Source organism: Ambystoma mexicanum, chromosome 2p (assembly GCF_040938575.1).
Source record: "Ambystoma mexicanum isolate Mex_15411 chromosome 2p, UKY_AmexF1_1, whole genome shotgun sequence".
NCBI lineage: Eukaryota > Metazoa > Chordata > Amphibia > Caudata > Ambystomatidae > Ambystoma > Ambystoma mexicanum.
In genome coordinates this window covers 828,456,473-828,600,651 of record NC_090923.1, presented here as the reverse complement: position 1 = coordinate 828,600,651, position 144,179 = coordinate 828,456,473, and the positions used below count along the sequence as shown (strand labels likewise).

General features: G+C 45.6%; 1 protein-coding gene across 2 annotated transcripts; it reads left to right on the top strand.

The window, feature by feature from the left end:
• The first annotated feature begins 44,026 nt into the window (after window positions 1-44,026).
• LOC138566840 (cdc42 effector protein 2-like) lies at window positions 44,027-130,047 on the top strand. Of its 2 annotated transcripts, XM_069644534.1 has the most exons (3): window positions 44,027-44,280; window positions 69,198-69,363; window positions 125,845-130,047. In XM_069644534.1, the coding sequence occupies exon 3, from the start codon at window positions 126,091-126,093 to the stop codon at window positions 126,829-126,831; it is 741 nt and encodes a 246-aa protein (XP_069500635.1). In that variant the 5' UTR covers window positions 44,027-44,280; window positions 69,198-69,363; window positions 125,845-126,090; the 3' UTR covers window positions 126,832-130,047. The 2 variants fall into 2 exon arrangements, with proteins under 2 accessions (XP_069500635.1, XP_069500634.1); XM_069644533.1 differs by lacking the exon at window positions 69,198-69,363.
• Window positions 130,048-144,179: the final 14,132 nt, after the last annotated feature.

The following is a 144,179-nucleotide window of genomic DNA, read 5'->3' as shown; positions in this document are numbered from 1 at the left end:
TCCCCTTCTTGTTCCTTCCCTCTTAATGGCAGGACTTCAACTTGCCCATCTCCTTCAAATAATGATTGTGACTGACCCTGTTCCATTCCTTCACGCACTCCTTTACCTCCCTCCATTTCTTCAATCACTTTGACCATTTCCCTATCTGTCCCCAACAGATTTTCTTCGACTTCCACTTCATCATCGGAAATGGGTGTTTTTTGCCTCAGTGATTGAGGGAGAGGCATTGTTAATGCCTTTGCTATTGTGCTCCTTCTTGTAGTAAAGACCATCGGGCCTAGAACTGCTTCCTTCCTAGAACAAATAATTTTTTTCCTCATGCCTTGTTTCTTGGATTAATTCCAAACACTCCTATGTTATTTCTCAAATAGTAGACTTTAAAAATCCATTCTCCGCCCTTTACAACTAATCCAGAACAGGGCTGCGAGACTTGTCCTTGGCCTCAAGCCCTGGGATTGTATCTCTCCAGCTCTGAAATCCCTTCATTGGTTCCCTGTGGTTGCAAGGATTAAATGTAAAACCCTTTGCATTGTCCACAAGGCTTTCTGGGGCCTGGGTCCAAATTACCTTCAACTATCCCTCCATAAACACCTCTCCTCTAGAGCCCTTCGCTCCTCTACCTCCAACTCCCTCAGGGTCAGTCGTTTTTCTAACAAAAGAGCTGGTGGTAGATCTTTGTCTTCTGCGGGGGCCTCCCTCTGGAACTGCCTACCTGCCACCTTGAAACTTGAGGAGAAGCACCTACGGTTCGGAAGCTCCTCAAGACCTTCCTCTTCGCCTCTGCCTTTCCACCTCTTCTCCCCTGCTGATCTGCTTTCTCTCTCAGCAATGCTGCACTTGGCCACCCTCTGCTCATCGGGCTCAGGTACCTGCTCACCCTGTCGTCCTCCTGCACTGCCCCCTGGCCACGCCTTGCACTGGGACCTGTTTCTGTACCCATACAGGCCCCCCCACTCTTTGCACTGATCAGATACTCCCTATCTGACTAACCTTGCACTTGCCCCCTCGCAGGCTGCACTACCACTGTTTCTGATCGCTGTATTTAATTATTTACTTATTATTTATCTTGTCCTCTCTTATGCTCTGCACTTTCCAATTTCTTCCCCTCCCATGCACTTTCCCCCTTTACCCTTCCCCATGCACTTGCGCGTTCTCAATGTCACTGGGCCTAGTAAGATCGTTGTGTTTGTTCTCGCCACTGTTCCCCTCCCTTTGCCTGGTCGCGCTCTGAAACACCTGTGTATGAGCGCAATATAAATAAAATATATCATATCATATCATAATATCAAAGCGTTTTTTTTCTCCACAGAACCACCAGCCGTCTCCCTGCTTGACCACGTTATGGACAGACCCTTATTTACTGTCTTTCTGCATATATATTTCCATTACGTACCGTGCCCTCTTTTCAAGAATTAAAGGCACCCGTATCGTCCGTTACTTCATTCATTCATCATTTAAAACAGTAAACTTCATTATATAGTTGGTAATTACGCCACATATATTTTGAGGTTTTTGAGGATTTCGTTTTTAAACAGAACATGTATAACATTCAACGTACCCTCCTCATAAGGTCACCCTATAATTATAACATGTTCACTTGTACTATAAGGCATGTTCACATTTTCAGTATTCTGTATTAGATATTCATACCTCATTTACGTGTCGATCATTCTAATAACTTGTTTTCTTCTTAGGGCGCAACACCCGCAAGTTTGTATTCTTCCGCGTTGTGTTATGTAAAGCAGTATCATCCACTCGTTTCTATCGGCGCCCCTTTTTATTTTTTAGAAGTAAGTTATCTTACTTCCTGAAAGATTATCCTCTGCTTTTACTAAAACACAGCGCTCGCTCATCACATCACTTACATGAAGAGTCCTTAGAGCCTTCTATATTTACTCTGTTCTTATATGTAAAAACCACCTGCACAGCCCAGCCCGCAGCCACTCAGGCAAACAAGCACTTCTGGGTGTTGTAAGTGGGAAAAGGGACAGAGCCCCTTTAAGAGGGGAGCCCAGGACTATGGGAGGGAGCGGGAAGCGGGAGGAAAGGGAGGGGCAAGGGAAGAGGGAAGCCAGTAAGGCTATGGAGGAATGAAGGGAAGGTTGGAGTGCACAATGGCTCCTGTGTGGTTATTGGGCATACTTGAAGCAGCCCCACGAGGGGGCCCAACAACTGGCGACGAAGGGAAACGTCCCACGCCGTGAAGAAAATGGACAAGAGAGGTCCCTGGGAACAAGGAGCGAGGGGCCCGTGTGCCCAGCAGCAGTGATGGGCCCGTGTGCCCAGCAGCAGTGGGCCCGTGTGCCCAGCAGCAGTGATGGGCCCGTGTGCCCAGCAGCAGTGGGCCCGTGTGCCCAGCAGCAGTGAGGGGCCCGTGAGCCCTGCAGTGAGCACGTGAGCTCGGAACAACGGTGGGCCAGAGCGCCCGGCAAGAGGAGGTGGGCCTGTGAGCCCTGCAGCGGGCCTGTGCGCCCAGAGTAAATGGGCCGGTGTGCCCTCGTGGTGGGCCCGTGTGCCCGGCAGTGGGAGGTGGGCCTGTGCGCCCTACAGCGGGCCTGCGCGCCCAGTGTCATCGGGCCCGTGTGCCCAACAGCTTTAGCGGGCCTGTGCGCCCTACAATAGTGCAGTGGCCTGTGTGCCTGCCGGAGGGCCCGTGTGCCCAGCAGCATCCGGGGGCCCGTGTGCCTGCAGTGATTGAGGGCCCGTGCGCCCAGCGGTGATTGGGGGCCCGTGTGCCCAGCCGCATTCGGGGGCCCGTGTGCCCGAGGGCCTGTGCGCCTGCAGCGGAGGGGGGCCCGTGCGCCCAGCAACGTAGGAGGGCCGTGAGCCCAGTGGAGGAACCGACGGCAGCAGACCAGGAGGAACGACCTCGCGGGCCCGTGTGCCTGGCATCCACCAAGAGGCCCGTGCGCCTCTGGAGGGAAGGACCAGCGGCTGCTGAGCCGCCGGACAAGAAGGGAGAAGACCGCGTCTGCAGCACCCGCATCAGCGCAGCAGGCCCAGCTGATCCACCTCTTCATCCCGCCATCGGCAGCAGGAAGAAAGGAAGACAACGGACCGCGGCGGCCACACCCCACCAAGTAAGGTGTTCTGTCGGGGGTCGGGAAGGGAACGGCCACAAACCAGGGAATCCCCGTGTCTCCCACACAGTGACATCCGAAAAAAAAGGGAAAGGGAAACCCCGTGTCTCCCACAAAGGACGTGACATTCAAAAAAAAAAAAGGAAAAGGGAATCCCCGAGATCCCCGTGTCTCCTACAAAGTGACAGTCAAACAGAAAGGGAAACGCTCGCGTGAGCGCCAAAAAAAAAATAAAAATACATATGTATAATAAGATAGAGAAGGAACAGACTTGGGATACGAGGAAAAGAAAGAGGTCCCAAACGAAGCAAGGAAACGGGCCCAACAGTGTCACAGGACACCCTGCTGGCCCCGGGACGCCAGCCCACGGACCCACTAATGGGCCTCATGAAGGAAAGAAGGGACAGCAGCACACGTGCGCAGACCACGCCACGCAGGCCACACGTGTTGCCAACCACATCACAGCAGCCCCACTACCCGGATCAACTGGATAGGGTGCCACCTCACATCGAACACGGCCAACAACCCCACCAGAGTTGAGGTTGCGTATAAACTTGAGCCACCTGCCACCACACTGCATGCCAGGAGGCCACCCAGCCCAAGTCACAAGACCCTGCCACCGGTGCAGAAACGTGACAGGGCCACAGAAGGACAATACCAACACAATTTGTGCATCACCACCACAAGGTCAACCACAAGGTGGAGAGCCATCACGCCTCTCACACCCCTGCAGACTACAAAGGACCAAGGGAACCCATTTGGATACTACCAACAGCCCACAAGAGTAAAGCTGCACCTGAACTGCCGCTGCTCAACACGAGAATACGAGTAACCACGCCACAGGCCAACCAACTGCCCATGACCATCCAGAAAGCCAGGAGCGAAAGCCAGGAGTGACAACCAAGGACCTACCGCCCCGTGGAGCACCACAACGCGCCCACACCATGACCGACCACACACAAGCAGACGCCGACGCAGAGGCGCAAACACTGGCAAGCCTGGGCCTCACATCACATGCTGCCGCCATGAGAAGACCCGACCCATTCGCCTTGCACCCGCGCCACGACCAAGGAACAAGGTGGGAAGAATGGATCGAAGAGTTTGAAGACTTCCTAGGAGCAATAGGGAACAAAGACCCACCAAACAAACTCAGCATATTTAGGAACTTGGTAGGAAAAGAGGTAAAGGACATCATCAAGACAATCCCAGCTACAGACAAAACAACATACCAACGTCTCCTCGAGGCAGTCAACGACAAGCTGATAGTAGGATCCAACAAAGACTACGAACGCCTTGAATTCAACCAACACAGGCAGCGTCCGCACGAATCCATTGGAGAATTCGTCTTACGTCTCCAGCAGAAAATAATAAACTGCGACTTCGCCAACTTCAACGATGAAGATGCTATAAGACTGCAGATCATAGAAGGGTGCACCTCGTCAACGCTTAGAAAACACCTTCTCAAAAAGCCCCTGTCCCTGGCGAAAACACTCAATCTGGCGAAGACATACGAGAGAATTGAAGCACAGGCAGCCGCCATTGAAAGAAACGTTGAAAGCGACATCATCGCAGCCCTCACAGAAGGGCAACCACAACAGTCTAAGCCCACTCGACCCTGGAGAAAGAGGAAACCTGGAAGACACCGGCAACAAAGCTCGAACAAAGAGCAGTTCCTCGAGCGAGGGTGGAAACTCACACACAGAGAACCATACCCAGCCGTTGGACGAACATGCTGGCGCTGTGGCCAGGAAGGTCACCTTCAGGGAATGTGCAGAACAGGACCACCCACAAGCTCTGCAAACCAACCCACACCATCAGCCCAGACAAGATACCCTAGTCCACCGATGGCACGGTTAGAGATCAGAAAAGACATCAAGGCCACGAACACCAGCCCACCGAGACGTCACAGACATGCACACCCCCTCTACACGGAGATAGCCCACCAAAAGGGAGACGGACCGGCACTTGGCACACGAACGCCACCCGTTCTGCGAGAGAACTATGAATCTCGCAACCACCCAGTACCCTTCGAGATATCGTACGGGGGGGGGAATGCGGAAGCCACAGGAAACGTTGGTACAAGGCAACTGTACCAGACAGGGGCGGAAGAACAACCCCTAGATAAACCCCAGGACCATGCCGGCCAATGGAGGACCGCACAGACAATACAGCCAAAAGGTCAGTCACGACGCGACCCAACCCAAGGAGGCCGCAGAGTGTCCGACGCCATCCGCATGATACCGAGTCCTGCCATAGGGCACAGCCGTCTTAGCCACCGGACAGCACTACAGCATGCACTCATCAGCATTCACTATAGGTCATTCGGAGTAACCCACAAGAAGGACCACGTGCCCGAGCAAAATGCGGGAGAAGAAAACAAAGCCAGAGGACAGACGAACCGCACAGACCCCATCCTAGCGACAAGGGACAGAGAGCAGGTGACAACTATGGTGCGCTTGTGCCTTTTTGTGGAATTCTGGGAACTTGTGGGCAGGACTTGTCTACGGCACAAAACAATAAGAATACAAGGTTTTATGTCCAACTGCATAAAGATCTAAACGTTCTTAAGCCTTCTCACACTCCCTGGGTCCACTGATGTCGCTCACCCCTTCAGAAGAAATGCTTTTAAACGTTCGTATTCACAGCTTCACACGCTCACGTTAAGTATCAGCAGCAGTCTCCCCATGCTAACAGGCACTTCTGGGCACTTCCTTGGTGCCCTGGTCCTCCTCTGCGCCTCATTGCAGCCTATCTCCTGTAGTGTAGCAGGATTTTTCACAAGCGTTGTTGGCCATGGCAACTGCGGGTTTCCAGTGTCACCTGAAAAACGTGAATGGGCTGTGTGGGTCGGAGAACAAGTTAATTGTCCAGGCGTGCATACCCCTATGTTTATGGATCAGTCATTGTGCATGGTGCACTTTGTGTGCATCAAGGTTGATGGGACTTGGGCTACATTGTTCACTTGCAGTTTTTTACGTTGTGGGAGTCGACAGTCATGAGGTATTTGTCACTGCTATGACATTGGCAATGCACTGGTCAACTATGGTGTCGCAGTACGCTATGTAGATCCTATGACAAAGCTTACTTGGGTTGTACATTGCCCTGATTGCGTTGTGCCGCCTTGCATGGCTGGATGCCCTGTGTTATCACATGGTTGAAGTCTGTGTCCTGGTGTGGGCCAGTCAGGGTGCTTGGCCTGTTCTGTGCATTAGTGTTTTTGCATCATGGGACTTGCAGTTGATTCACTTTGCTTATGCTTACATACCCCACAAGCCTGGTGTGCTGTCCTCTGTGCCTCCCCATGTATGCAGGTAGGGTGCTGTTGCTCAGTATCAGCGAGTCATGTGTGGCCCCAGGATATCGGGCACAGCATTGCAGGTCATCTGCACATTCACGGAACAGTATTGTTTCCTGTTGCTGTATGACTGTTCTGTTGCCTGGAGGTTGGGTGGGAGGGTGTTACCAGTGCTACATGGGTGCAATCCAATGCCGCAATGGTGTTGCAGTGTCCCAACTGTGTGTTGAAATGCACCCGTGCCAAAGAAATGTAGCACTGCCACAAGTTTCAGCAGGGGGGGGGTGGCAATGGTACTCTGCAGTTCAGCCTGTGTCAGGGTGAGCAGTTTGGTGATGGTTGGACGGTCCAATCGGTATAAGGTGACTAATTGGCTGACTGTGAGTGTCCATGAGGATGGTGGACACGTGGAATGGGCACCTGTCTCCTTCCCTGTTGTCCTGTTGTGGTCCAGCATGCTGCTTTAGCTGCATGTAGAGTAGCAGGTTGTGGAGCGCTTAATCTACATCAGCTTTTGGCTGCGTGTTGCTTAGATGTGTATTGGGGGTGGGTTTGGCCCTTTTATACTTCTCCTGACTGGTTCTGGTGCACCTGGGCCTTGATTTGTGAAACCAGTATGCATTTACCTGCATCTTTTTTGAGGAGATAACTGTGCTGTGTATTTGGTGGAATTTCCTCCAGTTTTTGGAGGTAATTCTGCTGGTTTTGAACTTGTAATGTGTTTTTGTTTTTTGACTGTAATTCCGTCGGCGGAATTAGCCCCGGCACAGATTACCCCGATTCTTGGTGGAATTACTGCTGGAGGGAATTCTGCTGGTGGTAATTCCGCCAGAGGAATTACCGCCGATTTTTATTCGCAGTCGTAATTTGGCGTAGTGGTATAGTTGCCGGTAACGGAGTTACCACCAATTTTACCACTTACCACCATACTTGTAATGCGACCCTATGTCTCTCTGCGTCAGTTAGGTGTCCAGAAACCTCACACAGTTTTGCCTTAACATACCATAAAATGGATCATTCATTTGCTCGGTTAATCGCCTATCATAATATAATTTAGGACTAATGCAACATGTATTTCACTTCAATGATTGAACGCTCCAGGGAGACATTGTTAAGCGTCATTTGTAAAGTGATCATCTGTCAAGCAATGGCCTTTGAACACTGAAGAGAAAGAGAGCTGCTATTTTAGAGGACAAAAGTCCACCACGGAATTACATAGAAGTACTTTGGGCAACAGAGTCGTTTCCATTAGCAGAGTAGTAAAAGGAAGTTTAACCTTAGAAATATGGATAATTATCATGTGCTTCAAATAACTGTGCGTTCTTCTCTATTCAGGTCATAGATTATGCTTCTTTGCGTGAGGACTTGCAAAGAAGCATAAATCAGGCAGCCATGAAGCGCTACTGAGATAAAAGTGATGAGTGCCAGCTCAGATGATATCACTTCAAACTATCCCAGTGCAGCTGGTTGAATAGGTGGGAAAGTAATTATATTCAATCATGTATAAATTGCACATTGATCCAAAAATCACACCAATCGTATAACATTACCAGCATAGCATACTAAACATCCAGTGCCAGATTATCCATTAGGCCAAGTAGGCACTGGCCTATGAGCCCCACTCCTTTTAGGGGCCCCGGCGCCCGTCAGTGCTTAATTTGGATTTTGTATTTGTGCCCAGATTTCACAACAAACAAATTGAGGAAAGTTAAAATGTAAAGTTTTGTTGGTTTAATTAAAAAAAATAAAAACATTGTTTAATGACATTAATAATTGTTAATGTTTAGTTAATGTTTAATTTTGTGTAATACAATTGGTTTATTAAAATTGTTGGTTGTTAAATTTAAAACGTACGGGGAGATAATTTGCGAGGGGGCCCCTGAAATTTCAACTGCCTAGCGGCCTTCACAGAGTTTAATCCGGCACTGTACACAGCCCAGCAAAACAGAACATAATTGTCACATATGCACCTCTTCTGCCACACATATAATCCAATGGCCATCACTGACCGTCTAACCGGATTCACAGTCGCTTTACTCCGACTCACTGCACAGCATGTACATTCTCGCTCCAATCCATTCCTCTCCAAATTAAACAGATGACACCATGTTATTCAGACACCAATTTTCTAGTATGCGATTTACTTTTACAAATCATTAGCATAAATTGATTAAGTCAGACTTATTTTCTGTTAGGTAACCATGTGAACAACTTAAGAATGGAAACATTTTTATATAAACCGAAAGATAGCTTTCACCCCATAGTAGGCAGTCCAGGGACCATCCAAGTGTTAGAGGCGGACCCCACCCACTAATCAGAAAACACTGTTCCCTGTCTTTCACTAAACATCCACTAAAAGGAACATGCACATAATAGACAACACCCTTCCAAAACATGGAACCATGAACATACATGCATCAGCACCGGGCATCATATATATTTAAAGGTTAGCCAAATATTTAAAAAGTACATATATGTCAGAGTACATATATGTCCGCATCTAAAGCTGCCCGCGAGAGGGCTTGAGCTTTCTCCTAACATCAGCATCACAGATGACCACAGCCACAATGGAATCGTTGCCCGCATCCAGGTAGGCTTATGCCTCCCCATTCCTGAACACACCTTGCAAGCTGCTCCTCTCCATTACATCTACTTTTCATCTTGAAACATCCACTGAGGCATTTATTTTTGCTAAAATCTTACGAGCTGAATGCCACAGCCAGCAATTTCAAGATGGCCGCCTCTGCAACACAAGCTTAGGTGTGCCTTCTCGCCTCTCGCCGCCGCTCTCTGTTTGGGTCAGGCAATAGCCTAATTTTGATTTGCCAAGCCGGCAGGCGGAAGCCGGCGTACCGCAGCTGAAGGGCCGCAGCAAAAGGGTCTGTCTGCGATGGTTCGTCGACTGTGGAGCAGACCCGCTGTTACTTCATCATATTCCATCGATCATTGTGAGAAAACCACTATAATATATCCCACTTCTAACTACCATTCCCGCTCCTGCCCTCCCATGCCTAGTATTTAACCAAGCGGCATATTTTCGACTCTGTGACCTACGCCACATACGCCCAGCACCAACACAAACTGATCGACCTTCTCCCCTGCATCTTACGGCCAGAGCAGCGCTCAGTGCACCTAAAAGCCATAATAACTTTGTGACTATCTCGTGCATTCAAAGCAACTGCATGATTAGCCTTCGATAGGCTTGTATAGCAACATTCAGTCAGCTTAACCCTACGGAGCTTGATCATGCCCACCTATTATTGCCTTTGCTTATGTTGGCTATGATGATGAGCAGTAAACCGCTACTCACCTATGCTTCTTCCTAAGCAGAAATTTTACTTAACCCACTGTGCCAAATTGTGGTTTTGTACCCTATTGGTAGCAACCTGAACTAGCCTGTTACGTATTTCTGCATCCTATTGGTAGCAACCTGAACTAGCCTCTTTGCCAAACCATGTTTTTGCACCCTATTGGTAGCAATCTGAACTAGCCTGCTACTCCAAACTATGTTTAGTACCTTATTGGTAGCATTCTGAACTATCCGTCTATCCCAAGCAATGTTTTTCCACACTATTGTTAACAAGTCAAACTAGCCTACTATGCCACACTGTGCTTCTTCATCCACTGGTAGCAATGTGTACTAGCCCACCATGACAAACTGTGTTTCTCTATCCTATTGGTAACTTGCTGAACGAGCCCACTAGGCCAATTTGTGTCATTCTAACCTATTGGCAGAATTTGAACTACTCTACTGATTGCACACTGGTATCACATCCCATAGCTTGCAACACAAAATCAGCCGACCACCTCAGACTGCGCTCCATCACTATGTACGTGATGGGCATATATACAGTCCTAATAAGGGCCATTTTAGATCTGTTTTCTATGACTAGCACCACAAGCCTATACCCCCACCTGTACCTTATGCAGCTATGTAAGGCCATCTACCAGCATTCATGGATATCCCATCGACAACAGTGTTACGTAAGTCCTGCACGACCACCAGCTCCCAACGCTCACAATCAGGACCCACCCAAAACCTACAGACCATGTAGCTCCTCTACCAGAAACCATAGACTGTGCTCCAGGTTACCCAAATTATTCGAACCTCTCGCCAGGTCAACAATCAATACAAATATTAAGAAATTATGCCCACAATTTAAACCTACCAACTCTATCTTAAACATTACCCACTCCACTCATCTGCTACCAAACAATGGCCAGCGGAACAACCCACCTATTGCACCCCTCGAGAATATAACAAACAACCAGAGCCCCCCAAAATCACTATCGGGGAATAATGTCCCACACCTCAAAGGTGCCTTAATAAATGCCTGTTCCGTAGTGGCACACGCCATGGGGATAGCCGACCTTTTACAGGCAGCAAAATTCGACTTCCTTGCCATCACTGAGTCTTGGCTTCATGATGCAGCCGGTCCCACCCTAATGCTAGCAGTCCCAGAGGAGTATACAATACTCAGAGCAGACAGAACTGAGGCTCGCTGTGGAGGCATAGCTATAATAGCCAAAACCAACCTAGCCATGAGAGTAGCCCCATCACCAGATGCCAAATCTTGTGAATCCTTGGTCGCTAAACTACCGATCTCCATCTCCCAAACTCTTACTATTAACTTACTATGCAGACCCCCTGGCCCTATCGAGTCGTTTGAAGAGGACCTAACTACCATCCTTTCCGACAACCTAAAGAATACCGTGCAAATCCTGCTGCTTGGTGACTTCAACCTAGGGTTTAAAGACCCGAAAGCAACACTAATCGCTGGCACTCTCGATGAACTAGGCTTCAGTCAAAGGGTGACTCTTCCCACCGACAACAAAGGAAGAACTCTTGATTGGGTGGCAGACTATAACTGTAGTGCCTCCATCAGGCCCATCACCCCACTGTCATGGACAGACCTCCACCTGTTGTCTTTCTCTCTAGAAGCCATTACACCGACCACTGATAATAACCTAATGGCCCCTCCTATTCCCACTTGGAATAAAAAAAGCATTATGGCTGATAAACTTGTACCTCTAATAATACCAAATCTGAATTCCCTACCAGAGTCTACCGATCCTTCCATCCTAGTTGACGAATACAACTAAATAATGTCCGAAGCCCTAGACTCAATTGCCCTGTCTAAGCTAAGAAAGAGCAAACCCAAAATGCATCTGAATACTTGTTTCTCACCATACCGCAAATCATTGAGACTACAAAAAAGAAAAAGAAAAGCTATATCGGACTATAATAAATACTCCTAGCCAAACAAGACTCTTACAACAAAAGAATCTCGCAAGCCAACTCAAGCATAAAATAACTTTTCTTAATACTTAAAGAACTCGAAACTCCGATCCCTGTGTCAGACAACTGTGTGAAGGACAGAAATTGGTGCACTAGCATTCAAAAAGCCTTTTCTATCCAAGTAGCATCCCTCCAGGACAAGATAGCCAATAAAAAAGAAAACCTTTACAACTCAACCCTACAACCCAGCACGCCCATGCCCTCACACAAACCCATACACCGTTTCAGCTTCTTCAAAGTATTATCCTAGAGGTTGAAAAAGTCATCCTCACCCTCAAACCATCTAACTGCCAAGGAGACCCATGCCCAGCCCAAATTATCAAAGACGCTGCTAGAGATCTATCACCCTTCATCTCGAAGCTAATCAACACATCCTTTTCCACCGCACCATCCCCAGCAACCTCAAGGAGTCCTGGGTACTCCCACTCCTCAAAAATTATTCCCTAGACACCTCCATACCCACTAATTACAAACCCATCACCACAGTTCCTTTCCTGCACAAAATGTTAGACAGGATAGCATACCTCCAAATACAACAGTATCTAGAACAGAACCATCTCTTGGGAGTCTGTCAGTCTGGCTTCAGGCCACAACACGGGACCGAAACAGCACTGATAGACCTTAAGGCCCAAATCGACGCACTTGGGGACAATGGAAAAACCACCCTGTTACTATTACTTGACCTTTCTGCAGCGTTCAATTTGGTAGACCATAAAGTCCTCTGTAATCACCTGGATTCAGCTGCGCGCTACTCTCAAGAAGCAATAGGCTGGATACAATCCTTCCTGAATAATAGGACCATGCGTGTCTTTTCACCTTCAGCATCTGTCGACCCCAACCCCATTACCTGTGGGGTGCCACAGGGCTCATGTGTCTCCCCTACCTTGTACAATATATTCACTAAGCCCCTTTTTGATGATCTTGATGGTCTTGGTATCACCTACTCTAACTATGCAGATGATACCCAGATCCTCTTACCATTGACAGGTGATTATGATAAGGATTCGGCCTTGGTGAACACCTCATCATCCAGGCATGGATGGCCCCCCATGGTCTATACTTGAATGATGACAAACCGAGCTCATAATCCTCGGCACCAGCTTGAACCTTAATAAACTCAGCCATAAATACACCAGCTTTAACATCGATGGGAACACCATTAAAGTTGACAAAGAAGTTAAAACATTAGGTTTCTACTTAGACTCCACCTTATCCTTCACCAAACAGGTCAACTCCGTGGCCTCCGCCACTGCTTACACCTGTAAGCTAATTAGAGCTGCCAAGCCTTTCCTTTCCATACACAGTTGCATCACCTTGGCCAGAGCCCTAATTCTATTGAAGCTGAACTATTATAACGCCCTATATCTGCGAGCCAACAAGTATACCACCAATAAAATCCAGGTTCTCCAAAACAATGCCCTTAGAGCAGCATTGGTTATCAAAAAAAGATCATATCTCAGAGACAAGGAGAACGAATAACTGGCTCACCACCAAGGACAAAGCCCTTCCAAAAATGGCCTCACTTACACACAAGTGTCTAAACAATGCCCCCCACGTTATCTGATAGAAAGATGTAAGAGACAATCATCCAACCGTCCAACAAGAGTGGCCAACTCTAATACCCTGACGGTACCTAGGTTTAAACTCTCCAAAACTGGAGGATGTAGCTTCCTAGTTAAAGCCGCCCAACTGTGGAATTCACTACCCCCTGCCATAAGGGCAGACCAAACATACCCACACTTCAGACACAACATCATTAACTGGATCAAAGAAAATGATCTCTAAAACACAGAGTGCCCCTTCGGCTCCACTCTATTCTTCTTTACTGTACTGCCACTTATTGCCTTATAGCTCTTCCTGGCCTCCCTTGTACATTCCTCCCAAGGTCTGCCGCCATACTCTGCTACTTGTGCCGGCCTCTGTCTATATATAATATCTGATGTTCTCTTTCTTTGACCTCCTGACTTTTTCTGAAATTGTTGACTCTATCCTTATTGTATTTACTTGTACAGCACTGTAACCCGAGCTGAAAATATCCTTGTTTCTTCCTGCGCCCTGATAACCTTGGTCTGGTGCGCATTATAAATAATAAAACAAACAAATAAAGTCAACCAAGTGCAGCAAAGGAACTTTTGCATCGTATCCAAGTGGCACCTGTCAATCCTTCTTGCTGATGTTTCAAGGAACCCATGTGGGGATTGGAGTAGACCACACGCCATGACATCTAATGAAGGCGTTAGGGTTTGTTGTGCATGCTAGTGGCACTTTACGCACTAAGCAAACACTATTGAAACATTTGGCATACTTAATCAATTTGATTTTTTTTTGTTCCTATCAATGTCTCGATGCAACGCCTTAACCTGCAACCTATTCAGTATCCTAAGAGGTTGCTAGAGTTCAGCAGCAGTCCACCAACATCCAAACATAACTTTTAACAATGTCAATAGGAGGGATGCCCTACTTATTCTCAATACAGTCACCCACACCACCACATTCTTTGTGGTGACAGAAATTGTATTTCATTAATTTAACTGTTCAAATCCAGTCAAATTGATTCTAATGAAGGGCCCTTACATGGCGTGCTTAGAAAGATTAGGTAGATGTATTTTTATGATCTCGGAAACATACCTGTGAATCGTTCTATCCTGAATGATGGCTTAAACACACAATGATGGCACCATTAATGGTGGGTAGAGACAGTGATTCAGATTAGATTTAGAGGCAGGAAGTCTTTCTACATACTTTTGGAGGTTGGGAGTAAACGTATTTTTCAGAGAGTCAAAAAAAATGTATCACTCCTTATTCTACAATCCCACCCCACCCCAAAATGCTGGGACAAGAAACAGGCCTTATTTGAATTCATTCTCTACTTGGATATGATTTGCAAACTGCTGAGCGCTCTGCACAAGAAAATGCTTTCTGCTCTACATTGTGCCAAGAACACAGAAAATGCTATTTGTTGTACAATGCACGCACAACACAGAAAATTATATTTGCTCTACACTTACTTTGCTTTGAATATGTTGAGACGACAAAGACCATTTCGCTCTTAAATGCTAAAGCATTCTATCAGGAAACAATTCCCGCCACAATAACAACCACTCAAATGGATTTAGCATTCTAAATGACTTGGGCGTTGTATACACATTCATAGAGCCAGGATCGACTCTCCGAGCCTTTCAGTAATCTCCCCAGTCAGTCAGGCCTCTCTACTCTCCATTTCATCCACCTCTGGGAATCAGGTCTGCCTCAGGTAAAATCTGCTTCAGGCTTCCTCTTGGACAATGCCCCTGGTCTCTCTTATACCTCTAAGTGGCATCCAACATCAGCGCTCACCCAGTTATAGAGACTTTCCACTTTCTGTAACCTTCAAAATCCCAGAGCTCTCGCTCCATTTTCTCGGTTTCTACTTATGTAATCTCTCATTTTTCCCATGAGATGTCACATGATAAAACAATGTCTGATTGGTGAATTATTCCAATTGAGTGGCCTAACAGGTTAACACTCCCAGAGAATAGGCTGCTTCTTTTAATGGGTCAAACAGTTTTTGAACATGTGACAGGCTGCTCCCAGACATGTGTGGACACAATCAAATTTTCTTCCATATCTTCTGGAAATAATTCTTTCTATCAATGATATGTGGATTTTTATATACCCATGATCAAACCAAATACATACATATGCAACATGATTATATGCGATAATGTTTGAGGAAGTTACTACATTTGTACGATTGATATATATATATCTTGTTTTTAGTATCATTTTGTAGGGAAGACTCTTGCTGTTTCATCACACTTGTGCTTTGTGTTCTGAAATCGGTTTTCGAAATTTAGAGGCAAATAATATCATTTGAATGGTCAGCTTTATTTCTGTTTAATTTTGCACATTAAAACCTGTGTCAAAATAATGAATCTTGCTGACATCTGCTATAGGCTCTTTTTTTTATTTTCCATTAGCTGCAGGCCAGATGGTTCTTATGGGCAAGCTAATTTCAGAGTTGAACGTTAAGTGTAAATATTTTCCTTTGATGCCTCGGGTTGGGAAGCAGGCATGTTCATAGTTTTCTTTTTTTAATTTGTGTTTATTAGTTGTCTCAGGCATCTTATTATTCTACAACCTTTGCATCATTACAACACATGATATATTCAAAGACTTCCCCCCACAACCCACCCACTGTCCAACATCCTGCCCTACCCCTAACTAAACAGTACATTAGAATCACGGCTTACTTTCTGCATAGATCTGCAGGGATTTTACTTATACCTGTTCGCAGTTCTACTCCTCTAGGTCCATGGTTTCTCATTCGACACCTTTGAATCTACCCCATCAAGCAATTAGCATCTGCAGAGGTTCAGGGAGGTTTGTCTTCTGGCGAGCGGAACAGTGTGTGCACTAAAGCATTCCAGGTCATTACATCCTTTGAGGGTTCTCTCCTTCCCATTTGGATGGCTGTATACCACATAGCCGCCTCTGCTATAGACCACCTCCTTAGATCCTTCCACCATCTACTTATACATGGACCATCCTTTGACTTCCACACCATTGCAATCCTTCTTTTTGACGGTACCAAGGCCAGGTCTATCAGTCTGCTCCCTCACTGTTTAGGACTTTCGAATATGACAAGAAGGCAAGCTTCCGGCATCTATGTGTATCTAGTTATACCCCCGCTCCTTAATCTTAATTGTATTTCTCACCAGAATACTTGCACCACTGAACAGTTCCAGAACATGTGCCCCATCCCTGCATCACCTATTCCACATCTTGGACATCTCCTCACCTCTGAACCCAGGAAGTGTGACAGAAGCTGTGGTGTCATGTATGCTTTGTGTAGTATATAGAATTGCGTTTGTTTCAGTCGAGCATTTCTTGAAATTATTTTTGGGTACCATCGTGATCTGGACCATTCACTTTCTGTTATTGCCCTACCCATATCTGATTCCCATGCACTCTTCCCTTTGGTCATTTTTTTGGTATAACCTCCAGTAACTCTTGGTATAGTCTCGACACTTTGTGTCCCCCTTTCGGCACATCGCGTAGCAGCCCCAACATACTGTTCTCGTCTAGGGGAAGCTTGGCCGATTTGTGCACATTGCATAAATTATTCTGGAATATGTCAAGAACTTCCCCCTGTGCACACCAAATACCTCCACCAGCACTGAGAATGTTAAAAGCCTATCCGAGGAGAGTAGATCTCCAACCGTTATTATTCCCTTACTTTCCCAGTATGACCTCATCTGTGCTAGGTCTTTGGTGTTTTCCCGTAGATAGCCGCTATTGGTATCTGGTGTGAGTAGGGCTCTTCCAGCTTCAGTACTGCTCTAGCTCTGGAACAGCTTTTCTTACCCAGTTGCAGGAGTTCCGGAGGATCAGTGATCCTGTCAGTCCCAACCATAGTGTCTCCTTCAGCAAGTAAGGGGCTGTGCATGCACCTAACAGGGTGTGCTCTATATTTTTGTAATCCGCCAGCCATCCCACCACATGCTGTAGTTGTCCTGCCAAATAATAGAGCTCAAAATGTGGAAGTCTCATTAGTCCATCCTCGTAATCTCTATTCAAAGTGTACAGAGCCACTCTTTGTCTGCCCTTTCCCTAAATGAACCCCCCTCAATCAGAGAGTTCAGCTACCTAAAAAAAGACTGTGGTATAACATATGGGACATTAACAAAGTGGTACAGTAAACGAGGGAGGACAACCATCTTTAGGAACGCGACCCTACCCGTTACCGAAAGAGGCAGCTTTTGCCAGAATCTAACTGAGGTCTCCAGTACAGATCTGGCCCATAACATGTTCTGCTGGTGGGTCTTTGTTACGTCATGGTGGACATCAATTCCCAGGTACCTGAATGTCTTGGTTTTCCACTTCAGTCCTAGGCGCGGCAGCCTCGACTCTTCTACATTGACCCAGCTTCCCAAAGGGAATATGTAGGACTTTTCCTTACTAATTGATAATCCCTATAACTCCGCAAAGTTTGCCAGCACCTCTAGGTTCGACTCTAAAGCATCTTCCAGGCTTCATACGTATAGTAACATGTCATCTGTGTAAAGTGATATGACATGGTACACTCTGTCCACCTGTAGCCCTGTGTCCCTAAATTCCCTCCTAAGAAATGCTGCAAGAGGTTCTAAGGCTAAAATGTACTACACAGTAGACAATGGACACCCTTGTTTTTTTTACCCCTTTGTAAAGGGAACGGCTCCAATATGAGTTTACCCGTTCTCACTCTAGCTATAGGTCTAGAGTAGCACAACTGGACCCATCTCATGAACTTCTCACCTATACTGAAGCTTTTTAGGGAGGCAAACAGCCATTCCCACCTGACCAAATAAATGTTTTTGATGGCGTCCAATGCTTCCACTGCACAGCCCTCTGGCCAGTCTCATCTCCTGTCAATGATCGCATGCAACCGTCTCGGGTTTTCTGTTATTGCTCTCCCTGGGACATATCCCATCTGATCAAGCTGTATTCATGATCTGATCACCCTTTTCAGCCTCTCTGCTACGACTGCCATAAGAATCTTTGTATCTTGATTCATTAACAATATTGGACAATATGATTCACAGTGCTTCCCTTCCTTCCCAGGCTTCAGAATCAGGATTCTAATGGATTCCTCCATACTTTGGGGTAGTTTCCCCATCTCACATTTCTCCTCGTAAGTTTGTAGCAGCTACGGTGCCACCCCCTCTATAAATTCCTTATAGAATTCTGCCAGGAGGCCATCCCCTCCAGGAGTTTTGCCAGTGGGTAACATGGTTATAACCCCCCTCACCGCTTCCAGCGAAAGCAGTGCTTCCAACATTTCGCTTTGTTCTATACTTAGGGTGGGCAGGTCTATCTCGGTCAGGGTCTCTTCAATCTCTCTCATCTTGGTGTCACCCAGGTCTTCGTACAGGCATTGATAGAATGTCCGAAAGGTCTCATTGATTTCTTTTTGTGACCTCCATACTTCCCCAAATTGATCCTCAATTTCTAATGTGCCCTCCCGGTAGTCCCTGCTTCTGCATAGCCATGCTAGTAGTTTCCCATGCTTGTCTTATGCAACCTTTCCATATATCATGCAAAACTGTACTTCCCCAGTCTGTCCCATTGTGCTAGACATTCTTGTCTGAGTCCAAGAAGCCTCTCCTCTGTCTCCTTGCTTCCCCCTTCTGTGCACTCTACCTGCTTGATTTTTGCTTCTGTACCCTTTACCTTCCTTTCTAGCTCCTTCTGAGTCCCCCTGCTTTCACCACCTTAAAAGCATCCCAGAGGGTTTTTCTCCCGTCTATACTGCCCTCATTGAAATCAAAGTATTCACTTATCTGCTGCTCAATTTCTTCCCTAAATGGTATATCCCGCAGGGCCTCGGCTCAAAGTCTCCATGTGCGTATTGGGGCTGATAGATTGCTGATTATTGAGTCCACTATTAGGGGCGAGTGGTCTGAAAGGATTCTACCTTCATAGGAGGCTCCAACAAATTCCCCCAACTGACCTACTCCCATGAGGAATTAATCTATTCCTGTATAGATTGTATGCACCCCCGGATAAAATGTAACTTCTGTCTTGGGTCCCTCCAGCCATCTCCAGACCTCTTGTAGCTCTAAATCTGGCATGAGCTCCAACAGGTCCTTTGCTGGAGGGGCGGGGGGTGTAACAGTGGTGTGTATTTGCCATCCAGCCTGTCTAGCCTCGGGCCAATCGAACAGTTAAAATCCCCACCCCAAATCCGAGTCATTCACCTAAGGGGGACAGTCTCTCGTATAGGGATCGGAAAAAGGTAGCAGCATTGTGGTTGTGTGCATATGTGTTTATTAAGCAGACCTCCTTTTTATCCAAGTAGCCATGCACTAGCACCATTCTTCCCTCATCATCCATGTAATTATGCACCTTCCGAAAGGGCACCATCGAGGCTACCCAGGTAAGAACTCCCCTTGCATAGTTAGAATATACTGAACTAAACCTGAACTAAACCCCTCCCCCCACTTATCACCTGCAATTGTCTTTCTGCCGTAAAGCGTTTCCTGGAGCGGTGCTATCTGAACCCCTTTACGGCATAGATAAGTAGCCACTCTTATCCTTTTTATACAATTATTTAAGCCTCTCACATTCCAGGAGGACATTCGTACTACTTCAGCCATTTGGTTTGTTCCCGTTCCTTCCCCCTTTATTCAATGTTTCAGGATGCTCCGTTGACCTCGCTCTCCTCACTGCATATTTCTGTCTATCTCCGCTGGTCAAACCTCCCTAGATCTAAGCCGTGTTGTAACTGAAACCTACCCTCTCTAACAAACATTAACAAACTGCCCACCAGAAAAGTCCTGTGGAGGCGTAACCACCAATTGTCCCCTCTACTGTTCGGGTCCTGGTGGCTGGGTAGCGCTTTGTACCCCACCTGCTCCTAGGAAAACGAGATGGTAAAACAAACAAACCAACAAGGGGGTTGAACCTGTGGGTTGTGTTGGGTAGGGGTGTATTACTTAATCCTTCCCCCTGCCTTCCTCAAACCTTGGTGTCTCTGTAAGGTCTGTGAATCTAGAGCCTCAATCTTACATTACAAATCGTCTCCGAGTGCCGGACTTCCAGGTATCCTCGCCCCTGTCCCGGGTTAGCGTCCATCCATGTATTTACCTCCTCTGGGACATCAAAGAAGAGAGTCTTCCCTTTGTATATCACTTTCATTTCAACTTCGCAGGGTACAGGAGAATTTATTTTGTACCCTGCTGTCGTAGTCTTTCCTTCATAGGGATGAATAGACCTCTCCTCCTTTGTACCTGCACAGTATAATCCGGGTAAATAACCAATAAGGTGAATTTCCCCTCCTATTCTAGAGAATGATGAAATCTTTTCTTTGTCTCAGAAATTCAGGATTTTAGCAATGATAGATTGAGGCAGGGCACCGGGGGGTGGTGGGGTGTCTTCACTTCAGTGCTCTATGGGCCATTTCAATGGTAAACCCGTGTGACAATGCTCCCGGGCCAATCTCCTGAAGGGGCATCAGCGTGGTGGGGCCCCTTCCTTCTTTTCGGTCCTGCAGCCACAGAATTCGGATGTAACTCCTTCTTTCCTTGCCTTCTGCATCCTCTGCCTGATCTTGCAGCAGCCGTACCTTTACTTTCAGCTCCTGGACTGTCTCCTGCAGTGCCTTTTAGGTGGCTGAGACTTCTTCCACTTTCTTCTCGTTTTCACTTACTCTGCCTGCCAGGTAACGCAAATCTTGCCACAAGAGTCCAACATCCCTTTTGCTCTCACCTATACAAGCCTCCATGGATGTTCTGAGGGCTGCTATTGCCTCTAGTATTTTGTCATTTGTGCAATCAGATGGAGGATCCTGGGTTCCTTCTGCCAGCTGTTCGCTGTTGTTATTGGGTAATTGCTTAAGCTCTTCTTTCCTGGCAAATGCCTCCATCTTGGTCTGCATTGCGTGTGCTGAGCTCTTCTTCCTGCCCCCCTCTGACATCAGTCCACTTGATGCTTTTCAAATCCTATCCGACTCCAGGTAGTTGAAGGCTGTCATCATTCAGCTCACTTTGGAACGTCCACGAGAGGTGGTATCAATACTGTCCCTTTTACCACTGCATGTTCTCAAGATGCCCTTCTCTTACTCAATTTTAAGCACTGTATTGCTTGGCAGCCCTGTCTTCTCTTGTTACCGCCAGGGGTGTTTTATATGGAGGGCAAGGGGACCCTGCTTAGTTCCGTTGCATGTCACTGCGGGAGTGGGCGAGCCTGGACTATCTGATAGTTATTGTGTGGAGTGTATTTATCTACGTCTTTAGGCAACCACAATTGCTTCTTCCAGTTTTATTATCAGCATTTCCCACCTTGCTTAATTTTGCACTGCAGTCTGATGCCATTTAATAGTCTCCTGTCGCTAGTGTCCCCTTCTGTGCCCTGGTTAGGCTTCCTGCAGCATGCTGAAGAACACTTTTTCCCTTTTACCTGCTTCTCCTTGGGGACTGCGTTCAGGCACCCTCTGTCCGTCTTATACTGCGGGGTCACTGCTGATCTAGAGGAGGCAGACACTGGCAGGGCTACAGGGCAGCGCAATGCGGTCACTAGAATAGAACACTGGGACTCCCAGGCTCCCTCTGCTCCCCCGTCTTCTGCCTGCATGTGGCTTGCGGTCAGTGGGTGCCACGTACCATTATTTCCCTTCTGTTCTCTGCGCAAAGCACTCTGCAGTGCCCCCTCCTTCGCTGCCCTCCGGTATCAATCGCCTCCTGACCTGCAGCCCACAGGTTCCTCTGATTATTCGGCTTTCTCTTTCTCTTACTGTTCAAATCTGCACCGGGATACTGTTGACCTTGCTACTGGTCCATTGCTCAGCTTTGGAACTCACAGTCCGGCTTCTACGTGCTCAGTGAATTTCACCTGCCATTTTGGATACAGCGTGCAGCAGCGCTCCTCTGCATTTTCCACTTCTATTAAACTTTTTGAACGCATTTTCAGGGACCAGGGAGCCCCTCTATTGATTTGCCTTCCGGCAGACTGAGTATCAGAGCCTCACAGCATGCCTAGATGCATGAAGAGTATCTCACTGAAGTATGTTGTCGGGGAGCTCGAGAGGAACGCGTCTTCCTCACATTGCCGTTGGCCACGCCAATCAAGCATATTCCTCATGTGACCAACTTAGCCCTTATCATCACAGTTGTAAGTGATTTCAATCCGGCACACACCCAAGTCACGCCCAGCATGTAGTGCACAATTGAAACCCTTATTTATTTGTATCTATCTATAGGTTCAATATTCTGAACGATATACCACTCATATCACACCCTTCTCCTTGCTGAAATCAATAGTTCTCTACTGCTTGCAAGAGCCTTGGCATCTGGATCTGGAAGGATGTTAAAGCTGGATGTAGAATGCTGGATCAGAGTGCTTCACCAGAATCAGGAAAGTGAGTGAATCAGTGAGTCCCTTTGCATTGTCAGCTGTCTCCATTTATCCTTTCAAATGACATCACAAAATTGGTGTATGGGCCGGCTTAGCTAAGCATGCCCCTGTGAGCTGGGAAACCTCATCTACTCCTTGCAACTGAGTAATTGGATCAAGGCCGGATTATGTCACATTTCATGGTTTGTTTTATAGTTCTTAGAAACCTCCCTTTAGCTACTGGTCTCAAAATCGGTTTTCATCCTAAATACATATTTCTACATTGGTCACCTTTACACAAATCACAAACAATGATTCCATATTTTATGGAGTAGGTGTTCCTCAAAATCCTGGAGCTGTGGGATCTTGTTTCACCTTTTTACAGAATGTTATCCTTTTCACCATGAACACAATTTCCAAATTTTCTGCAAATTACCACAAATGTGCGCGTTCAACATGGGGATGTGTGTGTAAATTTTCACAATTCTAGTATGAATACATTTCACATAAAACCACATATATTGCCATTCCTGTCCAGAAAATGTTACACAGTTCTGCCGTCTCTTGAAACGTGCAGCCAAAAATTAGACTAACAGATATGTCTTTGGCATATTTTTCACCACTTTGAATCACAAGTTATGAGTCTTTAATATTTGTTCATTGTTCATGCTTAACAGCAGATGGTCTGCCCATTTGTCTCTCCCTGCAGTCCAGGAACAGCCCCCTCCTTTGGGAGTCCCTTCCAGGAGCAGTTTCCGACCCCTTTGACACCTCCATTTCCTGGGCTGAAGCTCTGCCATTGTTCATTCTCTTTCTGTAGACAAAAGTCTGGGCTAACCCACAATTAGAATCTCCCAGTGAGTTTCTGCTGAGAGGATATCCCTCCCCCTCGGAGAAACCTGCTTTTCCAGTTCTTGCAGCTCAGCCAGGATAATTTATTCTTAATTCAAATCCAGCAAAACCAACCCTATTGCATCAAATCACATAAATACATTACTTTATTTGCTTTCAATCTGTGGGATCAAAAACACAACTAAGATCTGTATTCCTTTTAGCAACAATCCTTTTTATGTTTGCTAATCCAGCAGACTTTTAGTTTAATACTTTGAAGTTTCATCAGGGGCTCCTCTGACAGCTGTCATCCTGTCTATCTATCTATCTATCTATCTATCTATCTATCTATCTATCTATCTATCTATCTATCTATCTATCTATCTATCTATCTATCTATCTATCTATCTATCTATCTATCTATCTATCTATGTATCTGTATTCTTGTATTGCGCCACTAACCCATAGGCCTCAGGGTGCACACAAAAGGAAGAAGGAGACAGACAACAAAAAACAAAGTCAGACAGGGAAAACAAAGAGACATGGAGACTTGGTGAACCCAAACCTCACAAAGACCAGCAGGATGAGGAAAAGATCCTGTCACCCACATGTAGCCCAAGGTAATGCACACAGATTTTGACAGGGGCTGTCAGTTTAAAGACAATCCAGTTTGTCTGAAGAATGTTTTGCTCTTCCTATTTAGGACTTTGTATGTTCACAATGCTTCATAAGATTACATGAATTTTAGCGCCAAGCAAGATTTTGGATGTTGAGAAGTGTTATGGGCATTCTGGAGTTTTTGGCACCAAGGCAAATGTGATTTACAGGCACATTTTTGAGTTTCATTTGCAAAGCGCTGCATCTCTCTCTCTGCACTCTGTTTGCTGGTCATGGAGCCCACTGGCACATTTTCTGCAGTGTGTGCTCTATCCCATCACATATGCACTGTGGGTGGCAGATCGTGCATCCATCTTTTTGTGTGTTGAAACACGCGGTTTTTTAGGTTTTTGGTGCACCAAGAGTTTTGCCGCTATTGTTGCAGTTTCTTGCTCTATAAGTAAGAGTGGTACCGCATAGCACAGCAAAGTGGGTCAATACATCCCACTCAGTAGACCTCTGTTATGTCTCTGCTGGAAAGTATTTCAGTTTATATATGTATATGTAAGGTATTTTCTAAGCCCTAAGCACATCATCCATTTGTTTTACTGGGCTCAATTTGTTTCTTTGATTTGGGTATAAGAGGATTTGGCTTTCCAGAATGGAATGGCTTCTCCCCATTAGTAATGTGTTCTCATGTTGAATAGAAGTTTAGTGTGAATCAGACTCATTGAAGAACCAGCCAAAACAAGTAGTGGCATGGCCAAAATTAGAACTGCGATTTGGCCAAGCAGCTTAATCAGTAATGTATTCCCCATATACGTTCTAACAGACTATCATGGAATTATGGACCTTTTATATATTGAACATATGCTTTTCACCATTTATAATTGCATTACAACACTTTCTTTGACATATATTGAAACAATAGCAACACTAGGTACATTTTATTACTTTTGGAAAAGAAGCTCTTTTTATATTCACTATTATTTCACATTCTTTGAATGAAATACATGCAAAATAAAAACAAGTATTGTGAATTCTGAAACATGTATTGATCTTTATAGCAAAAATTAGAGGAGTGTTTTCTTCATCCACAACCAAAGCTGTACTCCATTTGAAAACACAAGGCATGTTGGTTTATGAAATTACAGGTTAATACATTGGCTAGTGTGTCTTTTAAATTAGACATGTCAATGATACAAACTGAGCTCTTTGAATTTTGTAGGTATTTTTACTGTTGTATTTATTTGACATTTATGTAGTGCTTTACTCCAAAGCACTTTACAGAATACACTTACAATAAAATAAAATGACATTTCCAGACTATACAACATCAGGAGTGAAGGATGTGGCTTTTAAGAGTAGTGCAAAATAGAGAGTAGGAGGTAATAGAATGAAGAGAGAGGGGAAGAGCATTCTAGTAGAGTGTAGCCAGCAATAAAAAATAACAAAATCATTAAAATTGAAACTGAGAATGAATTGAACAAGAGGGAAGATAAAGAGAGACAAGAGACAGAAAATAAAAAGGTGACGGTCCATAAAGAGATTTCAAGACAATACAGAGGAAATTTTGAATTGAAGGCATGAATGAAAAGAAAGCCAGCCGAGAGAGGATGGGGACAGTGAAATAGAGTCAGGAGGATATGATAGATTATTTAGAACGTGCATAATACCCAGATTTTTCTAAGTGTTGACCCGGGGATCGAACCTGCGTTGCTCTGTGTCATCTTGCTTCCAAGCCGACTACGTTGCTCCTGAGGTAACCTCCTGAGACAGGAGAGAGCAAATATATGAGATGAATGGAAGCGTTGAAAACAGATTTTCGAGGAGCTAATGGAGAGGGAGGTAGACCAACAAGTGTGGTAGAGCAATAGAATAGTCGTGAAAAAATAAGTGAGGAGATCAAAGGTTTGGTAGCATTAAACGTCAGAAACCGGGTGAGCTTTACGGATGTTAAAAAGATGATAATGACAGGAGCGGGAGATGATAGAAATGTGATGAGAGAAAGATAGATCAGAATCAAGATAGAGACCAAGGTTTCGAGCAGCGCTAGATATAGGCAGTAGAGAGGGAGGAAAAGAGGCAAAAGAAGGAGGGGAAGGGGTAATATTACTAGCAGGGGGAAAAGAGAACTTCAGTTTTGGTTGCAATCAAAACAAGAAATTTGTCTGACATCCACGATTTTAATAGCTAGGAGGCAGGACAGGAAGTAAGATGGCATGGATAGAAGGTGAAAAAGAGGAAAAGGACAGAAAAGGTTGAGTGTCATCCGCATAAAAGTGATAAAATATCCTAAAAGAATAAAGAGAAGCAGCAAGAGGAGAAGTGTAAACAGAGAAAGGAAAAGGTCCCAAGATGGAACCTTGAGGAACACCGTGAAGAAGAGGTAAAGTATCAGAAGAAGACCCAGCCCAAGATACCGAATACGTACGGTTGAATAGATATGAACAAAATAAAGATAGAACACAGCCAGAGAAACCAAAAGAGGCAATAGAAGATAGAAGTAAAGTATGATCCACTGTGTGCAAGAGATCAGAATAGTATGAACGTTTAGCCGAGAGAAGAGCATCATCATATAACGGGTATCACAGTGCTTGATCTACCAGAAATTCAGCGGGAGCTGATCAGAAAAGGTATGTTTTCATCATCCTTCTGAAGGCCTATAAGCATAATGCAGGAAATGTCTAGTGGCAGCTCATTCCAGGATATAGCAGCTAGTATTGCACATGGTCGTCGGAGAGCTCAAGGTACATACCTTCTTTATGCACTTTCTATTGAGACTCTTCAACTGAAGCATGTATGTTAACATCTGCTACAACTCTCCCGTTCCCATATGAAACAGACAATTGCAGGGTGCTATTAGGATGTGTTGTCGCTTGTACTCTCTTACCCTCTCAAGCAATCATAATTCTGCTCTACAAACAATATTGGCAAAGCCAACAGTTTGGGCTTTGTAGGAATGGGATAGGCATTTGCTAGGCACTGATTTAATGTTACTACCTGGCCACAAGATTACGATAGCTGGAAAATTGAGTGATATAAAAGCAGAGTAGCATAACACCACATAATATATGATAGCAGTACCTGGTAAATACATATATAATATCTCAATGCAAACCTGTTGGCTTTGTCTCTGTGTTTTTATCAGGATTTATTTATTTATTTATTCATATTTTTAAAGCGCACATCAGCCCTGGGGCATCGTGGCGCTGTTACATGTATATACATTGCTGGTTACAGGGGAAGGCTTAGTAGTTACATTGAGACTTAGCATAACGTTTCATCTTGGTGTTACATTAATACATAGATTATATAATTACATTGTAGCACTTCATAGGAATACAAGCATATGTGTGCACATAACATGTTTGTGGCTGGATGAGGTAGGCTGAATAGTAGGGTAAGGGAGGGTTATATGAAGAGTGTGGTTTTGAGGGATTTTCGGAAGGCAAGTAAGGAAGGTTCTGCTCTGAGTGCGTTCGGGAGTGCATTCCAGAGTTTAGGTGCAATGTGGGGAAAGCCAATGCCGCTGGCGTTAGCTATTTTTATGGGTGGTACGCGGAGTTGGTTGGCATGGTGGCTTCTTACAGGGCGGGTAGTGATGTTTCTGGATATGGTTTCTGATAGGTAGGATGGGGCTGCTAGATTTATGCATTTGTGTGTGAGGGTGAGAATTTTGAAGTTAATCCTTTCCTTGACTGGTAGCCAGTGGGCTTCGCGTTGTTGGGTGTCTTGACCCATGTTTGAACTATTATGCTGCAACATTTGGTGCTGTGGGCTTAGAAAATCCAAGATGGCGGAAAAGCCCACATTTGCGCCAGAATCCAGGAGAACAGCACAGTTTTGCGCACACCAAAATGGTCCCCTGACATGCTACCCACCAGTGTAAAGAAAGATGGTTCTGTTCAAAATCCGTTTTTATTAATGTCAAAAATTGCTAAGATCATAGGCCCGAAACCACCAAACAAAAATCCAACTAGGGTTGAGTGTTTTACTTTACTCTACTGCAGATCCACATCAACGCCATGTCAAGCAAGGATCATATACTATCAAGTAAAATCCTTTCTTTTTGAAATGTATTAATTCAAGACAGCTGTCAAAAATAGGTGCAGTACCGGCATTGGACACTGACCGGCGCTGGCGCTCTATAAATCCTGACAGGAGAGCTGTCTTGCAGAACTGTGCAGTGAACAGAAGGGGGTCTTATGTAATTAAAAGTTCAAAAGACTTGCTTTTCCTGAAAACCATTAACACCTCAGAGACACACACAACAGCCCAGGATATCACATGGCCCTGTTGATTGAGAGGGAGGAGTTTCCCCTGCAGCCTGCAGGACACAACACAATAGACCCTGTCAATTGAATGGGGTATGCTGATTTTGGGTGTGGACTGTAAACAAGTCTTCTGGAAGAAGGAGAGGCCTGTGATCTATGACTCACCAAGCTTCTGGGGGCGGGCCAGACTGGATTGTGGATTCATATTGCAGCAAATATATGTTTAAGTTAAATGCTTCTGAAATATTGTATTAAGCTCACAGAAATGTACAATTTGGGGGTCCTTAATATGGAAAATCCCCTCACGATTTGAAACCAAACTCCACTTTGTGCGGTGTTCTGGGACCGAACCCCGCTATTTATTAATATTGCTGACACTGTGTTTAGGATAGAGACATAGTAATTTCCAGTAATATGCTCAGGGAAGGGGCGCAGGTCTGTGTAAATTATGAGGAAAATCCAATATGGCGAAAGTCACTAAAAAGCAAAAAATGTTGTCATTTCTCAACCCAATCTCTTAGAAAGATCAGAGTTGGGCAAGAATGTACCTTAATTCATCTGCAATGTGTACATGTAATTTCAACAAACTGTGTATCTGGGAAATATGTGTTTTGGGTAAAATTGATTTTCCTAAGTAAATGCAAAGGGGAGTGTTCTTTCTGTATGCCATAAAATTGATGCCTGATTACGCTCCATTCCTTCCCCCAATCAAGGGAGAGAGCAGAGCGTGTCCAATCATAAGTTGTGAGGGGCAGGCTTAGTTATGCCCACGCACACACCCATTTTCAAAACACATAAAAAGAGACTGCTTTGGACAGGCAAGGGACATTCACTTTCCACTTTTTTGCGCAGCATTTTGCCGGACCAGACAATATCCAGAAGGACCATCTCCAGAACTTAGAATCCAGACTTCAGAACTTGTAGCAGAGGCCTGAACCACCAGCTAAATCTTTTTTCAGCAGGCCTCAAAAGCTTTTTCAAATTATTCAGACAGCTGGGCTGAGCTGTTTGATCCTGGCTAGAACCCTGTGCCAGTACCCAGAAAGCAGTACTGAATCCAGAACCACAGACCAGACCAGACCAGATCGCTGTGAGCAGAACCAGAGATCCAGACCAGACCGCTGTGAAGTGCAGAGCAGAGCTGACCCAGAGAGCTGTGACTTCAGAACCACCCGCCAGGAGTCCAGTCCAAACCTGATCAGACCTAACGGCCTATTTCAAATTTATAGTGTGAGTACTCAGCCAGAACTGTGTAAAACCAATCTCTTAGTCCAAAATAATCTGATTTTAACCTGTCCAGAACTGCATCATAGAATCGTGTGTCCCTTCTTCGATTTTAAACCTGTAAAAGTGTCATTTTGCCATTTTGAATCATTATTTCATTTCTGAAAAACTACCTTCATAAAAATGTTCGTATCTTTGGACTCATAGGTGCTAGGAACGAGATTTAACTTCCATTTTAAAGCTAGGATTCTAAGCTTTCCAACAAGCCTAAAACCGACTTATAGTTATTCCGTAATCGTGCTCGACGCATTCGGAAAAATTGTCGCGAATTGAAAAATTAGCTGCTGTCAACATAGCCACTTTTGCTTGCATTGCTGAAATTCATTTTCAACCTGATAATCCCTTATTAATCATTGTTAGGTTGACCTGAACTAAATCAAAGTAGCTGCCACCTACCCTGAATCTCCTATCAGGAATTAAAATCATTTTTGCATATTTTTCCATTCTTTGCATACCACATTTAAAAGTATTTTGTCTGTGTTTTAAGATCATCCCTGTGATCTAAGCTTGCTAGGGGGGAACTAAAATTTGTATTGTATTGTGATTATATTCCTGAAAACTGTGTGCTTCACTTCCATCTCCTTATATTGCATAGGGGGGGAGTGAATTGCCACAAGGGAAAAAGTGAACATATTATCTCTTGTGAAACCCTATCAGTTATTTCTGTACTGCATTCTTTCCATCATTGTTTTTCCTTGAAACCATAAAAGCATTCTCAGTTACCTTTTCCTCCCTATATCAACTCCTAAATCATTAAATAAGCATACAATTGTAATATTATCCATTGTTGATCACCGTCATATTCTTAAGTGTGATATCAAATATTAATTTATTATAAAAGTGTGATATATATATATTGTTTAATTTTTCCAATAAATCTTTTAAATTGCAAAACAAACCTACTTCTTGGCTCAGTGAGGTCAGGGGGATTCAAAGAGAGGGGCGCTATATAAGGGTTTATCATCCAGAGTATAACTTGTCATAAAAATATATAAATAAGGGCTTCCCTTGGGCGTCCCAGATGAGGCACTGACTTAGTGGGATTGCTGAATTGAAGTCAATTAACAGCGTATGGCCTGTGAGATATGGTCATTTTTGGGAATGTGTAGGTCTGCGCAGACCGTGTTGTTTTGAGTTATTTGGAGTCTGTTAATGTTTTTTGAGTAGGTGCCTGCCATGAGGGAATTGCAGTAATCGAGCTTGGCTCCTTTTGTGGCTCTGGCTATGGATAAGCAGTTTTGAGAGGTCAAAAAGGGTTTTATGGCGGTTATAAGTTTAGTGGTATGTGCAGAGGCAGAGGAGATGGTGCTCCCCTGTTTTGTCATTGAGAGAGTAGAGTCTAAATAGACTCCTAGGGTCTTGACTGATGTGGACACTGGTATGATAGTGTGGTCAACAGTGAAATGAGTGTATTGGTTGTCAAGGTTGGAGAGAATTTCCTTGGGGCCCAGGATGATAATCTCTGTTTTATTCCCGTTTAAGCAAAGACCATTGATAGCCATCCAGGTTTGAATGGTGGTGTATATCTGGAGGAGGGTTTCAGCATCAAAGTTGCGTTTCCCAGTGAGTGGAAGTAGGACTTGGGTGTCATCTGCATAGTTGGTGTATGCTATGCTGTGCGCATGCAGCATGTCAAAAAGTGGTTTGGTGAAAAGGTTATAGAGGGTAGGGGCAGCCTTGGGGTACTCCACAGTTGATGGTGGTGGGAGCGGCGTTGGCTAGGTCAGAGTAGACCTTCATGACTCTTCCTTCTAGGAAGGAAGTTATCCACGAGGTGGCTTTGTCAGAGATGTGGGCAGCATTGGAAAGGTGGGAGGTGAGGATATCATGGTCCACAAGATCAAACGCCGCAGAGAGATTGAGGAGGAGCAAGCGGGCTGGTTTACCAGTGTCCATTATTTTAGTCATTTGATTTTTAAGATCTAAGAGTGCGGTTTCTGTGCCATGGCCTTTACGGAAGCCTGATTGTCTTTTTCCTAGGATGGCATTGGATTCCAGGTATTGTTGGATTTGGATGTGAGCGGCTTTATCGAGTATTTTGAGGAGGAATGGAACAGTGGTTATGGGGCGGTAGTTGTTGGGACAGATGGGGTCAAGGGTGGTTTTATTTATGAGAGGGCGTACCTAAGCTTCTTTAAGGCTTTGTGGTACGATTCCAGTGGAGAAGGATGCATTGATGAATGCTGTGATGATTGCTGTGAGTGAGTCTTCGCAATCTTTAATGTTGGTAGGTGGACAGATGTCCCCTTTGCAAGTGGAAGGTTTGATATGTTTGAGTAGGTTGGTGACTTCAGCCTCTGTAACGTCTCTGAAGACGAAGGGGGGTATTTGAGCTGGAAGTTTAGGTTGGTGGGGTGGATGAGGGGTGTCCTGATTGGGTAGAGATTTGCGCTGGACTATTATTTTGTCTTGTAGCATTTTTACTTTGTTGATGAGGGCGTCCTGAATGCTAGAGCACCAGGCTTTGTCTTTAGTGATTTGGTCCAGGGTATTAGCCGGGAAGTGAGATTTCTAAAGATGGAGAAGATTTCTCTAGATGTAGAGTTAGCTTTAGAGATTCTTTGGCTGTATGATTCTGATTTGGCAAGAAAAATTGCTTTTTTGTATGTGGCTGAGATTTTTTTAAATTAATTTAGCCAGGATTGATTGGGCGATGATACCCACTTTGCTAATGCTTGACGCTTGTTAATACGAAGCACAGATACTTCTTCCGTGAACCAGGAGTTCGAGTGCAGTGATTTATTTCTCTTTTTTGTCTTCAAGGGGAGCTATGGATTTGATAGCTTGGGTGAGCACGTGTGCGTAGGTGTTAGCCAGAGAGATGGGATCATTGTTAAATGGTGGTTTAAGTTCAGGGATATCGAGAAGCGGTGCAAGGTTGATTTTGTTTAGTTTTTTAGAGCTTCTGGCTTTGGCGGCTGGGGCATGCGAAAGTACCTTGCGACTAGGAGTGTTGGGAATGGCAAATTGGATGAGGTGGTGGTCTATCCATGGGAGGGATGAGATGTTTATACTCGATATGGTGCAGTTGTGGTCAGCGATCCAGTCGATAGAGCGGCCTTTGTAATTTGTAGGTGCATTAATTTTATGTCCGAACCCCATGTGGGAGAGATCTTTGGCTAGAGAGGCAGCTGCTTTGTCCTTGGGGTCAAGTAAGCCTAGGTTAAGATCACTGAGAAGGATGGTTTTGGTAGAGTTTTTTAGGTTATTCCCTAAAGGTTGTTTTTGGTAGTCTGGTGGTGAGCCAGGTGGCCTGTAGGTGATTATGATGTTTATTGTACAGTTGGCGGAATAGAGAGAGTTTGGCAGTGAGGAGGTCAGCATTGTCATTCCAGGGTTGGTTACCTGGTCTGACGGAAAGGGTATCTTTGAGGATGAGGGCTACACCTCCACCTTTGGATGTCTTACGGTCCTGTCTCATGATGGAGTAGCCTTGTGGGAGGGCAAGGGCGAGGGAGGGGCCTGATGCTTCGGGAAGCCAAGTTTCAGAGATAGCTAGTAGGTCAAATTTAAGGGTGGTGATAAGATCATTGATCTCCAGTGCATGTGCTGGGAGAGAACAGGCGTTAAAAAGCGCACATTTCAGTTCTGTGTGGGATGGTGTGAGTGGCCGTTGAGTGTAAATGTTTAGGTTTGGGTCGGGGGGTGTGGGCAGTGTGCGATTGTGAGGATCTAAGGGATTGGGGCTAGGTGTAGTGCTGGTGGTGGTGTACGAATTGTGTTGTGTGGGAAGTGAGTGTGTGGCCAGTGTGGGTGTGCGAGAGCCGAGTCTGTTGTTTCTTTGGTCGTTAGTGGGTGGGGTGCTGCGGTGAGTGATGTGTAGCTTAGTGCGAGCTCTGAGCCTGCAAAGCCTATGAGTGAGGAGGGGTTGGTCTTGGGTATTGATGGTGTTGGGGTTGGGCGTGGTGCTTCGTAGTGGGCATAATGAGGTGAGATTGTGGTCTAGTGTTGGTACCAGGTCTACGTGAGTGAGTGACATGCAGCAGATGGAGCAGAGTGCGAGTGTGAGGAGAAAGATGCCTAGGCGAGTGAGGTGCGCTGGGGCGGTGGTGCTGTCAGGCAGGACACATGAAGATATATTTGTGCTGGAGAGTGATAGTGTAGTGTGTAGATGCAGTTCTATCTATGCCAGTTTACTATACATTGATCAGATAGGCTTTCCACCAACGACAGTGTGGGGGGCAGGTAGACTTACAGTAGTTACTCCAACATAGATATGGTAGACAGTTCAGGTTGGAGTTAACGTATTGAGACTAGGCTGGTTCTACATAAGAAAACAGTGCAGTTAGGCATATCAATTCACAATGGGCTAGTCCACTTGGTGAGGTCATTCAGGTTAAGTACTAGTTAGGCTAGTACATATAGGCACTCAGAATAGGTAATTCACAGTTAGGATAGTACAGAAAGGCACTCAGCATGGCAATTCACAGTTATGCTAGTGCAGATAGGCACTCAGAATAGGCAATTCATAATTAGGCTAGTGCAGATAGGCACTCAGAATGGTAATTCACAGTTAGGCTAGTGTGGATAGGCACTCAGAATAGGCAATTCATAATTAGGCTAGTGCAGATAGGCACTCAGAATGGTAATTCACAGTTAGGCTACTGTGGATAGGCACTCAGAATAGGCAATTCATAATTAGGCTAGTACAGATAGGCACTCAGAATGGCAATTTATAATTAGGCTAGTACAGATAGGCACTCAGAATGGCAATTTATAATTAGGCTAATACAGATAGGCACTCAGAATAGGTAATTCACAATTAGGCTAGTACATGTAGGTATACAGAGATAGGCTAGTTCTGCATAGTAACAGAGCAATTAGGCCTGTGGAGAGGCTAATCCCAATTATGGCCAGGTCAAAAGATCATATGGTCATATACTTTGAATGTCTTGAACAGTGGCCTTGGGTGGTAGCAGGAGGCGACTGTTACTTTTTTAAAAGCAGTGTAATTATAGAGCATGTATGAGGCAAGTGTCAAGTATCAGAACAGATTACAAGTTTTTTGTGAGAGCAGAGTGGCATCACTTTGAGATACTGGGTTTGGAGAGTTGGGTCTTGGTGCATGGACTTGTAGGTGGCTAGACAGTGCACAGAGATATCTGAGCAGGATGGCCGTGTTAACCTAGTTATTATATATGGATTACATATGGATTCAGTATGTTTTGCATATGCAGACCTTCCAGGATTTTACAGCATGAAATGGCAAATTTTGCGGCATGAAATGGCAAATTTTGCAGCACAAACCTTTATTTATTGCAGCATTTTTGTGGGACATTTTTTATTAACTGGTGGGTGTAAGATTGCCACATTGCAGGAAATGGGCAGAGTGCAAGGCTATAAGAGAGCCAGGATATCATTATTATGTATCTTTTGTATTAATTTAATAGTAACAGTCCCAGATGTCTCTGGCTTGGCAGAACAGTGTTTGATTTGGCTACATTTTTGGTTTAATGTGCATGCCTATTTAATAGTATTAACTAAATTGATCATTATCAGATGTAATGCTGAAAATATTCCCCTTCTATGTTCTCCAATCCCCCAAACACCCACACACCTCTCTCACCAACACACATCACACATCTCACCAACTTCCCATCACAACTTGAATTCCTGAACCTCTCACTCTGTCACACAAATACTCATGTGCTATGTCACACTGTCAAGTCACAATTTGCACTGCCCAGCCCCTGCCACACTCCAAATCATACTCCCAACTCACACCTTACACTCAATTCCTCCCGCAATATACAGTGCTTCATTCTTTTGTGCTGCTTCTGCATCTTGCAGCCTTTCTCCCATTCTATTGCACTCTTCCCTCATCCTATTTCCCAATCTGCAGCTCACTGCCTCTTTCCGGCCAACCGCTTCCTCTCTACTTTCTGGCTCACTGACCACACGCTCCCTCTACTTTCTGTAACTCCGCTCGCTCTCAGATTTCGGGCCCACCGCATCACTGCTTCCTCTGCTCTCTTGTGCAGCGCTTCCTCCTCTGGCCCACTGCTTTCTTGCCTATCACATCACATCCCACCCATCACTCTCCCTCGCTCTCCTTTCCCTCTCATAGTGTAAGTTTTTTTATTTTTTTTTAATGTAGATTTTGACCCAGATCCTCAAAAAATGGGGCATTTAAAAATAGAGCCGAGGATATGCTATTTTTAGACAACCCATTTTTGGAAATGAGCAGGTCACCTTATTCTCAAAGGTGACCGGCGCATTTCCACAGGCTTGAGCTGTAGCGCAAATTGTGCGCTGGCAAGCTGCCTTGAATGGTGTTCTGGGTTGTTTGACCGAAGTGTAATTATTTGCAGTGGAATTGACCGTAGTCCATTTCGCCGCAAATTGATTTGCACTTCAGCCAAACAACCCAAAATGTATCTTTCACCACCACCCCCTCTCCTACTTAACTGCTTGGTCACTGCAGCTTCCCCTGCAACCCTGCGTTGTCAGATCCGTCCCTCTAACGTGGATCGGATCCGACTTCGCAGGGTCCTTTTTTTGTTATTTTCTTTTTTTTCTGTCCCCGCCTCCAATTTTGAGGAAGTGGGGAATACCCCTGCAGCCCCTTAACCCAAATAATACTGAACTTGGGGAGCAGGTGACACCCCCGCAACACATGTTCAGAATTTATACAAATCGATCAAATAGTACTGGACAAAATAGGTCAAATTATACCATTCTATCGATTTTTGTCATCAAAATGGGTAGTACCTTGAATAGATTCACTCTCCCAACAGTGTTCTGCAAGCTCCCAGTGCCTTTCACAGGGACAGGCCCTTCAGGGGCCTGACACTGTAAAATGCGACCCACAAAATGCATTTTTATCCTGTTTGAGGAACAGAAATGCAAGCAACACAGCAGCGGTTCATACCTTAAAAGAAATGCATGATAGGGTCAGGAAAGACCCTGTCATGCAGTGGCACCCCCACATCCCGTGCGCGTAGGGTTGCCTACAATTTCTGCACATTTAAAAGTGCATCTTGCTTGTAAATGAGTGATGCGATTTTAAATTGGCAGAAACGCCACTTTATTTGATCAAGGAGGTGAAAAAGGCCATCTGAATGGGCGCACATATAAAATGGCCAATTCATGTGTCTCTTGTGGATTGGGCTGCTCTTTTTTTGGGCGTAAGTGATGAGATGTGTTGGTGCATTTCATTTCTTGCGGAAAAAAAAAGTTGATAACCTGCCACCCTGAGTAATTATTTTTTTAAACGGTAATTTTTGCAGATACATTTTTTAAATGTTTTTTGGAAAAAAATTTTTAAGGTGCTGTTTTTGCGTGAAACAGCCATTTTCGCGGCATTTTACACAAAACTGCTGTTTTCGCAGTATTTTGTGGGATCGCAAAATCGCTAAAAGCTGAAGGGTCTGCATATGAATACTTCAGTAGGAGGTTGCATATAGATAGCTACTTACAGAGACAGCAGGACGGCCGCCGGCGTTCGGCCACGGACAGGCGCAGACAGGCTCTTTTGCTGGGCCCTTCTGCGGCGCACTTCTGCTGTGGCTTCCGCCTGACGGCGGAGGTGGGGGCTGTAAAAGAAGTCGAGCAGCCAATCAATCCGTCGGCTGGGTGGATGCCCTTAGCAGTGCCACAAGCTTGTAAATAGTGTGGCAGCCATTGACCACGTTGCTGGTAATGGCGAACTTCTGCAGTGGGACGTCGGAACAATGTCGGACGTCGGATTAGATTCGGCAAAGCATGCTGCAATTAGCTAGATGCATTGCGGGCGTAATTTCAGCAATATAGTGAGGTCGGGGGCTGGTGGGTTCCGAGCAATGCTTCTCACCATCACGGGTGGGACAATTCCCCTGTATGCATGACTAGTGAGCTAGGGGGGGGGCTCCTGCCTGCTCCTCCTGGTGCTGCAGCTGTAGAGTGAACGAAGGGTAGGGCGCAGACAGGCCCTACCCTGTCAATGCAAGGAAGAGATATGCATCAAATGACTGAAGGCACGCTTGGCTAAGACCTTTTTATTACACCAGTAGCAATTTACAGCTGCAATTAAGCCATTAACTCTCAGAAGACTTCTTAGGAAAAACACTGGCAAGCTGCTTGATGTTATTCCTTGATAGTGTGAGCTCAGAGAGCTTCCAGGAGGGAGTTATTTGGGTGGGGATGGGCAGGTAGTGGGTGAGAATGGCCATAAGGAGTCGCATGGCCATGGGCAGTCAATGGGTGGGTAAATGACTTCAAAACACCCACAAGTTGTGTATTGCCCCCTTCTCTATACTCCAATGCAATAATTTTGGCTTAAGCGCCACCTAATAGCCCAAACTAAAAGGAGACTTCCCTTTTTGCTGCAAGGAAGTTTAAAAGCCACCTGGCCAGAAGCCAGCTACCCAGCATGCTCTTATCTTCACCCCTTGCTACATTACTAGCTGCCTCTACTGCTGGAGTAGTGGAGCTGGCTTGTGGCTATGGTAGTTTCACCTCTGATGCCCCCCTATGGGGGCAGAGTGGGTGCAGCCTCTTACATCTTATATGATGTACAATCATACAACCCTCTCGTAGAACACACTGCTGCATATCAAGCTACGTGTACACTCTATAAAAATCAATTTAAAGATCCAGGCATACAAATATACGCCTTACAGACTCAGACGCATGTCCATCCTTTGCAACTAAAATAAGTAGGTTTTTTTAATGTTATGCTATGGTATGTTAAAGGTTCTTATGCTGCACACTGTTGTAACCTGCATGGTTTCTTGGTGCTCTGGCAGATCTGTAAAGCAAGAGTTGAGGAGTGTAAGTTAGTAGGACTGAGCGGTAGAGAAGAGCAAGAGAGCTGTGATGTGCTGTTGGCAGGTTCAATTCGGTTGGCACTGTTCACTGAGCGTAGGTTTGTTTTTCGTTGGTGGCTGCCATGTGCTATTGGGCGAGGATATGTTTGGTTTGTTTAGTTGTTGTGGTGTAGTAAAGTGCCTGCGGTTTTTTTGTGCTGTAGAGGTATGGTTGTGTTTAGTTCAGTGTTGGAGACGTATATGCAGAAGGGTGTGTTTTAGTAGGGTTGGTTAGTGGCAGTACCCTTTCCTACCCCTACTGTGCTGACTACCTCTTTCCCATATCCCTTACCCTGTTGTACATTCTGTATGCAGCAATTACCAGCCCTACGGGTTCCACCAGGGGTGATGTGTTCCCTTTGGTCCGTCCGTGCGAGATATTGTTAGCTAACGCAGATAAGCTAAGTGAAAGATTGGCTCACTAACAGAAATGGCTAAATGCGAGATGCTGCTCACTAACACAGTCGACCTAACTACGAGATAAGACTTCCTAACACAGATGGGCTAAGTGAAAGATATGGCTCAATAATAAGTATGGGCTACAAATCACCTACGTTTGAGATATCTGAACAGTGGTAGAAAAGTGCCTACATTTGAAACACAGCAGCAAATGGAGAACCACCTAAAATTGGGACACAGCGGTAAATGGTGAACTACCTAAAATTGGGACACAGCCAGTGCAGGAAATTGGCCGGAACAAGACAGAGCGGCGCTCCGGCAAAAAATGTCTTGCCGGAGCCCCGCTCCATCCTCCAGACCCAGGAGGTGCCAGACATGACTCACGCAGATCCTGTGCCTCATCAGACTCGGCAGTCGAGTCTTAATGCTGCCGAGTCTTCTTTCACAAGTGTTGTGAACATGTAGTGCTGCAGCCTGCATATAGAAACTGCTGAAGCCTTGCATACAGTTCTGCAGCTGTTCAAACTGGTATACATGCCCTGCATTTTACAGACATCTCTTTATTAGGATGAATATTGTGACCTATCAAAACAGAACAGTCCATTATTCGCTTAAAAGGCTTTCTTAAGGAATCCCTATAAGACATGTGTAACATTTCACATTGTGGACATTATATTGTTCCCATAATGATCTTCACTTTTATGCAAACCACCAAGGATGGGTTCTATAGAGAGATATGCTGGGCAACCTGGCTGAGGGCCAAGCCTCTCGGCCCTGCCCCCTGCTTCCCAAAGCCCTGCCCCTCCTAAGAAGGGACGGTTCCCCCAATAAATGTTTTCCATTTCCAACACTGGACACAACAGTGATTGCAAAACAACTTGCTATCCGGCTAACATGGGTGTGCTGTGCTATGTAAGATGATATGAGTGGTAGGGCTTTACTGGAATGCAGTAATTGCTGTATTCCCCACCCAGACCACACTTACCTTATCATTCACTGCTGGTTGACGGCTGCCTGCTTCACAGGAGTACACGGGTAAACACGGGCAAACACGGACTGGAGCTGCCTCTTCAGGAGCGGCCCTTTGCCTTGGGCCCTTAGTCAGGTATGACTTTTCAAAAACCTTCCACAATTTTAATAGTTCAGCATACGATACAATACTTGTTACATACAAACACAATTATTATTATTATTTTTTTTAAGTACAAACATAATTAATAATCACACAACAAATTAGTTAAAACCAAGTCAAATCAATGCACAAGCGATCAAATACGAAACGTGGTCATATTAACGCATCCCCCGTTTTCAAAATAAACAGAGCAACCTGTACCCCAAATAGCAAATGATACCAAAAGTTATCCGAAGATCGAATTCAAGAATTTATGAACGGATCGACTAAAACGTTTTACTTTTAATGCATGATGACTTTCACAATGAACAACTAAGTTATGGAAGTGTGGTGTCCCCTTTAAGTTGTGCACGATGTAACTGTGTCCCGTGCGGTTGAAGAATAAAAGGGTCATTGCCACGTGTTCTCCGGCAGAGCAGCGTGACAGGTCGGGGGTCCATGCTGAACGGAAGGTCCTGACCCTGGGACTCCCTCATTACACTGGCGACGAGTTGGCTCTTAGCTAAATCCAGACCCATGGGGCCATGCGGCGGTGAGAGGTAGGCGACAACTCTGTCTACATTGCTTTCTCTGGCCACGGGGTCTGTGTGCTCTGTGTTTCTCAGCTGCCATTGTACCGCACGTGGTGGGGGAGGTTGCAGCTGCTTTAAGAGTGCTTTTTGGACACCCCACGATTGCATGGGGCTGGACCATCATTGGGAGGGGGGGAGAATCGGAAGCCTCCACCCATAGAAAGAAAGAAAAATGTGTTCACACTCTTCTCGCTGCGTCACCCAGATGGATGAGCTGAAAGAAACAACGCAACGCTGGTGGTCACATTTGCCACTCTCCAGCTTTCTTACTTTGTGACTCTTATTGTATGGACACTAATGGGTGCAGCTGGGGAAGTCCTAATATCCTAGCTGTGCTCCATATTTGAAACAGCCTTTCTGGTGTGTGGAAGGGTGGTTGTGTGGAAGGTGGTGAGGAGGAAGTCAAGCATCTGTGGTGCTGGACTCTGGACTGGCCATCATTTTAATACAACGTGTGTTATGGCCCTGAACTTATTGGGGTGCTTGTGCGCTCACCAACATGGGGGATGAAGCACAGGCAGATGCAGAGCCTGCCGCAGGTCTGCCAGCCGTGCCAAGGGGTGCCCGAGACCTGCATCAACAAGGTGCGCTAGCACCCATGCCTGAGTTTGATGTCTTGGGGGCGCCATTGAGCCTGTGCCCTTGCTGGAAGTCGTGGATTGATCGAATGGACATCTACTTCAGGGCCACGGGAGAAACGGATGAAGACAATAAGGTGGTGACACGGCTATACTCGGCTGGTCCGGCGGTGAACCAGATATTTCAGTCACTGGAACCTGCGGATGCTATGTATGCTGTTGCAAAAGATGCACTGCGCAAACATTTCATGCCCTTAGCTAATGTGGACTACGAGAGATTTTGATATGCAGTGCAAGCAAAGAAACAAATCTCTCGATAGGTTCTATGGACGCCTACGGTAGATGGCGATAGCTTGTGCCATGGATAATGAGCAGGCCATGATCCCAAACCAACTCATCCAGGGCTGTGTGTCGGGGAAACCCTGACGCCAAGTCCTTCGAGAGCCAGGCCTTACGCTGCCCCGAATTTGGAGCTAGGGCAGTCATATGAGGTGGCGGAGATGGGGGCATCACAAATGGATGCAGTAATTCACCCTGCCAGGTTGGAAGAGGTGTGTGCGATTGGCCGGGGGCCAAGGTGCGAGCGGGGCATGTCAGCCAGCTACGCAGCAGAGAGACAAGTTCACCTGGAGGCCCGAATTTTGTTTGAGGTGCAGATATGATCTGCTGCATCCCACTGAGTGCCCTGCTAAGGGTAAGGCCTGTGGGCGGTGTAGCACGATGGACCATTATGCTCGAATGTGCAGAGCCCCGTTGCCGGTGGTCACCCAGAGGGGGGCGATCAGGGCTGGATTTTCCAGGCAGCAATGTCCGCCGAACGTGGCAGTGGTAGATCAGGAAGAGGATGGAAACATCCAGGACCTGGAGGAGGAGGAGGATGAAGAAAACATCTTCTTTATTTCAAGCATGAGCGTCCAGAAGGCCAGGGCAGGCAGCAGCTGAAGTGCATGGTTCAAGTGGATGGATCGCCAATTCCGGTGCTGGTGGACATGGGTGCTTCGCTCAATGTCATGGCCAGGGTACACTATGAATCGCTGAGAGAATCCCCAACCCTGCAGTGTCAAAGTTGTGAATTTTCACATTTGGTGGAGACAGACCCATCCCGCTGGTGGGGCCTTTGTGTCGAAGGTCGCGCATGGCAACACGTCTATCAGGGTGCGGTTCTTCGTGTTGGACGTAAGCACTAACACCCTTCTGAACTATGCAGCAGCTGAAGCGCTTGGCATTGTCAGTTTTGCCTACAGTGTGTACATGGAGGATGTACAGGCAGTCACAGGCAGTCCTCGAGAGGTTTGAGGCGGTGTTCACAGGAATTGGACAGATGGTAGGCGAGCCCGTGAGGCTACACATCGATAAACCCATCCAGCCGATAGCACCGAATAGTCTAATTTCACCTGCGAGATCTGGTGGATAAGGAATTGGACAGTCTTGTGAATCTCGATATCATCGAGAAGGTGGAAGGCCCGACACCATGGGTGTCACCCATTGTGATCGCCCACAGGCCCAAACAACGGGACTCAGTCAGGATTTGCGTCGACATACGCCTCCCCAACAAGGCCATCAAGCGGGAGAGGCACCTCACCCCCACCATTGATGACATCATTGCGGAGCTGCAGGGCATGAGGTTCATCTCGAAGCTGGACCTGCAGGCGGGGTACCACCAGGTTGTGCTGCATCCAGAGTGTTGGTATTATACATTTATGACACACCAGGGGCTGTATAGTTACAAGCGGCTCCACTTCGGTGTGTCGTCAGCTGCTGAGGTTTTTCAGTACCTAATACGAGGAGCCCTGGCCGACCTGGAAGGAGTTCTAAACATCAGTGACGATATCCTGGTTTTTACCAAGTCTGATGTGGAGCACATGACATGGCTGGTGAGAACTCTAGAACGGATCCAAGCTCTGGGTTTGACGCTGCACCGAGAAAAGTGTGAGTACCTCCGCATTAGCATCAAGTTCTTCAGATTTGTGTTCAGGGGGGATCCACGGTCCCCCGCAAGGTCAAAGACCGCATGGAGGCAAGGACCCCAGAGAATGTGACGGATGGCCAAATCTTCCTGTGGATGGTTACCTACTTTGGCCGGTTCATCAAGAACCTTGCCACAAGGTTGGAGCCGCTAAGGAGCTTGACGAAGAAGGAGTCCACTTGGTAGGGGGGTCCCCTCGAGCAGGCGGCTTTTGAGGATGTAAAAGGGGCCTTCACGGCGGAAGACACCATGGTGTTTTTTGGCCCTGCAGTCTCATCAGAAGTGGTGGTGGACGCTAGCCCTTTTGGCCTGGGAGCTGTACTCATGTTGACAGATGAAAAGGGAGAGGAAAGACCCTTAGCATACACCATTTGTGCTGTGTGGGTCACCGAGCAGAGATATTCGCAGATTGAACGCAAGGCCTTGGCGGTGCTGTCGGGGTACCGGCATTTAAAACTCAGATATATTTATTTAGCCTCCTTGCCCGCTTGGGTACTTCCTAATTATGAGAAATGTTTCCAAACTCAAACGTCTTCTTCTCGAAAAACGTGTACGCTTTTTTATATGGAAAGTGACAAAGAGCCTGTGCGTTTCTCCAGAAAAATAATTGTCTAGTTGGTTATTCCATAACAGAGTGTCACTGTCAAGAGGCTACTGTTACATGTGAATGAAAAGAGTTAGTCTGCTGGCCCTGCAGTGCAGATCGACATTGTAATGCTATTCTGGTGTGCCAACCTGGGTCTCGGCCCCATCACGAAATACTACATGTCGTGTGCTTTAGCCAAAGCGTACTGACAAGACCTAGGAGAGGGGAAATGCCAAAACAACTAAACGAGGATGGCAGACAAACGTGTCAAAAAAGTAGTTTCTCCGATCAAATAGCATAGGACAAAAACAGTCGCATGCATACCGAGCACCCCACATGATCAAGCCCCGGGGTGTGTGACGGTGACAACTTATCAAGCGGTCTGTGTCTGTGTGGGGAAGGAAACGATGACTCCGTGTTGGTGATTAGCACGGCAGGGGCGCGGTATTTGTGATTTAAGAGCATTGTGAAGGAAAGGTTCACAGGAAGAGCAGGGGGCGGAGGCAGCGGGCCTGGAGAGCGGCCTGACGTCAGGGCCCCGGGACTCCCAGAGCTCGGGCGGGCGGGAACGGCCCTCCTCTGAGCTGCCTGTGCTGTGTAGAGCTCGCGCACACCCTCGCAGCATAATCCGGCTCCTGGTCTGCCCCGGCCGGCTCCCAGCAGCAGAGGCGGCACGGGCCGCAGAGGGCGAGCGAAGCCTCGAGGAGCACCCGGACCCGGAGAAGAAGACGCGCGCCCCAGCTGCAGGCAAGTGAAATACCAGGGCTAATGTTATGCAATGAAAAAAAATCGTCATTAAACTGGAGCTATGGCAGGCTGTGCGTAACTGCGTCTATGAGGTGACAACATATCACACAATAGCTAAATAGAATTGCAATTTGCAAATACTATAGATCCTTTGATGAATTATATCGTAGTTCTGCCCGTTTATTAACCCTAAAGAAAGGAGTATGTGCTTTATTTGCTTTGTACCTCCCCGCTCTTCACTATTGCATAGCCCCTGTATTGTTTGACCTTGTCACGCACGTAAACGGAGTAATGCATGGCACGCGCAAAACCTTCCGTGCAGGGTTGCCAGGTCTGGAAAAGACCAGGGGTTCGGGGCTAGCTTACACTCCCCTTAAGTTGTTGAACACCTTGCCACGTGACGTTCCTCTAAATAACTATAAACCAGGTTCACTAAATGCTCAATAAAATCTCACGAGAATTGTTCCAACGTGGTGTCATTAGGTACCCCTGTTGTGTAATTCGCAGTGCCGTGTAATAAAGGGTGGGAGGGGCGGGGGTTGGCTCGCTGCTCCTTTACAGGTGGTGCCGGGGTACTGAGTTCACGGTATACTGTACATTCCTAGCAAATGTTAACGGGTGCCCAGCCGACCGACCGTGTAAGTCAGCGTAAGGTCAGTTGGTTCAATGAACCATTACAGAAATCTGTACACACACAATGTATGTATGTATTGTCGGGTTGCACAAGCCCGTAGTTTGTAAAATTCACATCGCTATTCACAAATGTATAACCTAAAGTAAAAGTGCACGTATGAAAGGCCGCCAATTAAATAATTATGACTCTTGATCGCTGCAAACGCCCCCGCAAATTTTGGGGCTGCCAGAAGAAAGCGTACTTTGTTTCCTTTAGTGGCTACTGCCCCGCAGTTCTCTCCCAGGCTCAGCCCGTAAGATTTGTAAACAGAACTTTGAAGCAGTTCCGTCGCCGTACTGTCCGGGGGCCTCGCATTCCACCCTAAGCGCAGCAAGTTCTCGGAATCGGCCAGCACGCCCCTGTGATTTCATGTGTGTATGGAATTGGTTCGAAACCTCGTGTAAACACGTCCCTTCGTTGCACACGGGAATAGTTCCGTGCGTTTTGCAGACTCCTTCAAGATCCCGGACTCTACTCCTTCATTATTGACTTTTCTCCTTACTAAATCAACACGCGTTTATTAGTTTGGCTGCACCACCTATAAGCCAAAACTATTTTATTGACGGGAGATAGGATATGAGAAGGGATGTTTGGTTATTTTTCCATCCATTAACCGCCCATACTAATCCCTATAGCCATTATAAGCCGCTTCCTGCCCCATCTCGGCCAAAACCTACTTCTCTTTGGGCTGGCTTTATTAAGCAGTAACATCAAACGTTGTGCTGAATTGCCTGCCACTGTTATTTCAATGCAGTATTCAGTGGGTTGATGCTTTAATTGGATCTTTAAATGCACTACTGGTGGCAAGTGTGCTGCTATCCACTCGATGTGTAACCAGTACACGTGTCCTTGCACTGTATTTCTGTTAAAAAGAATCTTTTGCATAGCCAACAGTTTTTGTCTTGTACTCCAACTGGTATTTGCCAGTCACTGTTATCACATTTCCAGGTGTTTGCACCATTTTCCAGCTGCTACCATTAATGGTCAGTTGGTACCCTTCTGACAGTATCTGGCAAATGCATATCCCAGACCTACACAAAGCCAAAACTGTTGGCTTTTTCAATACTTTGTTTATCTTCGAGACTTTGCACCTATATTTTTAAAAACGCCTACTTTTCTTGGCCACCTTCTTGCATAGATTTCGAGGCGTGTATCTTTCTGCTGGTTATCAGTTCATTTCCAGTGTCGTCTTGGCGGTGTTTTTACCCCCCTGATCTCCGTTGATTGTACTGCCCTCCCGTGCGTGTACCACAGACCCCTATTGGTGCAGTCACTGGTCCCGGGATTTGTATGTTTGCGAATTTTTGGGCCAGGCTCAACGTTTCTGACATCTCTTTCCAGGGTTTGGTCCGGATTTTTTTTGTTTTATCGTGATTTTTCAGGTGTGAGGCTGCACTCAACCCTTTTGGGTCGCTCGTTTATAACTGGTCTAGACGAAGACGCAAGCTGTAAGGCTGTGGGTGTCCGGCCCCTGTTGTGGCCGGACACCCACTGGTAGGGAGGACGTGTGTGGTGTTGAACGGGGGAGGGGTGTAAGTGTGGATTAAGCCCCAGGCCTTCTGCTTGTCTGTTGTGGTCCCTCCAATGTTGGGTGTGGTAAGAGGGAGGGCACCTGTGAACCGAAGCTAGGGTGGGAGTATTCCAGTTTGCCCCGGCAGGAAACTGGCCGTAGTGTATTGCCCGCACTGCATCTGTTGCATCTGCAGTACGAACTTTAAACGACATTAAACCCCATTCCCCTGGCAGGAAGAGTCATTTGAGAGCACGCACAGGAGTCGAAGTTAAGCTGTGATAAGCAGGCGCTGAAATCAGCTCCTGGGTGTCGGGCATCGCCCAGTGGGGAGGGGCTACTGCTGGAGAACCAGAAGTGAGTACACTGCGCGCTGCACATCTATCGTCCACACGGGATGCACAGAGTAATTGTGTACCTACGTATGATGCGTTATAATGAAATGTGTTGCTCATTCTTATTTAAATGTTCCAACCCTCGGAGTTAATTTCCCATATACATGCTGGTTTGTCTGGGGCGCCGAAAGTAGCGCTTGCTAACTGTTGGTTTTAGAAGCAGGCGCTGAATAGCTATCAGCCATTTCGTACCCCGTGTCTGTAAGATATCGCAGTGAGTTAAGCCCGTGCAATTGTATTTGTCCATTTGAACCTGCATGTCACAGGGGCAACAGCAGACTGTTTTTATTCAGCCGGTTGTATCGCTGTAAAGCGTTTCGGGGTTTGTGGTAACTTGTGAGACCTTTTTATGCAGAGGAGAATTTACAGTTGTGTGGCATTCGTTTTGTTCTGGTGGGTAGGATTTTCCTCCAGTGTATTGTGGGCGATTATGTGTTGGACGTTTGATCGTGGTGGTGGAGGCAACCTTGGAGGTCTGGTCAGTGATGCCCTTCTGGATTAGGGATGGGATGGGGTTGGAGCAGTTACCAACAGTCGTGGGCTGCTACCAGCATTAACAAAAAGAGGGGATCATGTTGCCAATATTTGTAGCATGGTATGACATTAGCATCCTAAAAATATTGCCAACCAGCGTTAGATACTTGCAGCAGCAAAGGCTCCGCCTGGCGTCACAGCTGGCACGACACGCTTTGCACTGCTCTAGATGCAAGCAACGAGTTTCTCAAGTAACTTACTTTAGTTGCACGTCACGAAGTTCTTATGTACTAACGAATGCTGTGTTGTGTCAAACCATTAAACAGGAGACCGGCAGCAGGGCTGCGGATCCAAGTAGTCTGCTCTGATTAGAACACCTCTCATCAAACTATACAGATAAGCAGGTTACCCCTCGCCTGGCTGTGTGAATAGTGAAGCAGGAATGGGTAATCTCTTTAACAAAGCCCTCTGCGTAGGCCACTGTTCCTCCAACTGGAATGTGTGGCCCAAATAAACTCTAAACACTCCTGTTTACCAGATCCCAGCATACAATGCACCGAAGGATTAACGTCCTGAAGGCTTCCAAATGTCTGGTGGGTAGAGCACACCAGCTTTAGGTTTGTTCTTTCACCGCAACCTTCGGCTCTCCAGATGTTTCAGACTACAATTCCCATCAACCCTAGAAAACATTGTCAATGGGAATGGATCAAGTGAGTGGTAGTCCAAAACATCCGGGGAGCCAAAGGTTGCAATCATTGCTCTATAACAGAGCAACTCGCTAATGCTTGATAATACGACTTTATGTAACCGAGCTGCAGCAGCTACGCAACGTGACCCTCTCAAATAGAAGCAAGGCCTTGTGGGGGGCAGGCGTGGAGCTCGGGAATAGGTTATCTGCTCCCAAAGGACTCCCTGGTGCCGGGATTCATGGGAAATGGGGCGGGGGGGGGGGTGACTGCATTATTGTAATAGCCAAAAGAACATTTAGATTAGTGAAACGTTTATGCAATGTTACAAAACAATTTTGCATCGTAGGACTGAAGAGTTAATAATTATTAGGTGTTTCTAGAGCACATTGTTCACCACCGTGTAGCATTTGTCGCTATGGAGTGGCAAAGGTGTTCGCCTCAGAAGTTGGTGAAGCGAGTCTGAGCCATGATTCTATGGACCATCGACACGAAAGTGGTAGTGATGCTTAATGTTACTAAAAGTTACAACTTGAGGATCTTTCGTAAGCGGCTCTTTTGGAGCCACTAGTATATCCCGGCCGATAATGGTTCCAGCGGTGGGACTTATGCCCCCGGCATTCGAAGGTACCTCAAAATTCCATAGTTGTGGAATGGGCAGTCACTGGATCCCTGTATCCCTGTGCTAACACTGCATGAAATGGGGCCTTTCCCGGCACCATGCTTAGAAATTACTACAGTGGCGGTTTGGCGCAATACAAAAGCATAGACACATAACCACATACTCTTGATGATGCCCAGCGGCATTTCCACCATGCACAGTGCTGCGTGGATGCAAACGGCAAAGTGGAGCCATATCATCCGCCGCTGCATCCCCACTTGCTGCATTCAATTTGAGACTGTACAGATAAGTAGATTTGGGGGTTAACCTCTGATCTGGCTGTGTAAATCTGAGACTGGGATGGGAATTGTATTCCGAGGTCGATGATGTTTTAGTTCACGTGAGAGGCTAAGAACTTGTTGAACACCAGGGAGTCCTTTGAGAGCCGATGAGCTATTTCGGAACTCCACGCCTGGTACCGCAAGGCCTGGCTTCTATTTTAGAAAGTCGTGTTAAATGGTTGCTGCTCAGTTACATAAACTTTGAGGTTGTTGGCATCCCACAACTGCTGGTCAGCTGCTACAGCACAACGCCCATCCCTACTGCAGCCAACTCCTGTATTCGGAAGTGTAAGAACAACTGACCAGACCTCAACAAATGTTACACCATGATCGCCACCCCAGCACACAATTACCCATCTTGCTTTCGGCAAAGTGTCCAATAAACAAACCATAACAAAATCCTAGCCTTATCATAGGCCACTGAACGGTACCCCCCCCGCCCCATCACCTCAGTATGAAAGATCACGGACCCTATAACCCTGTGCAAAGATACCACATGCTGCATATGAGCTTTCGAGGTATAGCTATACGAGACTTGAATTTGGAGGCAACTTGCTACATAGATGACTTCTGAGTGACAGCACAAAGAGTTTCTAAGTTCTGTAGCAGTGAGGGTTATTGGGCGAATTGCCAAGTTTTGAGAGCCCTTAATGGCTCTCGTTGCTCATTCTGGTGGAGTGATGGAGTAAGAGCGATTCAGAGATGATATACAGGCTGTTCCAGAAGTCTGACACATTACCAAGCTTAGTCTGGTGGGGGAGAAGGTTAGACTTCTTCAAAGGACTTTTAAACAGTGGTTGCAGGTGAATTTGTTTTTTATTTGGAGGGGCATACCTATTTCCCACAGCTATTGAGCATAGTGTGGGAGCCCGAATCAACAAGGGGAATTCGGGAGGGGGGATTTCCCCCCCAGGAAATGTTTTGACAAATGGGCTAGAATAGTTGATTATACTGAACTCTTTGCAAGCTGTATGGCTTTTTACCCAATTTTTCACGATGGGTTTCCTTGGGCAACTCATGGAAAAATCCAGTAAGTCACCAACAGTGCATCGATGCATTTCTCAAGGATTTCGTGAGTTTCTCCCACAATACATGCCAGTGCCAGTACATAAAGCATTGTCACTCTGGCTGTGCCCATACATTTCACGCTGGCTACACCAATATATGCCAGTATCCTCACATGCGCACCCATATACACCATACACTGGCTCCTTCAAACACACCATATATTCATACATAACCAAGTTCTGCTCTTACCTTAAGCCCTTGTTCGGATTCTACTCCCTACTGCAGGCCACAAAGGCTCTCCTGCGCAATGCGGCCAGGCTAGTCACTTCTTATTGTGATATGACATTTTGTAATTGGCATCTTTGATAAAGCAAACATAAGTGTTAAGCTCGTCTGGCATTTTAGTACAGACCGTGTGGACGTGTTTTCATACTTTGGCATGGATTTTTAATGGTAAAGCCAATTGGAGTGTGCCAATGTATGGGCACAGCCAGTGTGAAAATGTGTTATACTGGCACATATTGTGGGGAAAAGCCATCATGAAAATGTGTTGGAGAAATGCTCACGTGCACTGTTAGTGACTTGATCTATTGTTTTTTTTTCCTGAATTACCCTACAAAATCCAATGGCAAACTGTTCGGCTTCTGACCCAATTTTTCAAAAAAGTCTGCTCTAAAATGCACCATTATTTAAAAGATTTGCGGGGCAAGAAGCCCCGCGTAAACCCCCAAGAGTGGTGCGGGCCCCCTCGCCCTGGCATATATGGGGTCTTAATGGCTAACATGGGTCCACCTGTGCAAGCAGGATATCAACGAGTTTGCGCAGAGCACACCTGTCTGCAAGAACGGTGGCACGTGCGTGAATGAGGTGGGATATACTTCAGTGCATCTGCAAGCAGGCTTATACCTGCCGCACCTCTGAAAACCTTTACATGCCTTGCTATCCTGCCACCCCTGCCAGAACGGCGGCCCGTGCCATCCGACCGGCGACGCCTTCTAGGAATGCACGTCTTCCAGGTTTTGAATCTCAGAACTTGCCGTGGGGCCCTCGAGATCTCGCCTCTGCATCATGTTTTTCCTAAGGTAACCACAGCAACGCTCTACAAGCCGTCAGACGTGCCATACCGGCCAGCGTGTCCTATACCACGCTTACCTACGGCTTCCTTCACCTTCTGTGCACACCCTTTGAGATCACTGCACCCTCCCGCTTATAGCCCTCCTTTATCTCTGCTGCCTGAAGTGCGACACTGCCTTCGCTCGCTTCGGCCCCCCTGACGCCATCGCTATCACAGACCGTCATTGAACACGGCAGAGGAACAATCTCATCGGCAAGCACACCGTTATTTGCACACCGTTATTTGCAGACACTTTAACCTCAACTGCCCCTACCGGCTATTAATGTGCGTTACTGAACCACGCCGCTCTCCCGACATCAACTTTACCGGTTTGGCCTCCACTACTCTGCTCCGGTGACCGGAAGTTTACCTGTACAGCTGCCCCCTCTAGAATGCAGCTGCTAGGATGTGTTACGGCTGCCTGGACATTACCCAGCGGTCTCCTGCATTGTGAACAGGATCCCCAGTATTGTATCCTGACTGTCTTAATGCACCCTTCAATTGGTGTCTTCCCCATTTTAGGTCTGTGTCCAGCGATATCTCGGACCTCGACGATGCCTGACATCAGCTCATCAAACTCTTTTCATTGGCACTGTGTATTCTCCCCAATGGTTGAACTCAGAAATGCTGCTTAAAATGTTTTCTACATATCCATGCTTTACTCTTAACTGACCGCCGTAAGATGCCCTCACGACCACTACAGTCTATAACCTGTGGTGTGATCTTTGCTAGTCTGTATGTATGCGCTGTTGCTGTATTATGATGCCCGCGTAACTTGCCTGGCCTCATATGACTTGTTACCTAAGATGTAATATTTTTAGCCCGTATACCTACACTCTCGCCCTTTATAGTTGCAAGACTGCCACAGCCCCTACTACACAAAGTGTGATTCTGCCAGTCTGCATACCGCACCCATTACATGATTGTATCATACCAGAATTGACCTTGGTTTACTACGCTGCCCACTCCTCCAATCCAGGCCTGTAATTTACCTGATGTGACCGGTAGCGGCGTGCTGCCTAAATGCCATCAGAAGCCTTGTAACCACCGGACTTAACCTAGCAGCCTACGCTACCCATTCACCCAATCCTGGCCTGTAACTTACCTGATGTGACCGGTAGCGGCGTGCTGCCTAAATGCCATCAGAAGCCTTGTCACCACCGGACTTAACCTAGCAGCCTACGCTACCCATTCACCCAATCCTGGCCTGTAACTTACCTGATGTGACCGGTAGCGGCGTGCTGCCTAAATGCCATCAGAAGCCTTGTAACCACCGGACTTAACCTAGCAGCCTACGCTACCCATTCACCCAATCCTGGCCTGTAACTTACCTGATGTGACCGGTAGCGGCGTGCTGCTTGAATGCCATCAGAAGCCTTGTCACCACCGGACTTAACCTAGCAGCCTACGCTACCCATTCACCCAATCCTGGCCTGTAACTTACCTGATGTGACCGGTAGCGGCGTGCTGCTTGAATGCCATCAGAAGCCTTGTCACCACCGGACTTAACCTAGCAGCCTACGCTACCCATTCACCCAATCCTGGCCTGTAACTTACCTGATGTGACCGGTAGCGGCGTGCTGCCTAAATGCCATCAGAAGCCTTGTAACCACCGGACTTAACCTAGCAGCCTACGCTACCCATTCACCCAATCCTGGCCTGTAACTTACCTGATGTGACCGGTAGCGGCGTGCTGCCTAAATGCCATCAGAAGCCTTGTAACCACCGGACTTAACCTAGCAGCCTACGCTACCCATTCACCCAATCCTGGCCTGTAACTTACCTGATGTGACCGGTAGCGGCGTGCTGCCTAAATGCCATTCGAAGCCTTGTAACCACCTGACTTAACCTGGCAGCCTGTACTGCCTTACCACCTCCTACTTACATCTGAAGCACTTTGCATGCTGCAACTACTTCTGTAATTATACCATGTAACCTATTTGTAAGTTTGATGTAACTACTTCCTAAGCAAACCTTGAAACCAACCATTTTAAGATAAGCGTCCAGATGCCTGCGAGTTCGGTGCGCTATATAAATGCTAAAATAAATAAATAAAATATCTGGGACAAATATTTACGCCCCTCCAGTAAAAAAAATTCACCAGCCGCCACTGGCCAATGCAAGGCGGAAGTAGCAGATGCCCCGGCCTTGCACGTCCCATTGGACATGCAAGGTGGGGAAGAGAAAGCCCGCCCAGGAGAACTGCCTCAGCTGCAGCAAACGAATGAGGGAGCACTCAGTGTTTTCGAAGGGCGAGCTTGGCTCGTTCACAATGGGCAGCGATTTGTGGCAGGTCGCCATCCCGTCACCCGTTATTGACACCCTGCCCGTGTGCCATGCCCACATCCATGCATCAATAGAGGAGGGCTTCCTGGCTCTGTGCAATAGTGTACAACTGTGACCAACGGGTGGGATTTAAATCCTGTTTGTGCACTGGAATCCCCCCACGACAAGGTGGTGATTTCTGAGGATTGCCCAAGAGGCAATTTTTCACGTATGGTGGAAGATATGGCTGCCTTTCGTTTCCGTTTGACAAGTAGTAATTGATATCATCCGTCTACGTCACCCAATTACGAATTGAGCAAATGAGGCAAAGGGCGAGACAGTTGCCTAACATCACATGCCGAGACAGACGTTCCGTGTCTCAAATATCACCTCTGCGTCACCTATACTGCACGTTCCTTCCTTTTAGATGTGGAAGGCTATGAGCAGTCGCACCGTGACATAATCGCCTGGAGGGATTCTGGTGACACTTTATGACACATGAAATATGCGACGCGAAAACCACACGGCTCTGTCTAGGGATTCTAAATTCTTCACAAAACGCACTTGTGAGGAAAGGGTGTGCCTTGTTGTGTAGTGGAACATATTGACAGGCTTCCCAGGACTCCAGCAGGAGCTCTCCCACCATTCTGGTCCCGCATGTAATACTGGACCTTACAGCATTTAGAACTGTTGTAATCTAGGCCCTGCCATGTTTGGAACAGCCATAATCGAAGTAATTCCACCGTTCTTTGTGGGTGAAGATGTTCGTATGTGGGGAAGCCTGGAAGGTCTACGTTGTTTTGTGTCTTACCCGTCATTGTCGCTCACAGCTGGTGGAAACGAATACGGGAAGTGATGTCCGAGCACAATTTCAAAAGGAGTTATTCAACTGAATAGCCTAGACAATAACAGCCCAATCAGGAAAACAAATACAGCCCTCTGGGAAATATCTGGCGGAAAACGGACTGAAAGTGACACATGCCCGCCGAATTGCTGGATTTTTGTAATTTGTGACTTTCAGGATTTGCTGCACAAATATTATGCTTTTGATTTACTTCTTCTTGAGTGTAACATGGATTTCCTAGCTTGGGCTCCTTGCTCCTGACAAAGGCAGTGCCGGCCTATCTTGCGGTCGTGACACTAGCCAATACAATGTGGTTCACGTTTTTGGTTCTTCAGAAACCCTTAATGATCATAAAATATGAGGTAACGTATTTTGTCCTTAAGAGAGGCCTCACATTTTACTCTAGCCATTGGCTAATGATAATTGACTCTTGGTACCCGTGTGCTGTGTGTGTTTCAGGCCTTTCTAGTAGCTTACAACATGACTTTTTTTTTTTTTTTTGTCCTCATTTTTATTTTTCAGGGAGCTGCTTTCTTTAGTTACTAGTTGCAGTTGATGAAGGCAATTCCCCTCTGCCTGGGGCTTCCAAACATTTTAATGTTTTGCCCCCACTGGAGTAAAAATAGTCTTGGTGAGGCCCCTCTAAAAGTTGGATCTAATTATGTTCTAATAAAAGCAGCCACCCTACTTTTGAATATAGCCTCCTGCCTTGCTGGACGTCCTGTCGGCCTATAAGGTGGAGAGGTGGGGGAGAAGGGAGAGTTTCAGCCTCACAGTTTGAAGACTAGTGCTTTATCGTGGATGTGAGGAATTCGACCATCCACATGATATATGATGCAGCATTTATAACGCCTCTGTACACAAGTGCTTCTAGGCGCGAAAAGACAAGGAAGGGGAAACAAAGGGAGGACAAAATACTAGGCTTGTGTCATTCAGATCGCACAAGGCGAAGTGCCAGTGGGGAGGGGAAAGTGCAAGTGCAGTGCAGGTAACTCACAATTGCAGCCAGCGGGTGGCTCCTATGTGCAGAGAAAAGGGACTGTAGGGCTGCAGATACAGACAAGTGCTGCGGAGCCCGGAAGCAGTGCAAGGCAACTGGACATGCAGGAGCCTGGGCCTGAGTTCAGAGGGTGACCAGTGCGCGGAGCAGTCTGGTGCATCAGCAGGGACAAGGAAGAGAGAAAGTGGAAGCGAAAAAGAAGGTCTTGAGTTGCTTCCAGAATTGGAGATGGTTCTGCTCAAGTTTGAGAAAGGCAGGGAGGCTGTTCCAGAGGGAGGCTCCAGCCGAGGAGATAGATCTGCCGCCAACTCTCTGCTTGGAGAAGCGTCTCCACCTCAGAGAGTTGGAGCTGGATGAGCGGAGAGCTCGAGAAGGAAGAGGTTTTGGAAGAGAAAGTTGGAAGTAGAGCGTCCCCAGGCCCCAGCAAACCATGTGGATGATGCAGAGGGTCTTGACGTTGATCCTTGGCAGCCACGAGGAGTCAGTGAAGAGATTTCAGATCTGGAGAGATGCGATCCCTGGGCTTGAGGCCAACAAAGTCTCAGTCCTGTTCTGGATGAGTTGTAGAGTAAAGGCAAGAAGATTTAGAAAGAGGCTGTTTCAATAGTCCAGCCTTGAGATGACCAGAGCTCTGGAGACAGTGAGCTTCTGGGGGAAATTGAGAAAAGAAAGAATACCTGTGAGGAGGTGCAGCTGATAGTTTGACTTCTTAGAGATGTCTGAGAGAGAGAGGGTGCAGTCAAAGATGACGCCAAGGTTCTTAGCCGCAAAGGAAGGAGCAGGTAGAGGGCCCAGGGTGGACAGCCAGAGAGGGAGGGGGAAAGGAGGGAACGGGTGTCCAATGAGCAGGAGCTCGGTCTTACTGGCATTAATGCAGAGATCATTTTTGGGACGCCATTCCTGAATTGCGGCCAGACAGTCTGGTATGAGAAAAGAAGCAGAAGTGGCTAAGGGCAACCTGAAAGGGAGCTGAGTCACCCGCAATATCATTGTAATTTGGAGCAGAAAGTAGCGATGCGGTGGGCAAGAGTTGCCAGGTAGTGGTTGAAGATGCAGGAAGAGAGGTCAGACCCCTGGGGAACACCACACTTTGAAAGAGAGATACAAGAGGGGAAAGACCCCAGTTGGACCTGAGAGGGTCGGTCGGTGAGGGAGGTCAACCAAGCCAGGGCCTGATCAGTAATACCAAGGTTGTCGCAGAGACGATTGAGCAAGATGGCATGGGTGACTGTGCCAAAAGCAGAAGATATATCGAGGAGAATGAGGACAGACGGGAGGTTAGAGTCAAGATTGGAGAGCAAGTCTTTGCTTGTTTTCAGGAGAGCAGTTTCCGTGCTTCTAGCAGCTCTGATGCCAGACTGGTGGTCACTAAGGCAACCAACCGATTCAGTATGTAGATTAAGCTGGGAGATGGGCAACTTTTCGAAGAGTTTGCCCAGGAAAGAGTGATGGAGATAGGGCGATAGCTAGAGAGGAAGGATTGGCCGAGTGCTTCTTTAGAAGGGGTTGCACGAGTGCTTAAGGGGGAGGGTAAAGTTCCAGTGGCAAAGGAATGATTATCGGCCAAGCCTGGAGGAAGGTTGTCGATTTGGTCTTTGGTCTTTGATTGTTCTGTATGAGCAGGGGAGAACCTGCTTTGACGAGTCTTTTATAGATCAGACTTGTCTAGAAACAACCTCAGGGGTCCAAGAGTTTGGCCAGGAAAGGAGTAATGGTGATGGAGTGATGGACATGGATGGTGTGCGCTCACCTGGGCTTTTTGACATTTTTAATTAAATGGAATGATGGTAGAACAACCTCAGTAAAATGTGTAGGGCTAATCCACACACATTTTCCTATGCTCACGCTACGACAAACGCACAGACCTGTGGACACAACCTACAGGAGCAGTCCACCCTGTCGTATTTAGTTGGAATGTGACAGTCGGGAGTACACTGTCATCTCCAGGAAGGAGGAGGACCAAGCATTCCCACCCCCTTCCATGGCCAGCCTCATTAACTAACAAAGGCTCCATGGATCCGCCCTGCTCTTTTGTTGGGCCCTGCAGCTGGTGGCATCATTTAACATCCCAATTAGAGGGTACTTCAAACAGGTCCACATGGGGCTTTGCTGCAGAGGTTAACAAAGGAGACCGGAAACCCACAGCCTTTCATATGTAACTGTCAACGTGAAGCTAGCTCCTGCCCTCAGTATTACCGACAGTGAGCTGTCATGTCTGGGTCTAGCCCCCCCGCACTAGGGCAGTGGGGGCCCATTCATAAGGTACAAGAATGTGGTTTGCAGGAGCCAGAGAGCCTGGACTTGCTTCAGCTTCAAGGGAGACCTGCTGTTTTAACAGGGACCAAATAGAGCGGACTATTAACAAGAGAGACCCTTTGATCAACAGAGCGGAAGGTGGGTGGGACCTAGTACCACAAGGGAGTGTGGCCAGAGATCTTTCTGCTGAGAAAAGGTTTTTGCCTGTTGCAAAGCATTCTGACTTCACACACGCAGAAAACTGTTGGTAGGGACCCCAGGATTGGTTCACTAGGGTGGGCCCACTTGACTTTAAAAGAGGGCTGAGCCCATCTTTTGGCAGATCATTTGAAGAATTCACAAGAAGTAGGAAAAAAATAACTCCTCCTTGGTTCCTGGCTGAAAGTACAGTCTGTCTTACAGCTTCTGCCAGTGAAGGCAGGCCAGGCCATCTAAAGATTCCCTCCCCTTAAATTCTCCCAGGGAACAGAGGGAGATGAGTACTCGGAGGACCATCTAGCCACTACAGAACCGGTACTCAGCCAGCACACAGCTTGCCCTGCTAGGATCTGGAGCAAGCTTCCTGGGTATAAAGTGCCAGAGTCTCTGAAACTACAACCAAGTACCAGGCAGTTGCTTGGAACACATTCCACAGCTGTGGGCTGCCCGCCTTAAAGGATGACACAAGCCCATTGGAGAAGTGCCTCGATGAACATCTACCGACATCTGCCTTAAAGGAGATTTTTGAGCCAGTCAAGTTCCTCAAAGCTGCAACTAACTGCAATGCTGATCGTTGTCAAGCTGCAGTCACTTAATGGCATCCACAATGTCTCGGTCAGTGCTTCAGAACCGCTCAGCACGGAGACAATTCCTGAGCCGCCATGTAGGTCAGCTTCGCTCGCCGACCCGTCTTGCCGCCTGATTCCCGCAGCTGACTCCCATCTTGAACTCTGTCACAGAATCCTGCAAGTGCCCGGAAGCCGACTCGACACTGTTGAGCACCAAAAAACACCGACAGCAGAAGGTACATTGCGGTTCTGTCCCCCTGGTCCTTTCCCAAAGGCCCTTAGAGACAATTTCGCTCATTGCTCCCTTTGTGCTGAAGCCAAGAAACCTAAACTGTTGCGGTTATAAACTGCCTACCCTCTTGTCGGTATCCATAGTGCATCCCTTTTCCTTCTTTGAAACTGTCTGTCCTCTGCATTCAGGGTTGTATTTCGTAGTGTTGCCTGAACTGTCTGGTGTGATATAGATGAAGTCAATTATTTTTATACAACCTTGCCTGGACAGTCCCTTTATCACTTGGGTAATTGTATTTTTGTGTGTTGTAACTAGCCAACGATCCACAACCTTTTGAAGAGAAACCTGCTGTTCTGACCTGGTTACCAAAATTGGACAATTCATTTTTTTTAAAAAAAACGTTATTTGAAGTCGGTTGCAAGCATAGAACATTTCACAATAGGACTCTGATAATTAACATTGCATGGTGTGCTGCTGTCTTTGGCCAGTTCTCCACCCCGCAACCCTCAGCCCCATCCCCTCCCCAGCTTTGGCCTGGACTAGCAGGCCCCCATGATGTTGGTGATTTTGTAGGAATAACCCTGCTAGAGATGGCCTGTACGTCTGTGCCAGGAAGTTCTTGCCATACTCCAGGATCGGGGAAGCAGATGTCTGTGACATCGCCCAATCCTTGGCTGCTGTGACCTTTTCTGCCACCATGATGTCCCAGACCTTGATCCACCAGTGTCAGCAGTGGACCTTCGGGAGACTTCCAAGTCCGGGCAATCGTGATCCTTGCAGCTAGGGGAAGTTGAGTGACTAGCTTGGCTGTTGCTCCCGATCTCTGATACAGCCCTGGGACTGGGACCCCCAACAAGGCCACCTCGGGCTCCATTAGGATTTTGACCAGGACAATCGCTTCAATGGAGTCTCAAACCTTCTCCCAAAAGGTTCGAGCCAGGGGGCACTCCCATCACATATGCATGTATGTCCATTGAGCCTTGCATTTCTTCCTGCAGGTTGTGTCCAGCGAGCTCTTGAAGTGGTGCAGCTGCACAGAGGGGGCGTGGGGGGGTGTAATACCAATGGTAATTGCGCTTGAAAGCACATTGTTACACATGTAGAGGCAGAATAGTTTCTAAGCCATATGTCCACCCAACTCAACTCTGGCCCTCCAAAGGATGGCCAAGTCTGCCTCCCACTGGGCTTTATTGGAGGGTTGGAGCACCCTCTTCAAGAGCTTGTATAATCTGGAAGTGTTCCCTCCTCAAAAGCCTTCTAGCAAAGTGAGCTCTATGGGACTCATCAGTGGGTGGATGATCCACTACCAAATTTGAACTCAAGTATACGTTTCCGCCTCAGAGTGAACGTTGCCTTAAACGTTAGGTCCGGGGCGTGTAGTGCAAAAGCTGGAATATAGGTGTTCGCATGAGCTGCCGTGGTCCTGGTGCCGCGTGTAGAAAAAGCGATAAAGGAAAAACCATTTGCCTGCCCTATATATGTAAGAGTGCCATTTGAATACTCACAATCACAAACTGACAAATTTCAAATCGGGAATAAACTTGCGAGAGTGCCCTTAACTTTATGAATTGAAAAATCAGGATTGAAGCATGGCTGCACTATGTAACGCCTATATTCCAGCTTTTGGACTACACGTGGGATTTTTCCATCCAATGAGCATTGAGTCTCTGCCCCCTGGGACCCGACTGGCAGATCATTTGCAGGCTTCACTCTGGCTGTGCCTGAGCCCAGGTGAGCCCTCCTTTTGCCCCTAACTATTGGTGACCTTCATTTCCGCGACACTAGCTGTGGTTTTTTCAATAATGCCTCTCCATTTTGGCGCCTTTTTTACCGGCTTGTGCCCAAGATATGGCGACGGCCAGCAGTAGTATACCTACTTCATTTTGAAAGCAGCGGATTATCCTAATGAGGTCTGTTCATGCTGTTTTGTGCATGCCGTCTTCACAACGTGGGGCTTGACGGTTCATTCGTTGCTGGCCTCTGCAGAGTCTCTCTCATGGTGTTGTCTTCTCTTCGCCACCTAGCACGGTTCGCCCTTCCAGGTCTCACTAACCTTCTGCTCCGAGTCAACATTATAGGGATGGGAACGGGTGTACACCCTGGCATGCACGTGCCTACACAAAATTATAGTTTATTTTTAACTATTTTACTATGTGGGATGCATGTGGCAAAGACACCAAATGGTTGTGGTATTTCGTATTAAGGTAAGGTAGTGCATTTGACTTATGCACCCATTTCCTTCCTCCTTTTTTTTTTTTTAAAATTTTTTTTTTTAGCACATTTTCATTCATCTTCTGATGAAGACATGGACAAAATCAGTCTGTGGCGTCGAAACCGGTTGAGAGACTTTAAAAGGGTTGTTATTTGTTAGCCCAATTCCGTTCAGATCCACCTTCGCAATAGATCATATGAAATAATACATAATTTGTCTGTCCGTGGTGACAAGTATTATGTCCCACTTCCTAATGTTGCAATTTGTTGGTATGTTTTTAGTTAGTGTTGGTATGTATGATTGACACAGAGTGTAGCTAAAGGCTGAATGTGGCCCTTTGAATGATGAAATATTGTTATGTAATTTTAATTTGTATTAGGTAGTCTCATGCTTTCCTGTTATGTTATATAAATTGTGAAGTGTTAGTAATATGTGATTAATTCACTCTTTTTTTTAAAATGTATGTATCCTGCTAATTAAACTTTTGATACGCTGTTTGTAAAATAAATATGTCCTCTGGACAATTCTTTCAATAATCTTTGGGGTGCAAATGTTGCCATTATATATTTGTACCTCTTCATATCATGCACTCTTTCTGCGGCACTACCTGTACCACTGGTCCAAACATATCCCTGGAGCTCTGTGAATGGAAGGTCGACTGGCTCATAGGTGCAATTTTTCTCCCCCTTTTTTGGGGGAGTATTTGTACTTCTATTTCTTTTTATTTGGAGTATTTGCTTATTTTAGGACATACACATGGGTGATATCCACCACACCTGTAGGGCTTGTTTGCGCTCAGCTAGTGAGTCCAGGAAATAATGTAAACCTTGTTCATTTTACAGTTTAAGTTTTAAGATCATTAAGGCTTTAAAAAAAAAAATCATGCCTCAGAAAATCACAAAATCTTGCGATCTACAACCAGACCTACAGGAAGAAAACCTGCCCTGTTCCAATGCCACTAGTCCTGCCCCAAGGTCATTCTGGTTGCCACCAGTTCTGCCCCACATACCCATTACCCCATTCTGTCTCATTTCACTCTGCACCCCCATTCTGACTAGTGTAACACACTACCCCCTATTTTGCCATATTGTCATTCACTATCCACACTTGTGCTGCATGTCACTCATTGCCCCATACGGTTGCCCCTTTTGCCCCCCCCACATATTCAGTGGCACATCCTTGAGTGGTTGCTTGTTTTTTTTTTCTTGTCCTTGCAGCAAGGTCCGTCTTTGATCCTCTGACTGTGAACAAAAACTAGAAACCGAGACATAGGTGCCAAACATGTACTTTGTACCCGAGTCCCACCTCTGTACATGACCCATAGAAGGCCTTGGGGGCTTCTGGACTTTTGGAGCCCTGGAATGTGCTTTTCTGCTGATGCCAGGGCTGTGAAATCAGACTCTCCAGGCCTCCTTATGGTCCTGGGTTCACCAGCACCCTCACTCTGTGCTTGCAGGGGCAGCAACCAAGCAAACCCGTAAGTGCGACTGGATGAGATTTTAACCTGCAGCATATTGGGGGTGGTCTATAGGCATGCGTCACTGGCACAGGAAACGATATATGTGCAGAGTGCTTCCCGTCAACCAGGCTCTGATCTCAGTCTGGTTGGTGGGGAGAGCTCTGCACTTCTTAGGTTTTATCTGGATTCCACCCTCACCTTTGCTAAACAGTTTAACTCCATGGTCTCTGTCTCTGCATACACATGTAAGCTCATCAGAGCCGGCAAACCTTTCCTTTCTAAAAATAGCTGTGACATTCTAGCCAGAGCTTTAATTCTGTCCAAACTGGACTATTGTAACTCCCTATACCTGGGCGCCAATAAGTACATCATTATTAAAATTCAGATTCTCCAGACTAATGCCCTTAGAGCAGCACTGGGCATAGCGAGAAATGAGCACATTTCTGAGGCAAGGAGACGGAATAACTGGCTTTCCACTAGTGACAAAATCTGGCTTGAAACTGCCTTGCTAACCCACAAGTGCCTTAACAATGCTGCACCCCGCTATCTCATAGAGAGAATCAATAGAAAATCCTCCAACCGGCCCACCAGAACTGCAAACACAAACTGTCTGATGGTGCCCAGGTTCAAATTGACCAAAGCTGGTGGGAGTTGCTTCCCAGTCAAAGCGGCTCAGCTCTGGAACTCCCTACCTCCTTCCCTGAGGGCGGATCAAACTTATCTGAAATTCAGACACATCATTAATTGGCTCAAAGAAAATGATCTCTAATACATCCGAGTCGCTGTCTCCACTCTTTTGCATTGTATATAGACTCCAGTATGCCTTTCTAATGTTAGAACCTCTATCTCAATTTATGTAATGTAATCTGGATTTTGCGAACTGTATGTATATTCCTTGCAATTGATTCTTTACTCTATGATAAATGTGTAACCCTAAGCTTAAAATATTCATGTACCCTTGGCGCCCTGATACCTTTGCGTCTGGCGCGCATTATAAATAAAATAAACTTACAAACTTCTGTCTTTACTCCTCCATAATGGCTATTGGGGAGTGCACTGCTCATTACTCAGAATTGGAGAATATAGGAGTTGGACAGAACTAACTAAAACTCTCACATGTTTTTAATTCTGGACCCACAACGCATAGTTTTTATACCCAACCGGGTCTCTTACTGGTGCTTGACTTCTGGTCCTAAAATAACCTACAAATCTCTCTGAAATGGAGCAGACCAGCTTCTTGGAGAGGGAAATCCTGAAGTAATGCTTCCCGCAGTCCTGGTCGATTCCAGTTCCTCACAGATGGTGATGAAAGCTGTGGGCGCACATGCAGCCCCTCCGCCCTTAACCTTTCCCAAATGGAGACCAAGTTATTTCATGTTGTGTTATTTACGAGACTATTGTATTATGATATTGGAGTTTTTGTCGGCTCAGTTCCTTGAAAGTTTGGGTGTGATGCCCCCGAGGTTTTTAAAAATAGGATATGATTATTCACGTGATCATGCGCTCTTCCGCATGGAGTATGACACACTAGAAACATATGTCAATTGTTCTGGATAAAAGCTTCAATTTCAATCTGTGGTCTGTGCTAAATGTTAGGTGAAAGGTATTGTGTAACTCAATTCTTAGAGCAGCAGTTGTGTAGGTCGTTGGTCCACATAACTAAGCCAACATCGGCCTTTGTAAAAGATCACCTGCAATATTATTTTGGTGCATGCAATGTTATGTATCTTGGGGTAGACTATATATATTGGAATTTTTCATGCCCAAAAGTTGAAATTCTCGTGTCCAGAAAGTGAAAAATGCGTGGGTAGGTAGCCTTTTTACATATAACCTAAACCTTTTTCCATTGCTCATTCTATTTTTGTTTCACTTTTATCCTAGTGTCATTCTTGGATCCTTGGAGCCACTGATAGATCAGGCAGGCAGTAGTTGCAATATACTACCCGTTTCAGTCCACACCTCATTGCAGTCCTAGAGGTATCTCCCCCCGGTGGCTTGGAAAATATTGTATTGCAAGGTCGTATTTCCCCTTGAAAATCTGCCTACTTTTACCCCTGAGTGGAAAAAGTACCCTAAAGGTGTTATTATCCTCTACAGAAGGGCAGCAAGCAAAACCATTCCCTTCAATGCTGGGTGAAAACACGATTTCACTGGGACATTGGAAGGGGCTAACAAGTGGCAATCTATTCCAGCCCCTTTTCAACATAATGCTTAAAAGGGCCAGTATTGATCCTTCTGTGTACGTAAAAATGTACAGTATCGTTATAAACCACCTGTATGGAAATTAGTAAATTAATACATTGTCTCGGGAGGATAGCTCAGCGGCAACGTTCTCGCCTTGGAAGCAAGACGACACAGAGCAACACAGGTACGATCCCCTGGTCCGCGCTTAGAACCTCTGGGTAACGGGCCAAAATGATGCAGATAATTCTATTTATGAAAGTGGGATCGTTTAATGGATCCCACTTTTATAATGCTCAGTGCCAAAAAGGCATCATGCATGTACCTTGCTGCGACCCATGTCGTGACCTCCCCGCCCAACAGTGGCAGCGGGGCAGGTTCAAAGATCACATGTGCATTTCTCGATACAGCTGCTGGAAGTTAGTTCCTACAGGCAGAGGAAGCTATTTAACTGCTTGCTTCTCTGGTTCAACATTTTATACTTGTGTACCCCAAAAGCTTATATTTCAATATAAGCCATGTCTAGTATGACATGGTGGCTACTGGTGATTACACAATTACACCCCACAAGATTTTGGGATCCAATTATTGTCCGCTCGGTGAGCAGTAACTCCTTCATGATGGGGCCTGTTGTGTATCAGCCGTTGCGCTGGGGCGTACCCACAACCATTTTGGCTCCAGCCCAGGAAGCTTTTCATTGATCCCACTGAGAATGGTCAACCCCTTTCTCTAGGGAACAGGGACCCTCTCCAGGAGGTTCTCGGGATACCATTGCTTGAAAGACAGTCCTGTCATAGTAATGGCATCTGACACCTTTAGCAGTTGGCCGTCCGAGGAGAGTAACCCACAGGGGAGATTCAGTCCACAGAGGGCTTTCGCCATCTTGGATTTCGATAGGACATCAAAACATCCTGTTCACCCCTCTCCCCACCCCCCTTCCTTCAGATAAGCCACTCCTCCCCCCACCCCCTTCAGTTAAGGCACTCCGAGCATGACATCAGCAGGCAGAGAACACTTCTTACAGCAGCCTAAATTGGACCCTTACCCGCGTGCTGGGTCTTCTAGCATCCACAGCTCAACACTGCCTACCCGTTTACCATCCTCTTTGAGCTTCAAGCTGTTGCAGTACCATGATGCTGTGTTTAGCCAGTTCAGCTCCCCTGCCACTGAAGGCAAGTCTCCACTTCTCCATTACTGACACCGCTGAGTCTTCAAGCACCGTTGACCCAACTTTGCTTGCTGTTTCAGCGTCTTAGACCAGCAAGCAGTTATTATGACAAACTGCACTGTGTTGTGGGATTCCATCGACATCCCTCCTCGACCCTGGCTCAGTGCTGAGCACCCATACTCCCAGTTTGATGCCGAAAGACTAAGAAGGTATTTGAAGTGGCCCTGTCTCCTTAGTTCCCCCTTAAAGTATCTTGGTGCTTTTAAGACCCCTTTTTTTTAGTTTTTAGAAAGACCTAGTCAATTTGGATATTTTGGTGATGAAATCGTGGTCTGAGCACCCAGTCTAACCCAGAATCCCCTTTTATTCTAATACCCGCTTTCTGTGTTTTCTCTTACAGGGGTGGGTTAGTAGTGTTTTGATTAGTTGTGTGTGTATTTGTGTTAGTTTAATTTAAGATCCTTTTTTATACAAGCTTGGTTGGATATTCTTTTATTTTGTGACCACAATACTATTGATTGGAATGCTTTTGTACCAGCTCATCCCACTTCTGAACTGAAAAGGGTGCCCTTGCACAATGTACCGAAAGAGAAGGATCTACACCTGTTGGGTTGTACCTTTTTCACCTTAATGCTTGGGATCACTGCTGGTTTTGTATTCGTGGGGTATGGTTTGAGATTCCCGGGGATTGAAAGTCAAGTAGCTCCTGGTTTGGGTGTTTTGACACCTGGAAATGCTACCAGCAACTGATTTGAAAACTATGTTTGTGTTGTAATTGCCTGATACCACTACTAGAAAGGAACTGAGATTTCTGAGTGAATTGGAAATACATTGAAAGATACATTTCTTTCTATGCTTATGGTGGCTCCACCAAATTAAGGCCACCCCATTTAACTTTCAATAGATTCATTTCTTCAGTTTCACAAGGGTATGTGAGTTGAGTTATTCATTGAAGTTTGAATGGCAATGGCTTATTCAGTCAGTGCTGACATGTAAAAAATGTTATTTATACTTAAACATTCATATGGGTTTACAGTAAAGGGAGCCAGGACTGTGTTTAGTTTGGGCTATAATCTGAAACTATGGCATTGGAGTACAGATGGGGAGGAATAACATATGAGGAGGGACACAGTCTGTAGGTGTTATGTGCCCACCCATGGCCATGCTAATCCCTTTAGCCATTCCCACCCATTCCTGCCTCTGCCCAGCCAAAACCATCAGGCTTTGCATTGAAAGTGTCTGCCATTGTTCGCTCTGATATGTTAGGTTATTTATAACGTGCTTAATACCTAGAGGTTTCTAAGTGCAGACCTGGGGATTGAATCTGTGGTGCTCTGTCGTCTTGCTTCCAAGGCCAGCACGTTGCCCCTGAGCTATCCTGCCGAGACGATAATCGGTCTTCTTAGAGTTAATTACTTAATTGGAGTTATAAACGCACTGCGGGTGTAATAATGTCTTGGGCCAGCCATCATCCACTTGATTCAAAGCACTCTTGAGTGTCCTTCACTAAAGTCCTGTTAAACAAGCATTGGCAAAGCCATTGAAGTCCCGTTTACAACCGGCATTGGCAAAACCAACATTTTCGGCTTGTGCATACGTTTTAAGCTTTTACAAGGAACTGCTGTTGGATGCCCAGGTACTCGCACCATTTTGCACCTGCTCCCAACAAATAATGAATACCACCACGGCTGCGACTGGCAAGTCCCTTTCCCATGCCTACATAAAAACCCAACTGTTGGCATTGCCAATTCTTGTTTATTTTTTAGTCAGCGATTTCCTCTGTCAGTTGTCATAATGGACTTTCAGCCAGTCTTCCAGCTGTTAACCTTTCCCCATCACATGCTTCGTTCAAAGCAATACACGTGTAATGTGACTGTCATTGGCAGCTGCAGCAGATAATACAACGATTGCAGGAGGGGCTGTTTACTTTAACAAGTCTCACCTCTTTATTTCTTAATAACTGTGCCGTTATCCTGGGTTGGACCGTTTGCATTTCAAAACCGCCATTTGCTTCTGCATCTGTGCTTGCCCTTCAGTGAAATGATTTGACCAAGTATTGCTTGTATTAAAACTTTTTTAAGCTTTCTGACTAGTGTCTGCTTGATGTGCAAAAAAACAGGTTAATCTTTTGTGAATAATGTCTTCAAATTATGCAGAACATTGATCTCTAGTGGCCCAATGCCAGATATAGATGACACGGAAGTTTTTTTAAAACATAGTAGCACACATTTTAATCAATAAACACATAGTTAAATGTTATATGCAATGTTTTAAAACCCTAAATCACAATTCATCATCATATATTTCATCTATACTTCTCTCATTCCAAACTCACTCATTCATACAAAATTCTTCCTAAGAAAACAAATTTGGCTCTTTCCACATAATAGTATACAAGATACTCTGGTTGACTGTTTGACCAGACAAATACGACACCTGAAAGCAAAAACTGGGCAGAAAATGCCTTGATTTCTATCTTCAGAATTATATGTATTAAGTGAACGATACATTATGTGGAAAGAGCCAAATTTGTTTTCTTAGCAAGAATTTTGTATGAATGAGTGAGTTTGGAATGAGAGAAGTATAGATGAAATATATGATGATTAATTGTGATTTATGATTTTAAAACATTGCATATAACATTTAACTATGTGTTTATTGATAAAAATTTGTGAAACTATGTTTAAAAAAAACCTCTGTCATCTCTATCCATTGGTCCAATCTTGTTTTTGCAAACTCTACATTTTGCCTGTGGGTCCAGGGATTTAAAGCTGGTATACCCCTTTATTTTTGAACCAATGCAGATATGAAATAACAACTTGCAGCTTTTGCGATGCCGTAATAATGCATTTTGGTACTTGTAGTCTTGCCCTTGTGTACAGGAATGCAATAATGCATGCTCTAAAAATGGCATATTTTTGAGACCAAAGTGTGAATGAAGTAGTGGTGGCAAGTAACAATATAGTGTGCAGATGTTTTCATTACCAGCTTTAGTGGGCTATACAATTTTCATATTCAGCAGTCACTTTGCATGTAGATTACTGTTGTGTGGTGGTAAACAAATCATTGACTTCTCCCATGCAGGCCAGGTACACATATGCAAATCTCCATAGATATTGGTGCAAACTGCATGCATAGGTTTGAAGTCTAGCAGAGCTGTCTCTGCCTTTCTTTCTTAGGCAGTTAAAAGGAGTGTCATTTTTGTTATATAATAGCAACATCTATTAATTGCACTCTGGTGGAGTGACTATCCTGATGAGTGCATCTTTCAATGTGAAATTATTGAATACGGTCGATCTGGGTTTCTAACGTTCCTTTTGCTGATTGTGTTAATCTCCATTACACATGGTACAAAGACATGCATGCCATGTCACTTCAATAGCTCGCGCCTCGCGGGTCATGCAAGTAACTCCACGTTGGAGGACACTCTAGTTTCAGCTCCTGCTCCTGTGAAGCCCATGTTTGACCTCTGATGTGGGGCTAAGTAGGTGCTTCTGCCACTACTCCTCCCTGTGACCCTGCAGAGCAGTAGTCCGTTTGTCTGGCTTTCATACAAATGTTTTCGTAGTATACAAACATTATACCCTCGCCCAATCCGCAGGGTAGTAAGACAAGTTGCATGGTTGCCAAATGCTAGGGCGCCTTTGCGAGACTGCTTGCCTCTTCCCTGGATTCGTGTGGGTTCATTAGGGCACCCCTTGTTTAATATTGCTGTCAACCTTGATTTCCAGCACAATTGCGTTGCCCTGCACACGTGACGGCTCTACACTGTTGCTGGAGTGCCCTCATGCCAGAATTGGAGACGGACAATTGCCCAGGGTGTCGTCTTGATGCTGTGAACGACTTCTTCCTGCTGTCGCTCCCCCAAACCGTTATGCAGAAGAAGAGTCTTAAGAGGTAATTCAATGTGTTTTGTTTTGTAACGTGTTGCATTGCAGTCAAGAAACTTTGATGCACTGGGATTGTGGTGAGGCGCAGTCGGTGAACAGTCGCATCCAAGCCTGAAGGCTACGTACCGCATCTTGGAAATCAAGGTGGTTCTAAGCAGGCAAGAGCGAGGTTGAAGGAGCGAGACTGGGGTAGGAGATGCTTCACAGCAAAGTCTGTAGGCCAGATTAGGAGTTGGAAAGAGTGGAGAAAGGGGGAGACGTCAGGCAGAGAGCCTGAGGGAGGCTAAAGCAGTGAGGGGTTCGTGGGATATTGGCAGGTAGGATAGCTCTGGGGGGTAACCTGCTTGCCTTGGGAACAGGACGATGCTGTACAACATGGGTTCAGTACCGTGTCACGTGTGGGATACATCCAGCATGATGTGCTGTATAGATCACTAATCACAAAATAATGACAGAGAAAGAGAAACTCGACTGCCCTTCGTGGAAATATATTGGCAACTTTTGCGAGTGACTGTAGGTATGGAGACGGATCCATTAAACAGCTTGACGCGTGGAATGCCTTCAAGTATTACAGGATGTTTTTGTGCCACATGAATGGTTATTGGTCCCATGAGTGGGGTGTTCCTTGGCACACACTAGCGGCACAGCATGCGCTCATGTTTGTTTCATTACATCACTGGTGTTCACAAGGCTCAACCACAGAGCTGCTTCTGAGTCTTTCATGTAATAATGTATACATATCACATCCATCCTCGCTCTACTATTCCGATTCCCCCCCCCCCCACACTCTATTCCAGAGATTGCTTGGAACTTTCTCTGCTTTGCACATATAGTGCTGCCAACTTCTCACCCAGTGTCTGCAAAGTGTGCCCCCTCCGCAAGGGACAGCATAATATTCTGTCTTCGTTGTTTCCCGACTCCTTGACTTGAGATTGCAAGATTGAAACCTTCGGTGGGATGCCTGATTCAAAGGGCTCAAACTTCAAATCATGTTGGACAAGACACGGATCTAGCATCCCAGGTGGCTTCAGGGTGTCTGTCTGCGGTGTCATCGCCACCATCAAAACTCCCTGAGCCCTCTAGCTCCAAGAGCAAAGTAAATCTGAGCAGCAAGGGGGCCACCCGAAAGGGGGTGAGGCGTCCACCTACAAGGAAGCCTCCCATTCCCGGAATACATATCTTGCTAAATCTAGCCTTGTAGCCGAAGTCCAAATGGTGCAAATCACTGCCAGTGGCATAGGGAGCTTTCTTGCAGAGATTGAGGAGCTAAGTGGCTTGGAGTGCCCAGGAAAGAAAAAAAAAACCAGCACTCGCAATGCCAGCAATTTGGGCTTTTGTGTAGGCATGGGAAAGGCACTGGTCAGGCACTGACTTAGTGGTATTAACTGGCTATTAATGGTAGCAGGTGAGAAAATTGAGCGAGTATCTAGGCTTTTAATAGCGGTGCCTGGCATTCGCCTAATACTTATACAAAAGCCAAAACTGTTGGCTTTGCCATTGCTTTTTAAACCTTTTTTTACAAGGCTTCAGACACCCATAGTGCTTACAAATCCAGTGGCTGAAGGCATAATTTTAATTTATATTTCTGTACACCAGTGGTATGTTTACAGCTCCCATTGAGACAATGACTCTCGGACTGCTTTGAAAAAACACTAGCAGGTGCTTTCAGTGCATAGCTTGATGGTAATGTTTGATTAAAGCGAGCTCAAAGAGTTCCCATAAGGCAGTATTTTGGGCAGGAACTGGGTGCGAATGGCCATAGTGATTAGCATGGCAATGGACAGTCAATGGGTGGGGAAAAACAAATGGCACATACGAGCTCTGTGTCCCTCATGCCCTTTCTCCCGATCTGTATTCTAGTGCAATAGTTTTGCCTTTGCACCGCCTAATTGACCAAAGTAAAAATGTGCACCTGGGGAATACATCTCCAGTGTGAAAACTATTGGAAGCGGCGCTCGACAGAAGTAGTCGTGCTACGATATTCTGAAGCACTGCGGTGAGCAATGCTCTCCTCACGTGTGCACTGGAGTGCTGACATGAAATAGTTGCGATATAATGCCAATGGGCTGTGGGAGGATGAGTCTGTTGCACACCATCTTCCTGACTCTCTGCCTACAAAACCTAGACTGGGGCGGTGCATTCAAGGAGAGGTAAATCTTCTCCTGAACGTGCTGCTGAGCCAGAATTCAGCCCTCTCGGACCATGGTGGTGGGTGCTCCTATCCCGCTGTGCATCCGACACTCAGATTTTGGCTTCCCTTGCTTGCGAAGGTGGGTGGGATACTGCGAGCAAAGAGGTCTGCTCTGCCTTCCTCTTCTTCACCTTCATTTGGGGGATTTAGTGGGAAAGAACCAGTCCCTCATGGAACCACTCTTGTGTCAGTGGTGTATTGACGGGCAGACGCGGCTATTGCTTCCTTTTCGCCTCTGACAGGATTGGCAGCCACGCTGCCGACCGTTCCACATATGCCGTTGACGGGTGCTGGGAAGGAGCCTGGTCCCTTTTCCTACACTTTGCTAAACTGTTGCATGAGGAATTGAACGGAGGCATCGGCTGTCACCCTTATTGGTGCTGTATGTGGAGAGTGTGAGCAACCCCATGGACACCCACAACAAAGTGTTGTTGGCAGCTGCCTTCCCTTCTGGGATCTTTCACCATAACACACAACACCATCCTCTTCCTGAGAGGATAGGTGATCCTACGAAAAGGGGCATTTCACAAATCAAGGATCCACCAAAATTGGCCCATCATTTTCTGGTGAATAGTTTAAACCCCAGAGCAGCATGAATGGTACAGGGCAAATGTCTGACTCTTCCACAACACGTGGACACCTCAACTGCACAAGTCTAAATGTTATTTGGTAGGATACTCGGAGGAAAAGGGTATACAACGGTAGGGCACCCCTACAAAAATGTATGCCGAATTCATAGTCTTTGCATTAAAAGAACAAAGCCTGTGAATGAAGCTCAGTGACATCCATGAGTTTGGTCACCACTCAAATTTGCAGATTTATGCCTATTGCCCGGTGAATTTTATTTTCTTTTTCTCAAATTCTCCCCCACCAATATTGCCTGACCTCAACCCACCATCTACATCGTGTTGGTAAATTTCGAGGGGAAAAGACCAGCAAAATAAATGGGAGCCGTTTTTGTCAGCGACACTACCAAGCTGCAGAGAGGACCCAATTCTCAACTCTCACTGCACTTCCTCGTTAAGAAGGTGCATTATATGTTGGCCCAGTCCCTATGTAGATATCTGTGCTCATGTGGCACATAATAAAGGGGATCACTGCTTCAAGAACACTACACTCCATTTTTGAGACGTCGGCCCACCAGTGCAGGAAGCCTGGAAGCGGCCCCAGGAAGTTGGCAATATACCTTTCTGTGTAGGACTCCAATATGGCATGGTTTCAGTGAAAATGGCGATACGGGCAGATGGACAATCTCATTCAGCGACCCAGCTGAGGCATTGAATGCTTTCACGTGAAGACTACACAATAGTAGATTAAGTTCATTTAGGAATACCCCTGCACTCAATGCACCCCTCCCCTCAAAATGTACGACCAATGCAGCTTGGCATATTGGCTCACCCTATTCTTTATAGACTCCATTTGCTTGTCAGTAATTCAAGGCTGGCCACCATGCTATTTTTTGGTTTGGTGTTTGGGGCATGGCTGCTCACCCCTGTGCACTTTATAAAAATTACAACCAGTGTTTGCTTTTACAGATGTCTGTAACTACTTTCTGACCAGACACTGCCATGATCTCTCAAAGGAGCACGGTGAAGCCGAGAGCTGGATTTCGGTTCTGTTGGACTGCTTGTGGGGATGTACAAGAAGCTGACGTGTTTAGTCACAGATGCACATGGGTGGGAGTTTGCGGCTTTAAAGATAACGTTTTCAGGAGAGGATTGAGAAGAACTCTCGTTGTGACTTGGTTACACGCATGCACGGTCATTACTAATCTGAGGTATGATCGCGTATGGAAAGCACCCCTGCACTAGAGGTCCTTTCCATATGTTCTCTAATGTAAAGTTGCAAGTTTTGGAATGATCATGAAATTGGACAACGGGAAGATCAAGAATGTTTTGGCTTGTGCGGCTAGGCTCCAGATAATGCAAGAAGTTACTTGTTACAACTGAGATGTCCTGTACTGCCTAAAGACAGAGGTGTCCTGAAGTATTTCTACTTGTGGTTCTCGAGCTCCAGAGGTGTGACGGGCATCAAATAATAACATGGGGATATTGCAGGCTTCCATCTCAATTCGTATAAATCAGAGAATCCTCCTTTGACACAAGTAATGCAACTCTGTGACCACCACAGTCTTTAAACGTAAAGACGTTATGGGCTGAAATCTCAACGCAACGGTGTCCATAAACAAAAATACCCTGCTCGATGAGAATTATGTTGTAACCCTACAGACCGTAGAAGCGAAAGTGGTGAGATGTATAAAGCCCCTCCAACTTTGCTTATCAAAATTGCGATGGCTCCAGAAGGTCCATATTTTCCAAACTTTCCCCTATCACCACTAGATCCTATTTTGACTGTTAACATTATCTTACACCTCATATGAATGCATACAAAACAGAGGACATTCTATGCAACATTGATAGTTCAAGGTCGGCCGGTGGCCCTTGACTTTGAGGCCTAATACCATTTGCTGAAAGCACAGTGTAGGCCATTGTGGCTCACGTGTGCATAAATGTTTCCACACATCTCAGCCGAGAGCAATAGTACATCTAGAGTTGCTGAGGATATTCTGTGGGTCTCGAATCGGGAGTCATAAATGCGTGGGGAAGACTCCACCATACAAGGAAAGTATGCAGGTACCTACGAAAGATAGCTGGCATTCTCTTACTGGCCAGCATACCCTATTGTTTTATATAGAAGGTCTGGAGGCTTTTACAGCGAGGTCGGATCAACATTTGGGGGCGACTGCACTAGGGCAGGGAATTCTCGCCTCTAGCAATGTTTGCAACTCACATGCTTGGTTTTCCAATGGAACCTCCTGAACTATCATCGGCACAACATGTAGTAAATTTAGCAGGGGCATACATATTTTTTCTGGTTCTATATTCATTATTATTTTTTTTTATGGTTTGGTTTCTGACAATGAGGGGGTTTCGAACGTCGTACCATTTTCTCCACTGGATTTCTGTAGCTGACAGACAGGACCGTAGTGCAGGTGTATGCAACCTGCAGCTCTCAAGATGATTTGTACCACGGCTCCATGCATGCTCCTTCACCATTGACTATGCTGGCTCGTGCAGATAGTAGTTGTAGTCCATAGCATCTGGACAGACAAAGTTCCATAGCCCTGCGCCAGTCAAATGTGAGAACAAGATGGATGGATGGATGGAAGTAAGGAAGTCCTAGGACACCTAGTGAGGGATGAAAATGTGCAGATTGTCTATAGACTGAGGCCTACTATAACTATGCACATACTCTTCTCAATGCTGTTTTGCTCCTAGGAAACGCCACGCACACACCAAATATACCGGACTCTGAGTCGGGTGTATTGTTTGTTGGCTGGATTCCCTAGTCTGGTGTGGGAACACCCTCCTTTCCTAGAGGCCAGTGGAAAAGGCCATTGGACAAAGTAAATCATGAATCGTGCAGTTCCTTTACTCTCCGCTATGGACTTGTTTTTTTGTAAAGCTACAATGCGAAGGGGATTCCTTATCCTTCGACTCTTTGCTGGCTAGGTGGCTAGTCTTCATATGTGGGTCCACCACCGTCCCATGGTTGTCAGATATGCTTTGCTGTAATAAACTCAACGATACCCACTGTACACTGCTCTTGTGGGGCAAAGAATATATGAATTTCTCTGAGAACCTATCTTTTGGATACTAATGGCTCCCGTGGCCTTCAATATACTCTCCAATTGTTGCTGATTTCCCGTGTGTACCACACTGCTGAAATGAGGGGTGATGGAGCATTATAGTGAATTGGTAGATTACTACATCATCTAAGCATTGTAGTCGGCGCATTATTGCTCGAGCAGTACTCTGTTCCTCTACTCCAGTAGGATGAAGGGCAACATCTGCCCTGATAGGCTTCAGGCCTGCAACTGAAGTCTGCACACTGATCTCCATAGCAAGTTATTTGCTTGCTGAGCCGTTTTACTTAATTTATTGGAAAGGTGAGGTAGCTTGAATGAATCGGTCATGATCTTGAGTCGCATTCGACAAGGGTTAATGTGCTTGCGTTCCCTTTTCGCTGATACTGAAACTGCACTGGTTACCTGGCCACCCTCTGATCTTGGGCCCAGGTCCCCTCCCCCGCCAGTCGCACACCTGCACTGCCTTCCTGACATCCCCCGCACTGGGGACTGTTTTCTGTATCCCTACAGTCCCACCACCAGCACTTGACACCTGATGTCTGCACTTACCACCACCTGGCCGTTCTTCCACTTATTGTTATTTATTCTAATATCCCATGTTCTGCACTATTTCCTCCCCTTGCCCCCTGCACTTCCCTCTTCCCATGCACTTGCGCAATCTGAATGGCACTTGGCCTATTTGGATCGTTTTCTTTGTCTTCCCTCTGTTTCCCTCCCCTCCCTTGCCTTGTCGCGACTTCAAACACTTGTTTATAGGCGCGTTATAAATGCCATATCATGTCATATAACTCCCTGTGCTTTGCAAATGCCCCACCACAACCTGCTTATGTGTCTGTTTTCATGAACTTGGACAACCTTTTCACTACACATTCATGACCATTTGTGTTGTCAAGACGTGTTTGCGGCGCTAATATTGTTCATATATAGTGCTTCATGCCGGACTCCTGCAGCTTCTCATCTCTGGAATGGGTGTTCTTTCTTTCTCATATTTTTGATTGGTACTTGATTTGTCCTCAGAGTTGGTCCTGCAACAGACGTCACAGAGGAGTTACGCAAGCGGATGCGACGAGCTGCAGTTTAATTTTAGAACGAGATGCTCCCCAATGTAACACCTGAGGTGTTCAGGTTAACGAATAATCTAATCTGGTGTTTGAGTGGCTCTGCAAGAAAAGAGATGGGGTTTGGGATATTGGTGGTATTGGGGCGGATGGCGGTGAACGAGAAACTCCAAGCACCCGAATGCGAGGTGATGTTCTGATCTTTTTTGTTTGATCAATATGCTTGTTCTGCTTTGTCAATTATTGTTGGCTTGGTAAACATGTTTCACCCTCAACATTCACAAAGCCAGCCCCGTTGTCTCTAACAGTTGTTTTGGCATAAAAGCCATCAGGGGCAGTGTCTTTTGCAATTCCTAGGCCCTCTGCCATGAAGGGAGAACTAATGCATCGTGCACTGCCACTCTTCTGCTCGGCACCCACTGTGCCCCAATGGCCCGGGGTTACACGCACTGCTGTAAGAGGGCCTTCCCCATGACTGTCCACTTCAGTGTGCGTGATGGGCATCGGCGTCGAGTGGTCGATACGCCCCACGCACCAAGCGACCGCATTCCCTGCATGGCGTGATCTGTGTACACAGACTGCCTTCATGTGGGAACGCCAGTGAACCATTCTATCGGGAACGCTTTCTGCCCTGGAACATTTAAACCCTTTTTAATTCTCTTTCTCTCTAATCCGAATTCTTACTAAGTACGATTTGGGGGACTGACCTTGCTATCCTCTTTCCAAGTCGAGCGTTTAAAAAAAAACGAGTCTTCTGTCATCAGGAGGCACTTGTGCGACTGACCTGTTGGCGCTTGGAACGGATGGTTCCTCGTGATCCTGGCCTGTAACGCCAATCGCTCAGTAGGTTTTCAATGTTCGACTTGATTTTCCTGCATTGAATTTCTCGATATAATAAGTGTGCGAAGCATATGTGGGGCGCCGCGGGGTGTGTGGGGAGAGTGGTTTGGGAGGTTGGGCTGAGGGTGGGGGGGCCTACAGTCAACAATGTTGAAGAGCAGAGTAGACCTGTCACCCCAGCAGGGCAGTAGGAATGAGTTGGGAATGGCGTGTAGGAGCAACAAAGACCTGTAATAAGGTGGTGGGTCCTCCCAAAATGTACTTGCAACAGCTTTTTGTGGTCCACTCAACACAAGCACATAATCACTGCTTAGCACTCAGCAGGAACCCAAGTAAAGTAATTGTTTTAAAAGAGGCTCTTGGACAAAATTAAGAGGTATGCCCCAAGTACGAAAGGTACAGTTCCACAGCTGCAAAAATGTCTGTAAATGTAGTGGAACACTGTTCCCCCTGAGTACAGCTCACTTGGATCGCTTAAGAGTGCTAAAACAATGAGCACAGAAGATTGGCTTCTGAGTTTCAAAGCCACCCCCAGGCTTTGAACCATTTTGCAGATAAAAACATGCGATTTAACAAGAGTAAAGGGTCTACCGCTGCCTTTCCAATTTCAGGATAATACTCAGAAGTGATTATTGGTGCTGCTCAAGATCCCCACAAATCAATGCAGTCATTTCTTATTTAGTTTACATTTTATAATTGTGAAACGCTATAGTAGACATGTCCTCTACTTTGTATTCATCCTCGGGAAAAAGCTTAAGATCCTTTTTGATTCCTTGTTTCCCAGTCAAAATGTCTCCAAATCCGTGAGAAACGAGTGTTAATTAAAATGTGCTTTTATTTAAATATTTAGAATTTTAAACGTACAATGATAAATCACCTTCCCAGAGGGAAACTAAGGACCATCCGAAGTCTTGCACAGTGGCAATAGTGAAACCACCGGCCAGTGTGCTTTGTGAATGATCCTAGACTTGATACCGCCAAACCTTTCAAGCGGTAAAGTGCACCATGTATATAAAAAATGATCAGCACTCTCCCTCCCTCCCCCCAACCTATCTTTGAGGCTTCAAGTGACGGCGGAGTTATCCATAAAATGAATATGCGGTGAATACAGAAAATGATGGCTCTAAAACACTGCAGACCATTTTGCTTGAGGTCGCTGGACCTGCGGGCCCAACTCACTAGCCGTCAGACATTGGTAAGCTTATCTGTTAGACTCGGGCCTTATATGTGGCTTACTATGTCTTGGAGCTTTCAGCCGCTGTGAAAGCAAGCTTGTGAATACTCTTTATCTGGCCCGCCAGTAACTTACCTAAAAAAAAAAATACAAAAAAAAATAAAATTAAATAAATAAAAATGATGTCCAAAGCCATCTGTTGAAACCATGAGGGCCCTAATGTCTCCTCATGCTACCTTCCCTTTTCCGGCTTTATTGGAGGTATGGAGTTGCCCCCAGCTGAGCCAGTTCAACCCTTGGAAGACACCGTTAAATCAGGCGGCAAAAGCTGTTGTTGTCTGATTTGAGAAGAGGCACAGGCAGCCGTTGAGTCGTGGAGCGCATAGTCTTTACCTTTACATTTTTATAACACCCGGACCCAAGGGTATCACGGCGTTTGGTACAGTGAATAGTACATTTCGGATCATGCATTGGTAGTGATGGCAACAGAAAACCGAGATTATTTGTATTTGTCAAACAACCAGGTTGTTACTAGCTTTTTGAATGTAGTGTAGGCTCTTATGTTCTTAAAGCGGGCGGGGGGGTGATCAGCAAAGTGCTGGAGCTGGATCTTAGCGCACACATGGGGACATTTTGAATAATCCTGTTGTTGAGGTAGAGGGGTGCCTCATTATAAATGCATCAGTGCGCAATGGACAACTTTAAAGTCCAACCGAGCTTTGATGGACAGCCAGTGAGTCTCTCGTCTGGTTGCTGTGATGCAATCAGTGTGAGCGTTTTGCTCCGAGGGCAGCACAGAGTGCTTTACTTTGCAGTAATTGAAGTTTGGACAAGTTGGTAGCAGTGGTACCCATAAGTAAGACCTTGCAGTAATCCAGTTTTTTGTGAGAATCAAAGTTCGTGTGAGGTGAGAGGAATTGTCTACGTGTGGAGATGAGCCTTGCAGTGTAGGCAGTAGTCTGCTTCAAGGATTCCCAAGGTTTTTATACGTTTCAGCACATGGATGGTCGTGCCATAAATGCAGGAGGAAAAAGAAGCATCCAGGTTTTTGAACCAGTACGGAGATCCAACAATGAGCTCCCTTTTATAATTTAAAAACAAGTTGTGGGTGACCATCCAGTTGGCTGTTGATTCCCCAATGAATACTCTTGTGGTACGACCACTAAGGAAAGATTTGATCCATGAGGTGGCTTCAGGGGCTTCAGGTGAGATGGAAGTGTTGGCTGAGGTGATGGTATAGGATACTATGGCCGACTAAGTCAAACGCAGCTGAGAGATCTAGTAGAAGAAGGTTGGCTAGGTTGCCAGAGTCCCTGGTCTTATCCATTTGGATTCCAAGTCCAGCACGGCAGTTTTTGTGGAATGTTAAGTAGGAAAGGGACTGTGGTGATCAGGCGGTAATTAGTAGGATGGAGAGGTCTAGGAAAGTCTCTTTATTTTTTTAAAGGAGTGGTGTAATCTAGGCAGATTTGATATTTGGGGGCACAGTGCTGGACAGGAAGGAGGCATTGGCAAACCCAGTGATGAGCACTAGCGTGGGTGCCCAAAGCGTCACAAGGCGGGCAGAGCAATGGTTGTCTTTGCAATTAGAGGGGTTTGGCACACAGATGGTGGCAACCACTTTTTCTTGAGTGACTTTGGGGGGGGGGTATATTTTAGGATTGTGCGCCACTGGGTTGATCCAAGGTGCGGGACATGTGGATTTTGGTAGCAAGCGAGGCTTTATTTTTTTAAGCACAGATCTTGATAAGTAAAGCTTCCATTTTATGGGAAGGGCATCCTGCATTGTGGTACCAAGCTTTGTCCGAGTGAGTACCTGCAATAGGGAGGTTGGGAGTTCCAACCATTCAGAGGATGGAAAATGTTTTAGCATTGGCGCTTGCATTGGAGATTCTGACATTGTAGCTATTCGATTTGCAGGCGACTACCGCTTTCTTGTAAGCGAAGTCTGCTGAGGCGAGGGCCGTGCAGTTGCTTGGGGAGGGGTGCTTTTTGCATAGGCATTCTAGGGATCTTGTGTTCCTTCATAGGATGACTAGTTCCTCTGAGATCCAAGTGTTAGGTTTATGCAGTTTGGGAATTTTAGTTTTGACAGGTTCATGTAGATCAAGAGTCTGGAGCAGGTTCTGTGCACGGGTGCTTGAGCTAAGCGAGGCTAGGAGTGAGGGCAGTAGATCCTCGTGTCTGATTGCGAGTATAACTGACTTGTATTGGCTTCAGGATAGTAGCTAGGATTCTGTGGAGTTTAGTCTGGGACAGATTGAAGTGGAGCAGGGAACGGTCAGACCAGGGTACTGATTCAAGTGCTGAGATGATAATGCTTGCATTGGCGTAAGAATCCAATCTAAGGTCGCCCTCTGGAATGATTGGTTGCATCTATCTGTTGGATAAATATCTCAGAGTGCCATTGTGAGCGCCAAGGCTTTGGGTGTCGTTGTAGCCTAGGTTGAGATCGCCCAGAATGATGCACTTGGTCATGGGTTTCCTAAAGGGAGTGATAAGGAGTGGGATGTCTGCTTGGACAACTGGGTCCATTAGGTGGCCTATAGATCAGCAGCAGGTTGAGTGTGGTTTGGGGGTTGGTGGTGAGCTTGAGTATCAGCATTTTATACCCTGCGGTGGTGGGTAAGGGCATGGCCTGATCTGTAAGGAAGCTTTGGCTATGAGGGATACCCCTACTCCAATGACTTTAAGGCGGTCTGTCCTACAAATAGTATAGTTAGGAGGGACGGCTACGGAGAGCAGGGGGCCAGAGGCATTGTGAAGCCTCTCCTCAGCGGCCCACTTTTCAACCAAAGCTATACTTTGGACAAAGTCCTTCCTGACTAACAGAACCACGAGGGTCTTCTCACCTACTGCAGCAGCGTTGCCAGCCCCAGTCACCTGTGGAGTTCCTCAAGGCTCCTGCATCTACCCCACACTGTAAAATATCTTTACCAAGCCTCTATTCCACCTTCTCAATGACTTGGGTATCACCTACACTAACTATGCAGACGATACCCAAATCCTCATCCCTATTACAAATACGTTTGACACTGACTCAAAATCACTAAATAAAATCTACCAAACCATCCAGGCCTAGATGGCCCAGCATGGCTTTTGCTTAAATGATGAAAAAACAGAGTTACTCCTCCATAGGCTCACAAAACCGCCTAAACAAACTCTGTGACTCCTTCAAATCCTTTGTTATTGTTGGGATTATGATCAATGTTTCCAAGGAAGTAAAAACCCTGGGTATTTACATTGACTCGGCACTCATTAACCAGATAAGTCTATGCCACGGCCTCGGCGGCAGCTTACGTTTCAAAACTCCTTAATGCGGTAGATCTTTCCTGTCATCTGACAGCTGTATTCCGCTTGGTAGAGCTCTCATCTGATCCAGAATAGACTATTGTAACGCCCTCTATGCAGGCTCTAAAAACAGCAATATCAAAAAACTTCAGGTGATTCAAAACAGTACCCTAAGAGCAGCACTTAACATACCAAAAAACAAACACATTACCATGGCAAGACGGAATGACCACTGGTTGCCGGTCCACGAACGAATATTGTTCACAATCCACAAATGTCTGTCCAACTCAGCCCCTAGTACTTATCCAACAAATTCACTAAAAAACAATCCAATAGACCCACTTGATCAGCCCACTCGCACTTAACATACCCAGATTGAAACGACAGAAAGCAGGGGGTCGCAGCTTCCCAGTGGTAGCTGGCAAACACTGGAATGCTCTTCCATCACCACTAAGATCTGAATCGTCCTATTGGTCCTTCTGCAAAAGCTTGTAAATCTGGCTATTCACACAGGAGCGGCTAAAGTAGCTCTCTTACAATCCACCTGAAATATATACTATGACTAACACTGTTAACAATTCTGTTGAGAGTTCAAAGTAATGCATACGGTTAACGGTATATATTACTGAAAATCGTTCTGCATGTATGTATGTACTTTATGCTGTATTGTCAAAAAACCAGCGCCTAGATGCCTCAGGTTTGGGTGCCCTTTACAAATGTCTAAATAAATGATTCAGTGGTTGCTAAGATATCCAAGTGGAGTTTGAGGATAAGAGCATGGATTTCTGTGGCATGTACGCTTAGGGATTGCATGTAAATTAGGGCACATTTTAGGTCCTCTGTATGCTTGGGTGTAATGGGACAAGTACAAGTGGGAGCCTGTTGTATCATGTCAGAAGGCGGTGGTGAGCGAGAGCTGGTCCGTGAGCCTAGTCTAGCCAGTCGGGTGGCACCTGATGGTGGAAGGGAAATGACATTGATGGGAAGAGTTCTTGCCCAGACTCTAGGCCGGCAGGTAGGGTACTTCCTTGGACCTGGGTATGTGAGGTCGGTGTCAGGCTGTGATCTTGTGTGGTTGGTAAATTGTGCAAGTCGGTGGTGTTTTGGTGCTCTGTGGTGAAGGTAGGGGGTGAGCCAAGGCCAGAGCCTGTCGGGTCTTGTTTGAGTGAAGGGCAGCCAAAAGGGGCTATGCTGGGTCTTGGCTGAGAAGTGTTGGTGTCCATTACCTGTGATTGGGGAAAAGACTGCATGGGAATGAGAGGCAGCAGCCGCAGGGTGTCCAGCATGTCCGGAATAGACATCTAGGGTAATGATCAATAGACTGGAACAAGGTGCGGATGTCATGCGAGGAGGTAAGTGTGCAGCACTGCAACACTAGACGTGGGGTCTGGGTGCCGAACACGGAGAGGAGAAATGGAGTGGGGGGCTGGAGGGGGGGGAGGAGGTCCATAGGTCCATTGTGGGATTTGGGAAGATCCCTCTAAGAGAAGGGATCAGTGGCAGGAGCAGTCCTGGGGATCAGGCGAGATCTGCCAGGCAGTGTTTAGCCATGGCGTGGCTGGTGCATGAGCGCAGGCAGGATCGGGATCCCATGAGCTGTGGCCAGGTGAATCACAGTATGTGTGTTGAAACGGTGTGTGGGGATGAGCCGAGATGGCGCAATCGTAGTCTGGTGCAGCTTGAGGGCAGGGGTGCAGAGTGAACATTGCTTCACACGTATAGGTAGTCTTGAGGCTTCTGTGGGTTTACTGGTGTGGCTGGGAGGGACACGAGACGAGGAGGCGAGGCTGTCACACTTGGTGCCCGGTTCAGTTAGAAGCAATGCGGGCATGGGCAGCAAGGAAGAGGGGCGCTATCGGTCGGAGGGGGAGGATTAGGTACAGGAATATCCTTGCACAAAACAAGGGACATGTGCAGTGAGGCACAAAGCTCCGAAGAGTCGTGTCAGCACAGGGCGGGTAGGAATCTTGTCGGAGGCGAGGCGGGAGGGAGCCAATAGGGAGTGAAATCGCAAAACAAAAAGGCTTGCAGGTACAAGTGAACGAGGAGCAGAGACCCCTCTTACATTGGCATTGTGACTGGTCATCCGATCGAGTAGGCGAGCCGGCAGCAGGATATTTTGGCCTACAGGGATAGGGCACGACAGGCACCAGTAGCCTTAGAAACGGGTCTTGAAGGAGGAGGTAGCAATCTCGGAGGATCCCGGTGAATGTGCAAATCGCACTGCATGAAGATTCTCTTGGAAGGAAGTCTTTATTTTGTTTCTCTTGATTAACTGGGTCATTTGGAAGTCTTGAACACCACAGGTAAGTGCGCTCCACAATTCTTGAAGACTAGCTTCAATTGTGTTGGGACATTTAATTTGCTTGGCTCACCAGAGCTGTTTTGTGCACAAAAATGTGACTCCTGGTACCTGTGTAGCAGAGCCATTTTCCGGATGGTGAAGGAATTTCCAAATTTGCTTTGCATCAGAACTTCGTTTGCGTGGCTGTTTCCGAATGCTGCCAAGATGTCGAGCGTGTGAATCGTTAATGCGCTCTCCAGGCCTGTATATGTTCTATGGGCAAATAGCATCGTTAATAATTAATCCGATCGTTGTGGGGGAGAATGTGCAGCTTACATTTTTCGGGAATGTAGAATAGTCCTGTGTTTACACCATAGGGGCTTCATGACTATGCATGGGCCTGACCTGAAACTGACTGCATCTTGCATCTCTATTGGCTTATGGTTTGGGCCCCTGCATGGATTATGGCCATGACCGCTTTTCTGCAGTGCACAATACCCACCCAGGCGGTGGATTGTGACATTTTCTGAAAGATCCTGTCTGGAAGGACAGTAGGAATTGTTAAAGTAGATTTTTGAAAATGCTTCTTGTGGTGCACTGTTCTGTATCGCCGGCCTGTACCTAGTACACCAGTATATCCCAGTGGGCAGCCCCCAATGATGGATCTGGGATGGTTTTATCTTGATTAGGCTGGAAGTATGTGCGCAAGATATTGGTTTTCAATTCGTCCAACAGCTACCACTGAACTTGAGAATCCGGGATCTGCTTTCCAATTGAGTTGTCTGGAAAGTTAATACGATTCATTCTCTGGACTACTGATGTAATAAAGTGCACATAACTTGTCTAATGAACTCTGTTTCTTTTACATCTCTTCTGTCTGACGTAGTCTTAAATGTGTGCCATGTCTGGAATCCTATCCTATTCTCCCCTGTTAAGAGCATTAGTTCCGTTGCCAGAACCCCAGCCTCCCTAATCCCGCACTTGTCTTCGCTCGGCGCCATCCACCTGGGAGACATTCCACGTCTGCTTTAGGGAGGAATGATTGCATGGGCGGGTAGCTGCAAAATGAGTCTTTTGGCATTTCACTGAGTCACCTACCAGATTACAGAGCATTCTAAAAATTCTAAAATGTCCGAGCCATGATCTGCTTTAGGAGACCGACAGTTTCCATATAATATTCTTCCATGGCAACCTGAAACGCTGGCGCTTCAGCACCGTTACACTGAGCCAACTGGCCCACTACCAATTATGCTGAGATCACTCTGATGCAGAGGTATTTAAACTTTCCTTTTTAAAGGGAGGAAAGAAAAAGCAGGGCAGGGTGGAGCCCTGGGCAGGTGCGGCGTGTCCATAATAAGGGCATCGACCCAGTGGCCACCCCTCACCTATAATGGAGGAGCCAGCCCAGTGAAACACAGAGCCCTCCCTCACTTGCTCTTTCCCGCTGAGGGAGCGCTCCTGGGCTGGCTGAACTGTCAAAGATAAACAGCGTTTACTTTTGACAGATTAGTCCCCCCACCCTCCGCCCCTGCCACGCATGCTCAATGAGCCATGCAAGGTTGGGGGCGCTTTGCTTCGCAGCGTCGCATAGCTCATTGGAAATGCTGACTGGGGAACTGCATGTCTGTATGTGCGAGGGGCAGCTCATGGGCCTCCTCGCACATACAGAGCAGGCTGTTTCAGCACACAAGCGCAGGCCCCTGCTCTTGCTTCCTGATTCCTGTCCATGATGTATGGATGTGTGTAGGCTTGTGTTATGAGTGAGTATGATGATTGGTGCTTGTGTGAAATGAGCGTGCTTGCTGTGTGAATGTGTGTTGATCCGTGGAGGGGATTTTTGGCGAGTTGGGGGGAGGTGTGCGGGCTTTAGAGGAGGGTTGTACAATGGCATTTAAAAATGCCTTTGTTGCACTTTACCCCTTATCAACCTGCTAAAACCAGCTCTCCTTCTGAGGCGCTGTGGGGGTACAGGGGGACAGAGATGGCATGCTCCCCGCACCCCCTTGATTTATGCCCCTCCACGTAAAATTCACAAGTCACCACTGTCCCTGTGCTGGGAGGGGGGTGGGGGAGCCCAGGGCCTGTGAGTGGTGGGAGCGGGGTGAGGTGAGCCCGGGGTCTGTGGTGTGGTGGGGAGAGCCCAGGGACTGTGCTAGTAGTGGATGAGGAAGCCAAGAGACCGTGATGGGAGCAGATGGGGAGCCCAGGGACTATTCGGGGAGTAGGGTGCAGTGATGGCACACAATGGATCATGAATGGCTGTCCAGTTTGCACTTTTGGCGCTGCCCGGCCTGCCCACATTTTGCATGAGGTGGGGGGCTGGGCCCAGGACAAAAAAGTTTGACGACCACTGCTCTGATGGAACTGTCAAAGATTTCCTATTGAGCTGTTGATTTGCCATTCTGGGCAACCAAAAGGTTCTGCAAGGGGTTGTCTGGGAGAGTGGGACAACGCAGACACTAAATGGTGATCCCAGCAGAGTCAAAGACACAGAAGTGGGAGGAACAAGAGAAAACAGTTACTACACAGGGGCAGTGCATAATATCCAATGTACTGCAGAAAGAGCTAACCAAATCATAGAAAATAACTCAACATGACTGGAAAAACACATGGATCATCGGAAGCAACACCTCTCTACCATGCTGTATTGAAATGGGTAGTTGGCACTTTCTACACAGTCAAAATGGGTAGAAAACCCACTGAACCCTTTGAGAAGATTATCCCAACAAGCACTCTGCTGGCAAAACTCGTCCCCTTCCAAGGCCTACAATGCTGGCAACCACAAAGATAGTCCCTCTCCACAAATATCTCCAAGAGGCCTGAAGGAAGGTCTCCAGAAACTACATGGAATCCTGCAGGCAGTTTAGTGGCCCCATAGTTACATCCCTTCCATACTGACCGACATCTTAATTTTGGAAAGGCAAACCTTCCAAAGAGTTCACATCTGTTTCCACATCGATCTCTGGCACAACTGAAGGGTACATTCTTTGCCATCTATGATTGCATTTCTTAGTTGTGTATTCTTGATGCCCCCCTTGTGAATTGGACTTGATCTTACGACTCGCCTGTTGCCCACAAAAGGTACATTTCCTGCACACCATCACTATAAACAAGACGCATGTTTTGGTCTACAACGGTTGTCCTAAACAGCTCGAGAGCCAAAAGTTGCAGACCCAAGCGCTAGACCTGGTTACATCACAAAAGTGACTGAGGCAGTTGCTACATGAGCTTGCCACAAACAGCAAAACAAATGGGTGAACTCCGAATCAACACAATTGAAACAAATAAACGCTGAAAGATCAGGTTTCATCCAGCATTGACACAATCCCGGGCTAAGGAATTCCCAAAAGCAACATTCTGAAATGCAGAACAAAAATGATTACAACTAGTTTCAGCTGCTCATCACATCTTGCACAGAGCTAGAAGCCGTGTGACTGCCAGGAAGGCTCAGTGTGCAGAAAGTACTTTGAAAACCAGCACGTGTACAGGCATTGCCCTCACAACATTGCTCTTAAATGCCACAATGAACCCTACACGTGGTGGCACAGCCTCTCAAACACGCGTTGAACGTACTAATTCAATAAGGAGAATACATCTCATTCCAGAACAAGATCTGGGCCAAGCAATACATCGAGTGCTGCAGGTAAATGCACACTCCTAGCAAGGACCCACCATTATACAGTTCTCTACTAAGCAGAATGGCGCTGATTTAAAATAAATAAATAAAAAAAAATATGACTAACTCGCCAAACAACTATATTGCTGTAAGATCAAAGATCAGAATTGTTTTATTTGTTAATTGCTGATCTAATATTCACCTTTATTAACCACACATATGAACCGGCTCTGAAGTGCCTTTCCTAGAAACATGTGTAGACAAAAAGCTTAAATGGGCATAGGCAGAACGCCATTCATAAATTACACCCGGCATTGGCAATGCCAACAGTTTTGAATTTTGTGTAAGCATGGGAAAGGCCTTTCCAGGCACTGCCGTAGTGATTATAACTGACCATTGATGGCAGCAGCAGCAGCAAAATGCTGTGAATACCTGGGCGTATAATAGCAGTACCTGGCAAATGCCGAAATCTTGCACACAAGCCAATACGTTTGGCTTTGGCAATTTATTTAACAGGACTTCCGTGAAGGTCACACATGGTCTTAGAAATTGAGTGACTGATGGAAGACATAGTGAAGACATTTTTAATTACACCAGTAGGGCCTTTACAGCTCCAATTCACTTTCAGAAGGCTGAGCTCGAGCTCCGGGTTTGATCATAAGGCTTGATAGCTCAAAGAGATCCTAGGAGGATGTGTTTGGTCGTGGAGGGACAGGAAGTGGGTGGGAATGGCCATAGGCAGTCAATGGGTAGATGCAAGCTACTAGCCAGCCATAACAACTTATTCACCACCCCAATTCTACACATACACCCAGCATACAATTTCTTACTTGCTAGCCAATGGCTAGTGGCGGGAACACATTTTGCACCTTGATGGATGAATAACCCAATCCCCACACCTGCAAGCTTTGTATCCCTGTGCATATGCCATTTCTCCCGGGCTATCATTTAATGTAATCGTTTCTGCTTATATGTGGCCCCCGTGAGAGTTCTAATTTAATGTACCAATGTGATGAGGCACAGTCCTATGTATCCAGACATATTGTAATGTTCATTCACGTGCCCATCGCACTTTGCTCCCATAGGCACAGATCTAGATACATTCTGACCTGAAATTTTTCCTCTGCTGTGAACATTTTCCCCCTCCTTTTCATACGCAAAGCTACCCAGTGTGAACCGAGCAAAACTACTCTTATTTGTTTCGATGTAGTGTAGAAATGTGATTATAACTAACTTGCTGCAGGCAGCTTAACCTTTTTGTGATTTGATGTTCATCTCTTTTTTGAGTTTCAAAACCAGCAATGAATTACAAGTCTGAACTATTAGAAACTTAATCAAATCTAAAAGCCATGCAAAATGCTTTATAAAAAAATAGATACATGTTGACACTGTATTATATACCGAATGCTAAACCACTTACTGTAAAACATAAGAACTTTAAAACTCGAGAGTTCTCTGCCAAATATGGCACCAGGCTTCAGGATCAGAATCTAAGGTTTCAACAGCGCTTCGAGCAGGCTTTTAATATCTGTATAATGTTCTTTTGTGGGGCTGTTATTCTTTATAATATCCTGTAGGAGGTCAGAAGGAGGAGACCGACTATAAGGAGTCATGTTTAACTTTCTTTTATTTAAAAATGAAGAAAAAGCCTCCCTAGCCCTAATCTATGGGATTCTCTACCTAACAAAACTAAACTAGGGTGCTCGTCATCCGATGTGAAGTCCAAACTTGATAGTCTGTCCTCTGCCAAAACTAGCCTAAGCTGACCACGCCACAACAGGAGAATTAGTCCCTTCTCCTGGGGTGCGTCTCAGCATAAGTCTTCAATATGATATCTTCAAATAGTCTCATTCTATTGCTTTATTTTATTTATTTATAAGGCGACGGGAGCCCACAGGCATCAGGGCACCATAACAAAAACGCAAAGGTACAACAAAATACACAGGACAATCTGGTATAGGAGTGAACAGTGAGGGTCTCAGTTGAAAAGTGTAATAGCTCCTTCAGTTCTTTCAGTGGATCTTCCCAGACCCTGATGTATTCCCTTGTTTCTCTAACTACTTGTCTTCTTCTCAAAATGTGTAGACAGTCATGTCTTATTCCTCTCACAGTTCTGCCAGTCACAAGAGCATGTATCATGTACTGTAAGTATTCCTTAAAATGTTGCCAGTCACTGGGACGGGTATCGGTCCCCTGGATGTTCTTCATTTTTCGTACATTTTTGCCCATCACTGGGATGAGGATGTAGGGTCCCTGAGTGACCTTCACTCTTTATATATTTCTGCCAATCACTGGGACGCAGGTGCAGGGTCCTTGAGTGATCTTCACGCTTTACGCCTCGCTCTCCGGATATCCTGCTCTCCTCTGTACCTTTATTGAAAGGGTTCTGCGTCATAGGATCTTTGCTCTTCTTTGGTGGTTTCGGCAAAGAAAGGATTTTGCTTTCAGTTTTGTTCCACGCCACCACCTTCTTCCTTTGGCCTGCTGGTAGAGTTCTTCCATAAACAGACCACCTCGGGTCTGTTATTGGCGTATCGCTTACTTGGCATGCCAATGGTAGGGCTCTTCACTGGCCCTTCTCGAGTGGGGGCGATTATGGATTTTCTCCACTCTGCTGGTCGGACAGTGTGCTGCTGTCCCTTCTCTGTAGCTGCTTTTGAACAGCCAAGGTAGCATCTTCCCTCAGTTTTCCAGCCTCCTCGATCCAGCCTTTTTAAACTGGTGTGTTTCACTTCCTTGTTCTCTTGACCCTCCTTTTTATAACACACTGCTGGGGCTTTCCCAGTTTCCAAAGAAAGTCCTTCCTTTGTGTTTGGTTCGTATTCACTATGCCTCCAGTTGGCTTCTTTGTGTCAGTATTTGACAGACAAGAACTCTGCATTACTCTCATGCTCTTATTGTTCACAGTATCAGGTTGACATGGTTCTTCAGGTATTACATCACAATTATACATGTGAGAGGAGTTTAGTTGTCTGTCAGTTAATGTAGTTGTGTTGGGCTTTGGGGGGACACTAAGAAGGGAGTTCCTTATGGGAAAAAGAGTCTTGTGAGGCCCCACATACCACCACCCCTTGGGGGGATGTTGAATAGTGGGCTTGCCTCAAAGGACAGGGGTCCTCACTTGAGGAAAGTGACTGAATCCTTTGAATGAATGTCAGTGGCAAGTTTTAGAAGAACCAGTATTGTAGATTGTTACCAAGTTGAGGGCTTCTTGAGGCACAGGGATGGGCCTAGGAGTAGGAATGGTACTCTGGGTAGAGTAGAGCTTATGGACAGGATTGTCTTTGGTTGTATGGCTGTCAAGTCTGTGATGGGTCACTGGTGTGAATGGATTTCAGGCTAGGAGCACGGATGGTCCTTGAGTAAGGTGCATGTACCTGCTTACAAATGTTTGGTAAGGTGAACTGGCGAGAAAGATTTCAAGTTAGCCAATAAATATGTAATTTGCTAGTTCAGCGCCATTACTAGTGGAATATTATTCAAAACTGTGTATAATAACTATTATGTTACCCTTGTCATTATAGTGCAATAACATCTTCTCAGGGTTACAATTTAGGTATACAAACCATGGAACCTATGCATGTGCATATTTTGTCTCTATTCCAAATATTTAAACCACAATAGGTATTGTGTATCATGTTGCCAGCATGCCATGTAGGGACTCTGATAGCATGCTACAAAAATGCAGAGCTCAAGGCCGTGCTTGTAAATGTCAGTAGAACACTTGCAATACCCAATTCAACCATAATACAAACGACAGCAATGCATTATTTACATTGTTTTGTATTGTGGTTGTCATTTATATAGCGCCTTTTAACATTTATTATAGTCTCAATGCGCTAGTGACGAGGATGCCCTCGGGGACCGAGAGTGATGGAGAACATTGAGTAGGATTAGAATGCATGTGTACATGTGGCAACGATAAGGCTTAGCAGGCCTGGCCGGGCTCCGATAGTATAGCAACCCACAAAGTCAGGCATGTGGATGGGTGCTGTGAGGGGTCGGGCGATGACGTGAGTGCTAGAGACTCGCTATGTGTCCAGCTGGACCAAATTTGCCATAGGTCTTCGCTGCATACTGATGTCAGGGGTGTTTAGGTGAAACTATTGTGACCAGCGAGACCAAATTCGTTGTAGTTGTTGCTGTATTCTGATGAGTGTGGGTATCCATACCTGTGGCCAGTGTCCACCGAGTGGTGTTTATACGTACCTAGAAACCCGCATGGAGATTAGTTGTATGTGCACCCGATCAGGTAGTGTCATCCTCTGTCGATTCCTGCGGCTGCGACAAATGTTTAGCAACAGGCTATCCTTCACAAATTGCCACTAGTAGAGCATGGGCTACACTTTCAAACTTTTCCTTGGTGGAGAGCATGGATCTTCAGATACGTTGCTGTCCTTCCAGTAGCAGAGCTAGAGAGGGGGCAGGGGTGTGGTGACCCTTGTAGAAATGTGTGGACCATGAGGAGCAGTCTGCGACTTTTCTTTTTCCAAATGTTAGCTCTGCACTGCGCCTCTTATTACTTTACACTGCTTGGCAATTGAATCTTTACTATCAATTTCAGATCCACTATTGTCACCAGAGCATTCCATCTAGATCCTATCGACCTCTGATCAGTACTCCAGATTAAATGCCTTGAGAATGCACTCCTTATTCATCCCTTTTTTTTATTTGGTCCTTCAATTTTCTCTGCAGCAGCTGCTGTTCCACTTGAATGTACCTTATGTAGATCTCTAGGTATCTTCCAGCTGAGGTCCCCTAAATCTATTGTCAAACTAGCTTCTCTTCGGGTAGTATGCTGAATAACTAGTGGATGTATCTATGATGCTCTTATGTACATGTACCAGTGGGGCAATGTGTTGACTGCATCTTGGCTTTCCCCCTTTATTTATGCTTCCCAAATCATTTGAGGGAGAAAGGTTCCACCTTTCAGTGGAAACCATTAATAAGAATATATAGATAACTGAAGATTGGGTATGTCCTTGATAATAATTGCTATATATTGGTTTGTTTCACTAAGGGGGCTCCTCTGATAAGGCCCCTGGCATACAATCCCACCCACAATTCTGGTGACAATAACTAGGCTAATTTAGGAATCACTATTTTATTTCAGTAAAATTAATGTGGTCATCAAGCTTTATGCAGGGGACAGCCCCACAGTATTACACTGTTATAAGTAGCTTGTCTACAAAAATAACCTGCTTGCACAAATATCCCTTTTTCACACACATGCATCCATCATGTAATCCAATCTCTATATCTTTGATTCTGAATAGCAATTGGCACTCTAGTCTTAATTCTGAAGCTTGTCGGCCAATAAATCAAAACTCTTGACTTCAAACATTTCTTAATTACACTAGGTATTGATAGACCTTTTGTTTTGCCCAACATCACCAAGTGCTGGAATCGTAGAATTGTTGCATACATCACACTGCCCGGGTAAATATGGTGCTGTGGGTTGCTAGTATGTATGCAGTGTGAAAGAATATTTAACTACAATGGGTTTTCTGCAGGTTTTCGGCTATGGATGCAGTGCAATTTATTCAGAATGTACAGAATTCTGGTTTATCCACCCAACCTAGGAGAATAGTTTTCGGATATTCTGGTACAAGTAGGGTGTGGCCCTTCCCTTTTATTTCGCAGACTGAGATTCTTTTTGTCTACAGCTATTCGTCCTTCTGCAGCCATCAACTTGGTCTCCCTGATTAGTCCATCCATCTTCGTCCTAAACTTTGAATTTGATATTTGAGATACAGCATTTTTTATGACAGTTTGGGAAAATTGTATCTTAATTGAACAATCCCTTCCATTGACTTGTCCAAAAGTCGCACAGCCCGACACTACATACGCCCAATCTCCATTGGATGTTCATATGTCTTAATATAAAAAAAAGGTCAGGGGCTACTTAGCTAAGAGTAATATCAAATTATAAATTGGCCCACATTCACATGGAATATGTGAAGTTCATTTTCATAAAGCTATCATATTATTAATTTAAATTTTTAATAAACCTACACATAGTGTTTGGATTTGTTTGGTGGGGGCCTTGACGATAATGCACCCTTCTCCTTGTTTCCACCTCAAGCCCTTGCAGTGACATCTTAAAAATATGGTGTCTGAAATGTAATTAAATCTAGGGGGGAAAATGGGATCTTGTGTTTCAGCACAATGACTCATGTGAGCAAGCCTTTGGTGTTGCTTTAGTCGATGATTGATTTGAGTAATGACAGGTTGTCTTTGTTCCACTGCATTAGGCTCACCAGTTGGTAGGTTTGATTGCAAGACAAAGTTTAAAGGTCTGATTTTATTGAGCGCATTTCCTTTAGAGGCTCTGCAATAAAAATTAGTCTTCGAACTTCTGGTCAATTTAGATGGTAATCTCAGTTCATACAGACGATTTGAGCTTGCAGGAATGTTAGAATATTTAAGCCCCATCTTGCAAGTATCTCTTGGATTGGGGACTAGTTTGGTATGAGTTGAACGCTGGTCAGCTTATTCTGTCATCTCACTATAGAGCTAAGATGAAAACAAATATTATTGCAGTCAATCATTGGTTTTTACACAATTACAACTACAAAATTTGGGCCACAGTCCGACAGCTGTTTTGTCACTTTATATCTCCTCTGATTTTCTTTGAAATACATTATCAGGAACATTTTACATACAGTGATGGCAAAGCATGACTTTAAATGACTACAGATGTTCCACTTTAAATGGTGCTTCAAATAGATATGCATCATACAATTTGTTGCTAATGTGGCAATTTCTGTGCCATGTGTCGGGTGCTGTTTCACAAGGGAGTATCTAACTAATGGCTAGAAATGTCAATGACTACAGTGATGTATTATATTGGCGCCTCTCGCTTTGCATTTGTTTTGGACAGCTAGTAATCGGTTATATTATTTCTATAGTTCAGGGCGCTGGGAAGGTAAAACAACCCTGGCACAAAGGTTGTGTGATAATTATAAAAGAAAGGTATTCTATAGTTAAGGATACTTCTGTCCCCTGCACACCATTAGGGCTGGTATGAGTCAAAGTTTCTGCAACTTAGATTATGTATGTATATATATATATATATATATATATATATAATATTAGTTCTTGAGCCTTCAGTTTGAGACTTGAGAGAGAAAAAGTACATTTTCAATAGCAATTTGTGATCATGCAAGCAGTCTTATCTGTACAAGGAAGGTTTTAATTACAACAAGTAACGATAGGATTCATTATACTTTAAATTTCATGGTTTAATGCATTTTGGAATAGTTCCCTTTATCAGGAGCATCATTTTGCAAATCTGTTAAATATAAAAACATACTTTAATTATGAAACACATATATGGTAGTCTCAAACTTGGATGGCAACTCAAAACACCCATGTGGAATATTACATTGATTTACCTTAATATAAAAGGATCCTTGTAATCTTCAAGTTATTCATTGTCGTTGTAGAATTCGTATGCTAAATGGGAAATATGTGGGCAAAGTAATAAAGTTTTTTTTAAATTCTGTATAGGAGGAAAAAGCGAATGATATAATAGTAAAGGCAAGCAGTACTTTTTATAAAAAGGAACGGTTGTTCTGCTGAAGAAAGTGTTGCTGAGGTTGTTTTTTTTCCACTGAATTTCAGGGGTTTTGTTATGCTATTTTTTTCTCTGAGGCTCCCTGGCAATGGTCACCGTCCAGCTGCACCAATTACTAAAAAAATACCCTGCCAACTGGTCCTGGGCAATTAGCCTAGTAGCTAACCAGTTCACGCCTGCCATGGTCTTTGGCTATGGCTTTTGGCAGTGTCCACGGTCCGCATTGCAGACATTAGATAAAAAGACAGTGGGCCACTGGCCATGCTGGACCAATTGCTAATAAAGATAAAGGCCAACTGGCCATGGCTTATGGCAGTGGCCCATATCCCCCTGCCTAGCACCCAACTAGATGCCATGGCCAGTAGCAGTGGCCACGGACGACATTGCGAAAGTACTGTGGGCCACTGGCCATGGCCAGAGGGCCCAGCCTTCGGTCATGTCCATTGTCTCTGTTGCACTAAATATGCAACCTCACTCTTATGGGGCGTTATCCATGTTGCACCCTGGGCAACCATATATATGCATGTATTGTGAGGGGTCAGAAATGTGAGGCGGACAACGTTTGTGAATGATTTTCAAAAGATGCCATTTCATTAACTCAAGTTGGATCAATGCCTCCCTATCCCTACACTGATGAGTATTTCCCTGCCTATCAAAATAAACTAAGGAAAAAAACTCTTAACAAAAGGTTTCTGTCCCTCACACTTATTCATATAGAAAATTAACAAGGTAATGTATGACAGTTTCAATATAACAGAAATCTGCTAAATTCACAACCTGGTAGTGTTTCTCCTTTTAATCAATTCCCCTTCCCCAGGTTCTAACAGGATTTTCTTCGACGGTTTCAAAAGGATAAGGAAATCCTGTTATCCAGTAAACGTTCCAATTTTCTTCCAACTTGAACTCCACCAACAGTTCACAATGTTTAACAAGTTGTCACTTTTCAGTTGGTGATAAAAAGTTCCATAAAACTTCAACTCATAAGACAAGAAGATTTCAGCAGTTCATTAAGATCAACAAACATGTCTTTGTCAAGATGTCAAGATGTTTCTGTAACAGTTCATAATGTACAATAGCAATTCTGGCACTACTTCTTCATCAATACTTTTTTTTTAACCACTTCATAGTACTTCAACAACTTCTGCCTGCTGCACCCACCTGCCAGGCCTATACTACAAGGGTCTTTTGTCCTGGTGTACTCTCTGCCACAACTAATGTAACTACTACAAGTACTTCTGTGGTAAAAGTAGTCTTCAATCAATTTAGCCATGTGGCTCGCTTTTCTACGACATCAAACGTAACCACTTCTTTAGGGAAGAGAAACACATTGGTGCTGCTCTTTACACACTTGTGATTGCCATGTGCAATGCAGGTTATGCTCCTCTACTTCTGAATATCTCCTGTCAGAAGGGCAACTTGCCTGACGCTCTTGTTTCCCCACTTATGTATTAACCAAATGCTGATAATAGTTTTCTCTCACTTCTACTACTTTGGCAATGTGGGTTTAGGTCACTTCCTCTTACAGCCTCTTTTACACACTGGCTATGACGTTTACAAACGGGTGGATTCTTAATTGCCCTCACTTGTCTTTGGCAATACTATATGTTGTCCTGATATTATTCTCTTTTGACTTGGGCATTTGTATAGCTTTCTTGGATCTGCTTGTCAAGTTCTTATTCTGCGACTTTCTCTTTAAGTCAGCTTGATTTTCAAAAGTATTATTATTCTGCCTTACATCAGGTCGGTATTCCAAATAACAGTTGTCTCCACTTTATTCTCTTGCCTTTACTTCTGTACGTAATAAACCCAGACTTGGCCAGCAGGCGATTGGAGCGCTCCAGTGTCACAACACACTAGTGAACTCATCGGGTCTGGTGGCCACGTCCGCTGCCTCCAGGTCTTCTGCTCCAAAGGCTCTCCGGTGCTCACCTGCCACCAAAGTCCGACTTAATACGAGGGAAGCTTTCATACTGTTTGCTTCCGCCACGTGACAGCTACGGTCTCCAGGGGGCAAGTTGTCACACCCAACTCTTCCCTAAGGCAATCAAAGCCTCAGAGATAAAGAGAACCTCCCAGGACCGTCATCCGTTCGACACACAACGGTCGTCTCAGCATCTCTGCTGTTTTCCAGCTTCTGCTTCCACTGCAACGTGGATGTTCCATGACTACTCCACCTCCTACTCTCTATGGCCTGCACCGGAGGGGGCTTTTTAGGTGTGGGTCATTAAGCTCATTACGCTGCAACTTGTAGTCTTGTACCTCTGCAGCCCTCTTCATCCCAGTACTTAAGACATTTTGGGACTTCAAGTCCCCAATGTTCCAATCATCTTTCCTCACAGTTTCAATTTTACAGGGTCTCTGGGAAAGTTATAAAATGGGGTATCCCATTCTTATTCACCTGCTTCCCCACTCATGTGATCCTCCCACAGAACCCCACCCCCAGGGTCAGGATTAGGAAGTGCCTGCCTTTCCCTGGCCACATGAGTAGGGTGCCAGGCCCCAGGTTTTGTGTTGAATCAGCTTGGATTCATCACAGTATGTGTTTATGGGTGTGTGTGTGTGGGTGTGTGTGTGTGTGTGTGTATGTATATATATATATATATATATATATATATAATCTGAGGTTTGTGGAATCTGCTTAGATCACATGCTGTCCATAGGCCGACATCTAGTGGAAGCTGCGGAGTATTACAGTTTGTTTTTCGAAACTCAAAAATGGGCGTCGACACAGGGCGTGCCAGTAATACTATCCCTAGTGTGACGTCCACTGTACCCAAGATCCCTCCCGCGTCTAGGATCCTCAGATTGTTTTTTTCCACCATACTGGTCGGAAGCATTTTGCGGAGTCCCCTGGCCTTAGCCATACTTTTGCTAAAATATTGATTAATTTACATCCTTTCCCCATCCCAACGTCGAACTTCGACACTCGACGCCGGCTGGAGAAGAAATCGACCGTCGGCTGCTGCACGACGGATTTGGGCCTCGGAAGGCCTATGGCCTCGGCCCTGCAAGTAGGGAGAGTGGGGGGTTGGACATACTCTACACTCTTGGTATATAGGTACACCTTATACATTTCCTACACTTAACAGCCCGCTGCCTCAAGGTTCGTATGGAGGGTACCCCTTTTCAATTCTGCCCCAAGTGCAATCGCAAATACCCTTGGGTGGACAGGCACGCCACGTGCAATCTCTGCTTGCCGAGGGACCACCCCGAAGCGAACTGCAGAGCGTGTAGTAGGTTTAAACCTAAGACACTTAAGGACCGTTCGACGAAGAGTTGGGCCCACCACGCCAGGCAGGCGGCCATGGCAGCGGAGGGCGCCTTCAGCGATGGCAGCGAAGCCGTGCTTTCGGACGGCGAGGGCATTACGGCGTCGAAAGACAGCCGATCGCAGGTCCCCGACCTCGGAAGGTCATCCGACAGGGCGGCTATGGGGAAGACCCCCGGCGACACAGGCGCTTCACACACCACTCACACAAAACACACAAAGTCCAACCGAGACTCGACGACGTCGAGTTCTCGGAAAGAGGCACAAAGAGAACGGTCCGAATCGGTGTCCTCTGGGCGTTCTCGATCGATATCGCCGCATGACTCCAGGCAATCATCCACTCTTGCCAAGAGTGCCTCGCTCCCTAGGCTAACAGAAGTTCGATCGTCGGAGGACGAAGACGACTTCCACCCCCAGGCCGCGCTCCAGGAGTCGGAGCCCGCAGACAAGATCAGCGCAGTCCCACGTTCGAAGGACAGGGACTCTACCCCCGATCCTCGACGCCAGGGGTCGAAAACCTTCGGAGCCACAAAGGAACAGGGAAAACACTTTTCCACTCACGGGGAGTTGGGAAAAGAGCAGAAGAAGCAGCCTCTGCACTCTTCCACACCTGTAAAACACTCCACTCCTCCTAAACAGACAGACAAGACCAGGTCTGCTGATATTTCAGAAACCAGCAAATCTACTCAAGATAAATATCCTAAACTTTCTGAGAGAGTCATTCCCAGTTCAAAAAATTGGTTGAGTGATGACATAGATAGGGTCATGTCAAGGATGTCTTCTTTGGCAGACTTTTACGATAAAAATCCAGACCATTTCCTTTAATATGATCCACAAGGGGCTACACCCTCAGGCTCTAATGATCCTATCCCCCCCGAGTAAGAAGCCCCGGTTTGAGACACCAATGAGGTCTACAGACCCCTTCGAGGTACAACCATACTCACGGCCATACTCACTGTATCAAGGAGAGACTTCCTTTGGTGAGAACCAAGATTTTGGCATGGTAGAAGAGCAAACCGGGACGGGCTACTATGGGGATGATGAGGACCACGAAGAGGAAGACCCTGAAACCTACAGAGTAGATTCCCCGGTAGAGAAGGAAGCCCCGGTTACCGACTCCCCTGTCGATAACCAACCCCTCCTGAACGAGGTTCTCACACGTGCAGCAGAACATTTCCATATTGACACTCACTGTGTCCAGGAAGAGAGGGACTTCGCCGAGGAGTTGGTGGGAGAAAGGAGGCCTGTTGCCCAGACCATCCCTATCCTTAAGTCTATTCAGCGAAGAATAGACCCGTCCCTGGTGAACCCGAACCTCACCAGAGCAGTCAATCCCAGAGTTGAAAAACTTTTCAGGGCAGCCTAGTCTGACCCTCTCTACATAAGAGGACATCTGAAGCCAGACTCCTTAGTTGTCACTAACACTCGTAAGAGGGCTGGAACACCCTTGTCGTCGTCCGAAGCTCCTCCAGACAAGGAGAGCAAAAAACTATATGGTTTCAGCAGGAAAGTAGCCTCAACATCCGCCCATCAGGCAAGGATTGCAAACTCCACCACCCTGTTGGCCAGCTACAACTGCCATCAGTGGGAAGAAGTCGCGGCAGTCATCGCCTCTGCACCAGAACCCTTAAAGGGCCAGTTCGCACGAATTTCCGCAGAGGGTAGAGCCGTGTCTGGTTGCATTTTAAAAGCAAATTTTGACGCCGCGGACAGCGCAGGCAGATTGATAGCAGAAGGTACTGTTATCAAGAGACATGCGTGGTTTACGGCAGTCTGGTTTTGAGGCAGTAACCCAGGCATCATTGTTGGACAAACCGGTGGAAGCCGATCTGTTTGGTAAGGCGGTTGAGGACGCGCTGAAGAATGCCAAGGACGAATACGAGACACTCAAGTCCCTTGGCCAGTTAACCAATAAACCCCCTAACCAGAGAGGGAATAGTAATTTACGTCGCCCACGCGGCCAAAATTCCCAGAGAGGATCTAACTATTCCCAGGGGCAGGGTACACAGTGGAACAACAGCCAACAGTCTACCCAGGGTTACGGCAGGGGTAATAGGAGAGGACGTAGTAAAGGCAGAGGCAGCCCCAGTAAAGGAGGCGGCACGCCTCCACCAAAGCAGTGACGCTCAGTTCAAGGTCCCTTCTCACGCAACCCCAGTAGGGGGACGCATTTCCAACTTCACCCAGGCTTGGGAAGGGATCACATCAGACAGATGGGTGCTGTCAACAGTATCCGAGGGGTACTGTATAGAACTACTGCAGCGTCCCCGGAACCATCCTCCACGACAAAGAGTACACTCTTTAGAACATCAGAAGATTCTCCTCGAGGAGATCGCCATTCTGCTAGCAAAGGACGCGATAGAACTCGTCCCTGGACACCAGGTAAACAAGGTTATTTATTCAACTTACTTCCTTGTGCCAAAAAAAGATTTAACAATGCGCCCAGTATTGGACTTACGGCCTGCCAACAAGTATGTCAAGCCCCAAAAGTTTTGTATGACTACGCTACAAGAGGTAATCCCCCTCCTAAAAAAGGGAGATTACATGGCAACCTTGGATATGAAAGATGCCTATTTTCATATTTCCATGTTCCCAGCGCACAGAAGGTACTTGCGCTTCAAGGTGGACAGTCGGCACTACCAATTCAAGGTACTGCCCTTCGGGATAGCTTTGGCACCAAGGGCATTCACCAAGGTACTGGCGGTGGCGGCTGCACACCTACGCAGGGAGGCAATCCCGGTGTACCCTTATCTGGACGACTGGCTCATAACGGGGGAAACCCCAGTAATTTGCAGGACAAACATTCAAAGGACTATCGACCTCCTCCACGAATTAGGCTTCTCAATCAACGAGAAAAAGTCAAGCCTGGTGCCAAGCACCTCCAAACAGTTCCTAGGAGCAATCCTAGATACTCAAGAGGGGTTGACCTTTCCTTCAGAGGAAAGAATTCGGAATATACTACTGCAAATTCCGCAATATCAGTCCGGTCACCAAATAAAGGTACGCAAAGCAATGCGTTTGCTGGGCATGATGGCGTCATGTATTTACCTGGTCCCCCACGCGCGCCTGCGCATGCGTCCCATGCAGGAATGGTTGGCGAAACAGTGGTCTCAGGCAAGTGGTCAGTGGGACGATCTAGTGGTTGTTTCGCCAACACTAGTACAAAGCCTTCACTGGTGGACAAGAGAGAATCTTGCACAGGGAAAACCCTTTTACGATCCCGAAGTACAGGCAGTAGTCACTACAGATGCATGTTTGACGGGGTGGGGAGCTCACCATCTCCACCACACAGCTCAGGGTCTCTGGTCTCCCTCAGTCGCCAAGAACCACATCAACTTGCTAGAGCTTCTGGCAGTATTCAGAGCGCTTCAAGCGTTCGAGCCCCACCTTCTAAACCTGTCAGTGCAAATCCGGACGGACAGCACAACAGCCATGTTCTACCTGAACAAGCAAGGAGGGACTCGTTCGCCAAATCTGTCCAAGCTTGCCCAGAAAATCTGGATATGGGCACTCAGACGGAACATCTTCCTGTCATCACAACATGTTCCAGGGGAGCTCAATTCCCTAGCGGATGCTCTGAGCAGAGACCCCCTCCCAGAGGAACACGAATGGGTTCTACACAGAGAGGTCATAGAAGATATCCTCTCTCAGTGGGGTTTCCCCACTATAGACTTATTCGCCATAAGCGAAAAGAGACAATGCACAGTATTTGCATCCAGGTTCCCCCAACCAGACTCCCAGGGGAACGCCCTGTGGATGAACTGGTCAGGGATGTTTGCGTACGCTTTTCCACCAAATCCTCTCATCAGGAAGGTGGTCAACAAGATGAACAGAGAGTCAATGACGCTCGTCCTAGTTGCTCTTATGTGGGCAAGACAACCGTGGTTCCCACACCTACGCAGGATGGCGGTGTGCAAGCCCATCAAACTTCCAGCCTGGTACAACCTACTGTCCCAGCACCAAGGTCAAACAGTGCATCAACAACCCAACTCAATGAACCTGGCAGCATGGCTCCTGAGGTCATAGTTTGGACATCCCAAATTACCACAGAGGTGTATGGACATCCTAAAGGAATCTAGGAAACCAAACACAAGGCACTGTTACTTTGACAAGTGGAAGAGGTTTGTTATCTGGTGCCAGAGTAGACAAATCAACCCAGTTGATTGCACTCCTTCCACTATTGTTACATACATGCTCCACCTGCTAGATGCAGGATTGGTTTTTAACTCACTGAAAGTACACCTGGCAGCCCTGTCGGCATAAACCACTTCCCATAAAAGGTCTCGTGGTGGAAAGTACCAGTGGTTAAAGCCTTCATGGAAGGAGTAAAGAGACTTCACCCTCCTATTTCAAACCCACCACCAGGGTGGGACCTTAATGTGGTGCTATCTAAGCTCATGGGCCCCCCTTTCGAGCCCATGCATAAAAGCAGTCTCAAACACCTGACTTATAAAACGGCCTTCTTAGTAGCTATTACTTCTATAAGAAGGGTCAGTGAAATTCAGGCTCTGTCAGTGCAGGATCCCTTCTTTACTGTCCATAAAGGCAAACTGGTTTTACGCACACACCCTAGGTTCTCACCTAAGTTTATATCTAAATTCCACGTAAACCAGTCCATCGAGCTTCCGGCTTTCTTCCAGGACACTCAAAGCTCGGCTGAGGTGAAACTACACACCCTAGATGTGCGTAGGGCAGTCCTCTACTATGTAAATAAAACCAGACTGCTAAGGAAAACAGATCAACTGTTTGTCTCCGTAGCTAAAGGCAGAGAGGGGGATCGCGCCTTAAAGGTGCCATCTCGAAGTGGATTATTAACTGTATCCAGCTGTGTTACTCACTCGCTGAAAGAACTCTGCCTTTCACGCCAAGAGCCCACTCTACTAGAGGCATTGGGGCCACTCTGGCTTTCATTGCAAATGTACCCCTTGACACCATTTGCAAAGCAGCTACTTGGAGCTCTATTCACACTTTTACTCAGCATTACTGCATTGACACCCATTCCAAGGCAGATGCACAAGTGGGACAAGCGGTTCTAAGACACTTATTTGCTCATGACCCTTCTCACATCCCACCTCCTTCTTCAGGTACTGCTCGCTAATCTATGCACACAATGTGATCTAAGCAGATTCCACAAGCCTCAGAAGAGATACATTACTCACCGTAATCGTATTTCTGATGCTTGTATCTGCTTAGATTCACATGCGACCCACCCTTCCTCCCCTCTGAGAGAAGGCGCATGGTTGAGTGTAGTGTTACCTTTCTATCTATCTGCTTGGATTATCTGTACTCGCGCTACTCCTCATGCTACCTCATGTCAGAAAAAATACAATCTGAGGATCCTAGACGTGTGAGGGATCTTGGGTACAGTGGACGTCACACTAGGGATAGTATTACTGGCACGCCCTGTGTCGACGCCCATTTTCGAGTTTCGAAAAACAAACTAATACTCTGCAGCTTCCATTAGATGTCGGCCTATGCACAGCATGTGAATCTAAGCAGATACAAGCATCAGAAATACGATTACAGTGAGTAATGTATCCCATATATATACACACACGCCTAGTTAGGTTGCACAGATGTAACGCAACAAAACCCTACAAATTCAGCAGATGTGGGAAGTCATGACCAGCGCTCCCGTTGATGTCTCTAGTAATGCGATTCCGCATAATGCCATTTTGTATGTCTTTGTGAATCCCTTCTCTTATAATATATATATATGCTCATTGGCTTTGCAATGGGAACGCGCCGAGTTAAACTAGTCATGACTTCCCACATTGCTGAATTTCAAGGTTTTTTTGCGTTAAATCTGCGTAACTTAACTGCACCTTAACTAAGGTTTTTTTCAGTGAATTTAAAGGGTTTTGTGTGCCATTAGCCGTGGCCACTATGCATGTCTTCAGGCCCCCTAACCAGGGCATTTGGCCCTGGCCAGTGAGCACGGCCTTTGGCTGTGCCAATTATATATTTTACAATGCTACCTTTCTTGCTTCCTCACTAGCCATGGCCTTTGCTCATGACATTTGGCTCCGTGCTTTGACCGTGGCCCCTTTACATGTTGCCCCAATAGGTTTCTTCCGGGCCCAAAATCAGTGGCCAGTACTTAGGCCTTCAGCCATGGCCACTCTACATATTGGTCCAGTAGGTTTCCTTAATGGGCTCACTAGCTATGGCCAGTGACTATATATGACATGTTGCCCCAATAGACCTCGTTGGGGCCCACTGTCCTTGGCCAGTGGCTACGGCCTTTGCCCATGTCCACTTTTCATATTGCACCCTTCCGTTCTTTTAAGTAACACAGTAGCCCTATTCTTCGACTACACCAATTGCCCCCCCTGTAGCTGTAAAATTCCACGTTTTTTTTTTGTATTCTCCTTTTCATAACTCTAAAATGTTTTTCCCATAACCGGGGTTATATTAGCAATGTACTACAAATCAACATGGTTATCTGTAACGCCTGCAATTTAACTACAGTTATCCGTAGAAAGCATGCAAAATACCAACTCTTGCCTGCCCTCCCAGGTGCTCACCAAGTTCCCTCTTGCCATGCTCCACCCACTCTCCTCAAGTCCTTTTCCATCCCTAGCCCTCTCCCCATTTCATCCCCCAACAATGGTTATTTGTGTGAGGCACTTTCATTCCTGGTCCTGTTTTCTGCTATATCTGCAGTTATCCTCGGTATATAACCGTGGTTATGTGAAAACCATTGAGCTCTGAACTTGGTCGCTAACCTCTCTCCCATACAACCCCCAAATTCTCCCCAATTACGCATGGTGTCCCCTTCCCCTCCCCACCTCTAGCCTACTGCCACTTCATCCTTTTATCTCCTTCAAATGGCAATCCCAGATATACCCGTTATAACTGCGATTATCTCGCGCATCAAACAAAAAAAGGCTGATTTTTTTCATTTCTGAAAAGCCTCTCTGCTGCAATACCATGGGATATAATTTTGGGAGAAGGGGGCACCCCAGTCTCTGTCAAATATTTTAACTACCGGACGCAATAACCCCAGACCTCGCCTGGAAATCGAGTCAACGCTTCGTGCCCAAGTTGTGTCATACCTGGTTCAATTCCATCCAGTGGTCTTTGCTGTGTAGAAAGTTTTACTTTTTTCTCCATGGGGAAATGAAGGGGAGCAGGTTAAAAACATAATTTTGTTGCTTTCCTAATAACCTTCATTTTATTAACAAATCATTCCAACATTTTTCAGTGTGTGCGGCCCATGTCAAACCCTTTGTTTGCAAAACATCAGCCAAATCTGTCATGCAAGTCAAAAGTTATTAGCAATTAATTTCTGGGTTTCCTTAATCAACTTCTAGTGCGGCAACATCCGGCCTATTTATTATTTATATTTATTATTTTGTTTTTCGTGCCGGTGTTAAAGCATGCAGATGCCACGGGAATCTGTTCTAAATGCAGTCTGCCAGGCATAATTTGTAGGCAGTTGTGTGAAAATGAAGAGTAAGGGCACTTTCACCTAGTTTTACTATTCACTTTTAAACTCTTTGTAAATGTTTATAATTGCAAGCAGGGGACGTAACAGCACAAATGTACTAATGTTGGTGGACTCCTGCATGCAATTAAATTTTTCTGTTACTTTTTTTGTTATTTTAGTACATATTTTGAATTGGGAACCTACCCTTCTTTTTTTGTACATTTATGGTGAAATTACAGTCGGTGGTTTGCATCGAACAAAAACCACGGTCTTTTTTTTCATTTCTAAAAAGCCTCGGTTGCTGCAATGCACCATGGCAGAAACACACAAGTTTAGTCCAACCAGGGGCACCCAGGGACCTTTATTTGCAAGCTTTCGTAATCTTCAGATTACCTCAGCGTATAGAAAGAACAAAGCTCTTGGAATAGCAGGACAGTTTACAAATTCACCTCTGGAATGTCTTATCTGTTTGACTGTTCGATTTATTTGGTTCCTCCAGAAAGAGCCTAACACTTCAGAAGTTCCCCCACATGTTCCAGTCTGAAAGATTTAAAGGGGTCACTGCAAACAACATGCAAGAGAAATAAACAACTGCTGGGCTGCTGAAGGGCATGAAGGATAGGGTGATGTCAGTCATGGCATGTGCAAACCTACTGGAGGCTGGCATGTTTCGACTGAGTCAATTGGGTGTCCATCTCCACTAAACCTGTTGCCCACCATGCCAACCTCCGTTTAATCTTGGGATAGGCAACCCAGCCAGTCACTTGTTGGACAATAGTATTAGAAAATTGTTCAGGCTGTTGGTCCCATTTTCAGTATTGCCTCTGAAAGGCTGACCTGACTGAAATGGAGCAAGCCATTTGTCATGCTGGTCCCTGGTGGCAGTCATCCACATGTGTTTCTAGAAAGACCATGGGGAGAGTGTGCCATCAGTCATGTCTTGGGCATTTAGCTTGTTAAGGCTGGCATGAAAAGGATGATGCCGTATTGTGCTTTTCTCTAGATTGGTGTGAAAAGAAAACGGTCTGACATTGAACAGGAGCGATCACCAATCTCTGGGAACCTTGTAGGGCAGAGCTTTTAAAGTGCATGGGTCAGAGCGAGTCCAGCAACAGAAAATTGCCTCAGAGTAGCAGATGGGGCTAGGGGAGAGAAGCAGATGGGGCTAGGGGATGTGTCATTAAAGAGGTTTAGAAAATATTCTAGGAAATAACAGGTCTTTCTGTTTTGACCTTTTGATTCTATAAGGGCGTGAAGAATGGGAATTTGTTATTTGTGATAGTGACTCATGAAGTTATGATGTCTGTTATAAACATATTCTAGTTTATTGAATGTGCTTGCATTTGTATACATATTTTACATGCATTTATTGTCCAGTTTCAGCAATGCATTTTAAAGTCATCCAGGGTATGAATTGGTTCCAAAAGTGCTCACTGATGGGCAAGTCCTTATTTCATCACTTAATGTTATGACTGTGGAGATTCATCTGCTGATGTAGTTGCTTGTTAGTTTCCCCAAAAAAGTAGTCCCTCTGGTGCATTTCATGCTCCTAATCATACACAACATTGGTGGATGCGTTTGTGAACTTCCTGTGTATTGTAATCCTCCCCTGTGTGGGGTATCTTGATTGTACCTGAACCGTAACCTTGTGGACAGGTTTGGCATCATTCAATTTTGTGTGTTTCATATTCGGAGATTCCAGAAGTGAATTTGTAAGCTCTCCTGCTATTCTAAGAGCTTCATTCTTTCTGTGCCAGATGTAGCAATGTGGCGATTATGAAAGCTTGCAAATGAATGACTTTTGTATCCTAACTAGGGTATCGCCCTGTTGCCTTTTTTTTTCTTTGGATGAACAAAATATATATTTCACATAATTTGCCATTTCAGCCAAGTCGCACACAACATCGTGTAACCCAGAAACCATCACTGGAAGTTACCTCCAGTTCTGAACCAGATCGACAATGCATTGTGGGTATGCAAATTAACTCGAATGTCAAGCTGTTGCTCCAGGAAAATATTTGCCTGTTATATACATAACATTTTTCAACCCTAGATGAACAGGTCTCAAGAATTCGGAATACGCAATAGATTTTTCAACCTCATTGAGGATTGTGGGTGTGTAATATACACCTTTGTGGTGCGAACACGTGTACCCTGCATTCTATGCTTTTCTAAATAATAAAATGGTGGTCGGTCAAAAAACCGAAAAAAAAATATCGAATTACCAAAATCTCGAAAAAAAAATCTTGAATTATTTATTTATATGTATTTGTGGGTTCAGGTAAGTATAAAAAAAAAAGGGTAAAATAAAAAAAAAAATGAAAGGGGGGTTGGGGGGAACCCCCCATTTCGAAATAAAAAAGTATGAAAAAAAAATTTGTTTTTTTTTTTTTTTTTTTTTCGAGATTTTCAAATCGATATTTTTTTTCGAGATTTTTTTATTCGTTTTTTTTTACTATAAACCTAATAAAATATTACTGTTAATTCAGTCTCTCCTGCCCTTGTTGTGTGGTCCGCCTGCATTTTCGCTGCATTTTTGTACGATTTTATAGGAAAGTCCATTTGAGCCAAGTCACACATTCCACAACGCCACCTAGTAGCCATCACTGGAAGTTCACCTCCAGTCTGAGCCACAACAGCAAGGCATTGTGGGTATACAAATCGGCTCAAATGCAAACCTTTTACTCCAGGAAATGATCTTTGTCTAAGAGGGCAGTGCTATTTTATACATAACTTAATCAACCCAAGAATGGCATTTACAAGGCTGCCAGGACAACTACATACCGGGTTTCATCCTTATTAGGGATCATCAGTGCAGTATAGCCCTGCCAGCTTGTGTTTGGAGCATTTGGACATGTTTTCACAACACCAAGAAAGTTATGGTGGCAACCCAAATGCCCCAACCACAAGGCTGTCAGGGCTACTGCCGTTCTTTCTGGTGGGCATGGTGGGAAACGGAGATGTTAGTGGCCTTAATCCCTTACAGAGCACTCCCAGCAGACATGAGGGGGCAACCGGTTGGGCCCCTTGTGACCAATTGAATTCCGTTCCGCAGGAGTACAAGGATGAGTACGGTGAAAAGGCCCACTCCACCTTCCCACATCTACAAAACGCAATGCAGTTGTAAAGAAAAAACATGGCCTTTTTTGGTAATGTGGGCTGAGGGAAGGCTATACTCTCGAGGGGCGTGAAGGTGGACCAGTAGTGACCCATTAGCACATCATAAAACACTGTCTTTTCTATGATTTGAAGGAACGGTAGCGGTTTCTGGCGCACACCTGAGACCAGTCTGTTTCTTCAGATGTGCTAAATGCAACAATTACTATCACAAGCGGGCTCCTGCCAGAGATGGGTAGAGTCTGAGTGAACTACAGCTTACTGAAGGTACTGGCATTGAATGTTGCCACCTCCCTGCCAGAGTGCTAGCTGTACAGTGTCAATATGGCATTGCACTGCTGCTGGTCAGACTTAATGTTGAGTGAAGGGTGGCAATGTTCTCAAGGCCCTCCTAATGCTGCCTACTTGCTCCTGCACCCTCCACACATTACTCAATATGCATTATTGAATTGACTGTTATGCCCCTCTTTGAGCCTTCACCCTCTAAGCAGGTGTCCCAGGTCTAAGGTTGCTGTATTTGTTGTTGTGAACCCCTACCCAGGTGTCCCAGATCCAAACAAATATTGCATTAACTGGTGTGCCCTCTTTAGGCTTTTCTCCCGCTATTTCCCCCAGTTCAATGGGTTACTACCCCCCCCAATTCAATAACTAAGCAACCCAACAATCAACCACCATAACCAAAAGGACCTCCAAGATAAAATAAAACACAGAAACCAAAAAGGAAGGAGCAATAAACAAACCTAACCACAAAAGTCTTTCAACTGAGGTCTCAACTATACACAACCTCCCCAATACAAACCACAAACCGCAAAGACTAAACCCGAAAGACCAGGAAACTCACTAATCCGAAGAGGACACCCACTAGAATTCATCATGCCTCTCCACAAGAAAGACAACAAAGCCAAAACAGACAACAGAAATAATAAGAAAACCCACACCATTCTGGAAGGCACTGACCAGCATGATCTCACAAGTCCAAATAACTTGACAACAAACATCCCAGAACGCCCGGGGAGACATACAAAGAAAAGAGCAAAGACAGGGTACATTGCTTTCTACCTCTCCACATATAACCGCTTGACAAGCAAAAACGGCACAGTAACAACGAACCAACGGCCAACAAGCGTCACAAATACAGACCCCCATCAGGGCACCAAACGCAACATGAACACTAATAAACCACTCCAACCTGGTCTTCACCATGAACAATACCCCAACCACCAACCAGAATCAGGGACAAGTTGGAATCCATCACCCTTTACATGCCCTACGTTACCAGAGATTGGAACAACCGACGGTACCTACACAATTTACCAACGAAACCAGCCAATCCCGCCATACACCTTATCGCCCTACTCAAATAAGGGACTGATCACCAAAGAACCACTCCCTCCAAAATGTTCAACCAGGGAAAACCCACCAGCAACGGAAACCCAACTGACAACACACCAAGCCATACAAAAAACAACCCGGAAGGAAAATCAAACAAACTACGCTGCAGCCTTCTCAACGTTAGATCCATGGCAAAGCACTCAATAGAAATTCATGACCTCTTAAGTGAAGGAGGCACAGACATGCTCTTTCACACAGAAACCTAGTTATCAGACCACTATAAAGCCATTCCGAACGTAGCAATACCAGATACTTAAAAATTAATACATGCCAACAGAGAAAACCGAAGAGGAGGAATCGCGATCAACCACAAAACACATCCGAGTCTCTCGAATCATCACAACCAACGCAGACGATTATGAATCCCTACTCATCAAGATAGAACTCAACAACCAATCCAACATAGTATTCTTCCTGATCTACAGGACCACCTTCTTAAAACCCCAACTTGTTCAACAAAATTAGCGGATGAGGTCGCCATGCTATCAACCCACCACGACAAGCTAGTTATACTTGGAGATTTCAACATATGGTTGGAAAAACCAAAATGATTCCACAGCAAACTCACTCCTGGAAACATTGCATTTCAAGCAAATAGTAAATGGATCCACCCACGATACCAGGCACACAATGGATGCAATTTTCTGCAGGGAAGGATTATGCGCCACCTACACCAATGGTATGGAGCGACCACTCTACATCCCAAACCTTCCTACGGGCTAGGAAGGAAAAACTCCATACCAGCCAGAAATTGGATGGACCAGGACCTAGAGGTCCTTAGAAACCTCCTTTCTCAACCGTCCCAAGCGAAAACCCACCGAAATAGGCATAGACACAGCAGAAGATTGGGTCACTGAGGCCCTTGACCAATTAGCACCAGCTAAAACCTTCAAAGCAACGCCAAAAAAACTGGCAGTAAAATGGTTCACAGAACAACTGAACTAAAAAAAGAAAAACAAAATGAGAGTACAATATACTCGATGAGACAAACCAAAGACAACTCAAACAATACAAGTTAACAGTCCTCAAAGCAAAATATTTCTACTATGTGACAAGAATAGAATTGACAAACCATCCACAGAAAGAACTCTTCAAAATCATCAAAAAGATAAAAACGTCTTCCCATAGAATTCCATCACCCCGACACAAGCACCTTTTGACATCACCTACCACCTAAGAGCAAAAATAGGCACAATACAGGAGACCGTCAACCTAGCCCGGGCAAATACAACCACAACTGCCGGACCACAGACACCGTGCAAAACACAGACAACCGCAAAACACACCTGCCTAGAACCAATCGCAGACCAAACCTTTGCCACACTGATCTAGGACACCAACATTGCAGGATCCCAAAGGGACCCTAGTCCCCTGGACATCTTCAAAGGAATCTTCAACCACAGAACCCCAGTGACACCTCTGGAACCTAAGTAATCTATTACTCAAAAGGGGAATAGTACTGTCCTCCTTCAAAACAGTATACATTAAACCGCTGATAACAGAATCGGAAAGCGCAGAAGACCCAAGCAACTACAGACTGATATCCGACCTGCCCTACACAGAAAATATCCTGGAGAACCATGTGTACAAAATCATTCTTAACCATGTCAAAACAAATGGAATACTTGACCAGTCACAAGTTGGCTTTAGTCTATTGAGAGGAACAGAATCCACACTTCTTCCGATATGGGACGACTTGAAAATAAACACAGATAACGATGCCCAATCGGCCCTCATACTATTGGACATATCAGCGACTTTTGACAATCAGCCATGCAACACTAATAAAAAGATGAATGTAATGTGGCATACAGAAATCACACTAAAATGGCTTACCTCATTCCTAACGGACCAACCCAAAAGAACCTACCTACCACTTTTCACCTCAAATATATCCTGCAGAGTCTGACAGGGATCCAGCCTCTCCACTCAACAATAACATGTACCCACTGATGAAAAGCATTTGAACCCACGGAATAACCGCCTATGACTACACAGACGACGCACATCTTTTTGTGAAAACAAACTGAGCACAGGAACAAAATAACAGCCTCAACAACTGCCTCACAGACCTCTACACCTGGATGACGCTGAACAACTTCGAACTGAACTGGGCAAAAATTGAAATAGTGCTCTAACCTGCAGGATTCGATGGAGGGAACCTACAACTGGACTGGCCGATCAGCAGAGACTAACCTAGGAATACTCATGGACAATGGAGTATCACTGGAACCGCAAGTCAACGCAATCACCAAAAAATGCTTTGATGGGATTTTGCCCTCCGACATATTCCACATCTATGACAGTAATGACCGCAGCTCTGGAATACGTTGGGGGAACATCGAATCGAAAGTACTTTACCAGGTAAGATAAGTAACTTGTTTTTCTTCCTCCTACAACTGCTCAGAGATTACTCCCCTACCTCTCCCCCCTACCTCGACTTCCCTCACAATCATATCCCTGATACTCACAAGCATTAACTACGCAAGCAGCCTCTACCTAGGAATGCTGGAAACACTTACCAAGAAACTCCTAAAGGGTGCAAGATACAGCATCCAGGACCCTATTAAGACACAACGGAAGAGGCAACATCACTCCAGCACTGAAAAGCCTACACTGGTTACCAGAAAAAAGCGCATCCAATTCAAAGCACTCTGCATCCCACAAAGCCTTGCACAGACAAGGAGCGCAATAGCGGAATTCCCCCAAGACCAGATTAGCCGGTATCGCCCAGGAAGGGAACGAAGATCCAGCAACGACCAACAAATAAATGCAAAGTACTACAAAAAAAAAAGAAAATTTGAGGGAACAGCGTTCTTGCGTCTAATCGCTAACATCTGGAACCATGTGCCCAAAGAAATTAGAACCACAGAAGACCACATAACCTTCAGGAAACTGCTAAAAATGTGGCCATTCAGCAGACAATGACCGCCTCGAAAGGACACTGGCAACAACACCACGGACTAACTAGAGAGGAGATGGGAAGGCAAAAAGAACTACAAGCAAGAACCTGGTTAGATACCGCCAAGCGGCATCCTAAGGGCCACGCCAGAGAGGTTCCAACAAACTGACCAATTACTAACCCACTTTCCCTTCCTGCTCCTTCTATATAACTGACGCCTCTACACCAGACCTGGACTAGCCACACTCCACAAACTGAGAACCATTACTATGTCCACAACTAGAGTGACCCACCCACATAGTCCATAAAACCATCAACCATGCAACTACACACTAAGATGCCGGATTATCCTACAGCTGTGACCACCTGTGAATCTGGATCCCTTATGGACGCTATCTAACCAGTGCACATGACCAACCCGTAATAACCTACACAACACACTAACACAAACACTACCACACACCTGGGGCACCAAATCTTACCCATACCGTTACAATGCACAAGGCCTCTCACAAAACTACCACATGCAACACTCTTGACACCAGTGCCTCTTGGTTCTGAATCTATCCTCTCACCTGGGGACTGCCCCTGGGAGGTAGTGGTGCGCAGTACAAATCAACATAACATTTTCTAGATCCCTACTCGATTGACTTTTCCTGCCAGTGTACATAATGTGTGGCTTCTTGCACTTAATCTGGCATTTCATGGAACTGTAGCTGCCCTAAGCCACTATCCCATAGCCTCTCTGCTATGAAGGGATGGAGTCCAACCAGAGCACTGCTACTCCAAAGATGGGCCTAATGGCCAAGCTCCACTAGTTCAAACTAAGGGTAAGGACTTGGTGTTGGCATCACACACACACACACACACACACACACACTCTCTGATCGGTTTTGATTTAGATTTTTGCAGTGCCTAAATTAAACAAACTACCCTCAAGTTCTCAAAATGATTAATTTGTTTCAGCTGCCTTTTGTTAGCCCCCAGGTACAATTGCTACCTTGTGAAAGTTTATGAATTACTCTCTACCAAGACCCGTGCCACGGTCAACATGAATCATCCCCCAAGTTGTGTTTTACCCTGTGATGAGCTGGAAACCACAAACTCAATATACCTTGTTATACTACTCAGTAACTGTGGTATGCTACACCTAACTGAGACCTGACTGATGGATTTCCCAACCTCGGTGGCCTACTGCTTAAGCAAGGCGGGGTGCTGGCACCACTCCACAAATCCTCCCTATGGTTTAGAATGTGTTAAATCCCTATTGGTCGGATTAGAATGCTTCTAGGTGGATCTAAGGCCCCCCTGAGCAAAATTTGGGCGGGTCGGGACCCCCCAGAAATACCAAATGGACAGTATATATTGCGTGCCGTCACCTGCTCCCATCAAAGTCGCTGGGCTCCCTCATCCCACTCCTACCCAGTTGCTGGTCTCTCCCCACCCCATCACATACCCTGGGCTCTCCCCACTCTGCTCCCATGGTTCCCGCCCATTGTGCTCCCACCATAGTCCCTGGGTTCCCCCATCCCGTTCCCAACACAGTCTGAGGACCAGTGGCGGCTGGTGATTATTTTTTAAGTGGAGGGACATTAAGGGGGGGTTTCCCCCCTGTGAATTTATTTTAAATAATAGGTTAAAATGTTGCATTGTAGAGCATACTTTTAACAAAAAATGGGTAAATAGCCAAACAGTTTGCAATTGGTGCTGGGAGTCCAGGGGGTAGGCATTGATATTTATGTTGATATTTTATTTCTATTGCGCTCGTACACAAGTGTTTCAGAGCGCGACAAGGTAAGGGAGGGGAACAGAGGAGAATAAAACAGCGATCTTACTAGGCCCAGTGACATTGAGAACACGCAAGTGTGAGGGGAAAAGTGCATTGAAGCGGGGAAAAGTGGAAAGTGCGAAGCAGAGGAGAAACAGATAAATAACAATAAATCAATAATAAAGGCAACAAACAGTGGTAGTGCAGCCAGCAATTTGCAAGTTCTACGTTTAAGGCAGCAGACAGGGTAGGTCTGATAAGTGCAGGAAGAAAGATGGTTCTCCTCAGGTTTTAGGGTGGCAGGGCGCTGTTCCAGAGGGAGGCCCCAGCCTTGGCGGAGAGGGGATTTACCGCCCCATTCCAAGGTTGGAGGGGCGGTAAATCCCCCTTCCGCCATTGCCCTTCCCCATTCCCATTTCTGCCCAATAGGGCTCTATGGGAATGGGGAAGGCGCTAATTATGGCACCGCAATTTTGCGGTGCCGTAATTAGCTCTGAGGTCCCTTAGCGTGTTGGTTTTTAACGCCTGGAACAAGCAGGCATTAAAGCACCAACCCGCTAAGGGACCTCGTAGTAAGGCGGTATTGGTTAACGGTCACCGTTACCATTAACGGTGGCCGTTAACCATTACCGCCTTCCGTGTAATGAGGCCCTATGTGTGTATGCAAGGCGCTGCACATTCATACAGCAATCCCTCTATCATTCACATGAGCATCCATCACCATACACTCACTCATAACATAAGCATACACGCATCCATACACATGTTTAAATAAAAACAATGAACATAAACATACCTTCTGCATTGGCCTGCGTGTGGGTGCTGAAACGGCCTGCTCCAGCTGCTCTGTCCGTATGTGCGAAGAGGCGCAGGAGCTCCCCCTCGGACATACAGACATGCAGTGCCCCAGCCAGCATTTCCAATGAGCTATGCAATGCTGGCGAAGCAAAACGCCCCAGCACTTGTATGGCTCAGTGAGCATGTGCGGCTGGGGAACTAAACTGAACTGTCAAAGGGAAACAGCGTTTCCCTTTGACAGTTCAGCCAGCCCAGGAGCACTCCATTAGCTGGATAAAGCAGCTGAGGGAGTGCTCACTGTTTCATTGGGCTGGCTCCTCCACTGGGTGAGCGCCCCTTGCCATTATGGATGAGCCGCCAGGCTTGGACAGGCCTATAGGGCAATGCCTGTACCAAAAATGTAAAATGATAGTGTGGGCCAATCAAAATGGGCCACCATTTTGGCCAATGTGGACCATTTTGATGAGTTACTTAACTATGCAGTTAGTAATGTTGACCATTGTTGCTGAATAGATCACAATTTACTTACATTTTAACACAAAGCACCCCCTTGGGTACTATTGAAACAGTGGGCTTCATAACTACTCTGGCAGTAGCTGTGCCGGTAAAACCAGCATGGCTACCGCTGGAGTTGCATCCGGGTCTGGCACCCGCGAATGGGCAATTACCAGGTCATGCCGAGTTAGGCGGACATGATAATTGCCCTTTCCCGGGTGCCGGGACCGGTAGATCCCCATTCCCATTTGTGCCCCATAGGGCTAAATGGGAATGGGCAGCTCGGATGCACCGGCACCGTTAATAACGGTGCCGGTGCATCCGACGAACTGTGCTCGCGGCTGCCGCACGGCCTGCTAGGTCAGACCTGGTGGGCTGTCAGGGACCCGCAAACACAACTCTTACTATGGTGGTACTGTAGCAACGGTGCCAGTAGCTTACCGGCACCGTTGTTACCATACCGCCAAAGTTGTAATGAGGCCCAGTCTGTGACTAAAGGAATGAATATCCATTTACAACTGTGGGCCACTTTTTTTCATTGTTGCCTGAGACAGTTTCATGCTTCAGCCCGACCATGTGAGCCATCCCTGCCCATTTCTTCAAATCTAAAAAAAAAAAATATATATATATATATTTTTTATAATTCATCCTGAGCTCTCAGGGCCCCCCTGGGATGCACCCGCAGACCCCTAGGGGGTCGCGACCCACAGTTTGATTACCACTGATCTAAGGTGTCTGCCTTTTGCTGGACACTGCTCTGTAAGGGACATGGAAGACCAGTACAAAGTAATGCATTCTAGGTTGGATCATATTTACCTTGAGTGGCTGGCTAAAGGGTAGGCCACATTAAACCAGTCCAAGACTTGACTCCTGATCATGGTTAAATAAGGCAATATTTGCCTTCACATACTGATCATAGTGGATGCTGCTGTTGAACTGTCAAAATCTGCAAGAAACATGGGTGTTACTTTTGATTTGAGGTGTGGGATTGGAAAACCAGATGAGTAACCTAGTCAATGGCCTCTACTGCAAACCAGAAGGAAAGCTCCTTCATTCATCCTCACAAATGAGCCAAAAGTAGTTCTTGGGGTACCCTGCCCCTTCAAACAGCAATCCACATCTTGAAGTGCAGCATTCTATCTGATCCCCTGCTATTCCCATGCCCTCCTGCTCACCCCCTCCAATTAAGGCTCAGGGGGTACATTAATGAGGCTCCCATCTCTTTTGTTGGTGAGCAGCATTTGCCTAGAAGTTATTCTTTTGGACAGTCAAAATAATCCTTCTGTGCATTCCTTTCCTCTCTTTGGCACTCAGAAGTGGGGCACCACCATAGAGCTTTTTGGGCTCTGCCCTGCCCACGCCCGCCCTGACATTTTTGACTATTGACGCGCCTGGCTGACCCACAGAGCCATGACAGGACAGACCTAAACTGCGCTTGTGCTTCGCTAGTAATAAAGCATTTCACTGTGGTTAATAAAGCATTTCACTGTTAACACCTGCATTTATATGCAGACTTTTTTGGCAATTGAAATCGTCATGTGGGCTTTGTACTTGCGTGCCTTCTCCTGTCCATCGACCCAATCACTCCCCTTGCATGGAGTGATTGGAACGTTAAAGGGAACAGGAGACAGCTCATTCTCGCATCAGCCTGAAGTGTGTGGTTTCAGATGTGAAGGAGTGAGTAACTGCTTATAACATTGAAGCTGCACTAGACTAATGTGTAGGGAAGTTAGATGGCCCCACTCATGTTTTGTTAAGCAGAGAGGTAGTGGAAGCATTGTTGCATTTTAGGTAATTTTTGAATGTGTGCAAGGAGCCTTTAATCCTGACTGTAAGCCCTACACCAGCGCGTGATGCTTGCCTTCACACCCCATCAGATGATCGGACCCCAAAGCGATTTTTTTTTTTTTTTCCAAGGGTTAAGAACATATTTTGGGTGCACCACTAACCATAAAAGTGGTTTAAAGTGGAATTGATCTACAGTGTGGCGTTTGGAAAAGAAAAGAAATTGTGCCATTTTTTAACGATTATTTTGAACATTTCCTGTGATCGGCATTTCCTTTTGTCGCAGTTCAACTGCCAGCTGTGCCCCCTCTGAACCCTGCCTCCTCAGAACTCTGCCCTCTCTCCGCCCCTTGTGGGATCCCCCTTCACATTGTTTCCATTTCCACCACTGTGGGTGAGGACTGAGACTGCCTTAAATCTGGTAATGCATAACATTATCTCTTAGTGGCACTTATCAGCATGTCAATGTTGCGATTGGTGTGCGGTTGGCTATGCTGCACATTGTTGGCCAATATAATGCTGAGTGCTACAAAATCTGAAGGATGTAGGCAGTCAGAAAGTAGTCCCCGGCCAATGAACACCAAATTGCGGGTCGTGAATTTGTACCCTGGTTTAGCATGATGGGGCAGCATGATGGGTCAAAGTGTGATGCAGCCTAGAAAAGCACATGTTACTCCCTGTGCTCTTACAGATGGCTTCTGCGGACATCTCTTTTTTTGCTTTTTTTTGTTTATATACAGGAGCTACATCCAGGCTTGGCAATGGCATCCAATGGCTTGGCAGGCAAAAAACGATGGTCTGGAGGGTTGCCCAGAGCAATGCCAGAGGTTCAGATGCATTCTAAACCTTCCAGCCATCACCTCTTTGTTTCTGCTTTGTTCAATGCAGTGACGGCATAATTTAGTCCTCATTGGTAGGTTGCATATGTTGGTCTGATTTGACTATTTTCTGTTCTTCGCTGCGTGGATTTGGCAATGTACTTGAACACTAACAATTGTAATTTTCAGTGCTTTGAGGCTCAAGTTTGCTTCACTGCGAAAATAAATGTTTGGTTGTTATGACCGATGAGTTCGTTTTCAGTTCGAGATTTTACAAGAGCCCCTTCTGGCCTCGTCCGTTGATAAAAAAGGAGCGGCAGAGAATAGAACTATGGGAGTGGATCATTCCAAAAACCAGATTTGAGGTCAGGAAAGTATTTCAGAGAAAGCTTTGCAAATATGCGTTTTGCCACAAGACCAACGTGCGTCAGAGGCTTCTTTAAATAGACGCACGCTCCATACGGTTTCCTGTGATCCCTGACCTTCAAGAAACTCCCAAGCATATTGCCTGTCTTTTTACAGTCCCTTCACCCGGGCAAATCTAGAATGATTGCTAAAGAAAACAGGCTAAAAACCCATACTGGGGCTATGTTGCATGGGACCGGGGGTGAAGAAGAGGGTGCCATTTTGAAGGGAGGAGTACTGAGGGTAGCTTGTTTTGCGGAGATCCCATGCTGTTCTCTTGAATTGTTGCATTAGACTTGTCTGTGGAAGTAGCAGCCATTGCTCGCGCCTGCCCTGCTCCCAATCCCACGGGATTGAAGATTTGCCATTTAAGGTCAAATAACAGAAAAGGAGATCCAGTAACCGCAAAGACCTGTTATGTTACTGGCCGCTATCTCTAGAGATGTCTGCACAAACACAATTCCAGTTATTCGGGCCGTGCAGTTAATATAAAACTTTCGTTTTTTTAATTGTGAATTGGTTTGGAGAAGACAAATCTAAGAAACCGCCAGCGGTTATTCTGCCAAAATCCCCCATGGAGGCCTATGGACTCCAATTGATGTGGACTAACACTGCCTACACCTACTTGTAATCCGGCAGTTATACTGCCGTTTCAGGTGTTGGTAACAGTAATTCCCTTTGCTGGTATCTCAGCTGATTTACCACTAAACTTGTAATGAGGCCGTTTCTGCTTTTAAGGTGGAGTGGAGGGTAGCCTTGCTGGGATGCCTGGAAGTGTTACATGGTCTCTGTCACAGACTGTAACCAAGTTATGGTGGCCAAACACACATCCACTATATGACTTGTATTAGCAGCAACAACCATCACTGCATGGTTGACTGGCATCCCTCCCTTCACTGTAACATGTATGGGATTTATAAAGTGAGGAGCTGGGGAAGCAACGAAGCACTGTACAAAACCGACACACCAAGTGGGTTACAAGCTGGGTAGCAGCAGTAGCTGGAATATATAATGGGGAGCAGGCAAAGGGGAGGTGAGACTGTGTCACTCGGCCTTTAGCGCTATGGTTCTCTGCGTAGGCACTGCCTTGTGGTGCCCATTCACCCTTGCCTTTTCTAATGCTGCTATTCCCTACATACCAAAGACAAACTGACATTACTTTTCTCCCTCAGGGTGAGGTCAGTGAGTCTGTGGTAGTTAAAGTTAGTAGAACTTCTGTCTGCGCATCAAAAATATTTTTCAATATTACCCACAAGTACTCCTCAAGAAACCGCTCTGTTGACATAAGCAAGTTCAACCGGATGTGTGATCCATTTTTACAGACCAGGAAACTGAGCAAGTGGCAAAATGTGGACCTTACACACACACACACACACACATTTGCTCTGAAGTGGCTGCAAATGGCATGTAGTGCCTTACAATGAAATAATTCACGCATTTATCTTCCGTCCTTGTCTCACTGCAAGGATGGAAAAACCTCTTGCTCAAAACTCTCGAATGGATGCAAAAAAAAGTAGGGAGTTTAGTTCCATGGGAATTCTTAGAGGGGCAGATGGGGTGCCTCCTTGGGTTACTGATCTGACTGTTGAGCCTGAAGGTGCCCACTAGAATTTTGCAAAGGTTTCGACGTCAGTGGCCCATTTATGTAATGTCCTCTTTGGTGTTACCTCTGCTTTGTAATGCAGGCAGAATGGCCACCAAAGGGATTTCTACCAGAATTTTCATAACCAAACTGTTATTTGAAGAAAGGTTGAATTCTATTGAGACTCATTAGTCCACCAAGGTTGGTAAGCGGTTATTTTCCAAGTGGCATTTGAAGGCCATTCTTCTTTAGTTGAAAAAACCCCTCAATTTTCACATTAACATTTCCTTTGCTCATCTGTTCTGGATCTAGGGGTCAATTTCTTCCTATTCCACTGAACCCTGACCCCATTGTTTCAAATCTTCAACAGTTCATTTGTTATAGGAACCCCCATAGATTGGCCCACCTAGAGCCCCACTGAAATAAGTAAAGTTATGTTATCTTGCCTTTGTATAGCGCCTCCTGCCGTAGCTTTTGGCATCAAAGCACTTTTGCCAGTCAGACAGGCAAATGAGAAGTATGATAGAACATTCAGTAGTGGTAGGGAGGAGAAAAGTCGGGTAGTTGGGATAAGGCAAAGGGATAGATAGATGCCTAGGAAAGCACAAGAAGGAAAATGTGGAGGAACTTTGTACAATTGGACCACATTTATCGTGGGATAACAGTTTATTCTATGGGGCACAGAACGAAAGGGTAGATGGCTGGAGAAGAGGTGTTTGTTGCACCAGGGGATATGTTATGTTATGTTAATTGAATTTGTATAGCGCATGTTGGCCCAAGGGCATCATGGCGCTGGAGAGTGAAAGCTGCTTACCGAGGAAAGAACCAGTACATAAGAAACGAGGAAGCTAGAATAAGATGGTCTTAAGAGCTCTTCTGAACCCCAGATGGTTAGGGGTACTTCTAAGTGATGGAGGCAGACTATTCCAAAGTTTTGCAGCGGCAATGGAAAAAGCCGTTTTGCCAACCCTCTCGCGGTTAAAGCTAAGAACAGCGACAAGGTTGGTCGAGGAAGAGCGTAGATCACGTCCAGTGCCGGTCAAGTGGCACAGCGAGTAGAGCGCTCGCTTTGACACCCGTGCAGAGCCTGTTAACGCAGGTTCGAATCCCGGCGGGGCCAAACTCAGCCTTTCATCCTTCCGAGGTCGATAAATGAGCACCACACACCGTGGGTAATAATAAGCAGCGCTCGGATACCTGAGGGTTTGTAGCGCTATATAAAAGCCTAATTATTTTTATTATTATTAGGAGAGTAGCGAAGGAACTTAGCTTGTAAAAACTCAGCTCCTTGGCCATAGACCGCACGGTGAACGATGCAGAGTGTCTTGAAAAGGACCCGCTGGGCCACTGGAAGCCAATGAAGTCGACGAAGCACTGGCGAAATGTGAGCGCCGTAAGGAGAGCCAGTAGCTAACCTGGCCGCCAGGTTCTGCATGCGCTGAAGTCGCTGCGTAAGGCCAATAGGTTTGGAAAGAGGAGTTACAATAATCCAACCATGTGAGAACTAATGCTGCCACCACCGGGGGGCGGGTAGCTTCAGGTAGCAAAGGTAAAACCCTCTTGAGAACTCTAATCTGATGGTGGGCAGACTGGAATGTCTGGAATGTATGCACTGCATGGTGAGCCTGGGCATGTTGATGCCATGGCCAAAAAAACACAGGTGGCAAAGCACTTCTACTTACTTCCCTAACCCCCCCAACAACATTTGAGAGGGGATGCATGCCAGAAATCCAAATTTTCTAAGTTTGCAAAAGCGGGCAAAACACTTTCTTCTTTCATGTCATGGTTACCAAAACCCTAGACTTAGCACGTTTATGGCTTATCCGTGGTCAGACCTTTGAGCCTGCCACAGTGTCCTGGTGAACCAAGGCGTGTAGAAACTATGCCCAAGAAAACAGTGTGTGCGAACACCCGCTACTTACTCCCCTAAAACCTGAACTGCCAGCTTCTAAAGATAGGTAAAAGTTGAAACTCTAACCCAGCAATCTTCTGAAGGCCACATAAAATGCTACTGTATCCATAGATTATCCACTATTATCCTTTGCCTTCTAGGCCAGTCGGGGATCATGGCTGATGTGAAGATTTAAAAACTGAGTCAGACAATAAGAGAAGTTCACTTGCTTATTGTCGGATCATTCGAATCTTAGCACTGCCCCCTTAGTTGCCCACAGTACTTGTAATATTTTTGTCAATTTCTTGGTGACCTTGAACTAGGACCTCTTATCCAGTGCTTTTTCTTTCACCCTTTATTGTGCAGACCTTGACCTTTTTGTCTCCAGGGTCCAGGTTTGAATTTATCCTACCGCCAGCACAGTTGCCAACAACTAGAGAGCATTACCTCCAAGTTCCACAATTGAGTATCTTTTCATTCCCTTTTTCATGATTGGCCCGTTCAACGGCTTCTCCCTTCTGGAGCTTCTTGTCGTCTAAATTTCTCCCCTAGGTTGTGCCTCCAATTTCTCCTTCATCCTCCCCAACTGCCCTTGCCCCCTTTTGTATATTGGCAGGCATCTGCGAACAGGTCTCTGCTCTTAGGTCAACTCCCTGCCACCTCTGTCACTCGAGCATACCACTCCTCGAGTTAAAGCTCCTGCGGCTCTATCTTCAAAGCGTTGGGTGTTTCTCCTGTGATTCTCGCTCTCCTTGTATCTCAGCAGTGCCTTGTTCATATACCTTCTGGTTTCGTCTCTGCTGCCCACTAGGTTCATGCTAATGTCTGACATCAGACACTGCCCTATTGCTCTCCGCTGCTTCCAAGCATTCTCTGGCAACCCATCTTTCTCAGGACCTCTTTCCCCTCACTTGGACTTCAACCCCGAGTGCTGTGGATGGCATAAGCAGATAATTGAACTGGAGGAAAGAACTGACTGCTTTTCCCACATGCTTGTCTGCTGTACCGGAGCGAGAGGACAGAAGCTACAGCTGGAATGTTGACTTTTCATTGACCAAGGCCGGCCCTTTCTAGCCCAGGATGTGCTGAATACATCGGGGCCTGACTGTGGATAGTAGAGAGAGATTTAAAGTGAATCCTCTGTGGTACGGAAGTGTGGCAAACTAGGAGGGAAAAGTTTTATCTCCTTGCTTCAAATGCTAGTGGGGCTGCCACATTTGGGATCGGATTGTGTTCTGATGAGTAAGTAGTGGGGAGACTCCCAGTGCAGAAGTCTGGTAGAATATATGATCTGATATGATATACCGCGCTTAATACCCAGAGGTTTCTAAACGCGGACCCGGGGATCGAACCTGTGTCGCTCTGTGTCGTCTTGCGTCCAAGGCGAGCACGTTGCCCTTGAGCTATCCTCCCGTGACATCTATAATAAATCGGAGCAATAGCAATGTTTTTATTTGCGTGTAGAGTAACTGCATACCTAGGAATTTAATACAGAAACCTATAGTTCATATGTGTGTGGTTGGACATGTATGTGCCCGAAACGGGGACAATAGCTCTTTTGAGCTTCATTCTTGGCCTTCCAAAATCCTCGTGTTTTTGTATTCACAAAAGTGGTGTGGTGTGATGTTGAGGATCTCTACTGACTTCTGTTTGCCAAAGGACAAACCATGTCCCGTATAAGCAAAACTAAAGAAGTGATGATTGAAAGGTTGTGAATTAATCTTAACCTCCTGGCATTGCTCTAAGCAACCCTCCAGACCATCATTCTTCAGCCTGCCACCACATTGGAGAAAGACCATATCTGAATCAGGCTTGGTCCCACCTCTGACTTGGCAGCCTAGCGCACACTGTTTGTGGTTGCTTGTGGTCTCGTGCAGAACAGATGTGACCAAACTATTTACAGTGCGTTATTCTGGCCTTCCACAAGCTGCCTGGTTTGTTATTTTGAGGATCGCCACTGTTTTCTGTTTGGAAGGACACACCATGTCTCAGTCAGATATACCAGCATATATTAAGCTCTGATTAGGTTGTTAAATTTAATTTGATAAGCTATTTCAAAAAGGTACTGCTGGCATTAGGCTTTAGTCAATTTTTCAATTGTAACTGGCCCCAAAACATAAAGCGTTCTTAGCGAGTAAGAAATGGTGTGCTGTGTTCATGTAGAAAATTGAGAAGGCAAGTAACTTTCTTATGCCTTTCTAGTAGCTTGCAACTTGGCATTTTAACTTTTTCACAACGATTTGGAATCGGGGGTAAAGTATCTTTGTGACATTCACTCCTGTTTTAAAAAACTTCCCATTGCCTTTCTAATAGGGAAATCGTCCAACTCCAAGCAAACCAAAGATTTCAAGTTCATTGTGACGGAATAACTGTGGAATCATTGTTATGGTTTATATTTTTGCCTTCTTTATGGGTCAACATCTCCAGGACGCTACTTCTACGTGTTTTTATTCCAAGTTGCATAGCATTTATGTTTTCGTCGTCAATTCAAGGTTTGCGTATTGCAGAGTCACGTTTTCCATCAGCCTTAGCATTAAGAGACCGCAGTCTTTGTATTTTAAATGCCCCCTGCCTATTAATGTACTTTATTATTCTATTAGTTTATTTTTATCATGACTGCTGCTCACCAACTATTGGGATTTTTACCCGTGTGTGTAGGTTTACCAATGAGTTGTAATTTTAACTGTTCTTTTGAAATATCTTTTTATGGAATTGACTATTTAGGAATTAAAGAAATTAATATACAGAAGCCTTACTTCAGATTGGCAAATATTATGAAACCTAAAAATCTCTCCTTCCTAATATGTATAACCCTCCAATTCCATGGTTATTAGTTTTCACCGAGAGCGGTCCTAAAACATGTATCCAGACTGGATAATGAAAAACCCTTTGTCTTATCTACTCCTATGACAAACCAACCCCAACGGCTTAACTATTGAGCATAACTAATGTCTTACATTACTTTAATTTGGTGGGTGGCTACTTTTTGAACACTTTCCATTTCACTAGCCTTTTTAGATACAGCATGTGGACTGGAGCCATCTCTTTTGTAATCCAGCATGTAGTTGTAATCATTCGGAATAATTTAGCAGCAATAGTGTCGCTTTTCTGCCTATGTAAACTTAACACTAAATTTATTTTCTTTTCTTGCAGGACCTTCACAAAGGAATCTACTGGATTGAGTCACTTGCTGATTTGTGAGTTTCAAGAATTCTAGCCGAGGAGGCTGAGCCAGGTGTTGCAAGTCAGATTAATTTCGAAACCGGACATTTGTTATATATTTTCAAGTTACTTTACCCAATACGCTCTGTTTCCACCAAGTATCGTGCTTGTTTTTCTCAGAAGACCTTGTACTCTCATAAGGCATTTCCGAAATTCAGACATCAACAGATCAACAAAATGCCAGCCAAGACCCCAATGTATTTAAAAACCTCCACTCCTAAAAGGGGCAAAAAGTTAAAGCTTCGGGATGTGTTATCCAGTGAGATGATAAGTCCGCCACTTGGGGACTTCCGGCACAGCGCTCACATTGGATTGGATGGGGAAGGTGATATGTTTGGAGAACTCTCCTTCTTGCAAGGAAAGTATGACCTTCTTCCAAGTTTTACCAGAAAGTTCACCTTTCAGAGGACTGAAGGCAGTCTGAATGAGGACTACGGCATGTGTTCACCTCCTGGGGGCTACCGGTCATTCCTAAAGAGTGCAGTGTCCTTACCGGTTTTCAGTGGCATGCAGAATCCGGAGCAAGCCCCACCTAAGCCTCCAAGGTTGCACCTGGAAGAAGCCCCCAATCACAGGTCCATGTCGGTCAGCTGTGGCGAGAGCTTCCACAGTAACGAGGAAATGTCATTTTCCTCTATTCCACATCACGAACAGATCAACTCGTCCACCTCTTATTCAGCGGTTTCAATTTCTTCCTCTGAGGATTCACTCTCGTGCAGTAGGGAGCCAGACTCGAATCAGGGTGTCAGTAGCTCCACTCCTGTCTTCAGCAACACAGAGAACTTGTCTTCCCTTGAGACTGACATGCCAAAATCAGAATCCCTGTTGGGGCTGGATCTAGACCTGGGGCCTTCCATCTTGGATGATGTGCTTCGAATCATGGACGATTACAAGACACAAGACACCAAGGAACTGTGAGGCTCTGTAGTGAACTGTTGTATTGCAGATTTCATATGCTTGGCTGCGGTATAAACTCAATGACTCATTCAAATGTTCATGAAACCAGTTCTTCATTAGGGACACAAATGAACTAAATGCTTAACTTTGAAGAAAGCTGCAACAGCAGACTAACCTTTAAAGTTTTCAAACATGTAATAATCTATTACTGCTCTTTGAAGATCTGGTTGTCTACGTTATTCCATCAAGATTCACTGATGTTGTTCGTTCTTGGTTTATGACCAAGCTTATCTCGAGAGTGAACAGATTTTTGATGGCTCATTTCCTGGTGGTTATTTTATCTGGGCAATTGCAGAATGCTGACTTTTCTTTTTCTTCCAATTTCTTTTTTAAATCATGTTCTCTACCACAAATGTAATTTCTAGACTTACTAGAAGTACCCATGACCTATATACTTCAAAACTTTACTTTATTCACCAGTGTTTTATCTGATCAGTGGGTGGTTTTAGAACAGATGTGCATTGCTGATGTTGTGCTTTCCTGAGATTTTCCAAGTATGACCTGTTTCCTCTATGCATTTCCGAATCTACTCTCCTGGCATTCTCCTAAATTGTGCAAAGCAATACCATTATAGTTGTGAACTGCTTGACCAAGATTTCCCTTGGCAGTACCACATATGGAAGATCATACCTGATCTTTGTTTGACCCCAAGCTAAACGGATGGAGCGAACTAGTGCACCAAGATTTATAAATTCCTTGACTGGCTTACAGTTTCTTTGGGCAGGTAATGTCCTATTTGAACTTGCCAGCTGCCCTCCACATCTACAGGGTGTGAGCTGTAAAAGGTAGGACGGCTGGGTTGTTAATTCTGCTTGATAGACGAGCTACATTCTTCAGTTACTCCAATATGCGCTTCCTTTTCTCGCCTGAACGTTTCTTCTGAGTTGTGTGAGCTTGATCTAGAGGAGGACTGGAGTTTTATGTTTAAAAGGTAGGAATTCAGTAAACCATGGTAACATCAGGATGCCGTGCTATCCGTGAGGTGGTGTGGCTGTGCACAGTGCTATCGGGCAGGTCAATAAATACTTTTATATGGACGGGTAGACAAACATGATGTTCTGTTTGTTGTACTTTGAATGTGCGCAGGCGCACTGATTATTGGACTTCACACCCTCGCTTTGGAATGCGAACTCAGATTGAGCATTTGATATTAGTTCAGTTAGTTAATGGTCAGCTTTAGATAGCAAACCCAGGAATTCAGACACGTCTGTCCTCTCACTGTGCTAACATCCACCAACACATTAACATAGACAAACCTCTCTTTGTCATCGAAATAATCAGAAGCATGACCTCAGCAGATTTGCTGGAAATTCCTGCGTGGCATAATTTCACATTACAGCATGCAATGTTTGCAATGTGACGAGTGGGATTTCAGGCAATTCATTCTGTCTCGCCTAAGGCAGATGAGAACCTGCCGCTCACGAAAAGGACTGGGTAATCACTTGCAATTTTGTTGAGCTAGGGAACAATTGCTGCTTCGTATCGTTCCAGCGCTGGGCAATGTGAACTAAGAATAGAATTTTAGGCTGCAATAATTTGTTTAATAGTAATAAGTTGGGCAGCCATCATCTTCTCCACGCTCCTGCATACACTGCATGGCTGTGTACAGCATTCCATGCTAGGTGTGATGCAGCCTGGTATGCCTATCTCAAATTCTGAAGCCTCTAAGAAGGACCCATCACGAGCAAGAGGTTTATGCAAGCATCCGGTGGCATTCAACAGAGTTGCACTCTTAAGTGGCAGATAAGATCTGCAGTAAGGCTGGTGTGGGCATTTAGACTGTGCTCGGACCTGATTCTCTGTGGCAAAAGCCAGCTGATGAAGGTGGTTATGAACATACATTGCCCAATGTTTGATATTCCTCAAGAAATCATTCTGTGCAATCCATGTAATGAATCACAATGCTCAGCGTCAATTCTATGGAATGATTTGTTTAGTCGTTTGTTGGTTGCTGTTGTGGCTTGAAGACCAAATGAATTGATCGCGTTTTACACATGTAATGCATTCCATGTGCAGTATTTCATAGCATGGAAGATGGGTGCTTATGTTGAATTGGGGGTATGGTAAGTGCTAGTAAGGTAGGCGATTGTTACGCACTAGTTACAGCGCTGCTGAGCAGGAAGGCATATAGGTAGATGACAACTGTGAAGCCCCATTTGTCTTATTGTATACTCACTATACGTAAATCGTTTGTGGGGCTGCTTTGATAGTTACTGGACGTGAATATGAATGTAATTGAATTTAGATGGTGGCTGAGTCCTATGTGAGCAATTGAGGATGAGTGATAAAGATTCTTATAGAATGCTATTCACATGACTGGAGTAAAAGGCACTCCACCGACACAGGAGATTTCTGACATGCTGAGACTTGAATGTCTTGAGCAAGAGCTACCCTGCTTGAAGTGTTGTCAAATTGTTTCGAAATGGTTTACCACGTTTTAAAGGGGTCTGTATCGGATCATTTAACAGTTTGGCCATTTTGTGCAAGTCCTTTACTTAGTCCTATTTGCACCTCACTGAAGTGGAGTATATGGACTTGCAAATTGGTTGCATCGCTGAAAGAAGGGAATAGTAATGAGTTCTACACAACCAAGGTGGAAGTGGGAAGCTGAACACAGGTTTAGTTGGTAGGAAAAAAAAGAAAAAACTTTTTTACTTTTTTTTTTTTAGCTCCAGCCTTTCTGAACCTCCATGTAGACTCTTTTGATGCTTAAGAATGGGTTTGTTGACTGACGCAATTGTAATACACCAAAATAAACCTACTGAATCATTGTCTTCCATGCCCTCTTTCAGTTCCGAAATGGCGTTCCTCCTTTCTGGGAATACTTGGATGTTCACAAAGACATGTAAAGTGGATTTGTCAGAATATTTGATTACCAGCGTGTCTATGTGCAGGCAATTGATACCTTGTGTCATGTACAAAGGATTTTGTTATGCAGCGAACAACTAACCCTAAGTACTAATAACTTGAATGGAAATAGGACCGCAGATGCAATTTGTCTGCTTTGTGTAATCTTGTATAGTTTTTTTCAGCTGGGTGTACATGCTGCTTTGCATGCGCCCGGTCTTGCCGAGGCAAACACAGCTGTCCAGCTTGGTGAAGTGTTACATCTGGCTGCAAAACATGTCAATATGTTCATTTATTATGTAATTAAAAATACATCGTTTTGTTTTTTAATCATGTCTGTTTCACATTATATATCTTTCCATTCTCCGTGCATGAAAATGCTTTATCTAGAGGAGAGTTTGTATTGCAATTTTAGTTTGGGCTATTAGGTGGTCTAAGTACCATCTATAAGCCGACCTATTGCAGAGTACAGCTAGAACAGAGATGGGGTGTGAGGGGGGTGGAGAACACGAAGCTTGTAGGTGGAGAACACGAAGCTTGTAGGTGTTTGTGTTTTGTTTACCCACTATACCAATGCTAAGCCCTATGCCCATTCCAACCCACTACTTGCCCCTCTCTGCCCAAAACACACCCTCCTTGGATCTCTTTGCGCTAGCTCTATCTAGCAGTATTATCACACCTTGTGATGTGCGTTTCAGTGTTATTTCAAAGTTGTCTTTCTGAGTCACATCTGGGCCATTTAGCAAGACCAATTACAGGGGCCAACATTGACTCTGGGTGATTTAAGGTAAATTAAACAATTGCAAGTGTTACAAAATCATGTTACCAGAATCGTAATACATGGACCACCCTTGATCAAATGTGATACTGGACAAATCACTTGCCCTCCATGCACCATGTTTAGAAATTGCTTTTTCTTCAGAAATGAGTACTTTCAGATATATTTAAGTCAAGCTAGAATTCTGACATCGGGTGGACCTACTAGTCAAATACCTGCCACACCCAGAATTTTACAGTCCCACCTACTAGTCAAATACCTGCCCCACCCAGAATTTTACAGTCCCACCACACAGTTCTGCGCAAGAAATAGTGTTCCCAAAATGCGAATTTATTGAAACAAAGAAATGAAAGACAAAAGGAAGACAAAGGTGGCCTCCAGCTTTATGCAGGGGAGGTCACCACATCAGACAGCTGGTCTCTAAAGGTGAAATTGACCTGCGTGCATTAATCTCACTATTTCTCATGCACGCATGTACTCTTGTTCCATGATCAATTTATAATATCTGAGGCTTATGGATCTGATTAGAATCACATGCTTTGCATAGCCCGATGTTAGGCAGAATCCTGTGCAGTGCCCTTAGGGACCACTACACACAATTAAGACTACAGGTGGCAATACAAGTGTTACCTTTGGTACAAGCCTGTACTACTATGTCAGAGTGGTAGCAGTGGCGGAGCAGCCAGGCTTATCTCAAGAGTATATGAGCAGTAGCGGAGATTACACAAAGGGACCACAATTACTGTGACTCAGGCAAACACTGACTCAAGGTTTCAGGTAAAAAATAGAAGTACATTTATTTTTTAAACCATTCGTTATAAACACAATACTTCTATTAAACTCAAATAAAAACCTACTACAACTAACCAATTCACTTTGTACAGTAAGTCTCAAGGTAAGTACCCTGTGTTTGAATGAACCGGTGTTACGAACAAACCACGTTACCACGAATACGATTGCGATCACTTTTTGACAGTTCGGTCTACTAAATAAACGCGTATCCGTGACATGAAATGCTACTGGGGCAAAATCACACTTAGCACCTGAGATACCCAGAGGGAGTTGGAGGCAAAACTCACAGGCAATATTTTGGTTAGGCAGGCAGAATCAAGAAACACTCAGACAGGAGTTCAAAAGTCAAAGGGCCGGAGTCAGGGCCGAAAGACACCGGGGCCTGTTGCCGAAGATCACACAGTCAGACAGTTCACGATTCAACGTAGCCAAAAGTACTTCGATTTGTCAATATTCGGAAGCAAAAGTTAGAAGAAGGAGGGAAGACAAGGGCAAGCCTTGGAAAAGAAGAAAAGGGATTCACCCAGTTTCCTCAAGTAGAACACAGTACCTGGTTCCAATGGTGCAGCAGGTGCCCTAGCAGTTGTTCCTGTTGGTTTCCTGCAGACCCACGATTCCTGGAGCTTTGTTGTGAAGGAGGACATCTGAAGGGGGTCTGCGCCACACAGGGATGAAGCCGGTAGCAGCGACGAGGAATAAAAGGTGTGCTACTTAGCCACCTGAAGAGCCTCTCCTGTTTTTATCTGGACCACTAGAGCAGCGTGCAGCGATTTTCGACCAAGGTAGAGGATCCTCTGGCTGTGGAAGATGAGCAAGTTATCCCCACCAAGCTCAAGGGAAGAAGACTCCGGACTGGATCTTCTCTGAGTCGTTGAAGGGAAGATAGCTCGGGACTGCAGCAGGGCTTCACCGGGACGGGGTAGTTGCAGCAGCCGTGGTTCTCTCCGCTTCTCTTAGGTTCCTTGTAGTTCCAGTGGCGACTGTCTGACTTCTAGGCCAAGAGACCTGCCTTTTATGCGAAAAAACCCCCATTCACACAGCCTGGCTTTCAATCCAGCCCGGACAACTATCCCGGCCAATCATGACAAAGTGCGACTTGGGTTTCCTAGGATACCCTGTGCAGGGGGTGACTACACCCCTCCCTCACATTCAGCCCATCTAGACACCCAGGCGCCTTGAGGAGGGCTTCTGAGCAGAAGCCCGCCAAAAGGCAGTGAACAAAGAAGGCAAACCTAGTTTGCCGCGCAAAGTAAGACACAAGAAGGACTTTAACAAAAAGAAATGGCAAATAAACCCAACCAGAGCCAAAAGAAAGATGATTTGGTCAAGCGGGTTTATGTTCGAGGCTAATATAATTGCGGTAGAAAAGTTAGGGTAGATACCACTGCCACGTTTAAATGTTAAATGAGCGAAACAATGCTCTAGGAGGTACAGATAAAAAGGCATACAAATGAACCCTTTCCAGTACTCCATGGAAGATGGGGTGTACTGGATCTGTGGTAGATTGACTAAGTAAAGTTAATGACAACTTTACCCTTTTCTGGGGGACGGTAGTTCCCTCAGAAATGGAGTCGAGGGAAATCTCAAAGACCACCCTGTGCCACGGCACTGAAGGTGCTGTGTGACACACAAAAAGAAGGGGGCTACTGAAGTGGTGTACTTCAGAGTCCACAATCACAAAAACACGTATAAACACTTAGCAAAACACAGGTAAGAGTGGGGGAAAAAGCTCTCGCTCTTACCAAGTGGAAAAAATAAACTACAGAAGTCCAGCAAAGCTGCTGGGGGACTCACTAGGTGAGGGAAATTAGCCATAGATGAGACTTCTCCCTAACAGCCGACATCTAGTGGTTGGAGCGGAGTATTACAAGATGGCTTTTTCGAATCGGAAAAGGGACATCAACTGGTGTGACTGTAATTCTATCCCTATTGTGATGTGTACTGTACCCATTATCCCTCACGCGTCGAGGTCCTCTGATTAGTTTTTTTCCGCCATCTGGTTGGTCACACTCTGCAGAGTTCTCAAAGTGCTATCCTTCATTATTAAGTGTGCTTTTGAAAATATGTATATATATATAATACTTTAGTTAAACCGTCCCGTTAATAACTCCCGCTGGAGCACAAAGATCGCAGAACCACTGTTGCACTGGACTTCTAGCAGTTTAGAAAATGGGCAGTCTACAACTACAACTACAGGTCTCGGTCTTCAGAGTAGGGAGAGTGGGGGAAAGACACTTACACTTATAGTTCCGGAGAATGCCTTTTTACATTTCCTTCATACAGTTTATATCTTGCTGTCCTCCAGTGTCCAACATGGAGAATACTCCCTTTGAGTTTTGACCCACGTGCAAAAAGAATTTTCGTGCAGACAACCATAAGGTCTGCCATTATTGCCTCCTTGAGATCACCGGGAAGACAAATGCCGGTTGTTTGGGCTCTTTAAGCTTAAAACACTAAAAGATTGGTTGTCAAAATGCTGGGCAGCCTTCGCGATGCAGGCTGAGGCATCTCCGGACTACCCCGCCCGAGCAGAGGAGTCTAAGCCGGAACAAGACGGCCCTGTTTGGTAGCTGAAGAGCTATCAAACTGTGAGTCCCGCTGGCCGGTTCCTAGGTCCAAACCGCAGGAGACTACACCTGGCAACAAGGCCAAACATACTAAAGTGACCCACATAACCATTTTGTCACCCTCTGTAGGACTGCCAAGTAAAGACAAACACATTTAAGTCCAAGCACTCTACGCCCTCTAACTTCTTCGACGCTCCCGTCTCAGGGTCAAAACTCCTCAGCAGAAAAGAACTACCTCAGCGCTTTTTTGGGTAGGCCGATCAAGGGGCGCCTAAGCGCACTCTATGCATGTCCCTAAGCCTATGTCTGCGCGGAAGGCCTCCACACCCAAGGATTCAGTACCTATACAAAAACAACATTCAGAGCATGTTGGAATAAGACCACACACGCACTTGCCGAATCCACTTCTGCTTTTTCAGTCGAAGAGAACCTCTAGGACAGGGCAAAACAAGTGTAGAATGTCCTTCTCCACTACAAGGCCCTATTCACCTCGGGGGAGTGACAAAACAAAGGTTTGAGGTAACAGTGAATAAAATGGCTTAATTTATGGAGTGCCTAGAAAAACACCCTCTCCAAAACAAATGGGCAAGGAGGAGATACCAAAGGCAGATCCCATCAAAGAACGTTAGAATGGAACCAACTGGTCAGCATGAGGAGCCTGAGGAAATTTAGCTTTTCTTAGATGAGGATGATGATTTTTGGGGAGGATAACACTAGCACAGATCTAGATGATCTCCCTGTGCCCTTACCAGATAGATATCGATGAGCCTATCATCTTCGTATTATAATCTCTTCAGGGCCTGGCCCACTTCAGGATGTGATACTTTCCTATACAGTGGGAAGAATATTATGACAACAAAAGGAAAGTCTCTAAACCCTATCAGGATTGTGTATCCACATTAGAGTGGCAGTACATACAGTGCTTATCAAATTGTTACTCCACATTCATATAATACACGGGTATCAATGCATTCTATTCAAAATGTACACTCAGTATTAAAAATCAGTACTGGATATCTGATGCTACAAAACATAAATAATCTGATACATTTTGAAGACCAAGTCTTTGTCACTTGATTACCCATAGTCTGGTTCCTCTGACCCTAAATTATAGCCTATGGTGATATTTTGCCCTACTTATATGTTTCTGTCATTAATGGCCAACATATGCCAGACATTCTTCAGGGGCGATGTGTGTTCTAAAAAAAGTGATTAACACACGTCCACTGTTTGCGAGCACGTGATGGATTCCTTTCTTAATCCACCCGTTAATTCTCTGCGGATACCTATAATCATGGATACACATAACCAATATTTATATATGTACCTTTGATCTCTATATATAGAAAACCCTACCTGTGAGGTTTCACTGATATCCAGTTTCCACCAAATAGCACCTTTTCAATCTTGCTCTAGCCGTTTCTTAATCATGGTAATCTTCCTGCGTCACCCCTAAAGCACCCCATTGATAAAACGTGTTGTTTCCCCTCATGAATATAGTCCAGAATGACTAACCAACTTCTCATTAGCTCTTACCTACTTAGTCCCCGCGGACTAGGAAAGGTGAGTCTCCATCTCATCAGAAGCTCCCTAATAGTGGTGCACTGCCACTGCAAACCAACACATGCATGGGAGAATATGATTAGCCCATTATTTCGAGTGATAACACGAGTAAATAGAAATAAACTCGTGAATAACTTACTTTCTGGGTGCATTGATTTTTAGGTACGTAGTATTTACTTTTCTATTTTTCTGGTACGCGTGCAGGTCATTCTCTGGGTGTACTCCAGGGACGGAAATGAATTCCAATGTTAACTCACCCACCTGACGGTAATCGAATGGTCCCGATACCGCTGTGTATTGCCTCTTCAAGGAACTTCTGCCGTCCGGGGTGAATGGCCGCATTATAGAGCCCAACTCCAAACCCGTGCGAGTCCATTAACAAAGAAACAAGTACTTCCCTTTGTTCTCACATGGGCGTGTTGAATTACACGTTGCACGTGCACTGTCTTGTTGATCCACTAGGATTATCAGTAGTTATGTTCCTAATATGCCACATCACGCCCGCTACTCAAGAGTCAAGAGTGCAATATATATTCTCTGATATTCAAATAAACATAAAATCCACCATATCGCATTTCAATGATTTACACTCCTGTAACACATTAAACAGAAAATGTCATGCTGCTGCGCTAAGACTTATGGTACCAGTAGTTCTGTTCCTCATATGCCACATAAAGCATGTTACTCATAACAGATTCAGACTGCAATATATATATATATATATATATATATATATAGGGTATTCAAACACACCTGATTAACACTATTTTAAATTTAAATGATTTACACTCGTATAAACCAGAATGTTTCATGTTGCACATTAAATGCTGCTTCTTCCAGCCCCATAGCAACGACCCAGCAGGCTACTTATTATCTCTTGTATTGTCATACATATGTATTTAAATGAGTCACATACCTTGCCAAATATGGAATACATCTATTACAATTCAAGCTAGGGTTTAACATACCCTCTCTCATATTGCATGCCCCTATCTGCCATCAAAATGCATCACAAGGATGACCCAACAGTGTACATCACTTGATGTTCTGCTACCCGATCCCTTCATTGAGACCTCCAATGTGGCCTTTTTGTCAAAGAAATCAATTTGTGTTCCAGGGTGATGAGATACCTCGTACCCGTTTCAGAATCACCCATTCAAAATCATTAAATTCATGTTTCATTTCCCAAAAATGTTTGACTAAGGGGGCTTGTTCAATTTTAAACAGCTCCTATGTGCAATCCTCCTTGAATAAAATGTATTGGTACCTGTGTATTATATGAATGGGGAGTAACCTTTTGCCAACCACTGGATACACAACCCTGATACGGGTTAGAGACTTTTGTTGTCATAACCCTATCTTCACCCATTGATGACAATTTATTACATAATGACCGGCACATTATTTCGAAATAGATGCTCATGAATTTGAAGAGGACACGAATTTCGTAAATGACTTCCTCAATGAAAATAGTCAGGCTAGACCCCTCCTTAACTCCAGTGGTAACCAAACCAGTTAACTGGAGAGTGGGAAAAAAAGATTTAAACCAGCGCCTACAGATCCCCCTCTGCATCAGGGGTCACTTAAAGCAAGACTCACTAATTATCACCACGACTCGAAAAAGGACAGGGACCCCTTTGGCTACATCTGAGGCCTCTCCTGTTATGGATAGTAAAAACGTTTGGCCTTATGCTGCAGAAGTAGCCACCTTCTTGCCTATCCGATGCGCGTTGCCAACAACTCAGCCTTGATGGCGGGACCAAGTAGAACTTGCTGCTAACGCCCAGGAGCCCTTAAGAATCTGAATACTTAAGGCCTTATCCGAGGGGAAACCGCATGCTAATGCAGTACTTAAAAATACCTTGGATGCATCAGATACTAATGGAAGAATCATTGTGGAAGACCCGGCCTATACTAAAGAAGCATGCGTAGCTCAAACTCAGGCTGGGACTCGAGCCACTCTTTTAAACATGCCAGTAGAGAATTAAGTTCTATTTGGCAAGGCAGTAGTTCAGGCCCTAGAAACAGCAAAAAAGGACCACGAAACACGAAAAACGCTTAATCAGATTTCCAACTGCCCTTTTCAAAAGAGGGGAGCACATGGATTGAAAGAGGGGAGCACAGTCTAGCCAGCAAGTGTTCATGGCCAAGGCTTTTCAAAATCAGTGGCTCAAGCACCCTACGGCTCTAGTGCAGGTTCCTTCCCTTCCTAGTTTGGGAACCAGGGTCAAGCACCTGCCTCTCAATCCATGTTTATAAGGCAGTTTGGAAGGGACCGAGGTAGACGGAGAGGTCAAACTCTAAGTGGTTTGGCCACATCCACACAGCAATGACTCCATGCCCCAGGTACTCGCCCGTTTCACACACACATGCCCTATTGTTGCCAACCGGTAACCCCAGGGCAAACAAAACTAACAGGGTTAAATTATTCACAAAACTCACTTTATCATTTTATACTTCACAAGTAAGCCATCCTTTGGGTTAAGAGACAGCCCAGTCAATACTTCTTAACACTATGATCTTACCAGCGCATTTCGGATATTCAAATGTATCCTTCTTCCAAGGCTAAAGTGCTGTCCTCTGTACTTCAATCTTAACATTCAATGCTTCCACGAAAAAATAAATTTCTATACTTAATATCTATTAACTATATCCTTCCTCATTCACAATTACATTTGCACTTAGTTACTATCCTTTAAAATCTGGTGAGTATCACTCCATAGTCGTGTGCCTAAACAAAACCTGGATAACTATCTTTTTCCCCACCTTCATGTCCATAGTTGATCAAAGAAAAGTCAAAACATAAACACTAAAAAAAAGATTGCTCTTATCTGACCGGAAAGTCGGCTGGCATTACATTTCTTCAAGGATTATCGCACCCACACCACTTCACCCAGTATGGCAAGTCCTAACAAAGGAAGCAAAAAACAAATTCTGTATTCTGATATTAACAATGACGTTATATCACATACTGCATTGCAATGCGCCACTTAATTCCACCTCTTTCCGACGAGGACTGCAGGGCATCCTACCTGCGAAACCGATGGGCGCCCTGCATCCATTGATATGCTCGCTGTCTCCTTGGTAACCGCTGCGTGGAAGACAGCCATCTTTGCCTGGTGTTGATACTCTAATATGTAGCTGCTGCATAAAGCGTTCCTTTAGTATTGTCCTTCAGAATTTTCTCATGCAAATCAATATCCACAGTCTCAGATACTTTTAGATTACTCTGTCATATGCTGCACTTGCACCTTTACTAATGACCCTGTTCAGGTATTTATTTAGCTATGGTACTGCGGGTGTCTATCTGCATTCTCATCACTAAATGTACATTCCTAGCAATAAATTGGCTTCCATTCTCTACCTACTGTATCGATGCATAACCTCCCAGCTATCATAGAAACAGCCCTTCTAAAGCTATGTTGTGGAATTAGACCAACCGCGGCCATCTTAACCATGTGTACATCCCATTACAACCTTTAGATTCAAACACCAGAAGCCCACAGAGCCTGCAAGTGTTGCTCTTAGATTACTCGCTCAATTATTTGTTTGTTAAAACCATACATAACTCCCATTTCACCACAGTAAGGGGGTCACATAACATAATTTGCCCACTAATGGGAGGGAATCACCACAGACAAGTGGGTGCTGTCTACAGTACAATATGGGTATTGTATTGAATTTCAAGAACAACCGCACAATCACCTGCCAAGACATAGAAGAATACCAGCAGAACAGCTGTAGATTCTCCAAAAAATACATATGCTGCTACAAAGGTGAGCCATGGAACCCGTTCATCAAAGGTAAACCAGGGTATTTATTTTGTGTACTGCATTGTGCAAAAGACAGACAACATGAAATGGCCAGTTTTAGATCGACGGTCAGCAAACACCTGTGTAAAGCCACAAAGGTTCAGGATGACAACACTTCAGGAAGTCATCCCACTGCTTAGGAAAGGAGACTTTATGGCAACACTCAACAAAAAGACCAGCCTAAAACCCAGTCAGCAAAAACAATTTTTAGGGGCTGTTATTCGAACAAAGGACACCCTAGTGTTTCTCTCCAAAAAGAGAAACCACAACCTCATTTGCCGGATTCCTTGTTCTACAGCCGTTCGACAGTTCAGTCAGCCTATGCTCCTTTTCGGCATGATGGCGTCCTGCAACTTCATCGTGCCACATGCAACACTTAATATGTGTCCATTACACTTCGCAAACCCCGGTGTCAGCCCTGCAATGGTGGACAAGGGAAAACATGTTACAAGGAAACAGTTTTTCAATCCACTGGCGAAGATCTCAAACACAACAGACACATGACTTTCAGGTTGGGGAGCCCATTGTTTCCAACAGACTACACAAGGCATGTGCTAAAGCAGACTTGCCACAAAACATCAACACCCTAGACTTGCTTGCAGTTTTCAAGGCACTTAAGGCTTTCATACATCAGTTAATTGTTAAAAATTTGCTAATTTGACAGACCGTACAGAAGTCATGTTTTACATCAGGAAACAGAAACAGGGTGGGACTCCCTCCCTCTCTCCGTCTGTCCACACTAGCACAGAAGATCTGGAACTGGAGCCTCAAAAGAGGAATACATCTGCAAACCCAACATGTTCCAGGGGAACATAACTGCTTAGCAAACATGCTAAGCAGAAGCACATGTCAACCCTCGGAACACGAGCTGGAGTTGCATTCGGACATTCTACATAATACTTTTACACATTGGGGGCAACCAGAAATACATCTATTTGCCACAGAAAAAAATTCCACATGCCCAAATTATCCCTCCAGGTTCCTGCAGAAGGGATCCAAGGGGAATGCTCTGTGGATCTGGGCTATTTGCTTACGCTTTTCCTCCAACCCCACTATTGAACAGGGTAGTCACAAGATGCACCGAGATAATAGCTCCCATGTGGGCTTGTCAGACGTGGTTTTCCCAGCTCCTCAAAATGTCCACCTGCCCTCCAATTAACTGCCATGTCCTTACAACAAGCTGTCACAGAATCAGGGATAAACCCTTTATCCTCCACCCCAGACAACCATTTTAGCTGCTTGCCTCCTGAAGTCAGAGGTCGGCCACCTTAATTTGCCTGCGAGATGCATGGAAAACCTAAACGAGGCCTGTAAACCCAATGCTAGACACTGATACTGTGGAAATGGTTTGTAGTTTGGTGTAAAAAGTCAAATATCAATTATATTTACTGTTCTCCATCACATATAGTGCAATATGTATTGCTCTTATTAGAATCTGGTCTTGTTTTCAATTCATGGAAAGTCCATCTTTCAGGCTGCACAGGGGTATTGACAGGTCTGGAAAATATAAGGGGCTAAGCTTATGTTGGGACTGGCGGGACTCAGGGCTAGGTAGCATTTTGGTTGTAGCACCAGAGCTTCTATCCGTGGCTACAACCAAAGGTACTGGGGCTATAGCCCCCTCTGCCCCCGTCACCCCCCCTCAGCCCTAACCCACTCCCTGTAGCAAGGCCTCTACGCAGCTCTTTCTGCTTATACCACTTCTCAAAGCCAGATCTCTTGGTGGAGAGTACCAGTTGTCAAGGCCTTCATGGAAGGAGTCAAACGTCTGTACCGCCAATGGCGAAGCCACCACCTGGTTGGGATTTAAACATTGTGTTAAGCAAGCTCATGGGCCACCGTTTTCAGCCAATGCATAAAGCAAGCCTAAAGGATATCATTCATAAGGTCACCTTTCTCATAGTGATTACATCTAATTGAAGAGTGAGTGAACTTTAGGCATTATCTGTGACAGAACCCTTTGTCGCAATTCATAAAAGCAAAGTTGTTTTAAGAACCCATCTATGATTTTCCAATAAATGCATTTCTAAATTTAATGTAATCCAATCAAGTGAACTGCCTGATTTCTTTCAAAACACGCAGAACGCAGGGGAAAGGGCATTCCACACACACTGGATGTCCGAATGGCAGTCATGTACTGCCTAAACAAAACTAAACCGCTCAGAAAAACGGAACAGTTTTTTGTTTCCTTGGCAGCTGGAAGAGAAGGGGACCCTGTCTCAAAGGCTACTATTTCTAGATGGATTGGAAGTTGCATCCAGCACTGTTAACTATTATCAAGCAAGATACTATAATTTACAACTAACTCTCACTCAACACGTGCCACTAGATGCAATATGCAAAGCAGTAAGATTAGTTCTGTGCACACTTTCACACAACATTGTGTTGACACACAGGCCAGGAATGACTCACATGTGGGACAAGCAGTGCTAAAACATTTTGTCTTTATTTTAATTATTGTTCACTTGTTAGGTGCTTCCACAGGAATCATATACTGTTTCAAAGCACCCACAGGGCAACAGGGAGGGGACAGGGGATGATAGAAAATGTAAGTACAACAATAATAAATAATTAAGTTCATTAAATAAACAAAGAAGATAAGTGAGGAGGGGAAGACAAACCTACTATGCCTTGTGAGTGTTCAGAACGTACAAGTGCAAAGGGGAGAGGGTATGGGATAGGTGCTGCGTGCTCATAGTGAGCAGCAGGTGAAGTGCTGTGAAGAAAAGGTAAGTGCAACCTCCAACGGGAGGGTGAGCCGAAGCAAGTGCAGATAGGTCAGGGCCCCGAGGATGCATAAGGGACCTGCACTTCAGTCACACTACTGTGTGATTAACAGGGGAGAGACTGAGTGAAGGAAGAGGTGAAGAGGAAGGTCTTGATGCTTTTCCAAAATTTAAGGAGGTGCGCTCAAGACGAAGATTGAGGGGGAGGCTATTCCAAAGAATGGAGCCCGCTGAAGAAAGTGATCGACTACCTGCTCAAACTACTTCACACACAAGGAGTTGGAGCCAGAGGAATGCAGGTGTCTAGAAGGGAGCAGCTGAGATGATAACCCACTTCCCTTGCACTTCTGTTCCTTCTGTAAACTTACCACCTTCTGCCACTGCTTGATAGTGTATGCTTAAGTATGTGATTCTAAGCAGACCCACAAGGCTCAAAAGACAAATATTACATATCTGTAATCGTCTTTCTGATGCTTGTATCTGCTTGGATTCACATACGCCCACTCAGCAACCATAGACAAACTTACATTTCTTCACATTCACACTTCACTATGTACTCCACCCAACTTCAGGTTGGGGGCGGGGGAATAACCATCTGAGGACCTGGACACGTGAGCGATCATGGGTACAGCACAGATAGTATTGCAGACATGTCCAGTTGATGTCTCTTTTCAAAATAAAAAAAAGCGATTTTGTAATACCACTAGATGTTGACCTTTGCAAAGCATGTGAATCTAAGCAGATGCAGGCATCAGAAAGACCATTACAGGTATGCAATATTTGTCATTGAATTCCTAGTGTTATTCAGAAAATGATATATAGGTACACTTCTACCACTTGTTGATAAGTATATCAAAATCCTTTACTTCATAAAAACTCTCATTACATATAAAGTCACTGTAATGACACGCTGGACAGGTGGTAAAGTGTTTTCAAAACCAAGGTTAGTCTTTATTGACTAATAAGGGAACATAAAATAAAGGATAGTTTCTCCTTAAATGTAGTCAAAAATTGTCTTTGGTCTAGGGCTTCTCCTAGGATAAGGTAGGAACCTGGAACTAGTCCTCGTAAGCCCACCGCAGTCCTGGTGCTTCTTCCTCGCCTTTGTGTCTGTTATGAAACAGAAGGGAGAAGATTCCATTAGTCCCTTTATATAGGGGTTGGAGTTGCCTTGACCTATCCGGGATCACCTTTCCAGGAAACCTAGATGAGCCCCCCAAGCCCTGCCCCCTTCTTCCGGGAATGTCAGTCGCCATAATGGATTCCACATGGGCAACACACGAGGACTGTTGGATGTGAACTCATGCTCCGGGATATTAGCTAAGTCCACATCAGTATTAACTAATGCTTCCATGTTCTCTAATGTTCGTAGCTTCTTTGCTTCCTGAAACCGATGTTCCGTCTGCTCCAAGCCACCCACACGGCGCCACTCCATGTCAACAACTCTATGCATTCCCGGCGGTTTCTCTCTTATCTCCCGAAGCCGAACCACTTCAGGAACTCTCCCTGCAGTAGCGGCCACACTGGCAATGTCCTCCTCCATACCGTTATATAGGGCAGCCTCATTCATCTTGCACATAGTTTGTTCACTGCCGAGGTTAGTGTTTCCATTGTTCATGTTTACCCCATGTTTGGCTGCTGTCAGGGAGGCTGACTCATAGGCCTCCTTACCCCACCAGTGTGTTTCTGTGGTATCTTCTCCACTATTATCCGTTGAGGGGTTAGTGCAGGTTCGATTGGGTAGTGCTGTCCCACTTTCTAAGGTGGGTCCCTCTGCCTGCCTAGGGGTTTTACATACACCCCCTGAGGAATCGAGCCGATCAGGCCGGTCCATGCTCCGTGATAGATAGTCCGGCATGACCTGAAATAATGCCAGTTTATGTACGGTCTTGAAGCAGAAGGCCTGTAGAGTAAGGAACCAACTCAACACACTCTGGTTTGAGTCTTTGTGAAGCGCCAACCACTGTAGCGGAGCGTGGTCAGTAAACCCTGTGAAGGCTCTCCCTAACAGATATTTGGGTTTCGATGTACCATTTTATGGCCAAACACACTTTTTATGGGTTGAATACGCCATTTCGTGTGGTAGCAATTTGCGGCTTATGAACGCAACTGGATACAGCGATTCATCTGTGCCTTGCGACAGAACAGCTACCAAACCTTTACCTGAGGCATCTGTTTGTACGTAAAACGGTTTCTCAAAAGTCGGGGCACTATAGAACCGGGA

Bases quoted from the DNA above. Each gene is read 5' to 3' on its own strand.
- LOC138566840 (XM_069644533.1), top strand. From the start codon at position 126,091: ATGCCAGCCAAGACCCCAATGTATTTAAAAACCTCCACTCCTAAAAGG.